Below are 144,179 nucleotides of genomic sequence, written 5' to 3' on the forward strand. Positions count from 1 at the left end.
CTGTGCAAGCCACTCTGCCACTTGGGCCATATGATCCAGCTGATCTGATGGTGCTTGAAGTGTCAGTGGCAGATAGAGATGCTGTTTGGAGTTTTTGGCAGGCCACTATTGGTGAATCACAGCACAAACCCTTAGGATTTTGGAGCAAAACCCTGCCATCCTCTGCAGATAACTATCCTCCTTTTGAGAAATGGCTTTTGGCTTGTTACCGGCCCTTAGTAGAGACTGAACGCTTAACCATGGGATACAAAGTCACCATGCAGCCTGAGTTGCCCGTCATGAACTGCGTGTTGTCTGACCATAGAGTCATAAATTTGGATGTGCACATCATTAAATGGAGGTGGTATATACAAGATTGAGCCCGAGCAGGACCTGAAGTAAGTTGCATGAGGAAGTGGCCCAAATGCCCATGATCTCGACTCCTGTCACATTATCTTCCATCTCCCAGCCTTCTCCTATGGCCTCATGGGGAGTTCCTTATGATCAGTTGACTGAAGAAGAGAAAACTTATGCCCAGTTTACAGATGGTTCTGCACAATATGCAGGCACCACTCAAAAATGAACAGTGGCAGCACTACAGCCCCTTTCTGGGACCTCCATGAAGGACAAAGGTGAAGTGAAATCCTCTCAATGGGCAGAACTTCGAGCAGTGCACCTGATTGTTCACTTTGCTTAGAAGGAGAAATGGCCAGATGTGTGATTATATACTGATTCATGGGCTGTAGCCAGTGGCTTGGCTGGGTGATCAGGGACATGGAAGGAACATGATTTGAAAATTGGAGACAAGGATTTATGGGGAAGAGGTATGTAGATAGACCTCTTTGAATGGGCCAAAGAAGTGAAGATATCTGTGGCTCACATGAATGATCACCAAAGTGTGACCTCAGGAGAGGATGATTTTAACAATCAAGTAGATAGGATGTTGCATTCTGTGGAAACCAGTCATCCTCTTTCCCCAGCTACTCCTGTCATTGCTCAATAGGATTATGAACAAAGTTGCCATGGTGGCAGGGATTGAGGTTATGCATGGGCTCAGCAACATGGACTTCCACTCACCAAGGCTGACTTGGCTACATCCACTGCTGAGTGCCCAGTCTGCCAGCAGCAGAGACCAACACTGAGTTCCCGATGTGGCACCATCCCTCGAGGTGGTCAGCCAGGAATCTGGTGGCAAGTTGATTACATTGCACCACTTCCATTATGGAAAGGGCAGCGTTTTGTCCTTACTTGAATAAACACTTACTCTGGATATGGATTTGCCTTCCCTGCACACAATGCTTCTGCCAAAACTACCATCAATGGACTTACAGAATGCCTTATCCACCATCATGGTATCCCACACATCATTGCCTCAGATCAAGGTACTCATTTCACAGAAAATTAAGTGTGGCAGTGGGCCCATGCTCATGGAATTCACTGGTATTACCATGTTGCTCATCATCCTGAAGCAGCTGTCTTGAAAGAACAATGGAATGGCCTTCTAAAGACACAATTATGACACTACCTAGGTGGCAATACCTTGCAGGGTTGGGGCAATGTTCTCCAGGAGGTCGTGTATGCTCTAAACCAGCATCCAATATATGGTGTTCTTTCTCCCATAACCAGGATTCATGGGCCCAGGAATCAAAGGGTGGAGATGGCAGTGGCACCACTCACTATTACCCCTAGTGACCCACTCACAAGATTTTTGCTTCCTGTCCCCACAACCTCATGCTTGGCAGGTCTAGAGGTTTTAGTTCCAAAGGGAGGAATGCTCCCATCTGGAGTTACATGACTGATTCCATTGAACTGGAAACTAAGACTGCCACCTGGCCACTTTGGGCTCCTTATGCCTCTGGATCAACAGGCAAGGAAGGGAGTTATCATACTGGCTGGTGTGATTGCTACTGATTACCAAGAAGAAATTGGATTGATATTATGTGGTGGAGGTAAAGAAGAGTATATCTGGAATGCAGGATATCCCTTAGCATGTCTCTTAATACTACCATGCCCTGTGATTAAAGTCAATGGAAAACTATAGCAACCCAATTCTGACATGACTACTAATGACCCAGACCCTTCAGGAATGAAGGTTTGGGTCACCCCATCAGACAAAGAACCACAACCAGCTGAGGTGTTGCTGAGGGCAAAGGGAATATGAAGTGTGTGGTGGAAAAGGTAGTTCTAAATACCAGTTACAGCCGCATGATTAGCTGCAGAAATGAGGACTGTAATTGTTATGAGTATTTCTGTTTTGTATGTGTGCATCAAATATTTTTGTTTTCCTCACTTATAAAATATAATATGTAAACTGGGCTAGTACATTTTTGGTTGTACGTGTGTTAGTTGTATCATGTTAGGTGCAAGTACTTTATAATGGTCTTTATTCGGAGGTTATGTATGGTTGTACACGTACCAAGTTGACAAGGGGTGGGCTGTAATGGTTAAGATTGTGTGTCACCTTCGCTGGGCCATGATTCTCAGTGTTTATATGTGATCACGCCCATGACTGAATCTGCTGTGAGTAGCCAATCAGTTGGAAGGGAGTTACCTTGGAGGTGTGGCCTGCATCTGAATATAAGCAAATGTTCTGGCGTTTTTGCTCACTCTGGATCCTGTGACTGCCTCCTGTTCGTCTGATCTCTGGCTCTTGGGACTTGAACTACCAACTTATCTGCAGGCCTTGGGATTCATCTATCTTCACAGCCTGAGAGCGGGACCCCTGTTCTCTGACCTGCCGATCTTGGGTTTGCCAGCCCCTGTGGCTAGGTGAATCGAGAGAAGCCTCTATCCTGATCCATGGACATGAGACTTCCCAAACTCTACAATTTTGTGAGCTGTTTCCTTGATATAAATCTCTCTCTGTATTTATTCATATGCTTTACTGGTTTTGCTTCTCTAGGGAACCCAGCCTAAGACACCAGCATGATATCCTTCTCCATGAACTGGTCACTTCTGATAACATGTCCACAGTATGTGAGTCAAAGTCTCACCATCATCGCATCTGAGGAGCTGTATTTCTTCCAAGACAAGTTTGTTCTTCTGGTAGTCCATGGTATATTCAATATTCTTCACCAACATCATAATTCAAAGGCATAAATTCATCTTCAGTCTTTCTGGAGTTAGAAAGCCAAAAGGGAAGAACACACTTGGCATTTCAAGCTGAAACAACTGAAAAAAAAAAAACTGTAGGCTCATGTTGCAATATTGAAGGACTTTATGTGCAAAATATTGAACAATGCAGGAAGCACCTAAAGAAGATGTAAGGAATACACAGAGTTACTGTACCCAAATTAATTAGTTGATGTTTAACCCTTTCAGGAGGTAGCATGTAATCAAGAAACGATGGTATTGAAAGAGGTCCAAGCTGCAATGAAGGCATTGGTGAAAAACAAGTTTCCAGGAATGAATGAAATACCAATGGATAAGTTTCAACAAATGGATGCAGTGCTGGAGGTATTCACTCATCTATGCGAAAAACTTTGGAAGACAGTTACCTGGCCAAATGAATGAATTTTGTGCATTCCAAAGAAAGGTCATTAATTAGAAAGCAAAAATTATCAAACAACATCCTTAGAGGTGGGGCCAAGATGGCAGAGTAGTCAGATGTTTCTAGTGATCCCTCTTACAACAAAGACCCGAAAAAACAAGTGAAACAATTATATATATGACAAGCTAGGAGCTCTGAACATCAAAGGCAAAGTTAGAAAATGGACTGAGCGGCAGGGGGAGGGAGAGGTGGTTCAGAAGTGGTGAGGAGTTGCCAGACCTGAATCTCTGGGAACCCTCAGGCACCATTCTCTGGAGCAACCACAGCAGGGCTGGCAGTAGCATTCTGGATGTGGTTTCTTCAGGGGGAGAGAGCAAGCTGCACAGCCTACTCACACCTCTGGAATCAGAGAAGAAAGGTGTTCTAGGCAAAAGCTAAGTACTTGCATTTATTTTACTGAACCCCCAGCCTCCAAGCCAGCTTCAGTGGCTGCCGATTTCCCTGCGCCTGAGAGAGGTCCTGTTGCATGCTCTGAGCCATTCTCCCAGTCTTGGAGAAGGAATAAATTCACAATTGGGGGAAAAGATAACTTGCCAGCTCCACTAAGCTGGGGAGCCCAGGACACAAGTGGCTCTTGTCCAGGCACAAATGGTCCACAGACTTTGAATAACTTTTTTAAAAAGAAGATTTTTTATCAGCTGCTGCAGCCTGAAATTGATCGAACATGCAATCAAGATGCATTGATAATTACTGGTAATTGGAATGGGAAAGCTGGAAACAAAGAAGAAGGATCAGTATTTGGAAAATATGGGCTTGGTGATAGAAACAATGCCGGAGATTGAATGATAGAATTTTGCAAGACCAACGACTTCTTCATTGCAAATACCTTCTATCACCAACATAAGCGGCGACTATACACATGACCTCACCAGATGGAACACACAGAAATCAAATTGACTACATCTGTGGAAAGAGATGATGGAAAAACTCAATATCATCAGTCAGAACAAGGCCAGGGGCCGACTGTGGAACAGACCATCAATTGCTCATACCCAAGTTCAAGCTGAAACTGAAGAAAATCAGAGCAAGTCCACAAGAGCCAAAATATGACCTTGAGTATATCCCACCTGAATTTAGAGACCACCTCAAGAATAGATTTGAGGCATTGAACACTAGTGACCACAGATCAGACGAGTTGTGGAATGACATCAAGAACATCATCCATGAAGAAAGCAAGAAAGAAATGACCACGATGGATGTCAGAGGAGACTCTGAAACTTGCTCTTGAACATCGAGCAGCTAAAGCAAAAGGAAGAATTGATGAAGTAAAAGAACTGAACAGAAGATTTCAAAGGGCCTCTAGAGAAGACAAAGTAAAGTATTAAAATGACATGTGCAAAGAGCTGGAGATGGAAAACCAAAAGGGAAGAACATGCTCGACATTTCTCAAGCTGAAAGAACTGAAGAGAAAATTCAAGCCTCGAGTTGCAATAGTGAAGGGTTCTATGGGGAAAATATTAAATGATGCAGGAAGCATCAAAAGAAGATGGAAGGAATACACAGAGTCATTATACCAAAAAGAATTAGTTGATATTCAACCATTTCAAGAGGTGGCATATGATCAGGAACCGATGGTACTGAAGGAAGAAGTCCAAGCTGCTCTGAAGGCATTGGCGAAAAACAAGGCTCCAGGAATTGATGGAATAGCAATTGAGATGTTTCAACAAACAGATGCAGCGCTGGAGTTGCTCACTCGTCTATGCCAAGAAATATGGAAGACAGCTTCCTGGCCAACTGACTGGAAGAGATCCATATTTATGCCTATTCCCAAGAAAGGTGATCCAACTGAATGTGGAAATTATAGAACAAAATCATTAATATCACACGCAAGCAAAATTTTGCTGAGGATCATTCAAAAACAGCTGCAGCAGTATATCGACAGTGAACTGCCAGAAATTCAGGCCAGTTTCAGAAGAGGATGTGGAAGCAAGGATGTCTTTGCTGATGTCAGATGGATCCTGGCTGAAAGCAGAGAATACCAGAAGGATGTCTACCCGTGTTTTATTGACTATGCAAAGGCATTCGACTGTGTGGATCATAACAAACTGTGGATAATACTGCGAAGAATAGGAATTCCAGAACACTTAATTGTGCTTGTGAGGAACCTTTACATAGATCAAGAGGCAGTTGTTCGGACAAAACAAGGGGGTACTGATTGGTTTAAAGTCAGGAAAGGTGTGCATCAGGGTTGTATTCTTTCACCATACCTATTTAATCTGTATGCTGAACAAATAATACGAGAAGGTGGACTATATGAAGAAGAAAGGGGCATCAGGATTGAAGGAAGACTCATTAACAACCTGCGCTATGCAGATGACACAACCTTGCTTGCTGAAAGTGAAGAGGACTTGAAACACTTACTAATGAAGATTAAAGACCACAGCCTTCAGTATGGAGTACACCTCAACATAAAGAAAACAAAAATCCTCACAACTGGACCAATGAGCAACATCATGATAAACGGAGAAGAGGCTGAAGTTGTCAAGGATTTCATTTTACTTGGATCCACAATCAACAGCCATGGAAGCAGCAGTCAAGAAATCAAAAGACACATTGCATTGGGCAAATCTGCTGCAAAGGACCTCTTCAAAGTGTTGAAGAGCAAAGATGTCACCCTGAAGACTAAGGTGCACCTGACCCAGTCCATGGTATTTTCAATCACATCATATGCATGTGAAAGCTGGGCAATGAATAAGGAAGACCGAAGAAGAGTTGATGCCTTTGAATTGTGGTGTTGGCGAAGACTATTGACTATACTATGGACTGCCAAAAGAATGAACAAATCTGCCTTGGAAGAAGTGTGGCCAGAATGCTCCTTAGAGGCAAGGATGGCGAGACTGCGTCTTACACACTTTGGACATGTTGTCAGGAGGGATGAGTCCCTGGAAAAGGACATCATGCTTGGCAGAGTACAGGGTCAGCAGAAAAGAGGAAGACCCTCAGAGAGTTGGATTGGCACAGTGCTGCCACAATGAGCTCAAGCATAACAATGATTTTAGGGATGGCTCAGGACCGGACAGTGTTTCGTTCTGTTGTGTGTAGGGTCGGTATGAGTCAGAACTGACTTGATGGCACCTAACAACAACAACAACATATCCCACCTGAATTTAGAGACCATCTCAGAAATAGATTTCATTCATTGAACACTAATGATCAAAGACCAGATGAGTAGTGGAATGACATTAAGGACATCATACATAAAGAAAGCAAGAGGTCGTTAAAGAGACAGGAAAGAAAGAAAAGGCAAAATGGATGTCAGAAGACACTCTAAAACTTGCTCTTGAATGTAGAGTAGCTAAAACTCATGGAAGAAATGATGAAGTAAAAGAGGTGAACAGAGGATTTCAAAGGTTGGCTTGAGAAGACCAAGTAAAGTATTACAATGACATGTGCAAAGACCTGGAGTTAGAAAACCAAAAGGAAGAATACACTCGACATTCCTCAAGCTAAAAGAACTGAAGAAAAAATTCAAGTCTAGAGTTGCAATAATGAAGGATTCTATGGGCAAAATATTGAATGATGCAGGACATGTCAAAAGAAGATGGAAGGAATATACAGAGTCACTGTATTAAAAAGAATTGGTTGAAGTTTAACCATTTCAGGAGGTAGCATATGATCATGAACCAATGGTACCGAAGGGAGAAACCCAAGCCTCACTTGAAGGGACTGGCGAAAAACAAGGCACCAGTAATTGACAGAATACCAGTTGAGATGTTTCTGCAAACAGATGCAGCCCTGGAGGTGCTCACACGTCTATGCCAAGAAGTTTGGAGGGCAGCTACCTGGCCAACCGACTGGAAGAGATCCATATTTGTGCCCATTCCAAAGACAGGTGATCCAACAGAATGCAGAAACTATTTAACAATATCATTAATACGGCCTGAAAGTAAAGTTTCGCTGAAGATTATTCAAAAGCAGTTGCAGCAGTATATTGACAGGGAACTGCAGCAGCTTTTCAGGCTAGATTCAGAAGAGGACATGAAATGACGGATATCATTGCCGATGTCAGATGAATCTTGGCTGAAAGCAGAGACTACCAGAAAGATGTTTACCTGTGTTTTATTCAATATGCAAAGGTATTCAACTGTGTGGATCATAACAAATTATGAATAACATTGCAAAGAATGAGAATTTGAGAACACTCATGAGGAACCTGTACACAGACCAAGAAACAGTCATTCGAACAGAACAAGCAGATGCTGCATGGCTTAAAATTAGGAAAGGTGTATGTCAGGGTTGTATCCTTTCATGTACTTATTCAATCTGTGTGCTGAGCAAATAATCCAAGAAGCTGGACTATTTGAAGAGAATGCAGCATCAGGATTGAAGGAAGACTTATTAACAATCTGTGATATGCAGATGACACAACCTTGCTTGCTGAAACTGAAGGTGACTTGAAGCACATACTGATGAACAGCAAAGACTACAGCCTTCAGTGTGGATTGTATATAAATATAAAGAAAAAAGAAACCCTCACAACTGAACCAGTAAGCAACATCACTACAAATGGAGAAAGGATTGAAGTTGTCAAGGATTTCATTTTACTTGGATCCACAATCAACGTCCATGGAAGCAGCAGTTAGGAAATCAACGACACATTTCATTGGGTGAATCTGCTGCAAAAGACCTCTTTAAAGTGTTAAAAAGCAAAGATGCCACTTTGAGGACTAAGGTGCACCTGACAGAAGCCTTGGTATTTTCAGTCACCTCATATGCCTGTGAAAACTGGACAATGAGTAAGGAAGACTGAAGAAGAATTGATGTCTTTGGATTATGGTGTTGGTGAAGAATTTGAATATACCATGGACTTCCAGAAAAATAAACAAATCTGTCTTGAAAGAAGTACAGGCAGAATGCTTCTTAGAAGCAAGAATGACAAGACTTTGTCACATGTCCTTTGGACATGTTATCAGGAGGGACCAGTCTCTGGAGAAGGACATTATGCTTGGCAAAGTAGAGGGTTGATGAAAAGTAGAAAGACCCTCAATGAAATGGATCGACACAGTGGCTTCAAAAATGGGCTCAAGCATAACAAAGATTGTGAAGATGGCACAGCACGGGGCAGTGTTTCATTCTGTTCTGCTATGAGTTGAAACCATCTTGACAACACCTAACAACAGCAACAGGCCAGTGTCATGTCTTGAGTTGGTAGTTTATGGGGTAAACAAGTAATATTTTTCAATTGATCAGTCTCATCTTTCTGCTTTATGGGGGAAAATATTGACAGTTACAGAGCAATCAAATTCCATTAAAATACAGTGTATTTTACACAGTATTCACTATTCAAAAGGAAACTCAAAACTAATGTCTTTCTTTATATTGATATTTCCATTGACTTAAAACAGCTACCTTGACTTCTTTACAGAAGAAACCAAGAAACTATTTCACCTGGTAGGTTGGATGGGAGATTTGAGGGATGATTTCTTCTCACATTGCTGAGTTTACTTCTCCTACCTTCCAGAGTACAACCTATCCTAGGGAGGAAGCCAAGTGACTACCCCGATATTCAGACCCTGAGGAAAACCTCTTGTTTCCTATCTCATTTTACAGTGTTTCTTGTCCCACCACACAAAAGCCATGGCTGCCATAATGATGGGAGGCAGATTTCCCACAGGACAATGACATTTCCTATTCTTGGCATCATTATCTGAAGGGAAATATTAGAATTGAAGAAACATGGAGTGAATTTCCCTCCCAACTATTCTTCAAGGCTCCTCCTTCTTCATATTTCTACTCCACCAGGAGCTAACTGGAAAGGGAAGAAGTGCTGCTCCAATTCTCCAAGGTTAAGCAAAATGGTAGGGGAATTAACTCTGAGGCTTCTTGTAATAACAAAGGATTGGGAGTGAGGGCAGGGGCAGGCTTGAAGCAACAGTGCAGGGAAGATCCATTTGAGCGCGCTAAAGGTATTGTAGGAAGTAAGGATTTGGGGACTACTGCAGTGTCCTGCCTGCCAGCATCTGACACCAGGAGGCTAGTAACAAGGATTAGAATCATAGCTGATGCCAAACTCCTAGTACAAGTTTAGAAGTTTATTTCCTTCCAGGCAGTAGAGACGTGAGAGAAAGTATACGAGATTTGGAACCAAAGGGCCTAATCTGCAGCATCTAGTTCCCCGTTGTCTGGCTGTGCGACCCTGCAGAATTCACTCACCTTCTCAAACCTCTTTTTTCTTACAAATCAAATCAATGCAAGTATAGCTGCTTTCCTTTTTTCATGACCAATCAGACTGCCATAAGGAAATATAGCGGCTTTTTTTTTAACTCAGAGGTGGGAGACCCTGGGTAGTGTAAACGGTCAATGCACTAGGCTGTTAACCATAAAGTTCACCCTGAGGCACCTCGGGAGAAAGGCCTGGTGGTCTACTTCTGAAAAATCAGTCATTGAAAACCCTATGGAGAACAGTTCTACTCAAACACACATGGGGTCGCCATGAGTTGAAATCACCTTTTTTTTTTTTTTAACTCAGAGGTGAGATTTATTATTAGATGAAGTTATTAATGACTCAGCTACAATGAATATGAAAAAAAATTTTTTGTGTATTTAAAATCCAGTGCACATTTTCCTGGGTAGGAGTGCAATTTTTTCCCAGGCTTTTTGAGGAATAGTTGGCAGACAATAAACTGCACATATTTAAAGCATAAAATTTTGATAAGTTTTGACATACATATATACCTGTGTAGCAACGGAGATGGGATTTTTTTATTGAGAAAGTTGACACTGGCAGTTTTATTCTCTAGGGGATATAAATGTAGAGAAACACACAAAAACACATAGACACATGCCCACTCAGAATCACACCACATAGATTCAAACAGGCAAACCTCACCCCCATGCAAACCAAACCACAACACCAAAAGGGAACACAACTGCTTATAGAAACATGCGCATGGTCCTTTACTTGGAATATCAGTTTCTTTCATCACATCCCTAATCTAAAATCCCACCAGTACGCTTAAATCAAAATGGCTCTCCAGGTGAAAGCCAGCAAGAAAGCCCTATCTGTCTTATCATCTAGATTTTTCCTAAAAAACTGATTCCAGAATACATAACATTTTTGCTTGTACTTGAGACCACCTGAAACTACAGAAAGAAAAAAAACACCATGAGGATCAGATCGTGCTCAGTACTGTCTGCAGAGGTCTCTTGTTCTCTTGGTGACTGTAACACACCAGGTTAAAAGAGTGGTTGAGTCTAAGACCCCCAAAGCAAGCATAGAGCACGCCTGTGGAAAAGACATGAGGTTTTCCAGAAGGATATATTCTTAAATCCATTTCGTTTGTCTATTTCAAAATTCTTACTCCAAGGGAAGTATGCGCTGAGAAAAGGCCCTTTGCCATACGGTTTATGACCTCAGGCTGCCATTTATAAATGGCCTCTTGAATTAGGTATCAGTTGGTAAGAGATTCTCAACACTCACCCCACCAGAGAAATGGAATATACCATCTACAATTTACACGATCCAATGTTTATATCTTAATTTGATTGAAAAAGAAAGAACTCAAAAAAGCAGCATTTCTCCCTCATAAGAACAAAAGTGACCTTACCTTGCCATTAGATGGGGCCTCTTCATCTTCAGAGTCACTGAGAAACTCCTCCAACAGTCCCTCACTGGGAGCTAGGAGGACCCAGAGTAACTGTCAGTACATTGGTACTGAATTACTTGAATTACTTAGTGTCTTAGTTATCTAGTGCTGCTGTAACAGAAATACAAGTGGATGGCTTTAACAAACAGAAATTAATTTTCTCACAGTTCAGGAGGCTAGAAGTCTGGATTCAAGGCACCAGCTCTAGGCGACGGCTTTCTCTCTCTGTTGGCTCTGGGTGAAGGTCCTTGTCTCCTTTCAGCATCATTGGGCCCAGCATTCCTTGCAGATCTTCATGAGTCTTGGCATAACAGGTGAAATTCAGGTTCTTTGGTCAGGCCAACTTCTCAGCCATGCCCACATGCAAGCCTTTCTCAGCCTCTGCCTGTAGGCCTCTGGGTCTGACCTGGCCTCTGCCCTGCTTTGGCAAGTCTTATGAAGCTCTTCAGCTCCACTGATAAATGTCCAGAGGCAACCAACTCCACCAGTAAGCCTCAGCCCAAAGATGCTCAGCTCTCTAGCTCCATGGGTCTGTAAGACTACCTCCAGAGACAAGTGTCCGGAGGCATCTCACTCTGCCAGCAAGCCACCTGCCTGAGGCACTCAGCTCTCTTGCTGTGTGGATCAGCACACCAATTGCACCATCTCCTGCCCATATCCTGGTTCTGCTGCTGCCAATTCTCTGCTGCTGCTTCTTACCATCTTGTGCCAGCTCCCATGTTACAGTTCTCTATCTCCTGGGTCTAGGAGGTTCTCAGTGCAGGGACCTTGGGTCCAAAGGATATGCTCTGCTCCTGTGTCTTTTTTCTTGGGGGTGGTGAGGTCCCCATCTCTGCTTCTGTCTCTCTCCTTTTATCTCTTGTAAGATAAAAGTGACTCAAGTAAGGGCATGACTTGAATAAGGGTGGTAAGGGTGGTGACTGGGGTAAGGGTGGTGACTTGAGCCACATCCTCTAGTAAGGTGGTGTGATGGTTAAAGTTGTGTGTCAACTTGTCTGGGCCATGATTCTCAGTGGTTTGGCAGTTATGATGTAGTTTGGTGGCTATGTAATGATGTAATCACCTTCATAATGAGATCTGATACAATCTGAGCACCTCCATGATGAGATCTGCTATAAGCAGCCAATCAACTGAAAGGGAGTTTCCTTGGGAGTGTGGCCAGCATCCAATATATATGGACTTTCTGTCAAGGCTCTTGGGCTTTTGCTCACTCTGGCTCCTGCATCTGGCTCCTGTTCATCTGATCTCCAGTTCTTGGGAATTGAGCTAGTAACTTACCTGACGATCTTGGGAGTCTTCAGCCCCTGCAGCTATGTGAGTCAGAAGAAGCCTCAACCTGACCCATAGGCTTGGGACTTTCTACCCTCTACAACTGCATGAGCCATTTCCTTGATATAAATCTCTCTCTTTCTCTTTCTCCCTTTCTCTTTCTTTCTCTGTGTAGAAATTGACATGTATAAATATATTCCAGAAATGGATAGAATACCAGTTGAGATGTTTCAACAAATGGATGCACCCCTGGAAATGCTCACTCATCTATGTCAAGAAATTTAGAAGACAGCTACCTGGCCATCCAACTGGACTAGATCCGTATTTGTACCCATTCCAAAGAAAAGTGATCCAACAGAATGCAGATATTATCAAACAATATCAAGTAAAATTTTGCTGAAGGTCATTCAAAAGCAGTTGCAGCAGTACATTTACAGGGAATTGCCAGAAATTCAAGCCAGATTTAGAAGACCAGGGCAGATGCTGGCTGGCCCAAGAGGCCCCAGGGGGCAAGAGGCTAAGGAATCAGGTAGCAGAAGCTGAAGAGACAAGGAACACAGGAAGCAGAGCTACCTCAGCTTCAAACGGTAAGGCCGCGACTTCTGGGGTCTCAAGGGGTGTAGCCACCACCTCTAGGGTTTCAGAGGGTGGGGCCATATCCTCCTAGGTTTCAAAGAGTCAGATCTTCACCAACTTGGTTCCTGAGTGTGTGGCTGCTGTTCATGAGTGCCAATGGGATGTGGCCAGATCCACTGCCCAAAGATAAGAGGGTGGGGCTGCCATGCCCAAGTGGCAGAAGAATGTGGCCTGACAGGGCCAAGGGGATAGAGTCACCATTCAGAAGAACTAGGAGATTGGGGCCACCAAAATGCAAGGGAGCAGAATTGCCGTTCCAGTGGGGCCTGGATGGCGAAGCTGAAGCTCAGGGCCAAGGGGCCTCTGCCCAGAATCTGAAGAGTGTGGCCGACACCCATAGTCTGGAGAGCAGGGCTGTTGCCTAAATGGTCTCAGAGAAAAGAAGATTCAGTCGAGTTGATTCAGACTCATAGTGACCCTCTAGGACAGAATAGAACTGTCCCACAGGACTGTAAAGCCTGTAATCTTTACAGAAGCTGACTTCCACATCTATCTCCCGCAGAGCAGCTGGTGAGTTCAAACTGCTGATATTTTGATTAGCAGCCAAGTGGTTAACCACACTACCACCTGAGCTTCTGAGTCAACTTATGCCAATCCAAACCAAATCCATTGCTGTCAAGACAAGCCGGCTCATAGCGACCATATAGAACAAAGTAAAACTGCCCCTTAGGGTTTCCAAGGCTGTAATATTTACTAAAGAAAGAGACTGCCACATCTTTCTCCTGCAGAGTGGCTGGTGGGTTTGAACTGCCAACCTTTTGGTTAGCAGCCAAGGAATTTAAATTAACAACTGTGCCCCCAGGGCTCCTTAGTCAATACAAGCTATGATTCAGGGACATAGTCCTATCAATGTTCTTGCCTAGGTTGAAACCCAGCTAAATTGTCAGTATCTTCTAGACAACTTCCAGGAACATTTCAGTCAGTAGAGAACCACATATGAGGTCACTGCATTTATAATCTTTTCTGTAGGATTTTGCAATTGGTTATAAGCAATCTTTTATTGGAGGACTGCATTCAATTCAGGAGAAAGGCCCATGCCTTGGAGTTGACTCCATAGCAACTGGGAGTAGAGGATTCAATTCTAGGCAAAACATTCTATTGTATTTATTCACTAATCTTTGTCAAAAGATCATTACAAAAGATTAGAAAATACAGAAATCCTACCATTGAAAAGTATCCACTATTGATCACATGATATTTTTCCCTGCAGTCTTCCTTTTTTACGCCATGTGTGTACCCATTGAGTGAAGTTGCCGTTCATGCTCTCACTAGCCATCCAATACTGGGCTAGTTCATTACGGAGGGGAGGTACTGGTTGAGCACGGATGCTCTCTAACGTGGCTGTACAAGACAGTTGCAGCAAGAGTAAATAAATAACCAAGTTGATAACCAAGAGACACTCTCAGTTCTTGTTTCTTACTGTTCCCTAATGTGCATAGCTCATAGGATTTGAGCATTTCAATGGATTGTGGTGATAATGTTATCAAATGCATGAAAGTACCTCCTTGATTCTTATCTCCTTTAAGCTACTAGCTGACAAGTGACCCCAGCACTGAAAGGTTGACTTCATTGTCCTACTTGGTGCCTTGCAAATCTCAGAACATGTGAGCTGACCAGAAGCGTGTCAGCTTACTCTTTGAATTTCTAATGATAATGCCACAGTGTACAGCAAAACACACCTATAACTGCCCTCAGTTATATGATCACTAAGGCTACCTTTTAATAATGGAATCTCTGGAATCTCTGTAGAGATTGGGTTTGGAATCTCTCTAGGTTCAGGTACTTCCAGGCATGTACACAGATGCTGGAACTCCCTTGTCCTGTGACCAATGAACTTGGGGCTTAATAGTTCATCAGCATGGGAGCTACAGACCTGGTTTCATATTTTGGCTTTCCAATTAGGAGCTCAAAATTGGGCCATTCATCTTTGTGCCTCAGTTTCTCCATTTGAGGAGGAGGCATAGTAAACAAACCCCAAGAATGGCTGTGATGAGGGTTCAATGAGTTAGTATACGTAAAGCGTACAAGGGTGATGTGACTTTTAGAGAAAATGGACACTGGCAATTATGCTGGGTAGGTGGGACATATCTGCTGAGGAAACACCCACACCTACTCCCCCTGCACACACATTAGTAATGACACCACATTGACTCACACACAGACACCCTCCAACCCCCATGCAGACAAGCCTGCACCATCTAAAAGAAACACAGCTACTTTCAGGACATAGATTGTTGTTGTTGCTAGTCAGTTCCGACTCATAGCAACCCTATGCACAACAGGACGAAACACTGACGGATCCCGAGCCTCCTTACAATTGGTGTTATGCTTGAGCTCATTGTTGCAGCCACTATGTCAATCCACCTCATTGAGGGTCTTCCTCTTTTCTGCTGACCCTGTACTGTGCCAAGCATGATGTCCTTCTCCAGGGGCTGATCCCTCCTGACAACATGTCCAAAGTGTGTAAGACGCAGTCTCGCCATCCTTGCTTCTAAGGAGCATTCTGGTTGTACTTCTTCGAAGACAGATCTGTTTGTTCTTTTGGCAGTCTATGGTATATTCAGTATTCTTCACCAGCACCACAATTCAAAGGCGTCAATTCTTCTTGGGTCTTCCTTATTCATTGTCCAGCTTTCACATGCATATGATGCAATTGAAAATACCATGGCTTGGGTCAGGTGCACCTTAGTCTTCAAGGTGACTTCTTTGCTCTTCAACACTTTAAAGAGGTCCTTTGCGGCACCTTTACCCATAGATATTTACCTGGAATATCAGTTTCTTCCATCACACCCCCAATCTTCATTCCCACCAGGAACTTGAATCAAGGTGGCTCTCTAAATGAAAGCCTGCATGAAAGCCCTGCCTTTCTTATCTAGATTTTTGCTCAGCAAGTGAGTAATTCCAGAAACAAAACATTTTCACTTGTACTTGAGATCACCTGTAATTACATAAAGGAAATGAGGATTTGATCATGCTCAGCAGGTCTCTCATTCCCTTGGAGCTGTTTGAAAATCAGATTAAAACAGTGGGTGAGTCTAAGGCCCCAAAAGCAAGCATAGGACATACCTGTAAAAAAAAGGCACACCTTTTCCTGGAGGTTTATTTCTCAAATCCATTTTGTTTGACAGTTACAAAATTCATAATCCAAGGTAGAAAAATTGCTGCTGAGGGAAAAGCCTCCTACCATACACTTTATAACCTGGTGCTGCCATTTGTGAATGACCTCTTGAATCAGGTATCAGTTGGTAAAAAACTCTCACTGAACACTCTCCCCACCAAGAATATAGCATATATCATCTAAAACGTACATGTTCATATTTTTATATCTGAATTGGATTGAAAAAGAAAGAGCAATATATCTACCTCAGAAAAAGAACAGTGACCTTACCTTGGCCTTAGCTGGGGCCTTGTCATCTGCGTCATCACTCAGGCCCTCAGTGGGAGCTAGGAGGACACAGAGCGACTGTAAGTACATTGGTGATGTTGCTCATGAGTTCCTCAGGGAATTTTGCCTGACTTGGACAAGGGGCTAGAGTGTATGGATGCAGCTGGTTAACAAAAAGGGACCGAGCTGATGGCAGGCCAGCCTTTTTAGTGAAACAAGGATGGCAACGCACAGAGCACGAAAGCAACGAGAAGCAGAATCCTTATCTTCAAGATAAAGGTAATTTAAAGCATTGTGAATTAGTCAATCTGCAAATGTTACATACACTGTGATTCAATGACAAAGTCCCAAAGTCCTCCTGCTTATTTGAAGTCCAGCTAAATCACCAGTATCTTCTTGACATCTTCCAGGACCATCTCAGCCTCCATGGATCCATGTATGCTACAGCTGTATTTATCATCTTTTCTATAGATTTTTTTGGTTTATTAACAGCAATCTTTTATTAGATGATAAGATTCAATTCTAGGCACAACATTCTATTACATTTATTCACTAATCTTTGTCATGTTGTTGTTAGGTGCCATCAAGTCAGTTCTGACTCATAGCAACCCTATATACGAGAGAACGAAACACTGCCCAGTCCTGTGCCATCCTCACAATCATTGCTATGTTTGAGCCCACTGTTGCAGCCACTGTGTCAATCCATCTCATTAAGGGTCTTCTTCTTTTTCGCTGACCCTCTACTTTATCAAGCATGATGTCCTTCTCCATCATTATCTTTGCCATGAGACTAATCAATTAAGGAAGATTTTTAAAATACTGAGATATTACTACTGAAAAATAACCACTCTTAAATGATATTTTTCATTCCAGTCTTCCTTTTCTATTCTGTGTGTGTATGCATTGAGTGAGGTGGATGTCCATGCTAGCACTAGCCATCCAACAATGAGAGAGGTCCTTGCGGAGGAGAGGCACAAGTTGATTGTTGATGCTCTTAATCTAGCTGTAAAGAGAGTTTCAACAAGGGTGTTGGACACCAAGCTAATAACCAAGTGGCACTTTAAGCTCTTTTTGGTCAATCTCCCTAGGATGTATAGCTCACAGGATTTGATAATTTCTAGGGTTGATGATCATAATGGTAACAAGTACACTAAAATGTCTTCCTGATTCTTATCCACTTTAGACTAGTTGTTGAGGAGTGGGTCCCAGCTCTGACTAAGGAGACCTGGTTTTCCTATATAGTGCCTCACAACTCTCAGAATTATAAGCTGACCAGAAGCATGTGGGCTTTCTACGTGCTCTTCACAGTAATAACTGTGCCGAAGTCTGTGGCAATATGTACTGATAGTTGTCCTGGGCTTTGTAGACAAAAGGTTACCTTATGATGATGGACATTGTTTGGAATCTCTGTAGGCTCAGGTGCTTCCAAGCATATGGATGCTGGAACTCCCCTGTACGGTGACTAATGATACCATTGCTGAGTGATGAGTGAAATTCAGTAGTTCAAAGCATCAGCATTACAGCCACATGCCTGGTTTCATATTTTGGCCCTTCCACATAGGACCTTGAAAGGTTGGGCCCTTCATTTCTACGCTTCCATTCCTCCATCTGAAGACTGGGGATAGTAATCAACTCCCCAGGTACAGCTGTGGTGAGAGTTGGACGAGTTAATGTATGTAAAGGTTGTAGCGATGATGAGATTTTTTGGAAAAAGTTGACACTGGCATTCTTACCGTGTAAGTAGGACATACCTCCTGGAAGCACACACACTCACCCACACATTTGCACACACATTCACAACCGCACCTCATAGACTCACACATGGACATACTCAAACCCGTGCACGTGAACACACAACACCTAAGGGGATCACGGTTGCTTCCAGACACTGTAGAAACAGGGCCATTCTTCTTTACTTCAATAATAAGTTTTCCCCCATACCCTCAATCTCGTTTGCACCAAGAAGCTGAGATTCCAGTGTCTCTTCTGAGTGAGGCCAGCAAGGAAGCCCTGCCTTTCTTATCATGTAGACTTTTTTCCTCAGCAGTGGACTGATTCTAGAATACATACTGTTTTCACTTGCTCTTGAGGCGCCTGCAGTAACAGAGAACACTGCGAAGATTGATTCGTGCTGTGTAGTGCTTGCATAGGTCTTTTTATCTCTTGATGACATTAGAAAACCAAATGGGAAACAGTGATCAAGTCGAAGACCCCAAGATCAAGTGTAGAGGTCACCTGTGGAAAAGGCACTAGCTTTTTCTGGAGGTTGTGTCCCTTAAGTCCATTTTGTTTGGCAGTTATGAAATTCTTAATCCAAGCAGAAATTGCTGGTAAGAAAAGCCTCCTGCCATACAGTTTAGGACCTCGTGCTGTCATTTTTGAATGTCCTCTTGAATCAAGTATTATTATATGAGTCTGCCCTTCTGCTACCCCCCCAAAAAATGGGTAATGTAAATGGTCATGTTTTATTTCTGAACTTAATTGAAAAATAAAGAATTCAAGAAAGCAACATTTCTCTCAGACAAAGATAGATGACCTTACCTTGACATTAGGTAGGGCCTTCTCATCTGCACTATCGCTTGAAGGTTCCTCCAATGGATTGTCTTGGGGAGATAAAAGACATAGGGTAGTTGTCAGCACATTCCTGGTGTTGCTAACGGATTGCTTGGGAGCTTTGCTTGACTTGGATAAGAGCCTAGAATGTATGAAAGTGATTGATACACAGAAGTCCTCCATGGAAGTGGTTGATGTATAGAAGTCCTCCATACATCAACCACTAAATTGCCACCGTCTTCTTAACATCTTCTAAGACCATTTCAGCCTCCATGGATCCACATATGCTGTGACTGCATATGTTCGATAGGATATGGCACTGATCAGAAGCAACCTTTTTTGGGGAGAGAAACCCTCGTGGCACAGTGGTTAAAGTGCTTGGCTGCTAACCAAAAGGTAGGTAGTATGAGCCCACTGGCCTCTCAGTGGGAGAAAGATGTGGCACTCTACTTCCATAAAGTTTTACAGACTTGGAAGCCCTGTGGGGCAGCTCTACTCTGTCCTACAGGGTTGCTATGAGTTGGAATTGACTGGGTGGCAGTGGGTTTGTCTTTTATTTTTTGGTTCTCATTGGGGGACTGAATTCAGTTCTAGCCAAAATATTTGTATTTATTCACTTGTATTTATTCACTGATACTTGTATTTATTCACTGATACTTTGTTATAAAGATACTCAAGTATGGATGATTTGAAAATGCTGAAATCCTGCTAAAACAGGATCCTTGCTAAAACACCAAATCAAACATTGCTGTCAAGTCGCTTCCTACTCATAGCGACCCTACAGAACAGAGTAAAACTGCCCCATAGGGCTTCCAAGGCTGTAAACCTTTACGGTAGCAGACTGCCACATCTTTCTCCCATGGAGCGGCTCATGGGTTCTAACTGCCGATCTTTCAGTCAGCAGCTGAACACTTTAACCACTGTGCTGCCAGGGGTCTCTCGTTGAAAAATAAAACCAAAACAAACCCAATGCTGTCGAGTCGATTCTGACTCATAGAGACTCTATAGGACAGAGTAGAACTGCCCCACAGAGTTTCCAAGGAGTGCCTGGCAGATTCGAACTGCTGACCCTCAGGTTAGCAGCCGTAGCACTTAACCACTATGCCACCAGGGTATCCCGTTGAAAAATAGCCACTGTTAATCACTTATTTTTTCTCCCAGTGTCCTTTTTCTGTGCTGTGCGTGTCCATTGAGTAAGGTGGCTGTCTATGTTACCACTGTCCATCCAATATTGGGATGGTTCATTACAGAAGGGAGGCACTGGCTGAGAACTGTTGCTCTTTAACCCAATTGTACAAGAGAATCGGGAGAAATGTGCTAGATACCTGTTTAATAACCAAATGGCACTTTTCAGTTCTTATTTGTTACTATTCCTAGGGTGGGCAACTGGCAGAATTTGAGCATTTCTAGAGCTCATGACAGTAATACTATCAATTACCACTAAAATATCTTCTTGATTTTTGTTTTTGGTCAGGTGCTGAGAAGTGACCCCAACACCAGCAGAAATTGACAAGAATGGCGTAAGGAGTGCCCCCAACTTTCAGAATCTGCGAGCTGATCAGAAGCATGTGAGCTTTCTATGTGCTTTTCACACTAATGACAGTGCCAAGTCTGTGGTAATATGCGCTGATACCTGCCCTGGGCTGTGTGACCACAAAGGCTACCTTCTAATGATGCACAGTGTTTGTGATCTCTGTAGGCTTGGGTAATTTCAGGCTTATTTACTGATGCTGAAGCTATTCTGTACTGCGACTAATAAGTCCATGGCTGAGTGATTAGTGCAGGTCATTGGTTCAGAGCATCAGTATTACAGCCACATGTCTGGGTGCACATTTTGGGTTTTCCACTTAGGAGTTTATGACCTTAGTCACAATCATCTCTGCACCTCAGTTTCTCCCTCTGTGGAGTGAGGATAGTAAATAAGCCATGACTATGACTGTGGTGAGGGTTGGGTGAGTTACAGTATGTAATGTGTGCAGTGTAAACGCTCAGAAAGTTTAATGAGAAGTGAAATATCTTGCTTGAGATCTCATAGCTTAAGGCTCAGAGCTGCATTCAAAGCCAGGAGTCTGAGATCCCAGGCCATTGCTCTTTACATGGCACACAGCTGCTTTGCCTAAAGACAGCCTCTGTCTCTTAATCCAAACTGCTACTGGATTAATCAGACAAAGTTGTCAAAGAAAGCTGCTGGTGACTGTGTGAGTCCACTCTCAGTGTTCACTCCGCAAAAGTGTGCAGGGTTGTTCTCCAGAGTGAATGGGTTGCCTGGCCCTTGGTCAATAGATGCCTGGTCAAATGAGATAAATATCAATTTACTGGGGAGAGGGGAATGATCTATTATAAAAAGTCTTGTTTTCTAAAACCTGTGAAACAATATCATCTGCCATTATTTATCCTTCTAAATTATAAAAAAAATTATAGGTGCCTTAAAACTGACAGAGTTGCCAAGTCATGGCAATGCTATAGCATAGCTTTTGGAAAGAGCTCTGGATGAAGGTTCAGAGAACTAAGTTGCAATTACATCAAAACAATATTGAGACTCATTCTTTTTTTCAAGCTATAACTTTATATACAAATGAATGCAATTATCTATGCATATGATTGTTTTTCTTTCGTATATTCATCTATGTCCATTTTTCTCTGTGTGTACTTAGTATACCCTCTATATACTTAATTATCTATCAGTCTCTACCATTTTGTTACCCCATTTCTCTATGATTGTGTGTTGAGAGAGTGGGTATTCATTGGGTAATTGAGATAAAAATTCACCATATTTTTTCCATGCTTATCTCTGGTGGTGTAGTGGTTAAGCACTACAGATGCTAACCATAAGGGCCGGCAGTTCGAATCCACCAGGCATTCCTTGGAAACTCAATGGGGCAGTTCTACTCCATCCTATAGGGTCACTGTGAGTCAGAATCGACTCGATGGCAACGTGTTTGGTTTTTTTATGGGTTATCTCTGGGAGGTGAATGGGTTGGGCGATAGCATATAATTGGTATCTCTATAAAACGAGAATTTTGGATAACTCCCATGTATAAAAGTAAATGTGTGTTTCTTTTCAAAAACTGACACCTACACACACACATTCTTATGGTTTGTCCGTCTAGTTATATGAATGGAAGCAACATGCACCCAAATACTGAACTAAGTACACATTTCAGGATACAGAGCAGAAGGAAAGTATATTAAAAACAAAGGTATGTAGCCTTCATTGTGTGAAATGCCTCCCTACATTTCACCACCATTCCAGATTCACTCCAAACCTCTGAAACTAATAATTTTATTAGGTTCTTAATGAGGCCAAAACAGCATTAAAATAGATGTTGCCATATTTCCGCAGTGAGTACCTGATGGGGTGTGAGAGATACAGGATGTAATAGGAAATACTACATTTTTCTGATGCAGAAAAAATTTTAAAGGCAACCTATTTGTTAGAGGAACCAAATATGTAAATAGAGGTATAAAACAAAAGTATAAAACACTTTTAAAACTCTGCGTGACAACTTGAAGTGGAGAAATTTTTTTTAAAAGAAAAAATATTTTAAGAAAAGTTCCCTAGCCCATTTGGAGAGACAGCATCAAAAGGTCAGTGAACATACCTCTTAAGCAGCAATTCATATTTCCCATCCTGGATGACAATGGTATGAAACTGAGAACTTTTCTATATACTGCCAACTCTTAAAACCTTGTCCCACAAAGTAAGTGACAGAAGTGAGGGCAAGATGTACATCACAACATAACCATGGAAATAGTTTATCACAGAATTTTCAGACTGAGTGTACTATATTCTCCACTATTCAGACATGCTGCTATTTCAACGTGTGTTTTTATGTGTACAAGTGTGTCATTTAAGAGTAAATGTTTTGTTTCAAAAACTGAACCCCAGGCCCACACATTATTATTCTCTGTTTTTGAAAACAAATTATTGGAGGGAAAATGACCTATCCTCCCACCCCAAATAAGTCAATAAATAGTGGTACTTTCAGAGTAAAAATAAACAAAGCTGATGCATTCAGAATAGAGATTTTTTAAAAATTTGAAATGACATCCCATTCATTTCTACTGTTCCTGAGCTAACAAATATTCCTAGTACAAATAGTTTGAAAAATTTGTTTTGGATTTTATTCAAAACAAAGAGCTCTGGTGGCACAACAGTTAAGCATCTGGCTCCTAACTGAAAGGTTGGTGGTTCCAATCCACTTGGCAGCTCTGTGGGATTTACTTCCCTCAATATTTCAGTGAAGAAAACACTATGGGGAAGTTCTACTCTGTCACATGGGGTCACTATGAGTTGAAAATTGCCCCAAAGACAGCACCTATTTACAACAACAGATTAAAAAACAGTATGAATGGGGCCAATGTGGTGCCATAGACAGAAGCACCACACCGTCCCTCTACAGCAAAGACCTGAAAAAGTAATAAAACAGAGACAAATGTCATTCCTGGAACCTGAAGTGCCAAATGAAGAGATAAAGAACTCAGCCAAGCACCAAATGGAATGAGAAAGTGACAGAGGACAGAGAGCAAGGAGAGATACATGCAGAGGGCCCCATCACTAATGCAACATAGATCTGCCATTTGGACTCCTGTCAGGGATCAGCAGACAGGGAGCACGGGAAAGCAGCCTCTCAGAACCCCCAGCAGGAGACAGAGCACCTGGTAACCAGCAATACACACTTTCCCAACCCCCATTCTCTCCCTGCTGCTCTACCTCTGAACTTCCTGGCTGGCTGCAGTGGCTCATTGGGGAAGTGCAGCATATGTGTTGCTTGGATTCACCCCACCCATGTCGGAGATTGGCAGACAGAGAGTATGGGAAGGCAGCTTCATGAAGTTCCAGCAGGAGACAGAGCACACACTCCACACATCACAACCTCACCCATCTTTCCTGCCTACCTGGACTGTGCACTGAACATCACACCTGTGAGCAGCGCAAGCAAGGCCTATTTGAACCTGCCCAGCACTGATTCCTGGTCTGCCCTGTTGGCCCTAGTATGTACCACAAACAACCCATCCCAACCCCTTCCCCTTAGCTAGACCTGCCATGCTGCAGCATAGCTGATTGGCTGGCCCTGCCCATTGAACAAGGAGCTGAAAACTATTTTGACTGCAGATGAGCAAGCAACAAAGAACACACAGCCTGCCTGCTCAGACATAACCAAAAAAAAAAAAAAAAGCAGGACGTGATGGTTCTAGTAGGCATCCCAAATAAAACACCACATGACCTTCCAGTAGAAGAAAAGGCACTAAAACTACCTGACAGGGAATTCAAATCTCTAATATTCAGAGCAGTCAAAGGCTTGAAGCAAAAACAGACAAAAATGAGGAAAAAATAGACAAATTTATGGAAAAGGCAGACAAATTCATGGAAAATACGGACAAAATATGGAACAATTCAGGAAAGTAATACAGGAACAAATGCCAAAATAAACTCACAACTAGAAATCATACAAAAACAACAATTAAAAATACAAAAGATAAACAACAGGATTTCAGAAATGGACAGTGTCATAGAAGGGCTGAGGAGCAGGTTTGAAATGATGGAAGACAGAATCAGAGAAATTGAAGACAAACACTTGGATACTACTCTTTTTTTTTTTAATTTTTAATTTTTATTGAGCTTCAAGTGAACGTTTACAAATCAAGTCAGTCTGTCACATATAAGTTTATATACATCTTACTCCGTACTCCCACTTGCTCTCCCCCTAATGAGTCAGCCCTTTCAGTCTCTCCTTTCGTGACAATTTTGCCAGCTTCCAACTCTCTCTATCCTCCCATCCCCCCTCCAGACAGGAGATGCCAACACAGTCTCAAATGTCCACCTGATATAATTAGCTCACTCTTCATCAGCATCTCTCTCCTACCCACTGTCCAGTCCCTTTCATGTCTGATGAGTTGTCTTCAGGGATGGTTCCTGTCCTGTGCCAACAGAAGGTTTGGGGACCATGACCGCCGGGATTCCTCTAGTCTCAGTCAGACCATTAAGTATGGTCTTTTTATGAGAATTTGGGGTCTGCATCCCACTGCTCTCCTGCTCCCTCAGGGGTTCTCTATTATGCTCCGTGTCAGGGCAGTCATCGATTGTGGCTGGGCACCAACTAGTTCTTCTGGTCTCAGGATGATGTAGGTCTCTGGTTCATGTGGCCCTTTCTGTCTCTTGGGCTCTTAGTTGTCGTGTGATCTTGGTGTTCTTCATTCTCCTTTGACCCAGGTGGGTTGAGACCAATTGATGCATCTTAGATGGCCGCTTGTTAGCATTTAAGACCCCAGACGCCACATTTCAAAGTAGGATGCAGAATGTTTTCATAATAGAATTATTTTGCCAATTGACTTAGAAGTCCCCTTAAACCATGGTTCCCAAACCCCCGCCCTTGCTCCGCTGACCTTTGAAGCATTCATTTTATCCCAGAAACTTCTTTGCTTTTGGTCCAGTCCAATTGAGCTGACCTTCCATGTATTGAGTGTTGTCCTTCCCTTCACCTAAAGTGGTTCTTATCTACTAACTAATCAGTAAAAAACCCTCTCCCACCCTCCCTCCCTCCCCCCTTGTATCCACAAAAGTATGTGTTCTGCTCAATTTATACTATTTCTCAAGATCTTATAACAGTGGTCTTATACAATATTTGTCCTTTTGCCTCTGACTAATTTCACTCAGCATAATGCCTTCCATGTTCCTCCATGTTATGAAATGTTTCTCAGATTCGTCACTGTTCTTTATTGATGCATAGTATTCCATTGTGTGAATATACCACAATTTATTTAACCATTCATCCATTGATGGACACCTTGGTTGCTTCCAGCTTTTTGCTATTGTAAACAGAGCTGCAATAAACATGGGTGTGCATATATCTGTTTGTGTGAAGGCTCTTGTATCTCTAGGGTATATTCCGAGGAGTGGGATTTCTGGGTTGTACGGTAGTTCTATTTCTAACTGTTTAAGATAACGCCAGATAGATTTCCAAAGTGGTTGGGATGTTACTCTGTTTGAGGAAAAATCAGAAAAAAGAATGAACAAAAATGAAGAAACCCTGAGAATTATGTGGGATACAATCAAAAGCAAAAACTTGCAAGTGATCAGAGTTCCAGAACAGGGGGAGAAAATGGAAAACACAGAGAAGATCATTGAAGAATTGCTGACAGAAGGCTTCCTAATATCATGAATGATGAAAAGCTGACCATCCAAGAAGCTCAACGAAGTTCATATAGGATAGACCCCAAAAGAAAACAGCAAGACGTAACATAATCACACTCGCTAAAACCAAAGACACAGAAAATACCCTGCGAGCAACTCGAGAAAAACAAAAAGTCACATATAGAGGAGAAACAATAAGACTAAGCTCTGATTATTCACCAGAAACTTTGCAGGCAAGAAGGCAATTGAATGACATATATAAAATGTTGACAGAAAAAAAAAAATGCCAACCAAGAATAATATATCCTGCAAAGCTCTCATGCAAATCCGATGATGAAATGAGAACATTTCCAGAAAAAGAGAAATTAAGGGAATATGTAAAAACTAAACCAAATTTACAAGAATTATTAAAAGGAGTCCTTTGGTCTAAGACCAAACAACATCAGACTACAGCCTGAATCTAGGAGGCAAGATTGTACCAGCCAGATACCAGCCTAGGAAATGAATGCTCAAGGACTATCAAAAACCAAAACAACTGCAACAGGGAAACAGAGAGGTTAATCTGAAATTGGCAATAATGTCAGAACGAGAAAAGAGGGAATAAATGGTATAGGTATTGAGCTTTGTAACGGAGAGGAAGGCAAGGTGATACCAAATAATAATAGACTGGTCCAAACCTAGGAAGATAAGAGTAAATCTCAAGGTAACCACAAAGAAACTTAACAAACCTACTTATCAAAATAAAGAAGAAAAGCACAAAGTCTCAATACAAACAAAATCTGCAAAAACAAAAGAAATGAAAAAGAAACCCACAGAAAAAAAAAAAGGAACTCAGCACAGGACAGTAAGAGGAACAAAGAAAATGTTAGTACTACAAAAAAAGCACTACAAAATGACAGCAATAAACTCACACCTACCAATAATTACGCTGAATGTAAATGGCCTAAACGCACCCATAAAGAGATGCAAAGTGACAGAATGGATAAAAAACAGGATCTATCAATATGCTGTCAACAAGAGACACACCTTAGAAACAAAGATGTAAATTTATTAAAAATCAAAGGATGGAAAAAATGTATTAAGCAAATAACTACTAAAAAAAGCAGGAGTGGCAATACTAATCTCAGATAAGGTAGACTTTAAAACAAAATCCACTATAAAAGGGATGATCCACCATGAAGACTTAACCATAGTCAACATCTATGCACCCAATGACAAGGTACAAAGTACGTAAAACAAACTCTAACAACACTGAAAACAGAAGTTAACAGCTTCACAATAAGAGTAGGAGACTTCAACACACCACTGTCACTAAAGGACGGAACATCTAGAAAGAAACTCAGCAAAGATACAGAAGGGCTAAAGAGCACAATCAGCCAACTTGACCTCATAGACATATATAGAACACTCTATCCAACAGCTGCAAATTACACATTCTTTTCCAAAGTACAAGGAACGTTCTCCTGAATAGACCACATCTTAGGCCACAGAGCAACCCTCAACAAAATCCAAAACATTGGGACAATACAAAGTATCTTCTCTGACCACAATACCATCAAAGTAGAAATTAACAACAGAAAGAGTGAGGAAAATAAATCAATTAAATGGAAACTGTTAAAAACCACTGAGTAATAGAAGATATCAGAAATGGAATCAGAAAATTCCTGGAATCAAACCGGAATGAAAACACATCATACCAAAACCTTAGGGACACAATAAATGCAGTCCTCAGAGATCAATTTATAGCACTAGATGCACACATCAAAAAAGAAGAAATGGACAAAATCAAAACATTAGTTACACAACTTGAACAAATAGAAAGACAACAGCAAAAGAAGCCCACAGCCACCAGAAGAAAGGAAATAATAAAGATCAGAGCAGAAATAAACGAACTAGACAATAGAAAAACAATAGAAAGGATCGATGAAACCAAAAGTTGGCTTTTTGAAAGTCAACAAAATTGACAAACTACTTGCAAAACTGACAAGAGAAAAATGGAGAGAACACAAATAACCCAAATAAGAAATGAAATGGGGAACATTACAACAGACCCAACTGAAATAAAAAGGATCATAACAGAGTATTATGAAAAACTATACTCCAACAAATTTGAAAACATAGAGGTAATGGACAAATTTCTAGAGACACATAACCTACCCAAACTAACACAAAATGACATTGAAAATCTGAACAGACCCGTAACAAGAGAAGAGATTGAAAAGGTAATTTAAAAAAATCCCAACCCAAAAAAACCCCGGCCCAAATGGCTTCACTGCAGAATTCTACAAAACATTCAGAGAAGAGCTCAGACCAAACCCACTGCTATTCAAATTATTTCAGAACATAGAAAAGGAAGCGAAACTTCCAAATTAATTCTATGAAGCCAGGATAACCCTGATACCAAAACCAGGCAAAGACACCACAAAAAAATTACAGACCAGTATCTCTCATGAACATAGGTGCAAAAATTCTCAACAAAATTGTAGCCAATAGAATTCATCATCATATATAAAAAAAATACACCATGACAAAGTAGGATTCATAACGGGTATGCAGGGATGGTTCAACACTAGAAAATCAATCAATGTAATCCACCACATAAATAAAAGCAAAGAAAAGAATCACACGATCATGTCAATTGATGCAGAAAAGGCATTCGACAGAGTCCAACACCCATTCCTATAAAAACTCTCAATAAAATAGGCATAGAAACAAAATTTCTCTTCATAATAAAGGGCATCTGTGCAAAACCAACAGCCAACATCGTTCTCAATGGAGAGAGGATGAAAACATTCCCCCTGAGAACAGGAACAAGACAAGGATACCCTTTATCACCACTCCTGTTTAACATTATGTTGGAAGTCTTAGCTAGAGCAATAAGGCAAGAAACGGAAATAAAGGGTATCCAAATTGGTAATGAAGAAGGTAAACTCTCCCTATTTGTGGATGATATGATGCTATACGTAGAAAATCCAAGAGATTCCACGAGAAAACTACTGGAACTAATAGAAAAATTTCCCAGAGCAGCAGGGTACAAGATAAACATACAAAAATCAGATGGATTCCTATACACCAATAAAGAGAACAATGAAAAGGAAATCAGGAAAATAATACCATTTATAATATCCCCTAAAAAAACCCAAAATACTTGGAATTAAATCTAACGGGGGATGTAAAAGATCTATACAAAGAAAACTACAAAGCATTACTGCAAGAAACCAAAAAAGATCTACGTAAGTGGAAAAACATACCATGCTTATGAATAGGTAGACTCAATATTGTGAAAATGACAATTCTCCCCAAAGTGACTTTCAAACACAATGCAGTACTGATCCAAATACCAATAACATTCTCAAAAAATATGGGAAAACTTACCATTCACTTTATATGGAAAAGGAAGAGGTCCCAGATAAATAAAGCACTACTGAAGAAGAAAGTAGGAGGACTCGCATTACCGGACCTCAGAATCTACTATACAACTACGGTAGTCAAAACAGCCTGATACTGGTACAATGACAGATACATTGACCAATGGAACAGAATTGAGAACCCAGATGTAAATCCATCCACCTCTGGTCAGCTGACCTTCAACAAGGGCCCAAAATCTATCAAACGGGGGAAAGACAGCCTCTTCAACAAATGGTGCTGGCAACACTGGATGTCCATCTGCAAAAAAATGAAACAGGACCCATACCTGACACCATATACAAAAACTAACTCAAAATGCATCAAAAACCTAACTGTAAAGCCAAAATATATGAAATTCATAGAAGAAAAAATAGGATCAACCCTAAAGGCAGTAATACACAGCGTTAACAGGATACAAATCATGAACAAAAACACACAAGCTCTAGAGGATAAGCTAGATAACTGGGATCTCCTAAAAATTAAACACTTATGCTCATCAAAAGACTTCACCAAAAGAGTAAAAAGAGAAACTACAGACTGGGGAAAAATCTTGGCTATTACAAATCAGGCAAAGGTCTAATCTCTAAAATCTACAGGAAAATCCAACACCTCTACAACAAAAAGACAATCCAATTTAAAAATGGGCGAAGGATATGAACAGACACTTCACCAAAGAAGACATTCAAGTGGCCAACAGACAAATGAGGAAATGCTCACTATCTCTAGCCGTCAGAGAAATGCAAATCAAAACCACAGTGAGATACCCTCTCAACCTGGCATTACTGGCATGAATCAACAAACAGAAAATAACAAATGTTGGTGAGGCTGCAGGGAGATCAGAACTCTCATGCACCGCTGGTAGGAATGCAAAAGGATACAACCATTTTGGAAAAAGATATGATGCTTCCTCAGAAAGCTAAAAATAGAAATACCATATGATCCATCAATCCTAGTCCTAGGAATATGTTGTCGTTGTTGTTGTTAGGTGCCATTGAGTCGGTTCCGACTCATAGCTACCCTATGCACAACAGAACGAAACACCGACCAGTCCTGAGCCATCCTCAACAATCATTGTTATGCTTGAGTTCATTATCGCAGCCACTGTGTCAATAGACCTCATGGAGGGTCTCCCTCTTTTCCACTGACCCTGTACTCTGCCAAGCATGATGTCCTTTTCCAGGGACTCATCCCTCCTGACAACATGTCCAAAGTATGTAAGATGCAGTCGCCATCCTTGCCTCTAAGGAACATTCTGGTCGCACTTCTTTCAAAACAGATTTGTTCGTTCTTTTGGCAGTCCACGGTATATTCAATATTCTTCGTGAACACCACAATTCAAAGGCATCAACTCTTCTTCGGTCTTCCTTATTCATTGTCCAGCTTTCACATGCATATGGTGCAATTGAAAATACCATGGATTGGGTCAGGCACACCTTAGTCCTCAGGGTGACATCTTTGCTCTTCAACACTTTGAAGAGGTCCTCTGCAGCAGATTTGCCCAATGCAATGTGTCTTTTGATTTCTTGACTGCTGCTTCCATGGCTGTTGATTGTGGATCCAAGTAAAATGAAATCCCGGACAACTTCAGCCTCTTCTCCGTTTATCATGATGTTGCTCATTGGTCCAGTTGTGAGGGTTTTTGTTTTCTTTATGTTGAAGTGTACTCCATACTGAAGGCTGTGGTCTTTGATCTTCATCAGTAAGTGCTTCAAGTCCTCTTCACTTTCAGCAAGCAAGGTTGTGTCATCTGCATAATGCAGGTTGTTAATGAGTCTTCCTCCAATCCTGATGCCCCATTCTTCTTCATATAGTCCAGCTCCTCATATTATTAGCTCAGCATACAGATTGAATAGGAATGGTGAAAGAATACAACCCTGACGCACACCTTTCCTGACTTTAAACCAATCAGTATCCCCTTGTTCTGTCCAAACAACTGCCTCTTGATCTATGTAAAGGTTCCTCATGAACACAATTAAGTGTTCTGGAATTCCCATTCTTTACAGTGTTATCCATAGTTTGTTATGATCCACACAGTCGAATGCCTTTGCATAGTCAATAAAACACGGGTAAACATCCTTCTGGTATTCTCTGCTTTCAGCCAGGATCCATCTGACAACAGCAATGATATCCCTGGTTCCATGTCCCTCTTCTGAAACCGGCCTGAATTTCTGGCAGTTCCCTGTTGATACACTGCTGCAGCTATTTTTGAATGATTTTCAGCAAAATTTTGTTTGCGTGTGATATTAACAATATTGTTCTATAATTTCTGCATTCAGTTGGATCACCTTTCTTGGGAATAGGCATAAATATGGATCCCTTCCAGTCAGTTGGCCAGGAAGCTGTCTTCCATATTTCTTGGCATAGACGAGTGAGCACCTCCAGCGCTACATCTGTTTGTTGAAACATCTCAATTGCTATTCCATCAATTCCTGGAGCCTTTTTTTTCGCCAATGCCTTCAGAGCAGATGGACTTCTTCCTTCAGTACCATTGGTTCCTGATCATATGCCACCTCTTGAAATGGTTGAATATCAACTAATTCTTTTTGGTATAATGACTCTGTGTATTCCTTCCATCTTCTTTTGATGCTTCCTGCATCGTTAAATATATTCCCCATAGAATCCTTCACTATTGCAACTCGAGGCTTGAATTTTCTCTTCAGTTCTTTCAGCTTGAGAAATGCTGAGCATGTTCTTTCCTTTTGGTTTTCCATCTCCAGCTCTTTGCACATGTCATTTTAATACTTTACTTTGTCTTCTCTAGAGGCCCTTTGAAATCTTCTGTTCAGTTCTTTTACTTCATCAATTCTTCCTTTTGTTTTAGCCACTCGACGTTCAAGAGCAAGTTTCAGAGTCTCCTCTGACATCTGTCTTGTTCATTTCTTTCTTTTCTGTCTTTTCAGTGACCTCTTGCTTTCTTCATGGATGATGTCCTTGATGTCATTCCATAACTCATCTGGTCTGTGGTCACTACTGCTCAATGTGTCAAATCTATTCTTGAGATGGTCTCTAAATTCAGGTGGGATATACTCAAGGTCATATTTTGGCTCTTGTGGACTTGCTCTGATTTTCTTCAGTTTCAGCTTGAACTTGGGTATGAGCAGTTGATGGTCTGTTCCACAGTCAGCCCCTGGCCTTGTTCTGACTGATGATATTGAGGTTTTCCACCATCTCTTTCCACAGATGTACTCAGTTTGATTTCTGTGTGTTCCATCTGGCGAGGTCCATGTGTGTAGTTGCCGTTTATGTTGGTGAAAGAATGTATTTGCAGTGAAGAAGTCGTTGGTCTTGCAAAATTCTATCATTCGATCTCCGGCATTGTTTCTGTCACCAAAGCCATATTTCCAACTACTGATTCTTCTTCTTTGTTCCCAACTTTTGCATTCCAATCACCAGTAATTATCAATGCATACCATGTATCTGTCGTTTGTCTTACTGTGGGGGCTTGTGTGTTGCTGTGATGCTGGAAGCTATGCCACCAGTGTTCAGATACCAGCAGGGTCACCCGTGGAGGACAGGTTTCAGCTGAGCTTCCAGACTAAGACAGACTAGGAAGAAGGATCCAGCAGTCTACTTCTGAAAAACATTAGCCAGTGAAAACCTTATGAATAGTAGCAGAACATTGTCTTATATATTGCTGGAAGATGAGCCCCCCAGGTTGGAAGGCACTCAAAAGATGACTGGGGAAGAGCTGCCTCCTCAAAGTACAGTCGACCTTAATGACGTGGATGGAGTAAAGCTTTTGGGACCTTCATTTGCTGATGTGGCACGACTCAAAATGAGAAGAAACAGCTGCAAACATCCATTAATAATTGGAACCTGGAGGGTATGAAGTATGAATCTAGGGAAACTGGAAACCCTCAAAAATGAAATGGAACACATAAACATCGATATCCTAGGCATTAGTGAGCTGAACTGGACTGGTATTGGCCATTTTGATTCAGACAATCATATAGTCTACTATGCTGGGAATGACAACTTGAAGAGGAATGGTGTTGCATTCATCGTCAAAAAGAGCGTTTCCAAATCTATCCTGAAGTACAACGCTGTCAGTGATAGGATAATATCCATATGCCTACAAGGAAGACCAGTTAATATGACTATTATTCAAATTTATGCACCAACCACTAGGGCCAAAGATGAAGAAATAGAAGATTTTTATCAGCTGCTGCAGTCTGAACCTAGGAATATATCCTAGAGAAATGAGTCATCACACAAATAGATATATGTACACCCATGTTCATTGCAGCAGTGTTCACAATAGCAAAAGGATGGAAACAACCTAGATGTCCATCAACAGATGAATGGATAAACAAACTCTGGTACACACACACAATGGAGTATTATGCAATGCTAAAGAACAACAATAAATCTGTGAAGCATCACATAATATGAATGCATCTGGAGGACATTATGCTGAGTGAAATAAGTCAACCACAAAAGGACAAATATTGTATGAGACCACTACTGTAAAAACTCATGAAAAGGTTTACATACAAAAAGAAACAGTCTTTGATGGTTACTAGGGTGGGGAGGGATGGGGATGGGAAAACACTTAATAGACAATAGGAAACCCTGGTGGTCTAGTAGTTAAGTGCTAAGGCTGCTAATCAAAGGGTTGGCAGTTCGAATCTGCCAGGTGCTCCTTGGAAACACTGTGGGGCAGTTCGACTCCATCCTATAGGGTCGCTATGAGTTGGAATCGACTTGAGGGCCGCAGACTGGGTCTGGGAGATAAAAGGTAACTTTGGTGAAGGGTAATACAATACACAATACTGGGGAAGCCAGCACAGCCTGTGTAAGGCAGGGTGTTGGTAGCTCCATAGGCACACCCAAACTCCCTGAGGGACCAAATTGCTGGGCTGAGGGCTGTGGGGAGCATGGTCTCAAGGAACATCTAGTTCAATTGGCATAACAGTTTATAAAGAAAATGTTCTACATTCCACTTTGGTGAGTAGCGTCTGGGTCTTAAAAGCCTGTGAGCAGCCATCTAGGACACTCCACTGGTCTCACCCCTTCAGGAGAAAGGAAGAATGAAGAAAACAAAAGACACAAAGGAAAGATTAGTCCAAAGGACTAACTGACCACATCTACCATGGCCTCCACCAGACTGAGTCCAGTACAATGAGATGGTGCCCGGCTACCACCACTAACTGCTCTTACAGGAATGACAATAGAGAGTCCCTGACAGAGCTGGAGAAAAAATGTAGAACAAAATTCTAACTCAAAAATAAAGACCAGACTTAGTGGCCCGAGAGAGATTGGAGAAACCGTGAGAGTATGGACCCCGGACACCTTTCAGCTCAGTGATGAGGCCACTCCTGAGTTTCAACTTTCAGCCGAGGATTGAACAGGCCCATGGAACAGGACAGGACTAAAGGAGCTCACCAGCCCTGGAGCGGGGACTGGAAGGTAGGAGAGAACAGGAAAGCTGGTAATAGGGAACCCAAGGGCAAGAAGGGAGAGTGTTGACATGTCATGGAGTTGTTAACTGATGTCATACTGTTGTATGTGTGTACTAAATGTTTGATGAGAAACTGGTTTGTTCTGTAAGCCTTCATCTAAAGTTCAATAAAAATAAATAAAAAACAGCATGAATAGAAATTCAGTTTTAAAAAGTCATATTTCCCTAAGAAGGATCAAGTTATAAAAATCTTTCATCATCTTTGTATATTACCTATCTACTTTTTCTCTGTATTCAACTAAGTTGTCTCTCAAAGTCTATGAATACACTGAGCAATTTCTCTATTATTGAGTCTGTGAAAGGCTGGCTCTTCATTGAGTGATTAAGAAAAGAAATCAGTATATTTTCACCAGTACATTCCTGTGGGGAGTGAATGGGTTGCATGAAAATATTTCAGTAATGTTTTTCTATATGGAAAATTTTAGATGACCCTCAAACTGTAGCATTAAATGTGTGTTCATTTTGAGAGGTGGAGCCAACATGGCACCGTAGACAGAAGCACCATGCCATCCCTCTGCAGCACAGAGATGAAAAGCTAAGCAGAACAGATACAAATGTCAATCCTGGAACTCTAAGCACCTAATGAAGGAAAAAAGAACTCAGTCAAGCTCTGAAAGGAATAAGAAACTGACAGAGAACAGAGAACAAGGAGAGCTACAGAGTGGAAGTCCCTTACCAGTTAATGTGGCACAGATTCACCATCTTCGACTGCAGCCACCAAAGAACACAGACAGGGAGTACAAGAAGGCAACTTCAAGGAGCTCCCAACAGGAGACAGAGCATTCAGTAACCAGGGATACACGATTTCTCACCCCACATCCCTCTTTCCTGTAAAAGTGCTCCACCTCTCAAAATGAACACACATTTAATGCTACAGTTTGAGGGTCATCTAAAATTTTCCATATAGAAAAATGCTTTTCATCGGTCACAGTTGCTTGACTGGAGAGATACCAACTCACAGCTTCCCTGATTCGACATCTTGGACTTCAACCACCAAGGACTGCCAACATGGAGTACAGGAAGGCAACTCCATGAAGCTCCCAGCAGGAGACAGAGGACCTAGCAACCAGGGATACATGCTTTCCCACACCTCACCCTTTGTTCCTCTATGCAACCTTCACTGCTTTCCAGCAGGCCACGGTTGCTCAGCCTTAGAGACACCAGCTTACTGCCACTGGGGTCCACCTGGCCAGTTTTTTCCAGCACCATTTTTTTTTTTGTTTGTATGTATTTTAATTTTTACTTTTTTGGTTGCTTCTCTCTCTCCTTTCCTCCGTTTCCTTTCTCCCACCCAGCTACCCCCATGTGTCACCCCCTCCCCTTCTTCATAGGCTGTGATTTTTTTGGTTTGTTTGCTTTTTTTTTTTTTTTTGTCTGTTTCTTCTCCTTTCTTTTCTCCCAGCAATCCGCACTGTGCACCACCCCTGCCCTTTCTGGAGAGCCTGTGTGCACAGCTCGGCTAGAGAGTCACGGCATGCAGCCTACCCAGGTCTGTGCTGCCATCACCAACTGGCTCCCTCTGTGCCATTTTATTTATTTTTGTTGTTTCTTCTCTCTCTCTCCCTTCCTCCCTTTCCTTTCGCCAGTCCACATAGCCCAGTGTGCCACTTCCCTCTTCTTGGGTAGCTGTGTTGTACTGCTCAGCTGGAGAACCTCTGGCACATGACTCTCCAGGTCTCTAATGCTGTCACAGGCTAGCTCCCTCAGCACCATATTTTTTAATTTTTCTTTGTCTTTTGCCACCTCCCTTTTCCTTCTGCCTCTCACCTAGCCCCTGTGCTGCCTCTGCCCATCCCTGGTAGACCCTGTTATGCCACCTGGCAAGGGAGACATCAGCTTGCCACCACACCAATTCTGTCCTGCCCCCAACTGCCAGCTCCCCACCACGATTCTTTTTGTGTTGCTTTTATTTTATTAATATTATTTATTTATTTTTACCTTCTTTGTTGGTTTCTTTTCTCTCTTTCCCCTCTTTCCTTCCCTTTCTCCCACCCGTCTAGCCCCATGTACCACCCAGGTCTCTTCTAGACAAGCCAAGCCATACTGTTTGATTACAGAGCACCAGCACATGGTCTCTCTGAGTCTGCCCAATCCCCACCCACCAAATCCTACTGCACCACCATTTCATTTCCTTATTTTTATTTTTGAACTTTATTTTTGCTTTTTTTCCCCTTTTTTGCTTTCTTTGCTTTCGTTTCTCCCTCTCTCTTCTTTCACCTGCACACTTAGCTCCTCACATCACATCCTGCCCTTTCCCTCCAGCCTATCTGCACCATGCACTGAGTGCCGTGCCCCAAGCAGTGCCAGTGCCATTGAGGTTCCCTGGACCCTGCCCTGCATTGCTCCCAGGCCCCCCGTCACCCCAAGTTTGTGCCACAAAATACCTTTCCTTGCCCCTCCATGCCCACTGAACCCACCCTGATGCATCGTATTTACTGACCAGCTCTGCTCACCTGGACATGTTGGTGAGAAATACGGTGTCCACAGGCAAGGAAGCAAGAAAACACACCGAGGCTGCCTCCCCAAACATAACCAAATAAAATAAAAAGTAGGATGAAGCAATCAATCTACAATCAATAAATGAAGAAGATAATTACTGAATGCCCTGGGAACAGCAAACAATATCAAAACATATTTAAAAAAAAAAAGGTGAGGATGACTCCAGAAAGCAACCAAAATGAAACACCAGATGACATTCTACAACAAGAAAATGCACTGGAACTACCTGACAGGGAATTCAAAGCTCTAATAGTTAGGGGTTTCCAACAGATGAAGGAAAACACAGGCAAAAATAAGAGCAAAATAGGCAAAATCATGGAAACATAGACAAACTCATGGAAAGCCAGACAGAATAATGGAAGAATTCAGTAAAATAATACAGAAACGAAATGTCAAATCAATATGCAACTGGAAATCATACCAAAACAGCAATTAGAAATAAAAAAAAGATAAACAACAAGATTTCAGAAATGGAGAGTGCAATAGAAGGTTTTAGAAGCAAATTTGAAACAATAGAAGACGTTGTTGTTGTTAGGTGCCGTCGAGTCAGTTCCGACTCATAGCGACCCTATGCACAACAGAATGAAACACTGCCTGCTCCTGCGCCATCCTTACAATCGTTGTTATGCTTGAGCTAATTGTTGCAGCCACTGTGTCAATCCACCTCGTTGAGGCTCTTCCTCTTTTCTGCTGACCCTGTACTCTGCCAAGCATGATGTCCTTCTCCAGGGACTTATCCATCCTTACAACATGTCCGAAATACGTAAGATGCAGTCTTGCCATCCTTGCTTCTAAGGAGCATTCTGGCCACACTTTTTCCACTACAGATTTGTTTGTTCTTTGGGCAGTCCATGGTATATTCAACATTCTTTGCCAACACCACAACTCAAAGGCGTCAACTCTTCTTCGGTCTTCTTTATTAATTGTCCAGCTTTCACATGCATATGATGTGATTGAAAATACCATGTCCCGGGTCAGGTGCACCTTAGTCTTCAGGATGACATCTTTGCTCTTCAACACTTTGAAGAGGTCCTTTGCAGCAGATTTGCCCAATGCGATGTGTCTTTTGATTTCTTAACTGCTGCTTCCATAGCTGTTGATTGTGGATCCAAGTAAAATGAAATCCTTGACAACTTCAATCTTTTCTCCGTTTATCATAATGTTGCTCATTGGTCCAGTTGTGAGGATTTTTGTTTTCTTTATGTTGAGGTGTAGCGCTGGAGGTGCTCATTCGTCTATGCCAAGAAATATGGAAGACAGCTTCCTGGCCAACTGACTGGAAGAGATCCATATTTATGCCTATTCCCAAGAAAGATGATCCAACTGAATGTGGAAATTATAGAACAATATCATTAATATCACATGCAAGCAAAATTTTGCTGAAGATCATTCAAAAACAGCTGCAGCAGTATATCGACAGGGAACTGCCAGAAATTCAGGCCGGTTTCAGAAGAGGACATGGAACCAGGGATATCATTGTTGATGTTAGATGGATCCTGATTGAAAGCAGAGAATACCAGAAGGATGTTTACCTGTGTTTTATTGATTATGCAAAGGCATTCGACTGTGTGGATCATAACTATGGATAATGCTGTGAAGACAGGGAATTCCAGAACACTTAATTGTGCTCGTGAGGAACCTTTACCTATGAATATGCTGTCTACAAGAGACACACCTTACAAACAAATTCATAAATATATTAAAAATCAAAGTATGGAAAAAATATATCAAGGAAACAGCAACCAAAAAAAAAGAGCAGGAGTGGCAATACTAATCTCCAATAAAATATGCTTTAAAACAAAATCTATCATAAAAGACAAAGAAGGGCATTATATAATGATTAAAGGGACAATCCACCATGAAGATATAACCATAATAAATATCTTTGCACCCAATAAGAAGGTTCCAAAATACAGAAAACAAACTCTAACAGCACTGAAAAAAGAAATTGCAGTTCCTCAATAAAAGTAGGAGACTTTCAACACACCACTCTTGGTAAAGGACAGAACATCTAGAAAGAAACTCAACAAAAGATTTAAAGGCCACAATCAACCAACTTGACCTCATCAACATACGTAGAACACTCCATCCAAAAGCAGCAAAGTACACATTCTTTTCCAAGGCACATGGAAGTAGATCACATCTTAGGCCACAAAACAACCCTTGACAAAATCCAAAACACTGAGATAATACAAAGTATCTTCTCTGATCACAATGCCATAAAAGTAGAAATTAATAACAGGAAGAGCAAGAAAAAAAATCTATTACATGGAAACTGAATAACACTCTGCTTAAAAACCATAGGTAATAGAAGAAATCAAAGATGCAATAAAACACAGCTCCACAATAATAGATTTCAAAATGCCACGTTCAGTGAAGGACAGAATATTCAGAAAGAAGTTCAATAAAAACATGGAAGGTCTAATGCCACAATCAACCAACTTGCTCTCATAGACATAAACATAACACTTCACCCAACAGCAGCCCAGTATACTGTCTTTTCCAACTTACATGGAACTTTCTCCAGAATAGACCACATATTAGGTTATAAAACAAGCCTGAAAAGAATCCAAAACATTGAAATATTACAACGGATCTGCTCTGACCATAAAGCCACAAAAGCTGAAATCAATAACAGGAAAAGCAAGGCAAAAAATTATGCTCAAAAACTACTGGGTTGTAGAAGAAATTAAGGCTAGAATAAACAAATTCACAGAATCAAATGAGAATGAAAACACATCCTACCAGAACCTTTGGGACACAGCAAAAGCAGTGTTAAGAGGTCAATTTATAGCAATAAATTGTACACAGCAAAAAAGAAGGGCCAAAATCAAAACATTAACCCTACAACTCAAAAAAATGAAAGAGAGCAGCAAAAAAAAAAAAAAAAAACCCTTGGGCACCAGAAGAAAGGAAATAATAAAAATTAGAGCAGAATTGAAAAAAAAAAAAGAGCAAATAGAAAAACAACTGAGAGTTAACAAGACCAAAAGCTGGTCCTTTGAAAAGATCAGCAAAGGCAATTAACCACTGGCCAAACTGACAAAAGAAAAACAGGAGAGGAAGCAAATAACCTGAATAAGAAATGAGATGGGTAATATCACAACGGACCCAACTGAAATTAAAAGAATCATAACAGAATGCTATGAAAAACTGTACTCTCGCAAATTTGAAAATCTAGAGGAAATGGACAAATTTCTAGAAACACACTACTTACCTAAACTAACACAGAGGTAGAACAACTAAATAAACCTATAACAAAAGAAGAGATTGAAAAGGTAATTACAAAACTCCCAACCAAAAAAAAGGCCCTGGCCCTGATGGCTTCACTGTAGAATTCTAACAAACTTTCAGAGAAGAGTTAACACCACTACTACTAAAGGTATTTCAGAGCATGGAAACAGATGAATACTCCCAAACTCATTCTATGAAGCCAGCATAACCCTGATACCAAAGCTAGGTAAAGACACCACATCAAAAAGAAAACTACAAACCAATATCCCTCATGAACATAGATGCAAAAATCCTCAATAAAATTTTAGCCAATAGAATTCAACATATCAAAAAAAATAGTTCACCATGACCAAGTGGGGTTCATACCAAGTATGCAGGGATAGTTCAACATTAGAAATATAATCATTGTAATCCATTACCTAAACAAAAGACAAGAACCACATGATCTTATCAATTGATGCAGAAAAGGCATTTGACAAAGTTCAACACTATTCATTATAAAAACTCTCAGCAAAATAGGAATAGAAGGAAAACTCCTCAACCTAAAGGGCATTTATACAAAGCCAACAGCCAACATCATCCTAAATGGAGAGAGTCTGAAAGCACTCCCCTTGAGCACTCCACTCTTATTCAACATTGTGTTGGAGTTGCTAGCTAGGGCAATTAGGCTAGAAAAAAAAAAAAAGAAAGAAAAAGAAATAAAGGACATCTAAATTGGTAAGGAAGAAGTAAAAGTATCTTTGTTTGCAGATGATATGATCTTATACACAGAAAACCTCAAAGAATCCTCAAGAAAACTTGCTGAAACTAATAGAAGATTGCAGCAATGTATCAGGATACAAGATAAACATACAAAAATCAGTTGAATCCCTCTACACAAACAAAGAGAACTATGAAGAGGAAATCACCAAATCAATACCATTTACAATAGCCCCCAAGAAGATAAGCTACTTCGGAATAAATCTAACCAGTGACGTAAAAGACCTAAACAAAGCAAACTACAAGATACTACTGCAAGAAACCAAAAGAGACTTACATAAGTGGAAAAACATACCTTGCTCATGGAAAGGAAGACTCAACATTCTGAAAATGTCAATTCTACCCAAAGCAATCTACAGATGCAATGCAATCCTGATCCAAATTCAAACTACATTTTTTAATGAGATGGAGAAACAAATCACCAACTTCATATGGAAAGGGAAGAGGACCCAGATAAGTAAAGCATTACTGAAGAAGAAGAACAAAGTGGGAGGCCTCACACTACCTGATTTTAGGGCCTTTTTTTTTTATACCTCCATGGTAGTCAAAACAGTCTGGTACTAGTACAACAACAGATACATAGACCAGTGGAACAGAATTGACAATGCAGACATAAATTCAACTACCAATGAACAGCTGATATTTAAAAACATCCATTAAATGAGGAAAAAACAATCTCTTTAACAAAGGCTGCTGGCATAACTTGATATCCATCTGAAAAAAAAAAAAAAAACAAGGAAACAAGACCCATATCTCACATTGTGCACAAAAACTAACTCTAAATTGATCAAAGACCTAAATATGAAATCTAAAACAATAAAGATCATGGAAGAAAAAAATAAGGACAGTGCTAGCAGCCCTAATACAGGGCATAAACAGAATACAAAACATAACTAACAATGCACAAAAACCAGAAAAGATATAACTCGGAGCTCCTAAAAATCAAACACATGCTCATCAAAAGTCTTCATCAAAAGAGTAAAAAGACAACCTACACACTTGGAAAAAAATTTTGGTTACTACATATCTGATCAGGGTCTAATCTCTAACATCTACAAGATACAGCAAAACTTCAACCACAAAAACAAACGACCCAAATTAAAAAATCGGCAAAGGATATGAATGGTACTTCACAAACAACACATTCAGGTGGCTAACAGATACATAAGGAAATGCTCATGATCATTAGCCATTAGAGAAATGCAAATCAAAACTATGATGAGATACCATCTCACCTCAACAAAGCTGGCATTAGTAAAAAAACACACACACACACACACACACAAAATAAAAACAAGTGCTGGAGGCGGGGCCAAGATAGCTGACTAGATAGAAGCTACCTCGGATCCCTCTCGCAACAAAGACTCGGAAAAACAAGTGAATCAATCACATACCTGACAATCTATGAACCCTGGCCATCAAACACAGATCTAAAGAGTTGATCTGAGTGACAGAGACTGAGAACGAGCAACCACGGGGAAGCAACGACTGTTTTCGGAGCCTAGAGCCAGTGTCCCAGTCAGAAAACCTTGGCGCCGGGCTTTGGACTGGGTGCAGAGGAGCTGAGCACGGCATCCTGAGAGGGCGCAAACAGGGGATGCAGCCCTAGCCCCCAGAAGTGACCTCGGGGGAAGCCCAGCCAGTGCACGCAGGCAGTGCAGCAATACAGCTGACAGGTGGAGAAGTCACCAGGAGGCAGTGACTGATTTTGGAGCTTGGAGTGCGGCCTCCCGGCCGGGGAACCTTACCACTGGGCTTTGGACTGGGAGCAGAGGAACTGACCACGGCTTCTGAGATAACACAAGCACAGGACGTGGGCCTGACCCTTGGGGGCAATCTCGACCCATCCAACGCACACAGGCTGCACAACCCTCGGGAATCTCAGATAAAACAGTCATCACCAAGCAAGATAAGTAACTTTGTCTATATTCCGGGGTGCTACTCTCTCCTATCTATCTGATCCCTCCCCTCCCCTTCCCAGGCGGCTTCATTAACATTGGAATTTCCTGAGCCAGAGAGTGAAGTACTCTGCGTTTTTTTTTTTTTTTTTTGTCTTTTCCTAACCCATTCTCCTGGCCTGAGAGAAGCAGCTACAAAAGACCCAGGGACAAAAATCCTTCCCTGACTTCCCGAAATTGGACTAAAAATACAGAGCCAGCTCCAGCCAAGCATATGAGATCCACAGTCTTGGGTTTTCACCCCTACAGGGAACAAGTTGGCTATTATAATGCAAAGGCAATTCTGATAGGGATCTGACTGTAATAGTTTTAGCAGATTACTGGAAAGACAAGTTTCCCAGGTCTGATATCTCTGTGTATTAAACAGAGCCCTCACTGACCCACAACAGGGAACTGAGGGCTGAAGCTCCCCCAGACCACCTAGCCTCCTGCCTTAGGGGTCTGAGGATGGTGACATCTACCAATCTGTAGAGGTACATGCATTGGGTGCCTAAGGTACAGCTGCAGAGCCCACCCACCAAAGTGCTTTAGGAATAGAGACATACCTACCTCACTGGCACTTGGGGGAAGCCTCTCAGCATCCTGCCCCTCCTGGAGTGTGACCCCCTGCTGCTACTAGAATCTGGTGCACACAACTATCATCACTACTTCTCTAGGTGGATGGGTGACAGTCTGCACCACACACTTGGTGACCCAAAATCAGATTCTACTCAAGAATAGTAAATGGACTCTTAGGCTCATATATCTGGTAACAGCCCAAATCACCTGGTAATAGGACATAAGTGATTCAAAGTCTACAACAATCAAGACAGCACAGTCTAGTAGCCCATCTACATATATTGAAAGAAAACAAAACAAGATAAGACTCAGTGAGCAAATATAAAATAAATCATTACAATATCTTATAGATGGCTCGGAGACAGCAGTTGATATCAAACCACATAAAGAAGCAGACCATGATGCTTCTACAACTCCCCAAATTAAAAAATCAAAATCTTTCCCAAATGAAGATACCATCCTGGAATTGCCAGATGCAGAATATAAAAAACTAATTTACAGAATGCTTCAAGACATCAGGGATGACCTCATAAATGAAATAAGGCAATCTACAGAAAAACCCAAGAAACACGCTGATAAAGCAGTTGAAGAAATCAAAAAGATTATTCAAGAACATAGTGGAAAAATTAACAAGTTGCAAGAATCCATAGAGAGACAGCATTCCGAAATCCAAAAGATTAGCAGTAAAATTACAGAATTAGACAACTCAATAGGAAGTCAGAGGAGCAGAATCGAGCAATTGGAATGCAGAGTGGGGGAGATGGAGGATAAGGCACTTGACACCAATATAGTTGAAGAAAAATTAGATAAAAGAATTAAAAAAAATGAAGAAACCCTAAGAATCATGTGGGACTCTATCAAGAAGAATAACTCGCATGTGATTGGAGTTCCAGAACAGGGAGGGATAATAGAAAATACAGAGAGAATAGCTGAAGATCTGTTGGCAGAAAACTTCCATGACATCATGAAAGATGAAAGGATATCTATCCAAGATGCTCATCAAACCCCATATAAGATTGATCCAAAAAGAAAATCACCAGGACATATTATCATCAAACTTGCCAAAACCAAAGATAAAGAGAAAATTTTAAAAGCAGCCAGGGATAAAAGAAAGGTCTCCTTCAAGGGAGAATCAATAAGAATAAGTTCAGACTACTCAGCAGAAACCATGCAGTCAAGAAGGCAATGGGATGACATATATAGAGCACTGAAGGAGAAAAACTGCCAGCCAAGGATCATATATCCAGCAAAACTCTCTCTCAGGTATGAAGATGAATTAAAACATTTACAGATAACACAAGCTTAGAGAATTTGCAAAAACGAAACCAAAGCTACAAGAAATATTAAAGGAAATTGGTCAGAAAATCAATAATATCAGATACCAGCACAACAGAAGGTCACAGAACAGAAGATCCTGATATCAACTCAAATAGGGAAATCACAAAAAAAATTAAGATTAATTTTAAAAAGAAAAAAATGCTCAAAACAGGGAATCATTGAAGTCAATATGTAAAAGATCACAAATAATCAAAAAGAGGGACTAAATACAGGAGGCATAGAACTGCCACATGGAGAGGAAAACAAGGTGATATAGGACAATACAAGTTCGGTTTTTACTTAGAAAAATAGGGGCAAATATTAAGGTAACCTCAAAGAGGTCTAACAATTCCATAACTCAAAATAAAAACCAAGAAAAACATAACGACTCAGCAAACATAAATTCAACTACTATGAAAATGAGGAACACACAATTTACAAAGAAAAAGTCTCAGCACAAAAAAGTAAGTGGAAAACTGAAATTGTCAACAACACACACAAAAACATCATAATGACAGCACTAAACACATACATATCTATAATTACGTTGAATGTAAATGGACTAAATGCACCAATAAAGAGACAGAGAGTCTCAGAATGGGTAAAGAAACACGATCCATCTATATGCTGCCTACAAGAGACACACCTTAGACATAGAGACGCAAACTAAAACTCAAAGGATGGAAAAATATCAAGCAAACAACAAGCAAAAAAGAGCAGGAGTAGCAATATTAATTTCTGACAAAATAGACTTTAAACTTAAATCCATCACAAAGGGTAAAGAAGGACGCTATATAATGATTAAAGGGACAATTGACCAGGAAGATATAACCATATTAAATATTTATGCACCCAATGACAAGGCTGCAAGATACATAAAACAAACTTTAACAGAACTGAAAAGTGAGATAGACACCTCCACAATTATAGTAGGAGACTTCAACACACCACTTTTGGAGAAGGACAGGACTTCCAGTAAGAAGCTCAATAGAGACACGGAAGACCTAACTGCTACAATCAACCAACTTGACCTCATAGACTTATACAGAACACTCCACTCAACAGCTGCAATGTGTACTTTTTTTTCTAGCACACATGGAACATTCTCTAGAACAGATCACATATTAGGTCATAAAACAAACCTTTGCAGAATCCAAAACATCAAAATATTACAAAGCATCTTCTCAGACCACAAGGCCATAAAAGTGGAAATCAGTAACAGAAAAATCAGGGAAAAGAAATCAAATTCTTGGAAACTGAACAGTACTCTGCTCAAAAAAGACTGGGTTATAGAAGACGTTAAGGAGGGAATAAAGAAATTCATAGAATATAACCAGAATGAAAACACTTCCTATCCAAACCTCTGGGACACAGCAAAAGCAGTGCTCAGAACTCAATTTACATCGATAAACGTACACATACATAAAGAAGAGTCAAAATCAGAGAACTGTCCCTACAACTTGAACAAATAGAAAGCGAGCACCAAAAGAATCCATCAGGCACCAAAAGAAAACAAATAATAAAAATTAGAGCTGAACTAAATGAATTAAAAGAAAAACAAATTTTTTTTCTTTAGAGAACAGAAAAACAATTGAAAGAATTAACAAATCCAAAAGCTGGTTCTTTAAAAAATTAAGAAACTTGATAAACCATTGGCCAGACTGACTAAAGAAATCCAGGAAAGGAAACAAATAACCCGAATAAGAAACAAGATGGACCATATCACAACAGACCCAACTGAAATTAAAAGAATCATATCAGATTATTACAAAAAATTGTACTCTAACAAATTTGCAAACCTAGAAGAAATGGATGAATTCCTAGAAAAACACTACCTACCTAAACTAACACAATCAGAAGTAGAACAACTAAATAGACCCATAACAAAAAAAGAGATTGAAAAGGTAATCAAAAAACTCCCAACAAAAAAAAGCCCTAGCCCGGACGGCTTCACTGCAGAGTTCTACCAAACTTTCAGAGAAGAGTTAACACCACTACTACTAAAGGTATTTCAGAGCATAGAAAAAGGCAGAATACTTCCAAACTCATTCTATGAAGCCACCATCTCCCTGATACCAAAACCAGGTAAAGACACCACAAGAAAAGAAAATTACAGACCTATATCCCTCATGAACATAGATGCAAAAATCCTCAATAAAATTCTAGGCAATAGAATTCAACAACATATCAAAAAAATAATCCACCACGACCAAGTGGGATTTATACCAGGTTTTTTATGCAAGGGTGGTTTAACATTAGAAAGACCATTAAAGTAATCCACCATATAAATAAAACAAAAGACAAAAACCACATGATCTTATCAATTGATGCAGAAAAGGCATTTGACAAAGTCCAACACCCATTCATGATAAAAACTCTCAGCAAAATAGGAATTGAAGGAAAATTCCTCAACATAATTATACAAAGGCAACAGCCAACATCACTCTAAATGGAGAGAGCCTGAAAGCATTTCCCTTGAGAACGGGAACCAGACAAGGATGCCCTTTATCACCATTCTTATTCAACATTGTGCTAGAGGTCCTAGCCAGAGCAATTAGGCTAGACAAAGAAATAAAGGGCATCAGGATTGGCAAGGAAGAAGTAAAATTATCTCTATTTGCAGACGACATGATCTTATACACAGAAAACCCTAAGGAATCTTCCAGAAAACTACTGAAACTAATAGAAGAGTTTGGCAGAGTCTCAGGTTATAAGATAAACATACAAAAATCACTTGGATTCCTCTACATCAACAAAAAGAACATCGAAGAGGAAATCACCAAATCAATACCATTCACAGTAGCCCCCAAGAAGATAAAATACTTAGGAATAAATCTTACCAAAGATGTAAAAGACCTATACAAAGAAAACTGCAAAGTACTAGTGCACGAAACTAAAAAGGACCTATGTAAGTGGAAAAACATACCTTGCTCATGGATAGGAAGACTTAACATAGTAAAAATGTCTATTCTACCAAAAGCCATCTATACATACAATGCACTTCCCATTCAAATTCCAATGACATTTTTTAATGTGATGGAGAAACAAATCACCAACTTCATATGGAAGGGAAAGAAGCCCCGGATAAGTAAAGCATTACTGAAAAAGAAGAAGAAAGTGGGAGGCCTCACTCTACCTGATTTTAGAACCTATTATACAGCCACAGTAGTCAAAACAGCCTGGTACTGGTACAACAACAGGCACATAGACCAATGGAACAGAATTGAGAACCCAGATATAAATCCATCCTCATATGAGCAGCTGATATTTGACAAAGGCCCAGTGTCAGTTAATTGGGGAAAAGATAGTCTTTTTAACAAATGGTGCTGGCATAACTGGATATCCATTTGCAAAAAATGAAACAAGACCCATACCTCACACCATGCACAAAAACTAACTCCAAGTGGATCAAAGACCTAAACGTAAAGACTAAAACGATAAAGATCATGGAAGAAATAATAGGGACAACGTTAGGAGCCCTCACACAAGGTATAAACAGAATAGAAAACATTACCAAAAATGAAGAAGAGAAACCCGATAACTGGGAGCTCCTAAAAATCAAACACCTATGTTCATCTAAAGACTTCACCAAAAGAGTAAAAAGACCACCTACAGATTGGGAAAAAATTTTCAGCTATGACATCTCCGACAAGCACCTGATCTCTAAAATCTATATGATTCTGTTAAAACTCAACCACAAAAAGACAAACAACCCAATCAAAAAGTGGGCAAAGGATATGAACCTGCACTTCATAAAGAAGATATTCAGGCAGCTAACAGATACATGAGAAAATACTCTTGATCGTTAGCCATTAGAGAAATGCAAATTGAATCTACGATGAGATTCCATCTCACTCCAACAAGGCTGGCATTAATCCAAAAAACACAAAATAGTAAATGTTGGAGAGGCTGCAGAGAGATTGGAACTCTTATACACTGCTGGTGGGAATGTCAAATGGTACAACCACTTTGGAAATCTATCTGGCTTTTTCTTAAAAAGTTAGAAATAGAACTACCATACAACCCAGAAATCCCACTCCTCGGAATATACTCTAGAGAAATAAGAGCCTTCACACGAACAGATATATGCACTCCCACGTTTATTGCAGCACTGTTTACAATAGCAAAAAGCTGGAAGCAACCAAGGTGTCCATCAATGGATGACTGGTTAAATAAAGTGTGGTATATTCACACAATGGAATCCTATGCATCGATAAAGAACAGTGACGAATCTGTGAAACATTTCATAACATGGAGGAACCTGGAAGGCATTATGCTGAGTGAAATTAGATGCAAAAGGACAAATATTGTATAAGACCACTATTATAAGATCTTGGGAAATAGTATAAAGTGAGAACGCATTCTTTTGTGGTTATGAGGGGGGGAGGAAGGGAGGGTGCGAGAGGGTTTTTTACTGATTAGTTAGTAGGTAAGAACTACTTTAGGTGAAGGGAAGGACAATACTCAATACACGGAAGGTCAGCTCAACTGGACTGGACCAAAAGCAAAGAAGTTTCCAGGATAAACTGTATGCTTCGAAGGTCAGCGGAGCAAGGGCGCAGGCTTGGGGTCTATGGCTTAAGGGGATTTCTAAGTCAATTGGCAAAATAATTCTATTATGAAAACATTCTGCATCCCACTTTGAAGTGTGGTGCCTGGGGTCTTAAATGCTAACAAGCGGCCATCTAAGATGCATCAATTGGTCTCAACCCACCTGGATCAAAGGAGAATGAAGAACACCAAGGTCACATGATAACTATGAGTCCAAGACAGAAAGGGCCACATGAACCAGAGACTTACATCATCCTGAGACCAGAAGAACTAGATGGTGCCCAGACACAACCGATGACTGCTCTGACAGGGAGCACAACAGAGAACCCCTGAGGGAGCAGGAGAACAGTGGGATGCAGACCTCAAATTCTCATAAAAAGACCATACTTAATGGTCTGACTGAGACTAGAAGAATCCTGGCGGTCATGGTCTCCAAACCTTCTGATGGCCCAGGACAGGAACCATTCCCGAAGACAACTCATCAGACATGGAAGGGACTGGATAATGGTTTGGAGAGAGATGCTGATGAAGAGTGAGCTACTTGTATCAGGTGGACACTTGAGACTATTTTGGCATGTCCTGTCTGGAGGGGAGATGGGAGAGTAGAGAGGGTTAGAAACTGGCAAAACAGTCACGAAAGGAGAGACTGGAAGGAGGGAGTGGGGTGACTCATTGGGGGAGAGTAAATGGGAGTATGGAGTAAGGTGTATATAAGCTTATATGTGACAGACTGACTTGATTTGTAAACTTTCACTTAAAGCACAATAAAAATTATTTTAAATAATAATAATAAGTGTCGGCAAGATTGTGGAGAGACTGGAACACTTATACACTGCTGCTGGGAATGTAAAATGGTATAACCACTTTGGAAATTGATTTGGCACTTTCTTAAAAAACTAGAAATAAAACTACCATACAAACCAGCAATCCCACTCCTTGGAAAATATCCCAGAGGTATAAAAGCCTTTACGTGAATAGATCTATGGACACACCCATGTTCATTGCAGCACTGTTCACAATAGCAAAAAGATGGAAACAACCTAGGTACCCATCAGCAGATGAATGGATAAACAAATTATGGCATAGTCACACAATGGAATACTAGGCAACAATAATGAACAATGATGAATCCGTGAAACATTTCGTAACATGAATGAATCTGGAAGGCATTATGCTGACTGAAACTAGCCAGTCCCAAAATGACAAATACTGTATGAGACCACTATTATAAGAACTCAAGAAAAGGTTTAAACACAGAAGAAAACATTCTTTGATGGTTATGAGGGTGGCCAGGGAGGGGGAGGGGAATTCACTAACTAGATAGTAGAAAAGAATTATCTCAGGTGAAGGAAATGACAACACACAATACGGCGAAGTCAGCACCACTGGACTAAACCAAAAGCTAAGAAGTTTCCTGGACACAACCAAACACTTTAAGGGACAGTGTAGCAGAGGCAGGGTTCTGGGGACCATGGTTTCAGGGGAAATCTAAGTAAACTGGCATAACAAAGTATATTCAGAAAATGTTCTGCCTCCCACTTTGGTGAGTGGCATCTGGGGTCTTGAAAACTTGAGAGCGGCCATCTAAGATGCATCAATTGGTCCCAACCCATCTGGAGCAAAGGAGAATGAAGAACATCAAAGAAACAAGGTAAATATTAGCCCAAGAGACAAAAGGGGCCACATAAACCAGTGACTCCATCAGCCTGAGACCAGAAGAACTAGATGGTGCCCAGCTACCACCAATGATCATTGTGACAGGGAACACAACAGAGAGTCCCTGATGGAGCAGGAGAAAAGTGGGGTGCAGACCTCAAATTCTAGTAAAAGACCAGATTTAATGGTCTAACTGATACTGGGGGACCCACAGAAGATATGGCCCCTGGACTGTCTGTTAACCCAGAACTAAAACCTTTCCTGAAGCCAACTCTTCAGACAAAGAATAGGCTGGAGTATAAGACATAAAATGGTACTCACGAAGAGTGTGCTTCTTAGTTCAAGTAGATACACGAGACTGAATGGGCAGTTCCTGTCCCGAGGTGAGATGAGAAGGCAGAAAGGGATATAAGCTGGTTGAATGGGCATGGAGAATGTGGGGTGGAAAGGAGGAATGTGCGGTCACATTATAGGGATAACAATGTGTGTATAAATGTTTGTGTGAGAAACTATCTTGAGCTGTAAACTTTCACCTAAAGCACAATAAAAAAAAAAAGATGGAATAAAAAAATTCCTAGAATCAAACAAGAATGAAAACACATCATACCAAAACATTTGGGACACAGCAAAGGCAGTGCTCAGAGGTCAATGTATAGCAATAGATGCACACATCAAAAAAAGAAGAAAGGGACAAAATCAAAACATTAGCTACACAACTCGAACAAATAGAAGGAGAACAGCAAAAGAAGCCCACAGCCATCAGAAGAAAAGAAATAACAAAGATCAGAGCAGAAATAAATGAAATAGAGAATTGAAAAACAATAGAAAGAACCAACAAAACTGAAAGTTGGTTTGCTGAAAAGATCAACAAAATCGATAAACCACTGGCCAAATTGACAGAAGAAAAACAGGAGAGGAAGCAAATAACCCAAATAAGAAATGAAATGGGGCATTACAATAGACTCAATTGAAATAAAAAAGATCATAACTGAGTACTATGAAAAACTCTACTCCAGCAAATTTTGAAAACCTAGAGGTAAAGTACAAATTTCTAGAAAAACACTACCTACCCAAATGAAACAAACAGAAGTTGAAACTCTGAACAGACCCATAACAAGAGAAAAAGTTGAAAAAGTAATTAAAAAAAAAAAAAAAAAAAGACTTCCAACAACAAAAAAAGCTCTGGCCAGTTGGCTTCACTAGATTATTCTACCAAACATTCAGAGAAGAGCTTATGTGAGTACTGCTCAATTTTTTAAGAACATAGAAAAGGGATACTGCCAAATTCATTCTATAAAACCGGGATAATCCTGATACTCAAACCAGGCAAAGACACCACAAAAAAAAAAAAAAAAGAAAGAAAATTACAGACAAATATCTCTCATGAATACAGATGCAAAAATTCTCAACAAAATTCTAGCCAATAGAATTCAGCATCATATCAAATAACAATAATAATGCACCATGACCAAGTGGGATTCATACCAGGTATCCAGGGATGGTTCAACATTAGAATCAATCAACATAATGCACCACATAACTAAAAGAATCACACTATCATCTCAATCGACGCAGAAAAGGCATTTGACAAAGTCCAATACCTATTTCTGTAAAAATTCTCAATAAAATAGGTATAGAAGGGAAATTCCTCAACATAATAAAGGGCATCTATACAAAACCAACAACCAACATCATCCTTAACGGAGACAGGCTAAAAAATTCACCTTGAGAACAAGAACAAGACAATAAGGCAAGAAAAATAAATAAAGGGCATCCAACTTGATAAGGAAGTAGTAAAATCACCCCTATTTGCGAATGATATGATACTGTACGAACCCCCACCCCAGAGAATGCAGAAGACTACAGGAGAAAACTACTGGAACTGATAGATTAAGCAGAGTAGCAGGATACAAACTCAGCATAAAAAAAAAAAAAAAAAAATCAGTTGGATTCTTATATACTGTCATGGATTGAATTATGTCTCCCCAAAATTGTATGTATCGATTTGGCTGGGCCATGATTTCCAGTATTGTGTGGTTGTCCTCCATTTTGCGATTGCAATTTTATGTTAAAGAGGATTATAGTGGGAATGTAACACCCTTGGAAACCCTGGTGGCATAGTGGTTAAGTGCTATGGCTGCTAACCAAAAGGTCGGCAGTTTGAATCCGCCAGGCCCTCCTTGGATACTCTATGGGGCAGTTCTACTCTGTCCTATAGGGTCGCTATGAGTCGGAATCAACTCGATGGCACTGGGTTGTATATGTATATGTATATATGTATATGTATATGTATATGTATATGTATATGTATATGTATATGTATATGTATATGTATATGTATATGTATATGTATATGTATATGTATATGTATATGTATATGTATATGTATATGTATATGTATATGTATATGTATATGTATATGTATATGTATATGTATATGTATATGTATATGTATATGTATATGTATATGTATATGTATATGTATATGTATATGTATATGTATATGTATATGTATATGTATATGTATATGTATATGTATATGTATATGTATATGTACATGTATTCCAAAACCACCACTGCCACGTCGAGTTGATTCCGACTCATAGCGACCCTATAGGACAGAGTAGAACTGACCCATAGAGTTTCCAAGGAGCGCCTGGCGGATTCAAACTGCCGACCTTTTGGTTAGCAGCCATAGCACTTAACCACTATGCCACCAGGGTTTCCATGTATATGATATGTATACGTATACGTATATGTATATGAATAGTACAACAGAACTAGAAAATAGGTTCACACCTCCGAATGTCAAAATGGAGGAGAAAATGAAAATGATTAAGAAATACACTAAGAAAATGTAACCATCCCATTAAAGGAGCAGCATTCAGAAGGCAATCGGGAACAGCAGTTCAGACTTCCCCTTTTCGGAGAACTGTTGGAATAAAGCAGAGGGCTTTCCTTCCAGCTGCCATCTGAGTGGCTACAGTAAGTAAAGAGTAAATGAATAAATATAGGTAAAGCCTTTTAAAAATGCCTGTCATGGTGTTGGTGCTATATAAGTGTACAGTTAATACATGTGCAGAAACTTAACAGCTGTTACTTCCAGAGGCAGAACCTGGAAGGCTGCACAATAGGGAGGAAGGAAACTCAGATTTCCATGTAGATATCATGTACTTTTAAAATTTTGTACAAATGTAGTATTACTGTTATTATTATGAAATCCATCACCACTAAATAGTGGCCTAAAACAAAAATTTTGCTCATGGTTCACAAGGTTAGGAATTTAGACACGGCACTGTGAGGATGGCTCATTTCTGCTTTCCGGTGTCTGAGCCTCAGCAAAGCCTCACTGGCTGGGGTTGACTTGACAGCCAGGGGGTGGAATTATCTGGACTGGACTTCACTCATGTCTGTCAGCTTGTTGCCTGCAGGACTTACATGAGACCACTCCATGCGGCCTGGGCTTCCTTGAAGCAGGAAGGCAGTCAGGGCATTTGGACCTCTCACATGGTAGTTGTGGCTCCATAGGTGAGTGACCCAAATGAACAAGGCAGAGCCTCATGGCCTCTTCAAGCCTAACCTTGGTTCCTTCCAAGTCTTTCTGTTAGTGACAAGCGAGCACTAGTGTCAGCCCTGGTTGACAAGGAGGGGCATAAAAATTTGAAAATATATTTCAATCTACCACATACAATATGGTGAAAGATGGAAAGTTTTCCTGATAAGATCAGAAACAAGATTATGGTATCTGGTCTCACTACTTCTATACAACATTGTACTAGAGATCTACGCACAGCTATTAGCCATGATAAAGAAATAGAAGGTGTTCATATTGGAGGAGAAGTAAAACTATCTCAATTTGCCTATGACATCATCTTGCATATAGGAAGTTATGAGGAATACACTAAAATACTATTAGAGGTAATAAATGGTTTCAACAACTGCAAGATACAAGATTGATATATAAAAACCAGTAGTTTATGGACAGTAAAGTAGAGGATCAGCAAAAAAGAGGAAGACCCTCAATGAGATGGATTGACCCAATGGCTGCAACCATGGGCTCAAATATAGCAATGATTGTGAGGATGATGCAGAACCAGGCAGCATTTCATTCTGTTGTACATAGGGTCACTATGAGTTTGAACCACCCTGACAACACCTAAAAATAACAGTAGTTTATGGGTGTGGCTGTGCAACATGATTAATGTAATTAATATCACTAAACTGTACACTTGAAAAATGTTGAATTGGTGTACATTGTGTTGTATATATTTTTACGGGAATAAAAAAATTCCTCCTTCAGTGTTGTCACATGCAGAAGCTATGGCAATGTTTGGTGCATGTTCTTTAGAAACACAAACATCAGCAAGAAAGATATTAGAGAGAGTAGCCTACCCATTCCTCTCTACTCAAAGTCACACTGGCTGACTCAAGATCATTACTGCTCTTTCCCCTGGGTTCTCAGGCTTTCCCTGGGCTCTGTGGAGTAAGAGGACCTCAACACGTCATTGCTCACAGTTTTCAGACCTTAAGATGAGAGAGAGGAGGTGAAGGAATCTCCTTTTAATACCTCACTTCTCTGTTTCTTCTGGACCATTCTAGCTCTGACCCTGTCGTGGATAGAATTGTGTCCACCCCAAAATATGTATTAACTTGGTTAGGCCATCTGTGGTTGTCCTCCATTTTATTATTGTAATTTTATGTTGAGAGGATTAGGGTGGGATTGTAACACCACCCTTACTCAGGCCACTTCCCTGATCCAATGTAAAGGGAGATTCCATGGGGTGTGACCTGTACCACCTTTAATCTCTCAAGAGGTAAAAGGAAAGGGAAGCAAGCAGAGAGTTGGGGCCTCATACCGCCAAGAAAGCAGCATCAGGAGTACAGCGCGTCCTTGGACATGGGGTCCCTGTGCCTGAGAAGCTCCTTGACCAGGAGAAGATTGAGGATGAGGACCTTCTTCCTCCAGAGCCAACAGAGAGAAAGCCTTCCCCGGAGCTGATGCCCTACTAGACTGTACCTCTTTGTTAAAGCCATCCATTTGTGGTATTTCTGTTACGGCAATGCTAGATGACTAAAACAGACCCCAACCTTATCAACCTGAAATTTCAACTGTTATGGACTGTCTTAGTCATCTAGTGCTGCTGTAACAGAAATACCACTAGTGGAAAGCTTTAACAAAGATAAATTTATTCTCTCACTGTCTAGTAGGCTACAAGTCCAAATTAAGCTCCAGGGGAAGGCTTTCTCTCCCTGTTGGCTCTAGAGGAAGCTCCTTGTCATCATTCTTCCCTCGGTCTGCGAGCATCTCAGTGAAGGAACCTCAGATCCAAAGGGCGTGATCTGCTCCCAGCGATGCTTTCTTGGTGGTATGAGGTTCCCTGCTTGCCTTTCTCTTTTATATCTCAAAAGAGATTGGCTTAAGACACAACCTAATCTTGTAGACCTCATCAATATAATTGCCACTAATCCATCTTATTACCTCATAGTGATAGGATTTACAACATATAATAAAATCACATAAAATGGTGGACAATCACACAATACTGAGAATCATGGCCCAGCTAAGTTGACAGACATTCTGGGGGGACACAATTCAATCCATGACATGGACACACACACATTAGGTTAGATCTGTCTTGGAAGAAGTACAGCCAGAATTCTTCTTAGAAGTGATGATGGGAGACCTTTTCTCAGGTACTTTGGATATGTTATAGGAGGGACAAGTCCATGGAGAAGGACATCCTGCTTGGTAGAGGTCAGTGAAAATGGGGAAGACTCTCAAGGAGATGGACTGACACAGTGGCTGCAACAATTAGCTCAAACATAGCACCAATTGTGAGGATGGTGCAGGACCGGGCAGTGTTTCATTCTATTGTACCTAGGTCGCTATGGGTTGGAACTGATTTGACAGCACCTAACAACAACAACATTGAGTTACGTGAGTTCAATGAACAGACCCTGTACCAGGCTCAGAGCATCTGCCCAAGGGAGCCTTCTGTGAAGATGGAAACATTCTCTTTGCATTGTCCAATATGACAGGCAGTAGCATATAAGACTCTTGGGCATTTGAAATGTGACCGTTGTGATTTAGTGGCTGTATTTTTTATTTTAGTCAACTGAATTGAATTGATTAATTAGTGAAATTAATTTTGTACAGTGCAGCTCTTGAGATCCAACAATGAGGAAGGCGTAAACTTCTTTGCCCTTCCTTATGTAATAGCTTGCTGGCCTGATCTGATCTTTCATTTAATAGGTATTTCCTGAGCATGTATACTGGTGCCAGGCACTATGTAAGCCCCTGGATATACTAGGAGTAAGGCCAACACCCACGCTGTACAAGAATTCTCAGCAGGGAGGCCAACCTGTAAACAGAGGTGAAAAGCATCACCTAGGAAAACCTGTGCTAGGTATAATCAGCTCGGTGGGAGCAGACGGGAGTCAGGCCTACTTCACTGTCCTCAGAAGCTCACGCTTGTCACTCTTGACACTGGATTCCAGTTTGGACAGACACCCTAGCTTAGTTTGGGGCCCAACAAGACAGAAAAACCTGAGGGAGGAATCTTTCCCCACCTCAAGTAGATTATATATAGATCACAGTACAGGGGCATGTTCCTCAAACATTTATTGGGGCCTAAATGGGGTTTCAAAGGGCTGAGCACTGGAATTTAGGAAGGCATGAGGCAGATACAGTTACTTCTCTTGTGGTGAATACCCATGGCCAGGAGTCCTGTCCTCCTGAGAGGAAGGAGGACCCAGGTAGAGTTTGGGACTAAGAAGTCCCAGACGTTATCAGAGAAGCTCTGCAACTTATATCCTCCAAGCCACGAAGGATAGCTGCAAGGACACCTGGACTGGGATCAGCTCACATTCCCCTACTGACCTGAGCAGCCATGGAGATGGGATTTTTTTTAATAAAGTCAACTCCGGCATTTGGGCTGTTTGAGGGGACAGAAATCTAGGGAAACACACAGATGCATGCACACTCAGAATCACAGCACATAGACTCACACGTAGACACACCTCACCCCTCATACCCACAAACTCACATCACATAAAGAGAACACAACTTCTTGTAGAGATCTTTACCTAGAAGGCAATTTGTTACCCCCACACTCCAAACCTCGTTCCTACCAGAAATCTCAAATCAGACTGACTGTACAAACTGAAGCCAGCAAGGAAGCTTTGCCTTTCTTATCATCTAGATGGGCAGAGAATAGTATATCACCCATCTGGTTGGCCTTCAATGTCTGGAGTCTGATGGGGAAGCTGGAAGTGGACCCGTAGGTCTCTTCGTAAATAGTCCAGTGACCCTTCATCTGAAAGGAAAGGCGAGAGAGAAGACCATAACACCAGGGGCAGATGATGGCCTGGTGGGAATTGTGTGCAGACAGGAGCCCTTCCAGCGTCTGCTCCTTCTGCTGAGGTTTTGTTCCCAGAAACCAGTGCAAGCAGACTAGGCAGAAAAAATTCACACACATCCACAAGAGGTCTCTCCTAAGTCTCGAGGTCAGAATCTGGTCTCTACCATTTCATCTGGCACCTGGCACGTACCCACAAACTCTGCCTTTCTAGATGAATGCCACATACACCTAGATCCCACAGCAGGCCACTCAGCCAAAGGCAGGAGCAACCAAGTCAAATGAAACCCATTTGTCTCTGCTTGTCCACAGCCTCCCATGGCACACTGCTTATGTGTCAGCTCCTGAAAGTCACGGCTGGCATTCCTGTGCTCCTGGAGGCCTGAGGAGTGTTGATACGGGAATATAATTGAACAGTGTCACATGTGCAGGAGGGAGCCTTGAGCCCCAGGTCTGGCTAGCTATGAGGCTTTGTGAATTCTGGCACTTGTCCCCAGTATTTGAATGTGCACTCCAGCTACATTTCTCTTCCCATCACTCTGATTCAGCCTCCACCCATTATCTAAGTCTGGATGTGACCATTGTAGCACTTGACAGCAATGCCAAGGATCTCAAGATATGGGGGTTCAGGCTGACCTTGACTGGGTTCTGCCCCAGGGAATTTCTCCAGTGCCTGAAGTCCCAGATGATTATACATGGTCCTTGCAGGACTTTATTCAAGGTCACCACAGAGGTCTGGGTGAAGGCAGGCAGGCCGGGATACTGTCTGGTGGGTGTTGCTAAGACTTGTTTACCATCACCATGGAGACAGCCTCTGGAATCTGGGGGTACTGATTCTGAAGGGGCGGTGTCAGAGGTATTGAGCCCATAGAAGAGTACGTGGCCAGCCCGGCCGATACCTCTAGGTGCTTCTTTTTCTCTATGAGACTTAGCAGACATTTCCAGCTCTGGAAACTGAAATTTAGCACACACAGAGAGATAGCTTCCCAGAGGGGAGCCCTTGATGTCGACAGTTTCACAGCCCTGGGTGAGCAGATTATGTACCTTTTTTCCACTTACTTGAGAAAGTCACTAGGCAAGTGGTCCGCATTCATCCTCTATTCTCTCTCTCTCTGTGTATGTCAGCTGTGTGATATCAATTAATTGTACTCCTGAGAAATATCACAATGAAGAGAGCAGGAGAGCCTAGAGCTGGAAGAGGGAATACCTCTTGTGGTATTGGTTGCCCACGGGCAGAGAATAGTGGGTCTCCCATCTGATTGGTCTTCAATGTCTGCAGTCTGATGGGGGAGCTGAAAGTGGACCCCTAGGTCTCTTTGTAAATAGCCCAGTGGCTCTTCATCTGATGGGAAAGACAATGAAGAAGCCCAGGACACCAGGGGCAGATACTGGCCTGATGGAACTTGTGTGCAGACAGGAGCTCTTCCAGCACCTGATCCTTCTGCTCAGGCTTTGTTCCCAGAAACCCCTGCAAGCAGACAGGCCAGAGGCCTCTCCTGGGTCTCAAGGGTGGAATCTGACCTCCTTCATTTCATCTTCTAAGTACACAACTGGCACACACCCCAAAACTCTGCCTTTCTAGATGAATGACACGTACACCTAAAGCCCACAGCAGGCCACTCAGCTAAGGCCAGGACCAGCTAAGTCAGGTGAAACGCTCATTTGTCTTTTTTTGCTGTCTGCGTGTCCACAGCCTCCCATGGCACACTGCCTTATGTGTGAGCTCCTGGAAACCAGAGCCAGAAATCCTATGCCCCTGGAGGCCTGAGGAGTGTTGATATGGGGTTATGGATGACTAGTGTCACATGTCCAGGAGGGAGTCTTGAGCCCCAAGTCTGGCTGGCTATGAAGCTTTGTGAATTCTGGCACTTGTCCCTAGTGTTTGAATGTGCACTGCAGCTACATTTCTCTTCCCATCACTCTGATTCTGCATTGTTTTCTCCTTCAGAGAGTGTGAAAGGTACACTGAACTCCCATTAACCCAAACTTCTTATTGAAAGCAACTAAAACCCTAGTGGCTTAATGTACTTGAATGTGAGAAACTTTGCATTCTTTTCCCAGTAAGAGAATGTATAAGAAAAGTTCTTGGATGTGTATGCACAGCGTTTTTTAACAACAGATAAAACACTCTGATCTAATTGAATAGAATGAGCGAAACTGTATTTTGGTTTCTCTTTCATGCAGTGAATTGGGAACATTCACATTCTAATAACAGAAGGTTTATTTAGCACAACTGCATTGCTTTTGCTGTCCTGTGCTTGAATAAGAGAATACTCTGCACTGTTTATGTGAGTACATGCCTGAGAATATTTCTTATACATTCTCTTACTGGGAAAAGAATGTACAGTTTCTCCCATTCAAGTATGTTAAGCAGCAAGGGTTTTAGATACTTTTAATTGGATGTTTTGTTTCATAAGAGTTGGATGTGCCTTTCACACTCTCTGGAATAGAAAACAGTGCAGAGTTTCTCCAGCTGAAGTACAGGGCAGCAAAACACTTTACTTTTGCTAAGGTAACCTTGAGCTACAAGAACGTACATAGTCCCAATTCACTGCATGAAAGAGTAACCAAAATACAGTTTCTCTCATTCTAGTTGATTACATGAGAGTGTTTTATGTGTTGTCAAAATACACTGTGCGTACATGTCCAAGAAAGTTTCTTATAACTTCTGTGCGCAGAGATGAGCCCAGGTGGAAGGAGGCAGGGGCAACAGTCTGTGATGCTTACAGGAATGTCCCGCTTGGCTCCAAGGTAGGAAAATGGAAAACAGAGGGAAGGTGTGCCTTGGAGAAGAGGCAGAATAAACCTCAGCTTTGACTCTCCTAGCTGACTCCACATCTCCACACTGGCAGTCACAGTGACACAATGCCTTCAATGTTCTGAAGGGCAAAAAAGGGACAGAACTCTCCCATTCAACAATGAACAATGACCAGAAGGTAAAGCATAAACAAAGGCAAACAAGTTATGTATCGGAAGAGTGATTCCACCTAGCGGTTCTCCAGGAAACAAAGTAGAAATCAGGTAGTTTTTCAATTAAAAAAAAATAAAGATAATATGATTTCTTAGGAAAATAAAGAACTTAAAGTAAATACAAAAGAAACTGGAGAATACATAATAAGATGACATCAGAGGGAAGAAAAAAGTGAAATAGAAAAGCTCAGGAAAGAAACAAAAGAAAAAATAAAATGATTAAAGAGATGAAAGCCACAGTAGAAGCTAAAGGAAGTAGATCATACAAGACAAAGTAGAAAAGAGCAACGAGATAAAAGTAATAATGGAGACGATAATAAACATGAAAGAATAACCTATCTGAAAAAGAAATTAAAAAATTAGTAGAAGAAAAACTTGCTGAAATACTCAAAAGGTTGGAATTCACATAGCAAAATAATATACATCACATTCCAGTAAAAATTATAGCAATCAACACCGAGACGTGTCCTGATAAGTTTATTGAACACCAGGAAATGATCAATTGAGGGGGAAAAGCAAATCTCCTCATGATGGGGGTGGTGAGTGGGGGTCACTAACAAGCCCCTCAGACTCCTCACTGCAGCATTAAGGGCCTAAGTTATAATGGGTGAAAAATGTGACCAAGAACTTGACACTCAGGCTGGTATAACCTCACTGGGAAGATATCGACAAACATGCAAGAACTCAGGGAATGCACTACCCATGAATCTTCTTGGAAAAGGCAAACTGCTTGATTGCAAATTCTGCCATCCAAGGAATGAATCAAAATTAGGAACTCTAAAGTAAAGCAGCTGTGATAGAAATACTGTGGCAAACATTTAAGCACTTAAATATAAAATCAGGAATTCCACCTCTAGGCTAGGCATACTGGGGGGGAATAAAGCCCACTACAAATACCTAGACATGTTGATTAAAATATGTATGGAAGTAAGAGAACCTAGAGGGGCCAAAAATTAAGAGAAGGCTGAAAGAAGAATGGCAAATGATCCTATAACGTGTGGGATGTCTTAAAAGCACCTGGAAATACTTGAGTAAATACTTGTTAAATAATGGTAAATACTTGTTAAATAATGGGAGAAACTATACATTAGTTTCTCATTACCAGAATGTATTGGGGACATTCCTGTGCCTGTAACACAAGTTTTTTGATAGCATTACAACTCTTTTGACTTCATCTACTTGAATGAGAGAAACCTTATATTGATTTCTCATTCAGACATATATTGGGAACTTTTGTGTCCTTGTAACACAAAGTGTACTCTGAGGACATGTAAAACTTTTACTTCATATACTTGAATGGGAGAAACTGTACATTGTTTTCTCATTCACAGAATGTATCGGAACTTTTGTGTTCTTGTACCCTGAAGTGTACTACGAAAACATGTAAAACAATTTGCACTGCAAAAATGGAAAAGTTCCCAATACGTTGTGTGTTAAGAGACCAAGACACTGTTTCATTCAAGTAGATGAAGTCAAAAGAGTTTTACCAAAGGACTAATGAACCAAAACTACCACACCCTCCACCAAACGAAGTCCAGCACAACTAGATGATGCCCAGCTACCACCACTGACTGCTTTGATCGAAATAGAAGGTCCCAGGCAGAACTGGAGAAAAATGTATGACAAAATTCTACTTCACAAAAAAAAGACCAGACTTACTAGTCTGACAGAGACTGGAGAAACCTCGAGAGCATGGTCCCCAGATACCTTTTTTAACTCAGTACTGAAGTCACTCCTGAGGTTCACCCTTCTGCCAAAGATTAGACAGGCCCACAAAACAAAATGAGACTATATGGCACATCAGCCCAGGGGCAAGGACAAGAAGGCAGGAGGGGACAGAAAAGCTGGTAATGGGGAACCCAAGGTAGAGAAGAAGAGAGTGTTGACATGCCGTGGGGTTGGTAACAAATGTCACAGAATAATATGTGTAGTAATTGTTCAATGAGAAATGAATTTGCCCTGTAAACCTTCATCTAAAGTACAATAATGAAAAAGTACCATTTCTCCCAATCAAGTACATTGTCAAAACAGTTTTACGTGTTTTCAATGTATACATTATGTTGCAAAATAGAGAAAGTTCCCCATACACTGTGAATGAGAAAATGATACACACTTTCTCTAGTTCAACTAGATGAAGTCAATTTTTTTTTAATCTGTTATCAAAAACAAAACAAAACAAAACACTGTGTTACAACCATGGGAATGTTCCCAGTACATTCAGTCAATGAGAAAACGATGAGCACTTTCTTCCATTCAAGTACATGAACTAAAAATAATTTTACACGTTTCAAAGTACACTTTTTATTACCAGGACACGAAAGTTTCCAATACATTCTGTGAATGACAAAAAAATGTACAAATACTCCCATTTAAGTACATGAAGTCAAAAGGGTTTTACATGTTTTTAAAGTACATGTTGCACTGCAAGAACACGAGAGTTCTGAAAACATTCTGTGAATGACACAACAATGAACATTTTCTCCTTTCAAGTAGGTGGTCAAAAGAATTTTACCTGTTAGCAAAAAACACTTTGTGTTACAAGCACAGGAACGTTCCCTTTACATTCTATGATTGAGAAAACAATGTACAGCTTCTCCCTTTCGAGTACATTAAGTCAAAAGAGTTTTACATGTTTTCAAAGTACTCTTTGTATTACAAGGATACAAAATTTCCAAATACATTCTGTGAATAAGAAAACAATGTATATTTTCTCCCTTTCAAGTAGATGAAGTCAGAAAAGTTGTATTTGTTATGAAAAAACACTTTGTGTTACTAGAATGCAATGTTCCCAATACATTCTGTGAATGAGAAAACAGTATACACTTTCTCCTATTCAAGTACATGAAGTCAAAAGAGCTTTACAAGTTTTCAAGTACACTTTTTGCATAACAAGGACGGGAGAGTACCCAACACATTGTGCAAATGCGAAACCAATAAATACGGTCTCCCATTCAAGTGGAAGAATTCAAAATAGTTTACTTGCTATCAAAACACACATTGTGTTACAGGCACAGAAATATTACCAATACATTCTTTGAATGAGAAAAAAAATGTACAGTTTCTCCCATTTAAGTACATGAAGGCAAAAAATTTTACATGTTTTCCTGACAAAAGAAAAACAAGAGCAAAAGCAAATAACCTGATTAAGAAATGAGATGAGTGTTAACACAACACACCCAACTGAAATAAAAAGGATAACAGGTTACTATGAAAAATTGTACTTCAATAAATTTGAAAACCTAGAGGAAATGGACAAATTTCTAGAAACACACTACCTGCTTAAACTAACACAGATTTAGAAAAACTAAATAAACTCACAACAAAAGAAGAAATTGAAGGTGTAATTAAAAAAAAAAAAAAACCTGACAGCAAACAAAAAAAAGCCCTGGCCTGAATGGCTTCACTGGAGAATTCTACCAAACTTTTAGAGAAGAGTTAACACCACTACTACTGAAGGTATTTCAGAGCATAAAAAAAGAAGGAATACTCCCAAACTCATTCTATGAAGCCAGCATAACCCTATTACCACAGCCAGGCAAAGACACGACAAAAAAAAAAAAAAGAAAATTACAGTCCAATATCCCTCATGAACATAGACAGAAAAATCCTCAGCAAAATTCTGGCCAATAGAATTCAACAGCATGTCAAAAAAATACATCATGACCAAGTGAGATTCATACCAAGTGTGCAAGGATGGCTCAACATTAGAAAATCAATCAGTGTAATCCAACACATAAATAAAAGAAAAAAAAATCACACGATCTTATCAATCAATGCAGAAAAGGTATTTGACAAAGTTCAACACTCATTCCTAATAAAAACTCTCAGCAAAATAGGAATAGAAGGGAATTCCCTTGACACAATAAAGGACATTTATACAAAGACAACAGCCAACATCGTTCTAAACTGAGAGACTGAAAGCATTCCCCTTAAGAAATGAAACCAGACAAGGATGCCCTTTATGACCACTCTTATTGAACATTGTGCCGAAGATTCTAGCCAGAGCAATAAGGCAAGAAAAAGAAATAAAGGGCTTCCAAATTGGTAAACCCAAAAACCCAGAAGTAAAACTATTCCTATTCACAGATGATATGATCTTATATACAGAAAACATCCAAAGAATCCACAAAAATCTGCTGGAACTAATAGAAGATTTCAGCAAAGCAGCAGGATACAAGATTAACATACAAAAATTAGTAGGATTCCTCTACACCAACAAAAAGAACTTCAGTTAGGAAATCACCAAATCAATACTATTTAAAATAGCTCCCAAGAAGATAAAGTACTTAGGAATAAATCTAACCAGGAATGTAAAAGACTTATTCAAGGAAAACTACAAGACACTACTGCAAGAAACCAAAAGAGACCTACACAAGTGGAAAAACATACCTTGCTCATGGATAGGAAGACTCAACATTGTAAAAATATAAATTCTACCCAAAGCAATCTACAGATACAAGGCAGTCCCTATCCAAATTCCAGCAGTGTTTTTTAACAAGATGGAGAAACAAGTCACCAACTTTATATGGAAAAGGCTCCAGATAAGTAAAGCATTACTGATGAAGGAGAACAAAGTGGGAGGGCTCACACGACCTGATTTTAAAACCTATTATATCACCACGTAAGTCAAAACAGCCTGGTACTGATATAACAATAGACACATACACCAATGGGACAGAATTGAGAACCCAGACATAAATCCATCCACCTATCAGCAGCTGATATTTGACAAAGACCCAAAGTTCATTAAATGAGGAAAAGAGAGTCTCTTTAACAAATGGTGCTGGCATAACTGGATATCCACCAGTAAAAAAAAATAGGACCCATACTTCACATCATACACAAAAACTAACTCAAAATGGATCAAAAATGTAAATATGCAACCTAAAACGATAAAGATCATGGAAGAAAAAAATAGGGACAATGCTAGGGGCCTTAATTCATGGCATAAGTACAATAAAAACCATAACTAATGATGCACAAAAACCAGAAGATAAACTAGATAACTGGGAGCTCCAAAAAATCAAACACTTATGCTCATTAATAGACTTCAGCAAAAGAGTAAAAAGACTACCTAAAGACTGGGAAAAATTTTTTGACTACAACATATCCAATAAGTGTCTAATCTCCAAAATCTACCAGGTGCTGCAACACCTCAACAACAAAAAGACAAATAGTCCAGCTAAAAAATGGGCAAAGGATATGAACAGACACTTCACTAAACAAAACATTCAAGTGGCTAACAGACACATGAGGAAATGCTCATGATCATTACCCATCAGAGAAATACAAATCACAACTACATGGAGATACCATCTCACCCGCACATTACTGGCACTAATCCAAAAAACACAAAATAACAAACGCTGGAGAGGTTGTGGGGAGAATAGAACTGTTATGCACTGCTGGTGGGAATGCAAAATGGTACAACCACTTTGGAAAAGGATATGGTGCTTCCTTAAAAAGCTAGAAATAGAAATACCAAGCTATCCAGTAATCCCGTTCCTAGGAATATATACTAGAGAAATAAGAGCCATAACAGGAATAGACGTATGCACACCCATGTTCATTGCAGCAGTATTCACAATAGCAAAAAGATGGAAACAACCTAAATGCCCATCAACAGATGAGTGGATAAACAAATTATGGTACACACACACAATGGAATACTGTGCAACGATAAAGATCAATGACGAATTTACAAAACATCTCACAATATGGATGAATGTGGAGGACATTATGCTGAGTGAAATAAGTCAGACACAAAAGGACATATATTTATGAGACCACTATTATGAGAAAAGGTTTGCACACAGAAAAAAGCATTCTTTGATGGTTACAAGGGTAGGGAGGAAGAGGAAAAAGAAATCATTAACTAGATAGTAGACAAGTGTTAACTTCAGTGAAGGGAAGGACAACACAGAATACAGGGGAAGTCAGCAAACCTAGACCAAAGCAAAAGCAAAGAAGTTTTCTAGACACATCCAAACATTATGAGGGACAGAGTAGCTGAAGCTGGGATCTGCGGATCATAGTTTTGGGGGACATCTAGGTCAATTGGGATAACACAGTTTATAATGAAAATGTTCTACAACCCACTTTGGCGAGTAGTGTCTGGGGTCTTAAAAACTTGTGAGCAGCCATCTAAGATACATTTATTCATCCTATCCCACTTGGAGCAAAGGAGGATCAATAAGACCAAAACATAAGGAAAACACTCTCCCAAAGGACTAGAGGACCAAATGAACCAGAGATTCCACCAGCCTGAGCCCAGAAGAACTAGATGGTGCCCAGCTACCCCCAATGACTGCCCTAACAGGGAACACAACAGAGAGTCCCAGGCAGAGGAGGAGAAAAATGTGGAACAGAATTCAAATTCACGTAAAAAGACTAGGCTTAATGGTCCAACAGGACTGTAGGAACCCCTGAAACTATGGCCCCCGGATGCTGTGTTAACCCAGAGCTGAAACCATTCCTGAAGTCCACTCTTCAGACAAAGATTAGGCAGGCCTATAAAACAAAAAAGTAACGTGAGAAATGTGTTTCTAGTTCAATCAAATATATGAGATCAAATGGGCAGCTCCTGTCCAAAAGCAGGATGACAAGGCAGGAAGGGACAGGAACTGGATGAACAGACACAGGGAACCTCGGGTGGAAAGGGGCAGTGTGCAGTCACACTGTGGGGATTGCAACCAATGTCACAAAACAATATGTGTATAAATTTTCGAATGAGAAATTAACTTGAGCTGTAAACTTTCACCTAAAGCACAATTAAAAACAAAACAGAACATTTATATGTTTTCAAATTTGTGATAGAAGGGTGGGAGAGTTCCCAATACATTCTGTGAATGTGAAAACAATGAACAGTTTCTTCCATTCAAGTACGTGAAGTAACAAAAGGGTTCTACATGATTTAAAGTGCAGTTTGCATTGCAAGAACAGGAAAGTTTCCAACACACTATTTTTTTTATGTAAATGATAAACCAATATATAATCTCTCTCATTTAAGTAAACAAAGTCAAAAGTGCTATAACTATTATCAAAATTACTTTACGTTACAAGCACAGGAGCATTGCTAGCACATTCTGTGAAGGCAAAAACAATGTACAATTTCTCCTTTTCAAGTAGATGAAGTCAAAATTTTTACCTTTTATCAAAATACAGTTTGAATTACAAGGATGTGAAAGTTCCAATACATTCCGTGATGGACAAAATCATGTATAGTCTCCCTTTCAGGTATGTGTAGCCCAAAAAAGGTTTTCATGTTTTCAAACTACACTTTGTGTTAGAAGGCTGGGAAGGTTCCCAATGCATTCTGTGAATGAGAAAACTATTCCAGTAAATAAAGTCAAAAGAGTTTTACACTTTTCATTACAAGCACAGAGAAGTACCAGATACATTGTGTGAATTAGAAAATAATGTAGTTCGTCTCCCATAGATGAAGTTAAATAAGTTTTGCCTGTTAGCAAAAAACACTTCATGCTACAAGAACAAGAGTGTTCCCAATATACTGTGTGAATGAGAAAACAATAGTTTCTGCCATTTAAGTAGATGAGTCAAAACAGTTTTTCCTGTCGATAAAACACACTTTGTGTTAGAAGCACCAGAATGTTCCCATTACATTCTGTGAATGAGAAATCGATGTACATTTTCTCTCATTCAAATACATGAAGCCAACAGAGTTTAAATGTTTTCAAAGTACATGTAGTGTTACAAGGACGGGAGAATTCCCAGTACATTGTGTGAATGAGAAACCAGTATGCATTTTCTCTCATTCCAGTAGATGAACTCAAAATATTTATATCTGTTATCAAAACCACATTGTGTTACAAGCATTGAAATGTTCCCAACACATTCTGTGAATGAGAAAACAGTGTACACTTCCTCCTATTCAAGTATTTGAAATTAAAAATGGTTTACGTGTTTTCAAAGTAGACTTTGTGTTAGAAAGGTGGGAAAGGTCCAAATATATTCTGTGAATGAGAGAACAGCCTACCATTTCTTCCATTCAATACATGAAATCAAAAGAGATTTGCATGTTTTCCCAAAGTACACTTCCTGTTGCAAGAACAGGAAAGTTCCCAATACATTATGTGAACTAGAAAACAATATACGATTTCTCTCATTCAAGTAAATGAAGTTAAATGAGTGTTGCCTGCTATAAAAAAAAAAAAAATGTATTACAACCACAGGAAAGTTTCCGTTACAGTCTGAGAATTAGAAAACTTTATACGCATTCTCCCATTCTCATTGTTGCCATCTTGAAGCAGAATCAGCAATGACCCCTGACAGAGTACAGGAAGGCAACTCCATGGAGCTCCCAACAAAAGACAGAGCACCTGCCCTGTACCCCACCTCTACACCTTCATGCTGGGACATACCACACCACCTTGGTTAGAGACATGGATGAACCACTAGCCTGGGTCCACCACACCCCCACCTGCCAGCTTCTGCCATGCCTTTTTTCCTTTTCTTTTATCCCTTTGTTCCTTTTCTCCCTCCAGTCCACCCAGCCTTCGTACGCCACCCCGACTCCTTCTCACTGGGCCTCACAACACCACCTTGGGTAGAGGGCTACCATCCCACTGCTGTCCCAGGTCCCAACTGCCCCAACATGCCCCAACCCAATCCCATGTGCCAGCTACTCCAATGCCATTTTTTCCCTCTTTCTTCCTTTTCCTTCTCCCTTCTATCTACCCCCATACACCACGTTTACCCCTTCCCACTGGGCCATGGCACACCACAGTGTGTAGACAGCCACTGGCCTGCTACCACACCAGGTGCCACCTGCCCCCACCCTCCATCTTCTGCCAGACTATTTTTCCCCTTTTTTCCTTTTGTTTCTCCCTCCCTCCCACCTAGCCCCATATGCTACCCCCCCCCCGCTTCTGGCCAACCATGCCACACTGCTGCAGCTAGAGAGCCACCAGCCCACCACTTTTAACCTCTCATCTAGCCCTGTACACACATTCCCCACTTCTTGCCAGCCTCCAGGTCTGCCGTTCCCCTACCTGCTGGCTATCCTTTTCTTTTCTTTCTCTTTTCTCCCACCTCTACCTAGCCCCATACACCACTGCTCCTTTCCACCAACCCTCGTCATGCCACCATAGCTAAAGTATCCCTGACTCAGGCCCGCTGCTGTACTGGACCCACACTTCTCCTCCCCTCCTGCTACTCGATCAGCTGCTGAATGGAGGAAAATGATCCAGTACCACTCCCCACAGGACACTCGGCCTATCTGGTGAGGGGCTGTGAATGTTCCCACAAAGCTGGACCAACATCAGGAGGCAGATAGTACATGCCCAGTCTGCCTGCAGCCACCTTGCCAAAGCAGCGTACAGCAAGCAAGCTCACCCTGCCTGCTGCTGCCCTGACCACCCAGACAAGGTGGTGAGAGTTATCATGCCCACAGATAAGCAAGCAGCAAAGCACACCTGGCCAGCCCACCCAGACATATCAAAAAACAAAACAAAAAAAGTAGGATGAAACAAACTAACGCACAATCAATAAATAAAGAAAATAATACCTTAATGTCTCTGAGACAGCAGACAATATTCAACCATATAAAAAAGTAGGACAAGATAGCTCAAGCAAGTGACCAAAATAAAGGATCAGATGATCTTCTGGTAGAAGAAAAGGCAGTAGAACTACCTGGGCAGGAATTTAAAAGTCTAATATATAGGGGTCTCCAACAGATTAGGAAAGAGATCAAGGAAAACACAGACAAAACCAACAAAAAACATAGCCCAAATGAAGGAAAACACAAAGCAATAGAAAAATTCAGGGAAATCATAAAAGAACAAAACATCAAAATAAATAAACAATTAGAAATATACAAAAACAGCAACTAGAAATCCAAAAGATAAAAAAATCTCAGAAAGGGACAACTCAATAGAAGGTTTTAGGAACAAATTTGAAACAATGGAAGACAGAATCAATGAGGTTGAAAACAAATCCATGGACGTCACTTTGAGGAAAGATCAGGGAAAAGAATGAAGAAAAAGGAAAAAACCTAAGGATTACATGGAAAACATTCAAGAGCAAAAATTTGCGTGTGATCAGAGTTCCAGAACAGGAGGGGAAAAACAGGGAGGATTGTTGAAGCTTTACTGGCAGAAATCTCCCCAAATATGAAAGATGAAAATCTGGTCATCCAAGGAGCTCAATGAACCCCGTACAGGATAGACTTTAAAGAAAGTCAGTAAGGCATTATCATAATCACACTTGCCAAAATTAAAGATAGAGAAAGAATCCTGAGAGCCGCTCAAGAAATGAAAAGTTATGTACAAAGGGGAAACAATAAGACTAAGCTCCAATTATTCAGCAGAAAATGTGCAGACAAGAAGGCAATAGGATGACATATCAAACCTTGGAAGAAAAAAAGACTACCAAACAAGCATAATATATCCTGCAAAACTCTCAGTTACAAAGGTGAAATTAGGACATTTCTAGATGAACAGAAATTAATGGAATCTGTAAAAGCCAAACCAAACTTACAAGAAATATTAAAGGGAGGCCTTAAGTTAGGAAACCAACAATATCAGACAACAATCTGAGTCTAGGACACAGGACAGCATCAGGCAGATACCAACTTAGGTAAAGATCTCTCAATAATAAAACAAAGCTAAAAGACTTAAAATAGGGAAACAGAGTCATCAGTCTGTAGATGACGACAACATTGAAATAATAAAAGTGGAATAAACGGTGTGGGTATAAAACTTTCAAATGGAGAGGAAGTCAAGGCAATACCAAATAATAAAAGACTAGTTCAAACTTAGAAAGATAAGGGTAAATTTTAAGGTAATCATAAAGACAGAAAACAAAACTACTCATCAGAATAAAGAAGAGGAAAAACATAAAGTCTCATAAACACAAAATCTATAATAATGAAAGAAAAGAAAATTCACAAAGGGAACTCAGCACAGGAAATTAAAAGGAATAAAGAAAACATGAGCATCATACACACACAAAAAATCAGCAATATGACATCAATAAACTCACACCTATAGATAATCACAGTGAATATAAATGATATAAATGTACATGTAAAGAGACAGAGTAGCAAAATGGATAAAAAAGCACAACCCACCAATATGCTGTCTACAAGAGACACACCTGAGAACGAAGACACAAATATATTAAAAATCAAAGGAAGGAAAAAATATATCAAGCAAACAGTAACCAAAAAAATGGAAGGAGTGGCTATGCTAATCTCAGAGAAAATAGATTTTCCGGTTGGTTGAAGTAGACTAATCTCAGATAAAATAGACTTTTAGTCTCAACCATAAAAGACAAGGAAGGCCATCATGTAATGATTAAAGGGACAATTAACCAAGAAGACATAACCTTAATAAATATACATGCACCAATGACAGAGCTTCAAAATACGTAAAACAAACTCTGACACACTGAAAACAGAAATAGGCAGTTACACGATAATAGTAGGAGGCTTCAGCACACAGTCTCATTAAAGGACAGAACATCTAGAAAGAAACTCAACAAAACTTTAGAAGATCTAAAGACCAAAATCAACCAACTTGACCTCTACCCAACAGCAGCAAAGTATACATTCTTTTCCAATGCACATGGAACATTCTCCAGAATAGACCACATTATAGGCCACAAAGCAACCCTCAATAAAATCCAAAACATCAAAATAATACTTTCTCCCTGATCACAATGCCATAGAAATAGAAATCAATAATAGGAAGAACATGGATAAAAATCAAATACATGGAAACTTAATTACACTTTGCTTAAAAACTACTGGCTAATAAAAGAAGTCAAAGAGGGAATAAAAATGCCCTAGAATCAAATGACAATGAAAACACATCATACCAAAACCTTTGGGATACAGCAAAAGCAATGCTCAGAAGTCAATTTATAGCAATAAACATACACATCAAAAAAGAAGAATGGGCCAAAATCAAAATGTGAGCTCTACAACTTGAACAAATAGAAAGAGATAGCAAAAGAAGCCTACAACCAGCAGAAGATAGGAAATAATAAGGATTAGAGCAGAAATAAATGAAATATAGAAGAGAAAAACAGTAGAATTAACAAGACTGAAAGCTGGTTCTTTGAAAAGATCAACAAAACTGACTAACCATTGGCCAACCTGACAAAAGAAAAACAGAAGAGGATGCAAAAACCCAAATAAGAAATGAGGTGGTGGACATTTATAACAGACCCAACTGAAATAAAAAGGATCATAACAGAATACTATGAAAAATTGTACTCCAACAAATTTGAGAACTGGAGGAAACGAACAAATTTCTAGAAACTCGCTATGTTCTTAAACCAACATAAAGTGAGACAGAAAATCTGAACAGACCCATAACAAGAGAAGAGATTGAAGAGGTAATAAAAAACCCCAATAGCAACAACAAAAAAAGCCCTGGCTTGGACGTCTTCACTGGAGCCATCTCCCAAACATTCAGAGAAGAACTCATACCAGTACTACTCAAACTATTTCAGAGCACAGAAAAGAAAAGAATACTCCCAAATTCATTCCATGAGTCCAGCATAACCCTGATACCAAAGCCACGCAAAGACACCACAAAAAAAAGCAAATTACAGACCATATCTCTCATAAATATGATGCAAAAATTCTTAACAAAATTCTAGCCAATAGAATTCAGCATCATATCATACTTGGGATTCATACCACGTATACAAGAATGGTTCGACACATTAGAAAATCAATCAATGTAATCAACCATGTACTTAGAAAAAAAGAAATGAATCATATGATCATCTCAGTCGATGCAGAAAAGGCATTTAATGTTGACACATTGTGAGGTGGCAACCGATATCACAAAACAATATGTGTGTAAATTGTTTAACGAGAAACTAATTTGCTCTGTAAACCTTCATCTAAAACACAATAAAAAAAAAAGACTACACAATATGAATAAATGGGAAAAAAAAGATAAGGCATTTGATAAAGTCCAACATCCATAGGAATAGAAGGGAAACTCCTCAACATAATAAAAGGCATCTATATAAAACCAACAGCCAACATCATTCTCAAAGGAGAAAAGCTGAAAGCATTTTCCCTGAGAAGAAGAACAAGACAGGATGCCCCTTATCGCCATTCCTATTTAACATTGTGCTGGAAGTACTAGCTAGAGCTATAAAACAAGAAAAAGAAATAAAGGGCATCCAATTGGAAAGGAAGAAGTAAAGCCATCCGTTTTTGCAGATGATATGATCCTATACACAGAGAACCCCAAAGACTCCACAAGAAAACTACTGGAACTAATAGAATGGTTCAGCAGAGTAGCATGATACAAGATCAACATTCAAAAATCAGTTGAATTCCTATACATCAACAAAGAGTACTTTGAAAAGGAAATCGGGAAAGCAATAGCATTTATAAAAGCCCCTTAAAAGATAAAATACTTAGGAATAAATCTAACCATGGACTTAAAAGACCTATACAAAGAAAACTACGAAACAGTATTGCAAAAAAACCAAGAGACCTACATAAATGGAAAAACATACCTTGCCCATCAAAAGGAAGACTCAACATTGTGAAAATGTCAATCCTATCCAAAGTGATCTACAGATATAATGCAATCCCAATCCAAATACCAACAGCATTCTTGAACAGGATGGAAAACCTAATCACCAACTTTATATGGAAAGGAAAGAGGCCCCAGATAAGCAAAGCATTGTGGAAGAAAAAGAACAAAGTAGGAGGCCTCTCACTGCCTAATCTGGTATTAATTCAACAACAGACATATAGAAAAATGGAACAGAATCAAGAATCCAGATGTAAGTCCATCCACATATAGTCACCTGATCTTTGACAAAGGACCAAGGTCCATTAAATGTGAAAGAGACAGTCTTTTAAATAAATGAGCTGGCAAAATTGGATGCCTATTGGTAAAACAATGAAACAGGACCCATCCTCCACACCACACAAAAAAGCTAACTCAAAATGGACCAAATGCCTAAATATATAACCTAAAACGATAAAGATCATGGAAAAAAAAAATAAGGACACACTAGAGGCCTTAATACATGGCATAAATACAATACAAACCATAACTAACAATGCACAAGCAGCAGAAGATAAAGTAGATAACTGGGAGTTCCAAAAATTAAACACTTATGCTCATCAAAAGATTTCACCAAAAGAGTGAAAAGACAACCTACAGACTGAGAAAAAAAATTGGCTACGACATATCCAACAAGGGCCTAATCTCTAAAATCGATAGAATACTTCAATACCTCAACAACAAAAGGACAAATAACCCAATTAAAAAATGGGAAAAGGATATGAACAGATGCTTCACTAAAGAAGACATACAGGTGGCTAACAGACAGATGAGAAAATGCTCATGATCATTAGCCATTAGAGAAATGCAAATCGAAACTACCATAAGATACCATCTCACCCCAATATTACTGGTGCTAATCAAAAAACCAGAAAATAACAAATGTTGGAGAGTTGTGGAGAAATTGGAACTGTCATGCACTGCTGGCGGGAATTTAAAATGGTACAACAGCTACGGAAAAGGATATGGCACCTCCTTAAAAAGCTAGAAATCTTATTCCTAGGAATATATCCTAGAGAAATGAGCCGCCACACGAATAGACATATGCAGCATTGTTCACAATAGCAAAAAGATGGAAACAACTCAAGTGCCCATCAACAGATGAATGGATAAACAAATTATAGTTACATACACACAATGAAATACAATGCAAAGATAACGAACAATGAAGAATTCACTAAACATCTCATAACATTTATGAACCTGGAAGGCATTAAAAAAAAAAAAAAAAAAGAGGCTTAAATGAAATCATCCACGTAAGGACACAGCACATGGTAAGCCATCAATGAATCTTAGTGCCATCATCACTGTTTGTCATGGATTGAATAGTGCCCCCCCAAAATGTGTGTCAATTATGCTGAGTGAAATAAACCAAAAAAACCAATTTTGCTGTCGAGTTGATTCCAACTCATGAGTGAAATAAGTCAATCACAAAAGAACAAATACTGTATGAGACCACTATTATAAAAACCCAAGAAAAGATTTACTCACAGAAAAAAACAATCTTTGATTGTTACAAGGGAGGGGAGAGGTGATGGGGGGAAATCGCTACCTAGTAGTAGAGAAGCGTTAGTTTTTGTTAAGGGAAAGACAACACACACTATAGGGGAAGACAGTACAACCTGATTAAGGCAAAATCATAGAAGCTTCCTAGACACATCCAAACAGCTTTAGGGATCAGGTTAGTAGGGCTGAGGGCTGGAGACCGTGGTCTCAGGGGACATATAGGTCAATTGACATAGCATATTTCATAAAGAAAATGTTCTACATTCTACTTGGGTGAGTAGCATCTGGGGTCTTAGAAGCTTACAAGTGGCCATCTAAGATACACCTATTGGTCCCATCATGTTCGGAGCAAAGGAGAATGAAGAAAACCAAAGACACAAGGAAAGTATTCACCCAAAGGACTAATGGACAACAAGAACCATAGTCTCCACCAGCCTGAGCCCAGAGATTAAAACAGAGGGTCCCAACAGAGGAGAAGAGAAAATGTAGAACAAATTCAAATTCACAAAAAAAGACCAGGCTTACTGGTCTGACAAAGACTGGATGAACCCCTGAGACTATGGCCCCCAGGCACCCTGCTAACTCAAAACTGAAGCCACACCTGAAGTCCACCTTTCAGCCAAAGATTATACAGGCTTATAAAACAAAGTGTACCTGAGGTACGTGCTTCTTAGTTCAATCAAGTATATGAGACCAAATAGGCAACACCTGCCCAAAACTAAAGACAATAAGGCAGGAAGAGACAAGAAAACTGGGTGAATGGACAAAGAGAACTCAGGTTGGACAGGAAAAGTGGGAGAGTGCTGACACATTGCAGGGATTGCAACCAATGTCACAAAACATTTTGTGTATAAGATTTTTGAATTAAAAACTAATTTGTGCAGTAAAAAAATTTAAAAAGGCGAACAGAAAAACACTGTTAATAAGCACCACTATGTTCCCAACACATTCCGTGAATGAGAAAAAAAAAATGTTCAGTTTCTCCCATTCAAGTACAAGAAGTCAAATAGCTTCATGAGTTATCAAAGCACAGTTTGTATGACAAGTGTGCAAAAGTTCTGAATACATTTTGGGAATGAGAAACAATGTACAGCTTCTCCATTCAAGTATATGAAGTCGAAAAAGTTTTACATGTTTTCAATGTACACTTTGTGTTAGATTGATGAGAAAGTTTCTAATAATTCTGTGAATAAGAAAACAATGTCCAGTTTCTCACTTTTAAATAGATGAAGTCTGAAGAATTTTGTTGTTATTAGGTGCTGCTGAGCTGACTCTAACTCATAGCAACACTATGTACAACAGAACGAAACAGTGCCAAGTCCTGCATTATCATCACAACCGTTGTTATGTTTGAGCCCATTTTTGCAGCCACTGTGTCAATTCATCTTGTCGAGGGTCTTCCTATTTTTTGCCTACCCTCTACCTTACTAAGCATGATGTCCTTCTCCAGGGGCTGGTCCCTCCTGATAATATGTCCAAAGCAGGTGAGACGAAGTTTCACCATCCTTGCTTCCAAGGAGCACCCTGGCTGTACTTCTTCCAAGACAGGCTTGTTTATTCTTCTGGAAGTCCATGGTATAATCAATATCTTTGCCAATACCATAATTCAAAGGCTTCAGTTCTTCTTTGGGTCTTCCTTATTCATTGTCCAAGCTTTTGCATGCATATGAGGTAATTGAAAATAACATGGCTTGGGTCAGACTCACTTAAGTCCTTAAAGTGATAATTTGTTTTTCAACACTTTAAAGAGGTCTTTTGAAGTAGATTTGCCCGACGCAATAAATTGTTGATTTCTTGACTGCTGTTTCCATGGACGTTGAAGGTGGATCCAAGTAAAATGAAGTCCTTGACAACTTCAGTCTGTTACCTGTTATCAAAACTCACATTGTGTTACAAGCATGGAAAGTTTCCCAAAACAATCTGTGAATGAGAAAATTATGTACAATTATCCCCTTTAAATACTTGAAGTTAAAAATTTTAAAAAAGTTTTTAAAGTACATTTTGTGATAGGACATGAGGGTTCCCAATACATTCTGTGAAAGAGAAGGGGATGTACAGTTTCTCCCTTCCAAGTACATGAAGTCAAAAGAGTTTTTCCTGATACCAAAACTCACATTGTGTTACAAGCACAGGAAGGTTCCCAATACGTTCCATGAATGAGAAAACAATGTACCCTTTCTCCCATTCAAGTACATGAAGTCAAAAGAGTTTTACATGTTTTCAAAGAATATTTTGAGTTACAAGGATGGGAGAGTTTTAAATACATTGCGTAAGTGATAAAACAATATTCAGTTTCATTCCTATAAGTGAAGTAAAAATATTTTTACCTGTGATAAAAAAACACTTTGTGTTACATGCATGGGAACGTTCCCAGAGCATCCCGTGAATGAGAAAATATTGTACAGTTTCTCCCTTTCAAGTAGATGAAAGCAAAACAGTTTTATCTGTCAACAAACAACACTTTGTGTTACAAATACGGGAAGTTCCCAATGTATTCTGTGAATGAGAAAACAATTTACAGTTTTTCCCATTCAAGTATATGAAGTCAAAAAGTTTTACACGTGTTCAATGTGCACTTTGTGTTAGAAGGTTGGGTGAGTTTACAATATATTTTGTGAATGAGAAAACAATGTACAGTTTCTCCTGCTCAAGTACTTGAAGTCAAAATAGTTTGGCATGGTTTAAAAGTACACTTTGTCAAAAACCACATGATCTTATCAATTGATGCAGAAAAGGCATTTGACAAAGTCCAACACCCATTTATGATAAAAACTCTTAACAAAATAGGAATTGAAGGAAAATTCCTCAACATAATAAAGGGCATCTATGCAAAGCCAACAGCCAATATCACTCTAAATGGAGAGAACCTGAAAGCATTTCCCTTGAGAACGGGAACCAGACAAGGATGCCCTTTATCACCGCTCTTATTCAATATCGTCCTAGAAGTCCTAGCCAGGGCAATTAGGCTAGACAAAGAAATAAAAGGCATCCAGATTGGCAAGGAGGAAGTAAAGTTATCCTTATTTGCAGATGACATGATCTTATACACAGAAAACCCTAAGGAATCTTCCAGAAAACTACTGAAACTAATAGAAGAGTTTGGCAGAGTCTCAGGTTATAAAATAAACACACAAAAATCACTTGGATTCCTCTGCATCAACAAAAAGAACACCGAAGAGGAAATAACCAAATCAATGCCATTCACAGTAGCCCCCAAGAAGATAAAATACTTAGGAATAAATCTTACCAAGGATGTAAAAGACCTATACAAAGAAAACTACAAAGCTCTACTACAAGAAATTCAAAAGGACATACTTAAGTGGAAAAACATACCTTGCTCATGGAAGGGAAGACTTAACATAGTAAAAATGTCTATTCTACCAAAAGCCATCTATACATATAATGCACTTCCAATCCAAATTCCAATGTCATATTTTAAGGGGATAGAGAAGCAAATCACCAATTTCATATGGAAGGGAAAGAAGCCCCGGATAAGTAAAGCATTACTGAAAAAGAAGAAGAAAGTGGGAGGCCTCACTCTACCTGATTTCAGAAGCTATTATACAGCCACAGTAGTCAAAACAGCCTGTTACTGGTACAACAACAGGCACATAGACCAATGGAACAGAATTGAGAACCCAGATATAAATCCATCCACGTATAAGCAGCTGATATTTGACAAAGGCCCAGTGTCAGTTAATTGGGGAAAAGATAGTCTTTTTAACAAATGGTGCTGGCATAACTGGATATCCATTTGCAAAAAAATGAAACAGGACCCATACCTCACACCATGCACAAAAACTAACTCCAAGTGGATCAAAGACCTAAACATAAAGACTAAAACGATAAAGATCATGGAAGAAAAAATTGGGACAACCCTAGGAGCCCTAATTCAAGGCATAAACAGAATACAAAACATTACCAAAAATGACGAAGAGAAACCCGATAACTGGGAGCTCCTGAAAATCAAACACCTATGCTCATCTAAAGACTTCTCCAAAAGAGTAAAAAGACCACCTACAGACTGGGAAAGAATTTTCAGCTATGACATCTCCGACCAGCGCCTGATCTCTAAAATCTACATGATTCTGTCAAAACTCAACCACAAAAAGACGAACAACCCAATCAAGAAGTGGGCAAAGGATATGAACACACACTTCACTAAAGAAGATATTCAGGCAGCCAACAGATACATGAGAAAATGCTCACGATCATTAGCCATTAGAGAAATGCAAATTAAAACTACGATGAGATTCCATCTCACACCAGCAAGGCTGGCATTAATCCAAAAAACACAAAGTAATAAATGTTGGAGAGGCTGCGGAGAGATTGGAACTCTTATACACTGCTGGTGGGAATGTAAAATGGTACAACTACTTTGGAAATCTGTCTGGCGTTATCTTAAACAGTTAGAAATAGAACTACCATACAACCCAGAAATCCCACTCCTCGGAATATACCCTAGAGAAATAAGAGCCTTCACACAAACAGATATATGCACACCCATGTTTATTGCAGCTCTGTTTACAATAGCAAAAAGCTGGAAGCAACCAAGGTGTCCATCAACGGATGAATGGGTAAATAAATTGTGGTATATTCACACAATGGAATACTACGCATCGCAGTGACGAATCTGTGAAACATTTCATAACATGGAGGAACCTGGAAGGCATTATGCTGAGCGAAATTAGTCAGAGGCAAAAGGACAAATATTGTATAAGACCACTACTATAAGATCTTGAGAAATAGTAAAAACTGAGAAGAACACATACTTTTGTGGTTACGAGGGGGGGAGGGAGGGAGGGAGGGAGGGAGAGGGTTTTTTATTGATTGATTAGTAGATAAGAACTGCTTTAGGTGAAGGGAAGGACAACACTCAATACATGGAAGGTCAGCTCAATTGGACTGGACCAAAAGCAAAGAAGTTTCCGGGATAAAATGAATGCTTCAAAGGTCAGCGGAGCAAGGGTGGAGGTCTGGGGACCATGGTTTGAGGGGACTTCTAAGTCAATTGGCAAAATAATTCTATTATGAAAACATTCTGCATCCCACTTTGAAATGTGGCGTCTGGGGTCTTAAATGCTAACAAGCGGCCATCTAAGATGCATCAATTGGTCTCAACCCACCTGGAGCAAAGGAAAATGAAGAACACCAAGGTCACACGACAACTAAGAGCCCACGAGACAGAAAGGGCCACATGAACTAGAGACCTACATCATCCTGAGACCAGAAGAACTAGTTGGTGCCCGGCCACAATCGATGACTGCCCTGACAGGGAGCATAACAGAGAACTCCTGAGGGAGCAGGAGATCAGTGGGATGCAGACCCCAAATTCTCATAAAAAGACCATACTTAATGGTCTGACTGAGACTAGAGGAATCCCGGCGGCCATGGTCCCCAGACCTTCTGTTGGCACAGGACAGGAACCATCCCCGAAGACAACTCATCAGACATGAAAGGGACTGGTCAGTGGGTGGGAGAGAGACGCTGATGAAGAGTGAGCTAATTATATCAGGTGGACACTTGAGATTGTGTTGGCATCTCTTGTCTGGAGGGGGGATGGGAGGATAGAGAGAGAGGGAAGCTGGCAAAATTGTCAAGAAAAGAGAGACTGAAAGGGCTGACTCAATAGGGGGAGAGCAAGTGGGAGTAGGGAGTGAGATGTATGTAAACTTATATGTGACAGACTGATTGGATTTGGATTTGTAAACATTCACTTGAAGCTTAATAAAAGTTGATAAAAAAAAAAGTACACTTTGTGTTACAAAGAAGGAAAAGTTCCCAATACACTGTGTAAATGAAAAACCATTATAAAATTTCTCTTATTCAAGTAGATTAAGTTAAAAGAATTTTACACATTATTAAAACACACAATGCACAGGAATGTTCCCAACACAATCAGTGAATGAGAAAACAATGTACAGTTTCTGCCATTCAAGTACATTAATTCGGCAACAGTTTTACATGTTTTCAAAGTACACTTTGTATTGTAAGGACGCTAAAATTCCTACTATATTCTGTGAATAAGAAACTAGTGTACACTTTCTCTCTTTCAAGTAGATGAAGTCAAAAGATTTTTACCTGTTATCAAAAATCGCTTTGTGTTATAAGCTTGGAAATGTTCCCAATACATTCTGCAAATGAGAATACAACGTGTAGTTTCTCTCATTCAAGTTCATTAAGTCAAAAGAGTTTCACAAGTTTTCAAAGTACATGTTTTGTTACAAGGATGGGAAACTTCCCAATACATTACAGAATGATTTCTTTGGAGGTAAACATTGCCACAGATGGATAGATAGATAGCTGCCATTCAGTCAATGCCAATTCATGATGACCTTATGCACAACAGAATGAAATGTTGCCCAGCATCTCATCATCCTCACTATTACCAGCATATCTGAGTCCAATGTTGTGGTTATCGTGCCCATCCATCTCACTGAGGGTCTCCCTCACCCTTACTGGCTTTCTACTTCACCAAGCATGATGGGTCTCCTCCAGCAGTTGATCCCTCCCGATGATATGTCCAAAGCAAGCGAGTCACAATGTTCTGTTGTAAACCATAAGACTTTGATTGGCTATTTTTGGAAGCAGTTATCCAGGCCTTTCTTCCTAGTCTATCTTAGTCTGGAAGTGCCACTAAAACCTGCCCACCATGGACAGTTGCATAGAAATACCAGTGGCAAGCTTCCAGCATCATAGCAACACCCAAGCCACTATAGTACGACAAACTGACAGACAGGTAACGGTTTCCCTACTTAGATTCCAACTTAAAAAGTTGTTTTCTCAGATAACCCAGGGAAGCAATAATCATTAAAGCTAGCATCAGTCATAAGGTCTCCAAGTGAGTTATTTTAACAGATTCTTTTCTTCGGGACCACAACTTTCAAGATGGATTTGATGGTGGGAGGAAGAGGGGAAATTTGATGGATCAGTGGCAACTTTGGGGTGGATGAGAGATTCTGGCCCCTAGAGCTGTGGACAGGAGGAGGAAGGCCGCAAGGTGAATTTTCCTTGCAGTTGCTTGGCTTTAAGTCAGAGCAAGCCCACTGCTCCAAACAATCCAAAACCTGTCTGACCAGCAGGTGGCAGTGCATGGTTGAAAATGAGCATCTCTGTTGGATTTCACAGGAGAAGGGGTACCAAGAGTCCAACAGACGTCTTTTTAGGGTGAGCTCAGTGTTCAGTTTGGAGAATGGGGGCCACAGGGACATGCTGCCTGGCCTTCGTAACTCTGAGCCCCAGGTCTTGGGAGGTGGGTGTGGTGGCAGCAGAAGGGAGCCAGGTTGCTAGCTTGGTATGGCCCTATCTGTAGAATGGGGCACATCTGGGTTGTGCTGCCTGACATGGGGAGGGTTGTTTTGAAGGCCTGTGAGGGTTGAGACTCATGTCTGTGCTGTTATTTGGGGAATGGAGGTCATTACAGGGGCAGATGGCTTCATAAGTAGAGACCTCTGTTGAGGCAGGAGTCAGGCTGGGGTGGGAGGGGAGAAGAGCAGGCACTGTGAGGTAGGCGTAGTGCCCAGACCCCCTATTTGCTCTTTAGGGAAAGGGTTGGGGCAGGGAGCATCTTGGACTGGGGAGCCGGCCTCAGGCTAGACAACAGAAGCCCTTAACATCTCTAAGCCCCAGTTCTCTGATCAGCCTAAAGGTTGTGAGCTTTTCAGAGAGATGAACTCTTTGCTGCTGTAGCTTTTCAGAGGTGAGCTTGAAGGACCTTTCCCCTGGGGTCCTTGTCTTTCCACGTTATTGGGTAGCTTGTCAATGCTTTCTCTCACAGAGCCCTTGGGCCTCTAGGCAGCCTCAGCCTCCCTCATGGCCTTGCTCTGTACCTACACAGTCAGCAACTCCAACTTGCTGCTCCCTCCCTTGCCTTCGTCTGCCCCAGGTAACACTCTTGAGCAAGGGAGAAAAGTGAGCAGCTCAAAGCAAATGCCTCTATCTGAGCAACACCTTCCATTCTGCAGGGATGGGCCTCCATCAGCCCCAGGAAGCCCACAGAGGTGCAACCCCAAGGTCAGCACACACCCCAGAGGGGGTGGGAGCATGCTTTCCTATGTTGCTTTCTTCCTTCTCCTGCAGTGAAGGAATTCTTTTTTACTTTAAATTTTATTTATTTATTCATTTTGTTGTCATTGTTGAGAATATACACAGCAAAACATGCACCAATTCAACAGTTTTTACATGCATAATTCAGTGACATTGATTATAGTCTTTGAATTGTGCAATCATTCTCATTCTCTTTTTCTGAGTTGTTCTTCCCCCATTAACATTAAATCACTGCCCCCTAAGATTCCTGTCTAATCTTTTGAGTTGCTGTTGTCAATTTGATCCCATATAGATAGTTCTTAAAAGAGCATAATGCTCAAGACAGACATTTGTGAAGTGGGGACAAGATGGTGGAGTAGTCAGACTACTTTCAACAAAGACCTGGAAAAAAAAAGTGGATCAATTATATATGACATTCTAGGAGCCCTGAACATCAAAGGCAAAGTTGAGGAATTGGACTGAGCTGCAGGAGGAGGGAGAGATGGTTCAGAAGCAGTAAGGAGTTGCCAGACCTGACCCTCTGGGAACCAGCACCCCACAGGCCAGATTCACCAGCACGAGCACAGTGAGGCAAGCAGTGGCATTTGGGACACGTTGTCTACATCCGGAGAGACTGAGTGGCAGAGTCCACTCATGACTGCAGAATTGGAGAAAAGCAGCACTCTAAGCAAAAGATAAGTATATGCATCTAATCTACTGTGCGCATCAAAAAACACCCCTTGGGGGAAAAACTCTCTCCCATTTTCCTGACCCCCTCCTCACTCTGCACTGGGTCCCAGGGGAAAAATAATCTGCTGGCCTCCCTAAGCTGGACACTCAGGGCAGAAACAGTTCTTTTGCCCAGGCACAAGCATAAGGGGACCATGGACTTTAAATGCCTTCCACCCCTGTATAGACCTGTGTGAACCCATTTCAACAGCATAGGCACTCACTAGCACAGCATAACAGGGTATATACCTAAAGTCTAACTTCAACTGTTTCAGCTCTACAGTGGAGAGGTAAGTTCATGATGTTTGACACCTCTCTACTTATTAGACAGAGGCCTCAGCTACCCACATCAGGGGCCTGAGGACTGGTGGCTCCACCCATGCCACCTAGCCACCCACTACAAGGGCCCAAGGATAAGTGGGTCTCCTAGTCCTTCACCCAACATCATTGGGTGCCCATTGTCTGGCTGTAAAATCCACCCACCTACAGGCCCTAGGGAACAGGGACATGCTTTCCTCACAGACACTCAGGGATGGTTGTCAGCCCCCTGCCTTGCTCAGCACATGATCTTCCACTGCAGCCAGATACCTGTGCCTACACCAATCACCCCTGCTCTTCTAAGACTGTAGGTGAAAGCCTGCACCACACACTTGGTGACTAACTCTCTGGACACCTGAGCTGAATCCATACAAGAAAAGTAAATAGACTTCTGGGGTCATAGACCTAATAACAGCTCTAACCACCTGGCTTCAGACTTTAGGGCTTCAAAACCAAAAAAAAAAAAAAAACCAAATCCACTGCCATCAAGTCGATTCTGACTCATAGTGACTGTATAGGACAGAGTAGAACTGCCCCATAGAGTTTCCAAGGAGCACCTGGTGGATTCCAACTGCTGACCTCTTGATTAGCAACTGTAGCACTTAACCACCACGCCACCAGGGTTTCCTTACAGCATCAAAGACACCAATAATCAAACTAGCTCACTTGAGCAACGAATTTGGGCATATAAAAACAAAACAAAACAAGAAGCCAGGACACAGTAAGAAAACATAAAATAAGTAAATGCAATAACTTATTCATGGCTTGGAGACAACAGATATCATACCACATGAAGAAGCAGAGTGTGATGGCTTCAGCAAGCTCCCAAAACAAAGAATCGAGAAATCTTCCAGGTGAAGAGAATTTGCCGGAATTATCAGAGGTAGAATTCAAAAGATTAATATATAGAACTCTCCAAGACATGAGGAAGGAGACCAGGCAAAACACAGAAGAAGTCAAGCAATACACAAAGCATTAGAGGAACTTAAGAAGATTACAGAAGAGCATAATGACAAATGTAATAGGCTACAAGAATCCATAGAGAGATAGCAATCAGAAATTGAGAAGATTAACAATAAAATTTTAGGATTAGACAACTCAATAGAAACTCATAGGAGCAGAATTGAGGAAATGGAGGTCAGAATTAGTGAGATCGAAGATAAAGCACTTGACACCAACTTATTTGAGGAAAAATCAGATAAAAGAATTAAAAAAAATGAAGAAACCCTAAGAATCATGTGGGACTCTATAAAGAGGGATAACCTACGAGTGACTGAAGTACCAAAATGGGGGGTATAACAAAAATACAGAGAGAATCATTGAAGATTTGTTGGCAGAAAACTTCCCTGATATCATGAAAGATGAGAAGATATCTATCCAAGATGCTCATCAAACCCCACAAAAGGTAGATCCAAAAAGAAAGTCACCAAGACATTATAACCAAACTTGCCAAAACCAAAGACAAAGAGAGAATTTTAAGAGCAGCTGGGGATAAATGAAAAGTCACCTAAAAAGGAGAGTCAATAAGACTAAACTTGGACAACTCAGCAGAAACCATGCAGGCAAGACGGCAATGGGATGACATACATAAAGCCTTGAAGGAAAAAAAAATTGCCAGTGAAGAGTTATATATCCAACAAAACTGTCTCTCAAATATGGTGGTGAAGTTAGGACATTTCCAGATAAACAGAAGATTAGGGAATTTTCAAAAGCCAAACAAAAATTCCAAAAAACACTAAAGGGAGTCTTCCAGTTAGAAAATCAATAACATCAGATAAAAACCCAAGACTAGAACACAGGACAGAGCAACCAGATATCAACCCAGATAGGGAAATCACAAAATAAAGTGAAGCAAAAACACCTGAAACAAGGAAACAGAGAAGTCATTATGTAAAAGATGGCAACATTAGAACAAAAAAGAGGGACAAAAAATGTAGTCTTAGATCTTTCATATGGAAAGGAAGTCAAGGCGACATAAAGAAATAAAAGATTTGTTTAAACTTAGAAAAATAGGGGTAAATATTAAGGTAACCACAAAGGAAACTAACAATCCTATACCAAAATGAAAAAACAAGAAAAATATGCATAAAGATTCAGCAAACACAAAAGCAATGAAAAAGAGGAAAAGGCAACATATAAAGAAAAATGACTCAGCACAGGAAATTAAGTGGAACAAAGAAACTGTCAACCACACACAAAAAAAGATGTCAAAATGACAGAACTAAACTCATACCTATCAATACGCTGAATGTAAATGGACTAAATGCATCAATAAAGAGACAGAGAGTGGCAGAATGGACTAAAAAAACACTATCCATCTATATGCTGCCTACAAGAGTCACACTTTAGACTTAAAGACAAACAAACTAAAACTCAAAGGATAGAAAAAATATATATCAGGCAAACAACAATCAAAAAAGAGCAGGAGTGGCAACATTAATTTCTGAAAAAATAGACTTTAGAGTAAAATCCACCATAAGCATAAGGAAGGACACTATGTAATGATTTTTTTTTATACCAGGAGATATAACCATAATAAATACTTATACACCCAATGACAGGGCTCCAAAATACATAAAGCAAACTCTTACAAGATTGAAAAGAGTGAGAGAGAGCTCCACAATAATAATAGGAGACTTCAATACACCACTTTCGGTGAAGGACAGAACATCCAGAAAGAAGCTCAAAAATAACATGGAAGATCTAAATGCCACAATCAACCAACTATACTTCATAGACATAAACAGAACACTCCACCCAACAGCAGCCAAGTATGCTTTCTTTTCCAATTTACATGGAACATTCTCCAGAATAGACCACATATTAGGCCATAAAGCAAGACTTAACGGAATCCAAAACATCAAAATATTACCAAGCATCTTTTCTGACCATAAAGCCATAAAAGTAGAAATCAATAACAGAAAAACCAAGGGAAAAAAATTAAATACATGGAATCTGAAAAATGCATTGTTCAAAAACAACTGGATTATGGAAGAAATTAAGGATGGAATAAAGAAATTCATAGAATCTAATGAGAATGAAAACACTTCCTATCAGAAACTTTGGGACACGGCAAAAGCAGTGCTCAGAGGTCATTTTATAACAATAAATGCACAAAACCAAAAATCAAAGAATTATCACTGCAACTCAAACAAATAGAAAGAGAGCAGCAAAAGAAACCCTACGGTGCCAGAAGAAAGTGAATAATAAAAATTAGAGCAGAAATAAATGAAATAGAGAACAGAAAAACAATCAAAAGAGTTAACAAGACCAAAATCTTGTTCTTTGAAAAGATCAACAAAATCGATAAACCATTGGCCAAATGACAAAAGAAAAACATAAGAGGAAACAAATAACCCGAATAAGAAATGAGATGGGCAAAATCACAACAGACCCAACTGAAATTAAAAGAATCATAACAGAACATTATGAAAAATTGTACTCTCACAAGTTTGAAAACTAGAAGTTTTGCATCTAAATTCACGAGAGATATTATTGGTCAGTAATTTTCTTTCTTTTTTTTTTTTTGTGGTGTCTTTACCTGGTTTTGGTATTAGGGATAGGCTGGCTTCATAGAATGAGTTTGGGAGTATTCCATCCTTTTCTGTGCTCTGAAATACCTTTAGTAGTAGTAGTGTTAACTCTTCTCTGAAGGTTGGGTAGAACAAAATTCTAGCCGATAGAATTCAACAACATATCAAAAAAAAAAAAAAAAAACAATTCACCATGAGCAAGTAGAATTCATACCAGGTATGCAGGGATTGGTTCAACATTAGAAAAACAATTAATGTTATCACATAAATAAAAGACAAGAAGCACATGATATTATTAATTGATGCAAAAAAGGCATTTGACAAAGTTTAACACCCATTCATTATAAAAACGCTCAGCAAAATAGGAATAGAAGGGAAATTCCTCAACATAATAAACGGCATTTATATAAAACCAAAAACCAACATCATCCTAAATGGAAGGAGTTTGAAAGCATTCTCCTTGAGAACTGGACCAGACAAGAGTGCCCTTTATCATCACTTATATTCAACATTGTGCTGGAGGTCCTAACCAGAGCAATTAGGCTAGAAAAAGAAATAAAGGGCATCCAAATTGGTAAGGAAGAAGTAAAAGTATCTCTATTTGTAGATGATATGACCTTATACACAGAAAAGTCTAAAGAACCACAAGAAAACTACTGGAACTAAGAGAAGATTTCAGCAAAGTATCAAGATATAAGATTAACATACAAAAATCAGTTGGATTCCTCTACAACAACAAAGAGAACTTCAAAGAGGAAATCAGCAAATCAATACCATTTACAATAGATTTACAAGAAGATAAAATACTTAGGAATAAATCTAACCAGAGACGTAAAAGACCTATACAAAGAAAACTATAAGACACTACTTCAAGAAACCAAAAGAGACCTACCTAAGCGAAAAAACATACCTTGCTCATGAATAGGAAGACTCAACATTGTGAAAATGTCTATTCTACCCAAAGTGATTTACAGATATAATCCAATCCTGATCCAAATTTCAATGGCATTTTTTGATGAGATGGAGAAACAAATCACCAACTTCATAGGGAAAGGAAAGAGGCCCCAGATAAGTAAAGCATTCCTGAAAAGGAAGAACAAAGTGGGAGGCCTCACACTACCTGATTTTAGACGTTATTATACTGCCACGGTAGTCAAAAAAGTCTGGTACTGGTACAATGACAGATACATAGACCAATGGAACAGAACTGAGAATCATCCGCCTATGAGCAGCTGATATTTGACAAAGGCCCAAAGTCCATTAATTGGGGAAAAGACAGTCTCTTTAACAAATGGTGCTGGCATAACTGGATATCCATCTGCAAAAATATACAACTATACCCATACCTCACACTGTGCATAAAAACTAACTCAAAATGGATCAAAGATCTAAATATAAAATGTAAAACGAAAAATCTCATGGACGAAAAAATAGGGACAATGTTAGGAGCCCTAACACAAGGCATGGACAGTATATAAAACATTACTAAGGATGCACAAGCATCAGAAGAGAAACCAGGTAACTGAGAGTTCCTAAAAATCAAACACTTATACTCATCCAAAGACTTCACCTAAAGAGTAAAAAGAACCTACAGGCTGGGAAAGAATTTTCGGCTGCGACAAATCTGATCAGAGTCTAATCTCTAAAATATGCAAGATACTGCAAAGCCTCAACAACAAAAAGACAAATAACCTAATTAAAAAAGTGCAAAAGACAAGAACAATCACTTCACCAAAGAAAACATTCAGGCTGCTAGCAGATATGTGAGGAAATGCTCACAATCATCAGCCATTAGAGAAATCAAATCAAAACTACTATGAGATACCATCTCACCCCAACAATGCTAACATTAATCCAAAAAACACAAAATAATAATAAATGTTGGCAGGTTGTGGAGAGACTGGAACACTTATACACTGCTGGCGGGAATGTAAAATGGTGCAACCACTTTGGAAATCGACTTGGTGCTTCCTTAAAAAGCTAGAAATAGAAGCACCATACAATTCAGCAATCCCACTCCTTGGAATATATCCTAGAGAAGTAAGAGCCCTCACATGAATAGATATATGCACACCCATGTTCATTGCAGCAGTGTTTATAATAGCAAAAAGCTGGAAACAACCAAGGTGTCCATCAACAGAAGAATGGATAAACAAATTGTGATATATTCACACAATGGAATACTATGCAACAATAAAGAACAATGATGAATCCATGAAACATCTCATAACTTGGATGAATCTGGAAGGCATTATGCTGAGTGAAATTAATCAGTCACAAGGGGACAAATATAGAATGAGACTACTGTTATAAGAACTCAAGAAAAGGTTTAAACACAGAAGAAAACATTCTTTGATGGCTACGAGGGTGGGGAGGGATGGAGAGGGGTATTCACTAAATAGTGGACAAGCATTATTTTAGGTGAAGGGAAGGACAACACACAATATAGGGGAAGTCAGTACAACTGGACTAAACAAAAAACTAAGAAGTTTTCTGAATACAACCAAACAATTCGGGGGACAGAGCAGCAGGGGTAGGGGTCTGGGGGCCATGGTTTCAGGGACATCTAGGTCAATTAATATAACAAAGTGTATTAAGAAACATTCTGTATGCCACTTTGGTGAATGGTGTCTGGGTCCTTATAAGCGGCCATCTGGGATGCATCAATTTTTCTTATCCCACCTGGAGCAAAGGAGTTTGAAGAACACCAAAAACACATGGAAAATATGAGCCCAGGAGACAGAAAGGGCCACATAAACCAGAGACTCCATCAGCCTGAGACCAGAAAAACTAGGTATTGCCTGGCTACTACTAATGACTGCCCTGACAGGGAACTCAACAGAGAATCCCTGATGGGGCAGGAGAAAACTGGGATGCAGGTCTCAAATTCTAGTAGAAAGACCAGACTTAATGGTCTCACTGAGACTGGAGGGACCCCAGAGGACATGAACCCCAGACTCTCTGTTAGCTCAAAACTAAAACCATCCCTGAAAACAACTCTTCGGACAAAGATTATACTGGATTATAAGACATAAAATGATACTCGTGAGAAGTGCGGTTCTTAGCTCAAGTAGACACATGAGATTATGTGCACAGCTCCTGTCCAGGAGAGAGATGAGAAGGCAGAGGGGAGAGGAGGTGGTTGAATGGACACAGGAAATACAGGGTGGAGAGGAGGAGTGTGCTGTCACATTATCGGGAGAGAAGCTAAGGTCACATAACAATGTGTGTATAAGTTTTTGAATGAGAAACTGACTTGAATTGTAAGCTTTCACTTAAAGCACAATGAAAAAAAGAAAGAAAAAAAGATTTTTTTTTTTGCTAGTTAAGCTAAACTACTTGGTTTTAAGAAGACTTCAAGGGATATTTTTGGTTTAAGCTTTAAAATTATCTCAGGGTAATAGTTTCAGGGGTTCATCCAGCCTCCATGGCTCCAGAAAGTCTAGAGTCCACAAGAATTTGAAATTCTGTTCTGTATTTTCCCCATTTTGATCAGGATCCTTCTACAGAATCTTTGATCAAAATGTTCAGTAATGGTAGGCGGGCACCATCCAGTTCTTCTGGTCTCATGGCAAAGGAGGCAATTGTTCAGGGAGGCAATTAGCCACACATTCCATATCTTCCTCCATTCCTCACTCTCCCCCTATTCCTGGCTCTCCTTCTTCCTTTGTTGCTCCAGGCAAATAGATAACAATTGTTAAGACTAGGATGGCCACTTGTAAACTTTTAAGATCCCAGGAACTATGCAATGAACTAGGAGGTAGAAGTATTAAACACGTTATTCAGCCAATTGACTGGGACGTCCTGTGAACTATGTTGCCTTCTTAATGGACTCCCATTCCACCCTGCTTTGAGGAATTATGTGGTGACACTGGATTGAATGCAGTGTTTCCCAAACTCACCTCTTCATGGGGGTCTCAGGGCACTTGTTAGCCATTCATACTCTAGGCCCCTCCGTAGAATGCTGAAGGTCCCATTTCAGGGTGGTTGAGAATCTGTGTGTCTGACAAGCACCCTAGGTGAGTCTTATAATTAGGTAAGTGTGGGACACTCTACATTCAACCGTAGGGTGAGACAGAGAGGGAGCCTGGAACTACAGGCGACATATTTCATGACCACTTATAATAGCAAGGGAGGCTGGGAAATGATGTCCAGCAGACAGCCCAAGAGAGAAGACGGTGGGCACTTGTGAACAACTAGCCCATCTCAGTCCGACAGCACCTTGCAGCCTCTGGACATTCCCTCACTTCACATGGCATGCTTTCTTCCTCCCTGTACCTCCTGACCTAGGGGAGATCAAAGCTTGCCAAACTCCGTGGACTCTTTGCTAACCCTACAGTCAGGTGGCTTTCTCAGTGCCTTTTTCTGATTGTGTTCAGCCAAGCAACCGCCTACCCTCCCCGCCTCCCCGCAACCCCCAAGGGTTAGAGGCTGGGGATTAAGATGTAGCCGTTGGAAAAAGGGAACACGGAAAAAGGGACATGTGATAAATTAAGGCTTTTGAGATGGAGAAATTATCCTGGATTATTCAGGCAGGCTGAATGTAATCACAAGAGAGGCAGGAAGGTAAAAGAGAAAGAGAGAGATCTGAAGATATCAAACTGCTGGCTTTGAAGATAAAGGGAGGAGCCATGAGCCAAAGAATGTAGTTGACCTCTAGAAAACGAAAAAGACAAGGGAACAGATTCTCTCCTGGAGCCTCCAGAGGGAACCATCCCTGCTGACACCTTGACTTGAGGTTAGTGAGGCTTCTGGCCAAAAGAATTTTAAGATAATAAATTTGTGTTACTTCTGGTCAGTAAATTTGTGGTAATTTGTTACAGCAGCATGAGGAAACTGATACAGCAAACTAGCTGGGAATTGGTTTCATCGTTGCTCCTGCCAACTGTGTAAATACTGAGAAGCAGAGGTTAACAGCAGAGTTTAGAAGGCACCCCGGCCTGGGTGACAACCCAGCTCCTAGCTCAGACCCTTCCTACCTATGTGACTTCAAGCAAATCACTTATTCCCTCTGAGTCTCCAAGTCCCCATTGGTAAAGTGGGAACGATAGCTATACCTACATCATGAGATTGCCTGACACTTGGTAAGCCATCCAGAATAGCCTGGCCTGAAAGGACTGCCCTCGGCGTGTGGCCCCCTCATGCTCTTGCGCTGGCTGGGCTGGGCCACGGTGTCATTGGGAATCAGTGGTGGTTTGCCTCAGAGAACTCTTTTCACCTCTAACCCATTACTTTTTTTTCCTGCCCGCCTGAGATTCAAGGTTACCTGGGAGAGAGGCTTGAGGAAGATGGAGTTTTCCAAGGATCCCAGACCCATTGTCCATTTGAGAAACAAACCAACCCTGCCTATGCTGACTCACATGGGACATATCGACTGAATGGTTGTTTGATTTCCTGTCATGGCAGCCCATTTACAGGATTGTCAGATCTGTCACCTGAATCCTGGTGGCTCAAAGTTTGTTCTTAAGGGGACTATTGACAAAACATCGTAGTCGTGGTTAAATGGAGCTTCCAACATTAACTGTAATGGTACAGTCATAGCACACAATGTTCTGGGATTTGTTTGAATTTCTTACCTGTTCCAGGGACAATTTCCACTTTTACGAAGTCTCTGAATGGAAGGAAAGATGAATGTGTTAAAAGAGATTTCCCTGGGTTGGGAGCAGGATGCAGTGGTTAGAAGATTTTGGCCCATGTGTTGAAGAGCAGCCTCTGGAGAGAGCTGCAAGGGCAGAGAGCCTGCTGGGTGAGGCATCTGCAGCCTTGCTGTGTGTGGTGGAACTAGAGGTGGGTGGAGCCAGCGGTCTGTGGCCTGGGGGTTACAGACATGTCCCACCACATTCCTTCGAATGATCTACCCCTTTTCCAGTGTTTCTCTGCTGCTTAACACTTTTTCACACTTAGAAAAAAAAAAAAAAAGGTTGCAATCAAGTCGACTCTGACTTATGGTGAGCCCATGTGTATCAAAGTAGAACTGCTCCACAGGACTTCCAAGGCTGACTTTTTTTTGGAATTAGATTTCCAGGCCTTTCTTCCAAGGTGCCTCTGGGTGGATTTGAACTACCAACCTTTTGTTTAGCAATGTGCACATTAACTGTTTGCACTGCCGAGGGACTCATCTAACACCATCTTTAATTAGATAGAACACTGGAGTTGGTAAAACCCCAGCTTTAAAGTCAAGCTGATCTGGGTTTAAACCCCAGCTGTTTCACTTACTAGCTGGATGATATCAGGCAAGTTACTTAAACTCTCTGAGCCTCAGTTCCCTCATTTGCAGTTTTATATAAATGCAGGTAAGCCCCTCTGTCTCCCATCCGGGGAGGGTTAGCATTCTTAGTGGAAATGTAGATCTGCCCTCTCTGAAAAGGGTTCCGATCGCAGAGGGAGCATTGTGGAGGGTAGCCGGGACCACCCCCTGAGGTCCCCCAGCTAGGTGGCCTCCTGTTCCACGTATAGGCAGGACAGATAGGGAGAGCATCCCTGCAAAGTCTGAGAGTTGAGGAGAGTGTACAGTTCCTGGGTGACTTGGAACTCCTTGACCAGGCTCCTGGCTCCCTCTGCTGACCTTATCAAAAAGGAAGGTGAGTACCAGAGAAGGTGTTAATGATGGGCAGTTCAGGATGGAGAGAGGGTTCCTGAGGTTGGACTATCTGGGCATTGCCCCAGCTCTCCTTACTTGAGACAGAAGCCTGGGATAGCCAATGGATCTAGACTCTACTGGTGCCCACAACATCCATCACTGCAACCCTCAACTCCCACCCCTCCTGAGCAGTGGTCCTGCCCTCTCCCTGCACCCGACCCCCTCCGTCTCCCCTGACTTCTCCCCAAGGCCTCTCCGTGAGCATCCTAGCCAGGTGTTTAGAAACGCACGTCCTGGGAGTAGAGAGTGTGGCAGCGGGTGCGGCGTGTCTTGGGAATCGGCGCCTGACCCTTCCCTTCCTCCCATGTCAACATCCCTTAAATGTCGTCTGATGTAATCACTCAGCTTGGCTCATGGGCCCCACTATCGTCAGGCACTGGCTGAGGCTCTGCTCTGAGGGGCTCTGCACAGAGGGAGTGATTTAAAAGTCAAATCAGTGGGGCCCAGAACATTCCGTCCCTGAAGGAAGTGCGTTCCAACCAGGGCGTGCAGGTGCGGTGTCTGCTGCACGATGGCCCAGGAGGGGTGGGGGCGGAGGCGTCTGAGCCTTGCTAGGCTGGCTGGGACACACCCGACACTTTCCGGTTGTTATTAAAAGAAGGGATGATGGCCAGGCCCCTTTTGCTGGATGGGAGGGAAGCAAGCATTTATGGAGTGCCTACTGGGTACTGTGCGTTATGTCATTTGCTCTTCCTGACCAGCCTGTAACAAGGGTATTCGTAGTTCTGTCGTACAGATGAGCAACTGAGGCTCAGAGAGGTGAAGTAATGGCCCAAGGCCACACCAGCCTGCTTTAAGTCCAGATGTCCTTTTCACCATCTGCAAGTGGTCTATCACCCTCCCCACCCTGCCTCTCTTTTCATCGTCTTGCTGTGTTAACCCTGCACTGTCTCCCCTTCTATTGCCCTCAGACACTCTCTTTCTCTCAGTCCTACTCTCACTTGCTCTAACTCCCACCCCCCCCCCCCAATTCACTCAGAGTGCTTTGGGGGATCACTAGAAGCAGATAGAAAATGTGATCAGAATCACCCAGGGGCCGCACTATTGGCAGGGATCAGAATTCTGGGGTTTTCCTTGGAGACACCCCAAGCTGTGTGTTCTACAGAAATCAAAGCAATTAAGACCTCTTGACTAGAAGGAGCCCTGGTGGTGCAGTGGCAAAATGTTTGGCTGCTAATCAAAAGGTTGGAAGTTTGAACCCACCAGCTGCTCCATGGGAGAAAGATGTGGCAGTCTGCTCTGTAAAGATTTACAGCCTTGGAAACCCTATGCGACAGCTCTACTCTGTCATATAGGGTTGCTATGAGTCAGAATCAACTTGATGGCAATGGGTTTAGTTTTCATGGGTTTTGACCAAAAAATCTTTCCATATGCCTTATCTTGGTGGCAGGGAATAGAATTTGTACATGGCAGCAAGGAAATGGTTTGTGAGTAGACCTGGCTTATTCAGTATTCTCACTGCTGAGTCTCTGACTCAGTGATCACAGACCAAAGTCTTGGTCCTGTGTAAGGCAGCGGGTGGGAAAGGGTATGCAGGAGAAGGTCTCCAGGCTCAGAGTTGTATGCAAAATTTGCCAGGGTCTTGACATTCATGAACAACCGTGTCCTTGATCGCTCTAGGAGACCTTAAAAAACCAGTTGCCATGGAGTCAACCCCAATTCATGGCGAACCCATGTGTGTCAAAGTAGACTTGTGCTCCACAGGGTTTTCCATGGTTGATTTTTCAGAAGTAGGTCACCAGGCCTTTCTTCTGATGCACATCTAGGTAGACTCGAACCTCTAACCTTTTGTTAGTAGTCAAGCACTTAACCATTTACACCACCCAGGAACTCTTTCAGGAGACCTTACTATGATGGAATTCTCCATTTTTAGTGAAGAAACAAATGTGTGGCATATGTTGCCTTAGCCAAGATAGAATTTGAGCACCCAGACCACCTTCAGAGCCCTTGATTGGCTATTCCATAGTACCAGGTATTCTTCACAGGGTGGTGCTGACAACCTCTCTTTTACACTCTCTCTCTTCTACCAACTGTCCTCCAGCAGGTAAATAAGGTAAATAAGACAAAACCAAAACCATAATTCATTTTCTTTTTTATAATTCGGTAGGCCTGAATTATATCTGATGAGCTACCATGATCTAGTTCCCACCTAGATGATTGAATCCGTGGTGGGAAGTTTACCAATTCCTTTGCCAAGTGAAAGACTGAGCAAATTATACATGGGGGCTAAGAACCTTTTCAAAAGGCAGTCATAAGCAATGCTTTGGCAATTTTTTGATATAAGCAAAAATGACTCCATTAACCCACACTTGGAAAATGTTCTTCTACATTCTTTGATGAAAACAAACTTTGTTCTCTATTCTCTTTCATTTTGATTTTTCTTTTTCCAAAAAATAACAGGAAGATTAGTGTCTAGCACCAAATTTGGGGGTGTCTTCCTCTGTCATTCAGCGTGTGCATATGTGTGTATGAGCAGAGAGGTATGTGTACACGTGTGCCTCTGCTTAAGCTTCATCCTGATTCTAAGTCATGGGCCATTAATAATGTCTGACTACAAAACTAAGGAGCCATTAAGTGTAACACTATTTATAAGTAATCTGTTGCCCAAGGCACTGAGCCACTTAATGAAGCTTTGAATTAATGTGTAACTTAAAAAATAGATCATTCTACAAATATAGGCTGCCAGTAACATAACTTAAGCTTTTCTATTTACTTCACTACTTAGATGAGGGGTAAGAAAAGAAATGAATGAATGCAAACAATAATACATAAAATGTACTGAGTCAGGTGTTGTGCAAATTATTTTACATGCATTATCTCTTTTGGTTAACATAATAGCCCTTATAAGAGAGACACTACTTAAAAACAATATGAAAGACGCTATCACTATTCCTATTTTACAAATAAAGAAACTGAGGCATAGGAAGGTTCATGTAACAAGCCCGATGTCATGCAGAGATAGAATGGTGCAATCGAATTAAAATTCAAGTGTATGAGTCTTTTTTTTTTTTTTTTTTTTAATGCTGTTGGAAGTATACAGAGCAAAATATACGCCAGTTCAACAATTTCTACATGTACAACTCAGGGACATTGACTACATTCTTCAAGTTCTGCTACCATTCTTTCTCTCCTTTTCTGAATTGCTCTTCCCCCATTAACATGAACACACTGCCCCCTAAGCTTCCTCTCTGATCTTTTGTGTTGCTGTTGTTGATTTGACCCCAGTTTTTCAAAAGAACAAGATTCTCAAGGAAAACATTCTTTTTTAAAAATTATATTAAAAAAATCTATACATGTATTGTTTTGTAGCATCGGTTGCAATCCCCACAATGTAACAGCATGCTCCCCCTTTCCAGCCCTGGTTCCCTATGTCCATTTGTCTCGTTCCTGTCCCTTCCTACCTTCTCGTTTTGTTTCTGGACATCAAGTCAAACATTCTTTACTAAACAAGCTAACATATTGTTTGGTTTAAAGAAGACTTCAAGGGATTCAAGTGTATGACTCTTATAATGGCTGGATGCTGCATCTCTGGGGTAGAAAGAATGAGGCAAAGGATGGGTATATGTACTAGGATGTAAATTAATTTGTCCAAATGCAAGTATGGAGTTTGTTTACCTAGCGTGCTGATGGGAGATTTTGATTGGGTGGAGAATACAAGGGAGTAAATGTGAAAGATGAAAGGAGAACCATATGGGTTTCCTGCCAAAACAAGTTGCCCTCAAGTTGATCCTGACAAATGGTTACTCCATGTGTGTCAGAGTAGAACTGTGCTCTATAGAGTTTTCAATGGCTGAGTTTTCAGAAGTAGATTGTCGGGCCTTTCTTTTGAGGTGCCTCTGGATGGACTTGAACTTCCAACCTTTTGGTTAGTAGCCAAGCACATTAACTGTTTGCACCCCTAGCCCTTGGGAAAGAGAGATGGACAGCCAAGAGTTCAGCAAGCTGCAGCTTATGATGGAGCTTTCTACACCTTGAGGTCCAAGAGCTGTGATGATCTAGTCATTAATCAGGGCTATGTGAGGAAAGCCTGGTTCAGGCATTCTAAGTGAATGTTTGGTTTCTAAAGGATGTCTAAACCAGACACATTGACGCTGCCTTGGGCCTTTATTCAGGGGACACTCTCCCTAGTTCCAGCTGGGCCAACTTTCTTAGTGACCACACGATGAAGCTGATTCTGAGCCACCATTTAGGAAGGGCTGAGCTCTCACCCCACATTCACTCCCACAGCCTGGGATGGGACAGACAGAGGCTATCTTCTGTAGGCTACCCTCAGCCACCCATAATCACATCTACAGCCCTGGAGTGCATTCTGCTTAGCTGCCTCCCTAGCACATGACTCAAGTTCTTAAACACAGTAGGCATGCAGAGAGGATGTGTTGGGAGACTAAAGAGGAGACTATGGGAGGTAATAGGACATCAGGGACAGGTTTGGTGGATAGGTGGGCGGTAGGCAGGTTAGGGAGTGATGAGGGGGAAGAATACCAGAAAAGGGAGGAGACATGAAAGGGGCCATAGGGAAAAGGCCAGGATTAAACTTGGTCACCCTCTCAAGTTGAAGCCAAGTCTGGCTACAGAAATCAGTTATACAATGTACTGTGGAATCTATGCCTCATTTTTCTGCAGATTGTAGATTCAACTCAGGAAAGCTGGCAGAGTCCTTAGGGATGCCCGTCCCCTGCAGACACTAGGGTTATAGTCACTGCCACGTTTCAAAGCCAGGCTGGAGTTCAGGTCTCTGTATTCCTGGCTGTTCAACCATCCCTCCTTCTCCATCTGATGGATCTAGTCAAGCACTAGTCAAGTGGTTAAATCATCCTTTTAGCTCATGGAGTTCAATCTGTCCCCAAGGCAGAGGAAGTACATCAGGAGAGGGCTGAGACCCCTTTTTACTTAGGACCAGGGGCTACAGACTCACTTCTAGATTTGGAGCAACTGGAGCCCAGGGTGATTGAGGGGTTCTCCAGTCAGATCCGGAAGGAGGGAGGGAGCACACGCAGGTGAAAGGGATGGCTCCCTGAATGGGGTGTCCCACCCTGTGCCTCTCTTTGAGAAGATATGTCCACCCTCTGTGCTGCTGCTGGCTTTCTCAGGCCCAAGCACTCACCCTCGGAACTGTCCAGCCAACAATTTGCTGAACTGCAGGGCAGCCTCCCAACCAGGCTGCACCAGCTGCTGAACTGACTGCCTCTGGGGTGACTTGTAGGATTGCCCAAGCCCCCAGAGAATTGCCTGTGTTTAGTCAGCAGGAGACCTGAGCAACAGGAGGCCAGGCTGGGCATCTTGGGAAGAGCTGTGCCTCACTGCCATGTTTGACCTATAAGCATTTGCATTTCTGACATTCACGGTTGGTTAATAAAAATAAGCCAAGGGCCTGAGGAGGCCCACAGAGGGGCGGGAACTTCTCCTTGCAGCAAAGAGATTCCAAGTTTCAGACTAAAGTAACAGAGATGTAGATGGGTCAGCCTCACACTCCTAGACGCCCTGTAGGACAAAGTAGAACTGCTACATGTGGTGTTCTAAGGCTGTAATCTTTATGGAAGCAGGCTGCCACATCTTTCCCTTGCAGGGTGGCTGATGGGTTCAAACCGCAGACCTTTTGGTTAGCAGCTGAACGCTTAACCAATGTACCACCAGGGTCATTATGAGTAAACTGCAGTGTGTTTTGTTTTTTTGTTTGTTTTAGATGGGTCAAGCACCTTCTGTTATAGATGTGAACTTGGAGGTCTTGACAAGGACAGCAACTAACTCATGGTGATGCCAAGGGTCAGAAGCTTGTCTCCAACTTAGCCCACCCTCTGGAGGCAGTAACTGGGTATATATTTAAAACAGATATTTTTATTGCCAGCTGCCTGTGGAGAGCATCTTTCTGTATCATCATCTATTTTAATAATGCTATTGAACGTATTGGTGGTTCATTGGTAGAATTCTCACCTTCCGTGCAGGAGATTCGGGTTCCATTCCTGGCCAATGCACCTCATGTGCAGCCATCACCCAACTGTCCGTGGAGGCTTGTGTGTTGTTATGAGGATGAACAGGTTTCAGCAGAGCCCCCAGACTAAGATGGACTAGAAAGAAAGGCCTCGTGATCTACTTCTGAAAATCAGCCAGTGAAAACCCTGTGGATCACAATGGTCTGATCCACAAATGATCTATTGTTCATGGGGTCACCATGAGTCAAGGGTCTACTCAACAGCAGCTAACAACAACAACATTAAGTGCTTAATATGTGCCAGCCAGTAGGAGCCCTGGTGGCACAGTGGTTAAAGTGTTCGACTGCTAACTGAAAGGTTGGCGGTTTGAACCCACCAGTTGCTCTGCTCCTGTAAAGGTTTACAGCCTTGGAAATCAACCCAATGGCAATGTGTAAGTATGTGCTTAATGTAAGTGCTTCACATATACAAACCCGTTTAAGTCTCATAATAACCCTATGAGTCAGCAATTAGCATCACCCCTATTTTCCATGAAAGGAGATAGAGGCACAGAGAGGTTAAGTAATTTTCCCACAGTGAGTCAGTGGAAAAGCTTGGATCAGACACAGCAGTCTGACCCTGGAGCTACTCTCTTAACCCCTGTACTGTACGACCTCTGCAAAAAAAAAAAAAAAAAAAAAATCCTTGCTTGAAGAGCCAGGGTATAAACTTGAGTTTTTATATTTGCAGAGAGTAAAATGAAGACAGGAAATAACTTTGAAGAGGGGAAGTTGGTGTCATTTTCTAGTCCTCTCAGCAACAGAGAGTCCTTGAAAGACAGCACCGTATCCCAACAAGGTGATGATGATAGCTCAGTAGATCCTGAGACCTCTGGGATCAGTGTCTCTGAGCTGCCATGGTCTCATGCCCCTCATTCTGGCAGTGGGGATTCTCTAGTGTGGCTCTACGGGCTGCCCATCCAGGACAACACAGGAGGCTTTCAGGAAAGAAAAGAGGTCCTTCTTACTGACAGATGAAAATCAGCCATGTATTAACCGCCACAGCTGAGTGGTGGACACATTGGGTTCATTTACTATTCACCCTACTTTTGCATATGTTTGAAAATATCCATAATAGAAGGTTTTTTTTTTTTTTTTTTTTAATAAAAGATGTCTTGTCCTCAGGAAAATACCAAGGAGCATTTCAGTCAACTATAGTTTGGGATAGGAAGGTGTTATGGGTTGAATTGTGTCTCCAAAAAAGATATATTGAAGTCCTAACCCCTGTTCCTGCAAATGTGATCTTGTTTGGGAAAATAGGGTCTTTCTTTGAAGATATTAACAGTTAAGTCATACCGGAGCAGAGTGGTTCCTAGCCCTTTCTGAGTGGTGTCTTATAAAAAGGGAGGACAGGCAGAGACGGTCACACACAGGGTAAAGGCAACATATTTTTCTTCTGTTATAGATGTGAACTTGGAGGTCTTGACAGGGACAGCAAGTAACCCTATCCCATGTAAGGATACAAGCGCAAAGGAATACCAAAGATTGCAGGCAGCCACTATAAGCTAGGAGAGATGCATGAAACAGTTCCTCTCTCAGAGTTCTCAGAAGGAATCAACATGGCCAATACCCTGATTTGTACATCTAATCTCCAGAACTGTGCAATAATAAATCTCTGTTCTTTAAAGCCATCCACTTGTGGTATTGTGTTATGACTAGGAGTCTAAAACAGGAGGTCCTCATGGCTGGCAATTGAGCGAGATGATGTAGACAGTGTAAACTAGGACATTTTCTGGTGCAAGGCAGCAAAAGTTCTCTTACATCCACTGAACCAGCCAATGCTCTCCATTCCCCCCGCCCCAAACCTTCTGGTGGGTGCCCACTGCCCACTGAGTGCTCATATATAATAGGCTACTCTAGAGAACAAAGATCAGCAAATGATGGTTCACAGGACAAATTTGACCTGCTACCTGTTTTTGTAAATAAAGTTTTATTGGAACACAGCCACCCGCATTCATTTCCATATTGTCTATGGCTGCTTTCTCACTACAATGGCAGAGATGAGTAGTTGTAACAGAGACCATCTAGTCTGCAAAAACTGAAACTACTTAGTATGTGACCCTTACAGAAAAAATGTCCTGGTCTTCTCTAGAACATCATGTACTTCTGCTCTTACCAGCTGAGTTGTATGATTACCAGTCAGTTGCATCTGGCTCCAAATCTGTTTGTGCCAGTTGTATCTATTATTTTAAGTACATAATTTAATTAAATAGTATATAAATCAGTTTAACAAGTGTGTGAAAAGGGAGCACTATTTCTCTGAAAATTAGGTTAAGTTTATTGGAAAGAGTTGATAAATGCAAGTCATTAGAAACAATTGCTATGAAATGAGGCCTGGGCAGGAGAGTTGTACACAGTTGAGTGGGAAGAACTGTTCATACCTGGAATAATTTTGCATTCAGAGCACCTTACAAACATCTTTAAGGATCGCTCCAAGTAAATTTAAATCAAGAATTGTAGACATTACCCTATAGGTGTGATTTATGCATGAAAGATGACATAGAACTCCATAGCTGACCCACATCCAAGAAAAAGCCTTAGCCCTGCATCAAGATATGGAAAAGTGAAGGTACAGCTATATTCTTAAAGTGAAATAAAAGGTTTAAGGAATATATACCTGGACATAGTTTTTGAGGAGCATTTTTTGAATCTCTACTTTAGCCAACTTTTTAAATGGTCGAATTACTAATTTCAGTAGTGTCAGACATGAGGGCATATCCTTTAACAGAAAATTATCCTAAAATTTCTCACTAAAAAGGAGGTGTTATGGGTTGAGTTGTGTTCCCAAAATGATATGTCGAAATCTTAATTCCAATAGCTGTGGATGTGGAAATAGTTTCTTTGCAGATGCAATTAGTTAAATTAACATGAGGTTATACTGGAATAAAGTGACCTTAAGTCAGTAAGACTGGTGTTCTTATAAGAAGAGAAGAGACACTGAGAGAGACAGAGAAAAGATTGCCACGTGAAGATGGAGACAGCAATTGAAGTTATGGTGCCCCAAGTCAAGGAAAACCTGGGGCTACCGGAAGCTGGAAGAGGTAAAGAAGGGAGAGTGACTCTGCCAACACCTTGATTTCAGACTTCTATCCTCTAAAACTGTGAGACAATACATTTCTGTTGTTATAAGCCACTCAGTTTGTGGTACTTGTCATGGCATCCTGAGGAAACTAACACAGAGGCTTTCCTTCACATCATTCTGTTCTTTCCCACTTTCCCTTCCATTCTCCTCCAAACATGGAGGCATCTCCATCTGAGCAAGCAGGGTGTGGAGGAGACTGAGTGAACTGCAGAGGCATTGGGACATATCCAGTACACTGAGGCTCTGAAGAACTGGGGCAGAGGTGGCAGATCATGGAGGTGGCTAGAGTGGTTGCTGAGTTACACTGAGTAAATAGTTAATTAATTGAGCAAATAAGGAAACATATTTATGATAATGACAGCCAGTTTTCTCACTATGAGGGGAAATTTAGAAACATGGAAATAGAGAAGACTAGACAGAACTCTGAGGGGTTGGATTGGAATTGGAAGTATCATATTAATTCCTGGATTTTTAAATATATTTACACAGATAGACACAGAAATAGCTATAGTTATATACATATATAAGTTTGTATGTATGCACATGTTCACTGGGAAAACCAAAAAGCAATGATGCCCCAGTACCAATGAGCACATCTAGCACCTAGATCTCAGTTTCTAAATACCAACTTCCACTAGAAAGAATGAGAGCTTCTTGGAGCAATGGCTGATTCCAGGGCTGGGACAGGGCAAATACAAGATAAGATGAAATACCTTTTTTTCCCATAAAGTAAGGAAGTGCTTGCTCAAAGAATGATGAATATATGTCCAAAGGACATAAGAACTAGTTTGATGGGGCTCCCACTGTTCAAATTTAGGGCAATTTGTGCATCAAAATAAATAATGACAGTTTAGAGTAAAACTCATCAAATAAAATAGAAACCCATGAGTCACTGATACGAATCAATAAATGCATACATAAATGAATGAAGGGAAGGGATGGGTCTTCCTCACAAGAGAACGCAACCAATGAAAGTAGAAATAGATACTCACCATTTGGCAAAAATCATACTTGATGCAGGCAGGAGCCATAAGTGGATCCCAAGTCTGATGGATTCAGGTTGGATGAGGCACAGGATATTGGCATAATATTGGACTATCTCCCCACAAAATACAAATCAAATGCAAAGGGAAATGACAACTTTATGGTGGATAAACCTGGCAGGTACCAACTTGACAGATGACAAAGGCTAAGATCACCAGTGACAGGATGGGTTGACATAATAGTCTGCCAGATGGGATGCACTGTAGCTCCTGCCAAGAATGCAAGGTTAAAATCTGGGCATGTGCAAACACTGGAGAACTGAGGTCAAGATCACCCTATGGAAGGAAAAGCCTGTACTCTTTAAAACTCTTGAGGACAAGTGAGACAGGGAAAAACAGGAACTGTTCCTGATAGGAGACTGATGAGTCATGGCAAGTAAGTAAATATAATGTGCAATCTGGATTGGATTCTGGACCAGAAAAGAAAAAAAGACATTCATGGGACAATTGGGGAAATTTGATTGACATCTATGGATTGGATGGCAGAGTTGTATCAATGCTAATTTCCTGGTTGGGAGGGTGATAATGTTCTAATGTAGGAGACTGTCTTTGCGTTGGGGAGCCGCACACTGGAGTATTTGGGGCTATGGGGCATAGAGAGAGAGAGACAGAGCAATGGAGTAAAATGTTAGTAACTGATTATAGAATGTGAAAGGGTTCTTTGTATTCTTGGAAATTTTCTGTAGGTTTGAGACTTTCAGTATTAAAAAAAAAATTACTTAATTACAAAGAAATTAAAATTAAATAAAAGAGATTTATTGGTTGGCAAGAACTAAAATATCTAGAGTCGCACAGGCTCCAGACATGGTTTAATCAGGGCCCCAGCTCACTCTTTCAGTAACACCCTCAACTCTGATTTTCTCTGTCAATTTTATCTGATTTTTTCTTTGTTCCAAGATGGTTGCCAGCTGCAGGGACTATAGGCCCACAGACATTAGCAGGGGAATCAGAGTACATTGAGTAGGTTAATCCAGTCTGGGCCCATCCTGATGCTGGCTGTGTTCAAATCCTCCCCAAAACCATACGGTTGCATCATGGTGAAGCTCCAAAGACAAACATGTATGTTGTAGGGAGAGGGAAATAAGGGAATTACCTAGGTATGTAACCAAAGAAAGTTTACTGCATGCAGGTATTTATAGAGTAGATGCTCAATGTCTTAGTCACAGTTCTCTAGAGAAACAGAACAAGTGAGATGCATGTGTGTATGTGTGTGTGTATGTTTGAGGGAGTGAGAGAGAAAAAAAGATTTACTTGAAGGAGTTTTCTCATATAATTGTTGGACTGGAAAGTGCAAAATCTTTGGGCCAAGTGGCAGGCTGGAGATGTGTCCCAAGGTCCATAGGTGATGGGAAGAGTGCAGAGTGGAGAGAGAGATTAAGTTCTGTCTGGAAATCTACTTATAATCTGAAGGCAGAACATACCTGAAGGAACTCCCCTTTCAACTGATTGATTGATGACATTATGTTACAGAAGGTGATTACATTACATTATAATATGGAATGGCAACTAGTCTAGTGTTTGGCAAAACCATTAGGAACTATAGCCTAACCAAGTTAACAAACAAAATTAACCACCACTCCCAGGAAGGTGACTTTAGTGCAGATACAAAGGAGGTGAGAAAACAATTTTACCAAAAGAATTGAAGTTATTTCCTAGAAAATGCTAAATGACCAAAAAACAATCAGAAAGATCATTAAAGATTTATACCTCAGGAGAGATGGGGACAAGATAGCAGAGTAGTCAGACTCTTCCTGTGGTCTGTCTTACAACAAAGACCCAAAACAATAAGTGAATCAATTATATGTGAAAATCTAGGAGCCCTGAACAACAAAGGCAAAGTTGAGGAATCATACTGAGCAGCAGGGGGATGGAGAGAGGGTTCAGAAGCAGTAAGGAGTTGCCACAACTAACCCTGCGGGAACCAGCACCCTGCAGGTCAGATCCTCTGGTGCAAGCACAGTGAGGCAGGCAGTGGCATTCAGTATGCATTTTCCACATCACAGAGACCAAGCAGTGAAGTGTCCACTCATGCTTCTAGAATCACTGAAAAGCAGTGCTTTTGGCAAAAGATAAGTCTGTGCATCTAATCTACCACATGAACCAAAAAATACCCCTTTGGGAAAAAACTCTCTCATTTACCTACCCCCTTCCTGCCCTGCACCAAGTCCTGAGCGAGCTTCAGTGATAGCTGCTTTTCCTGGGATGGAAGTAGGATCTGTCATGTGCCCTGAGCCATTCTCCCAGCTTCAGAGAAAGAACAAACTAACAAACAGGGGAAAAAATAATCTGCCAGCTCTAATAAGCAGGGAACTCAGGACAAAAACAGCTCCTTTGCCTAGGCACAGGCATAAGGGGTCCATGGGCTGTGAGTGCCTTCTACCCCTGCATAGATCTGTGTGGGCCAATTTCAACAGTGTAAGGACTCATTAGCACAGTACAACAGGGTATATACCTAAAGTCTAACTTCAACTGTTTCAGCTATATGGTGGAGAGGTAGGTTCATGGTGTTTGACACCACTCTGCCTATTAAGCAGGGTTTTTACCTACCCAAATCAGGGGCCTGAGGACTTCTGGATCCACCCACACCATCTAGCCAACAGAGGCAGGGATCCAAGGATAAGTGGTGCCTTGCAGTCCTTACAACCAACAGCACTGAGTGCTCATACTCTGGCCTGCAAAACCCACCCACCTACAGGCTCTAGGGAACACGGACACACATTCCTCACAGACACTCAGGGGTGATCATCAGCCCCCTGCCTTACTCAGCACATGACCCCCTATGTAGCCAGATACCAGTGCCTACATCAACCACCCCGTTCTTCTAAGATAGTAGGCGAGAGCCTGCACCACACACTTGGTGATTGACTACCTGGACCCCTGAGCTGAATCCATATGAGAAAAGTAAATGGACTCCTGGGCTTGTATTCTTAGTAACAGATCTAATCACCTGGTGACAGGACGTTAGAGTTTTAAAGCACCAAAAATCAAACTAGCTCACTTGAGGAGCCTATTTGGGCATATCAAAACAAAACAAAACAAGAAGCCAGGACACAGTAAGCAAACATAAAATAAAATAAATACTATAACTTGTTGATGGCTTGGAAGCAACAGTCAGTATCAAATCACATAAACAGGCAGACAATGATGGCTTCAGCAAGTTCCCAGAACAAAGAATCAAGAAATCTTCTGAATGAAGAGAATTTCCTGGAATTTCAGGAAGTAAAATACAAAAGATTAATATACAGAACTCTTCAAGAGATCAGGAAGGAGATCAGGCAAAATGCAGAACAAGCCATACAACAAAAGACAAAGCATTAGAAGAACATAAGATTACAGAAGAGCATAATGACAAGTTTAATAGGCTGCAAGAATCCCTAGAGAGACAGCAAACAGAAATCCAGAAGATTAACAATAAAATTTCAGAATTAGGCAACTCAATAGAAAGTCATAGGAACATAATTGAGGAAATGGAGGTCAGAATCAGTGAGATTGAAGATAAAGCACTTGACACCAACATATTTGAGGAAAAATCAAATAAAAGAATTTTTATAAATGAAGAAACCTTAAGAATTATGTGGAACTCTATCAAGAAGAATAACCTATGAGTGATTGGAGTACTGGAACAGGGAGGGATAACAGAAAATACAGAGAGAATCACTGAAGATTTGTTGGCAGAAAAGTTCCCTGATATCACAAAAGATGAGAAGATATCTATCCAAGATGCTCACCAAACCCCACACAAAGTAAACCCCAAAAGAAAGTCACCAAGACATATTATAATCAAACTTGCCAAAACCAAAGATAAAGAGAGTATTTTAAGAGCAGCTGGGGATAAATGAAAAGTCACCTACAAAGGACAGTCAGTAAGACTAAACTCAGACTACTCAGCAGAAACCATGCAGTCAAGAAGGCAATGGAATAACATATATAAAGCCTTGAAGGGAAAAATTGCCAGCAAAGAATTACATACCCAGCAAAACTGTCTCTCAAATAAAAAATATGAAGGCGAAATTAGGACATTTCCAGATAAGCAGAAGGTTAGGGAACTTGCTAAAACCAAACCAAAATTACAAGAAATACTAAAGGGAGTCCTCCAGTTAGAAAATCAGTAACATCAGATAACAACCCAAGGCTAGAACACAGGACAGAGCAACCAGATATCTACCAAGATAGGGAAATCACAAAATAAATCAAAGCTAAAAAGCTCATAACAGGGAAACAGAGATGTTGTTATGTAAAAGATGACAACACTAAAACAAAAAAGAGGCACTAAAAAAATGTAGTCACAGGTCTTCCATATGGAGAAGAAGTCAAGGCAACATAAAGAAATAAAAGTTTGGTTTAAGGACTTCCAGACAACATAGCACCATAGACAGAAGCCGCACACCATCCCTCCACAGCAAAGACCTGAAAAACTAAGTAAACAGAGATAAATGTCATTCATGGGACCCAAAGTGTCAAATGAAGAGATAAAGAACTCACCCAAGCACAGAATGGAACAAGAAACTGACAGAACAGAGATCAAGGAGAGATACAAGTGGAGGTCCCCTATTAGCTAACACAGCATGGATTCACCATCTTGGACTTCTGTTGGAGATCGGCAGATAAGGAACATGGGAAAGTAGCTTCACGGGGCTCCCAACAGAAGACAGAGCACCCGGTAATCAGCAATACATGCTTTCCCACCCCCATCATCTCCCCACTGTGCTTCCTGGCTGGCAGCGGCAGCTTGGCTGGCCCAGAAGTGCAGCATTCATGTAACTTGGATTTGCCCCACCCAAATCAGAGATCTGCGGACAGGGAGTATGGGAAAGCAGCTTCAAGAAGTTCCCAGAAGGAGATAGAGCACTGGGTAACCTAACTCCCATCCTCCTCGCCCCCTCCCCCTGCCCCCCGCCAGCGTCCTCTGCTTTCTGCCGGCTGCATCTCTTGGCCTGAAGGCAACTTCTTCAGCCCTGGGTCACTTGGTTTCAGCCACCCACACGAAGTGCCATTTGTCTGTTGCTGGCATTGCTTTTTTCCATTTCTTTTGGTTTCTTCCGTGCCTTGCATCACCTCCCACTCCTTTCTTTTGAACACCTGGCTCTGTGTGCCATCTTTGCTTCCTATTGAAAGGCTGTGAAGCAACGCTAAACTGGGGAACCACTCCCCAATCCTGTGGCACCACACTGGTGGGATGCTTGAGGCTGGTTTTTTTGCTTTGTTTTATTTCTTGTTTTCTTTTTCTTTTCAAGGCCTGGGAGCACCTTATAGCTGGGCTGCAGTGCTTTGCTTAGAAGCCACTCCTCCAATCTGTGTAGCCATGTAGGTGGGATCCCTGGGGGCATTTCTTTTTTCTTTTTGTCTGTCTTCATTTCTCAGTTCTCCTCTCTCTATATTTACCTTCTTTTCCTGTCTCCTGAATACCTGGTGCAGTGTGACATCCACATCCCCTCTAGCCACGCTATATCGTGCAGCCTGGGAGCCACTTCCTTGGTTTTTGCAGCCACACCAGTGAGACCCCTGGATGCTTTTCTTTCTTCCAAATTTTATCTAGTTAGCTTCTTTTCTTTTTACCTTTTTCTCCATTTCTCGGTTTCTCATCTCTCCACTCCTACGGCAAGCTCCCTTAGCACTCTTTTTTTGTTTCTTTGCTTTCAGGTCCTGTTTCTCTCTCTCTTTTTTTTCTCTCTCTCTCTCCTCTCCCTCCTTTTACCCATACCCATATTAGCTCCACACATCACAACCTCTCCTCTCCTTCCTGCCTACCTGCACCAAGCACTTAACATCACACCTCCAAGCAGCACAGACATGGCCTACCAAAACCTGCCCAGCACTGATTTCAGCCCACCCTGTTGGTTCTAGTACATGCCACAAACAACTCATTCCAGCCACAACCATTCGGCTCGACCTGCCCAGCTGCACCATAATTGAATAACTGGCCCTGCCCATTGGACAAGGAAGTGAAAATTATCGTGACGACACACAAGTAAACAACAAAGAACACATAGCCCGCGTGCTCAGACTTAACCAAATTAAAAAAAAAGCATGATGAAACAAACAGATCTCCAATCAATAGACAAAGAAAATAACTACTGAATGTCCCCAAGACAGCAGGTGATATAAAAACATATTTAAAAAAAGAACAGGGCCTCACTCTACCTGGTTTTAGAACATATTATACAGCCACAGCAGTCAAAACAGCCTGGTACTGGTACAAAAACAGGCACATAGACCAATGGAACAGAATTGAGAAAAAATTTTTTTTTTTTTTTTAGAATTGAGAACCCAGATATAAATCCATCCACATATGAGCAGCTGATATTTGACAAAGGCCCAGTGTCCGTTAATTGGGGGAAAGATAGTCTTTTAACAAATGATGCTGGCATAACTGGATATCCATTTGCAAAAAATGAAACAGGACCCATACCTCATACCATGCACAAAAACTAACTCCAAGTGGATCAAAGACCTAAACGTAAAGACTAAAACGATAAAGATCATGGAAGAAATAATAGGGACAACCCTAGGAGCCCTAATACAAGGCATAAACAGAATACAAAACATTACCAAAAATGATGAAGAGAAACCCGATAAGTGGGAGCTCCTAAAAATCAAACACCTATGCTCATCTAAAGACTTCACCAAAAGAGTAAAAAGACCACCTACAGACTGGGAAAGAATTTTCAGCTATGACATCTCCAACCAGCGCCTGATCTCTAACATCTATATGATTCTGTTAAAACTCAACCACAAAAAGACAAACAACCCAATCAAAAAGTGGGCAAAGGATATGAACACACACTTCACTAAAGAAGATATTCAGGCAGCTAACAGACACATGAGAAAATATCCTCGATCATTAGCCATTAGAGAAATGCAAATTAAAACTACGATGAGATTCCATCTCACACCAGCAAGGCTGGCATTAATCCAAAAAACACAAAATAATAAATGTTGGAGAGGCTGCGGAGAGATTGGAATTCTTATATACTGCTGGTGGGAATGTAAAATGGTACAACCACTTTGGAAATCTATCTGGTGTTTTCTTAAAAAGTTAGAAATAGAACTACCATACAACCCAGAAATCCCTCTCCTCGGAATATACCCTAGAGAAATAAGAGCCTTACACGAACAGATATATGCACACCCATGTTTATTGCAGCTCTGTTTACAATAGCAAAAAGCTGGAAGCAACAAAGGTGTCCATCAACGGATGAATGGGTAAATAAATTGTGGTATATTCATACAATGGAATCCTACACATCGATAAAGAACAGTGACGAATCTGTGAAACATTTCATAACATGGAGGAACCTGGAAGGCATTATGCTGAGCGAAACTAGTCAGAGGCAAAAGGACAAATATTGTATAAGACCACTATTATAAGATCTTGAGAAATAGTATAAACTGAGAAGAACACATACTTTTGTTGTTACGAGGGGGGACGGAGGGTGGGAGACGGTTATTTACAGATTAGTTAGTAAATAAGAACTACTTTAGGTGAAGGGAAGGACAATACTCAATACACGGAAGGTCAGCTCAATTGGACTGGACCAATAGCAAAGAAGTTTCTGGGATAAACTGAATGCTTCAAAGGTCAGCGGAGCAAGGGCGGGGGTTTGGGGACTATGGCTTAAGGGGACTTCTAAATCAATTGGCAAAATAATTCTGTTATGAAGACATTCTGCATCCCACTTTGAAATGTGGTGCCTGGGGTCTTAAATCCTAACAAGCGGCCATCTAAGATGCATCAATTGGTCTCAACCCACCTGGATCAAAGGAGAATGAAGAACACCAAGGTCACACGATAACTATGAGCCCAAGAGACAGAAAGGGCCACATGAACCAGAGACTTACATCATCCTGAGACTGGAAGAACTAGTTGGCGCCCAGCCACAACCCATGAATGCCCTGACAGGGAGTACAACAGAGAACCCCTGAGGAAGCAGGAGAACAGTGGGATGCAGACCCCAAATTCTCATAAAAAGACCAGAGTTAATGGTCTGACTGAGACTAGAGGAATCCCGGTGGTCATGGTCCCCAAACCTTCTGTTGGACCAGGACAGGAACCATTCCCAAAGACAACTCATCAGACATGGAATGGACCGGACAATGGGTTGGAGAGAGATGCTGACGAAGAGTGAGCTACTTGTATCAGGTGGACACTTGAGACTGTGTTGGCATCTCCTGTCTGGAGGAGAGATAGGAGGGTAGAGAGGGTTAGAAACTGGCAAAATCATCATGAAAGGGGAGACTAGAAGCAGGGAGTGGGCTGACTCATTGGGGGAGAGTAAATGGGAGTATGGAGTAAGGTGTATATAAGCTAATATGTGACAGACTGACTTGATTTGTAAACTTTCACTTAAAGCACAATAAAAATTATTACAAAAAAAAAAAAAGGACAGGATGGTACCAGTATGCTTTCAAAATAAAACATCAGATGACTTTCCAGGAGAAGAAAAGGCACTAGAACTACCTGATAGGGAATTCAGATCTCTAATATTCAGAGTTGGAGCAAAAAGCATACAAAAATGAGGAAAAAATAGAAAAATTCATGGAAAATGCAGACAAAAAATGGAAGAATTCAGGAAAATAACACAGGAACAAAATGCAAAAGTTAATTCACAACTAGAAATCATTCAAAAGCAACAAGAAATCTAAAAGATAAAGAACAGGATTTCAGAAAAGGACAGTGTCATAGGAGGGCTGAGGAGCAGTTTGAAATGACGGAAGACAGGATCAACGAGATTGAAGACAAACACTTAGATACAACACTGTTAGAGGAAAAATCAGAAAAGTGAAAGAAGAAAAATGAAGAAACCCTGAGAATTATGTGAGATACAATCAAAAGCAAAAACTTGTGAGTGATTGGACTTCCAGAACATGGGGAAAAAAATGGAAAGCACAGAGAGAATCATTGAAGAATTGCTGATAGAAAACTCCCCAACTATCATGAAAGATGAAAAGCTGCCCATCCAAGAAGGTCAAGAAAACCCATATAGGATAGACCCCAAAAGAAAATCACCAAGGCATATCATAATCACATTCACTAAAACCAAAGACAGAGAAAAAATCCTGAGAGCTGTTCGAGAAAAACAAAAATTCACATACAGAAAAGAAATGATAAGGCTAAGCTCTGATTATCTGGCAGAAACCAGGCAGACAAAAAGGCAATGGAATGACATACAAAACCTAGATGGAAAAAAATTGCCACCCAAGAATAATATATCCTGCAAAACTGTCATTCAAATATGATGGTAAAATTAGGACATTTCTAGATAAACAGAAATTAAGGGAATATGTAAAAATGAAACCAAACTTACAAGAATTATTAAACAGAGTCCTTCATTCTGAGAAAAAGAACATCAGACCACAGTCTCAATCTAACATGCAAGATTGTACCAGCCAGATACCAGCCCAGGAAACGAACTCTCGAGGACTATCCAAAACCAAAGGAATTACAATAGGGAACCAGAGAGCTTAATCTGTAAATGACAACAACATCAGAACAATAAAAGAGGCAATAAACAGTGCAGGTATAGAACTTTCTAATGGAGAGGAAGGCAAGGCCATACCAAGTAATAACAGATTGATTCAAACCTAGGAAGATAAGGGTAAATTTCAAGGTAACCACAAAGAAAGTTAACAAACCTACTCATCAAAATAAAGAAGAAAAACATAAAGTCTCAATAAAAACAAAACCTACAAAAACAAACCAAAAAATGAAAAAGAAATTCACAAACAAAAGATATTCAGCACAGGAGAGTAAAAGGAACAAAGAAAAAAGCACTACGAAATGACAGCGATAAACTCACACCTATCAATCATTACACGGAATGTAAATGACCTAAATGCACACATAAAGAGACAGAGAATGACAGAATGGATAAAAAGCCAGGATCCACCAATATGCTGTCTACAAGATACAAACCTAAGAAACAAAGACGTAAATTTATTAAAAATCAAAAGATGGAAAAAATATATCAAGCAAATAACTACGAAAAAAGAACAGGAGTGGCAATACTAATCTCAGATAAAGTAGACTTTAAAACAAAATCCACCATAAAAGACAAAGAAGGGCACTATATAATGACTAAAGGGACAATCCCATCATGAAGACTTAGGCATAATAAACATCTATGCACCAATCAAAGGGCTCTAAAATATGTTGAACAAGCTCTAACAGCACTGAAAAGAGAAATCGACAGTTCTACATTTATAGTAGGAGACTTCATAAAGGACTGAACATCTAGAAAGAAACTCAGCAAAGATAGAGAAGAGCTAAAGGGCACAATCAGCCAACTTGAACTCATAGATATATATAGAACACTCCGCCCAACAGTAGCAAAATACACATTCTTTTCCAACACACATGGAACGTTCTTAACAATAGACCACATCTTAGGCCACAGAGCAACCCTCAAAAAACTCCAAAACATTGAGATAACACAAAGTATCGTCTCTGACCATAACATCATCACAGTGGAAATTAACAACTGGAAGAGCAAGGAAAAAATCAATTACATGGAAACTGAATAACACCCTGCTTAAAAACCACTGGGTAGTAGAAGAAATCAGGAATGGAATAAAAAAAAATTCTAGAATCAAATGAGAATGAAAACACATCATACCAAAACTTTTGGGACACATCAAAGGCAGTGCATAGACGTCAATTTATAGCAATAGATGCACATATCAAAAAAGAAAAAAGGAACAAAATCAAAACATTAGCTATACAACTTCAACAAATAGAAAGAGAACAGCAAAACAAAACAAAACAAAAAGCCCACAGCCACCAGAAGAAAGGAAACAATAAGACCAGGGCAGAAATAAATGAAATAGAGAATAGAAGAACAATAGAAAGACTCAACAAAACCAAAAGTTGGCTTTTTGAAAGGATCAACAAAATCGACAAACCACTGGCCATATTGACAAAAGAAACACAGGAGAGAGCACAAATAACCCAAATAAGAAATGAAATGGGGGACATTACAACAGACCAATGGGAATAAAAAGAATCATAACAGCGTATTATGAAAAACTATACTCCAACAAATTTGAAAACCTAGGGCAAATGGACAAATTTCTAGAAACACACTACCTACACAAAATGATGTTGAAAATATAAACAGACACATAACAAGAGAAAAGATTGAAAAGGTAATAAGAAAAACTCACAATAACAAAAACCCTGGTCCAGATGGCTTCACTGCAGAATTCTACCAAACATTCAGAGAAAAGTATTACTCAAATTACTTCAGAACATTGAAAAGGAAGTGATACTTCCAAATTCATTCTATGAAGCCAGCATAACCATGATACCAAAACCGGGCAAAGGCAACACAAAAGAAGAATATTACAGACCAATATCTTTTCAACAAAATTTTAGCCAATAGAGTTCAGCATCGTGTCAAAAAATAATATACCATGACCAAGTAGAATTCATACCAGGTATTAAAGGAATGTTCGACATTAGAAAACCAATCAATGTAATAGACTACATAAATAAAAGGAAAGAAAAGAATCACATGATTATCTCAATTGACACAAAAAAGGCATTCAACAAAGTCCAACACTGATTCCTGATAAAAACTCTCAATAAAATAGGTATACAAGGAAAATTTCTCAACATAATAAAGGGCATCTATGCAAAAGCAACAGCCAACATGATTCTTAATGACGAGAGGCTGAAAATATTCCCCGTGAGATCAGGAACTAGATAAGGATGCCCTTTATCACCACTCCTATTTAACATTGTGCTGGAAGTTTCAGCTAGAGCAATAAGGCCAGAAAAAGAAATAAAGGGCATCCAAATTGGTAATGAAGAAGTTAAACTCTCCCTGTTTGTGGATGATATGATACTATACACAGAAAACCCAAAAGACTCCACAAGAAAACTACTAGAACTAATAGAAAGATTCGTCAGAGTAAGCAGGATACAAGATAAATATCAGTTGGATTCCTATACACCAATAAAGAAAACAATGAAATGTAAATCATGAAAACAATACCATTTATAATAGCCCCTAAAAAAATAAAATACGTAGGAATAAATATAGCCAAGGATGTAAAGGACTTATACAAAGAAAACTACAAAACACTACTGCAAGAAACCAGATGAGATCTACATAAATGGAAAAACATATTATACTCATGGATGGGTAGGCTCCACATTGTGAAAATGACAATTCCACCCAAAGTGATTTACAAATACAATGCAATCCCGATCCGAATACTAACAACATTCTTTAGAGAGATGGAAAAACTTATCATTAACTTTATATGGAAAAGGAAGAAGAACTGGATAAGTAAAGCATTAATGAAGAAGAAGAATAAAGCTGGAGGACTTGCACTGCCTGACCTCAGAACCTACCACACAGCTATGGTTGTCAAAACAGCCTGATGCTGGTACAACAGACGCATTGACCAAAGGAACAGAATTGAGGACCCAAATGTAAATCCATCCACCTGTGGTTACCTGATCTTCAACAAGGGCCCAAAATCCGTCAAATGGGGGAAAAGACAGTCTTTTTAACAAATGGTTCCTGCAAAACCGGATGACCATCTGCAAAAAAAAATGAAACCTGACCCATGCCTCATACCATGTACAAAAACTAATTCAAAATGGATCAAATAAATATAAAGCCAAAAACTATGAAGTTCATAGAAGACAAAATAGGATCAATGCTAGAGGCCCTAATACATGGCCTTAACATGATACAAACCACAACCAACACTGCACAAACTCCAGAAGATAAGCTAGATAACCAGGGTCTTCTAAGAATTAAGCATTTATGCTCATCAAAAGAGTTCACCAAAGAAGTAAAGAGGACATACAGACTGGGAAAAAACTTTTGGCTATTACAAATCAGACAAAGTTCTAATCTCTAAAATCTACAAGAAAATCCAATACCTCTACAACGAAGAGGCAAATAATCCAATTAAAAAATGGGCAAAGGAAATAAACAGACACTTCACCAAAGAAGACATTCAAGTGGCCAACAGACACATGAGGAAATGCTCGACATACTAGCCATAAAAGAAATGCAAATCAAAGCCACAATGAGATACCATCTCACCTCAGCATTACTGGCACAGACAAAAAAACAGGAAATAACTAATGTTGGTGAGGTTGTGGGGAGAAGGGAGGTCTTACGCACTGCTGGTGGGAATGCAAAATGATCCAACCATTTTGGAACATGTTATGGCACTTTCTTAGAAAGCTAGAAATAGAAATACCATATGATCCTGCAATCCCACTCCTTGTAATATATCCTAGAGAAAGAAGAGTCATCTCACGAATAGACATATGCACACCCAAGTCCACTGCAGCATTGTTTGCAGTGGCAAAAAGATGGAAACAACCTAGATGCCCAACAACAGATGAATGGATAATCAAACTGTGGTACATACACACAATGGAGCATTATACAAACTGTAAAGAACAACAAGGAATCTGTGAAGCATTTCATAACATGGATGAATCTGGAGGGCATTATGCTGAGTGAAATAAGTCAATCACAAAAGGACAAACATTGTACAAGATCACTACTGTACTGAAAATTTTTATACACAAAAAGAAACAATCTTTGATGGGAGGGGTGGGGATGGAAAAACACTAACTAGACAATAGGTAAGTGGTAACTTTGGTGAATGGTAACGCAGTACACAATACTGAGGAAGCCACTACAACACGTACAGACAAGGTCACAGTAGCTCTATAGACACATCCAAACTCCCTGAGGGACAGAATTGGTGGGCTGAAGTCTGTGGGGACCATGGTCTTGGAGAACACCAGGCTCAGTTGGCATAACATAGTTTATAAGGAAAATGTTCTACATTCTATGTTGGTGAATAGTGTCTGGGGTCTTAAAAGCCTGTGAATGGCCATCTGTGATATTCCACTGGTCTCATCCCTTCAGGAGCAAGGAACAATGAAGAAAACTAAAGATATAAGGGAAAGATTTGCCCAAAGGACTAATGGACCACATCTACCACAGCTCCACCAAACTGAGTCCAACACAACTAGATGGTGCCCAGCTACCACCACTGACTGCTCTGATAGAGATCACAATAGAGGGTCCCAAACAGAGCTGGAGAAAATTGTAGGACAAAATTCTAACTCAAAAAGAAAGACCAGACTTGCTGGCCTGACAGCAACTGGAGAAACCCTGAGAGTATGGCCCCCAGACACCATTTCAGCTCAGTAATGAAGTCGCTCCTAAGGTTCACCCTTCTGCCAAAGATTTAACAGGCATATAAAACAGAATGAGACTAAAGGGGCACACCAGCCCCGGGGCAAGGACTAGGAGGCTAGCGGGAACAGGAAAGCTGGTAATAGGGAACCCAAGGTTAAGAAGAGAGAATGTAGACTTGTCATGGGGCTGTTAACCAATTTCATAAAACTTTTATATGTGTACTAACTATTTAATGAGAAATGAATTTGTTCTGTAGACCTTCATCTAAAGTACAAAATATATATATGTATGTATATAAAAAAATTTTTTATATAAAATAAATTACAATAAAAAAGCAATATCACAAAAGAGCCAACTGAAATTAAAAGAATCATAACAGAATAGTACAAAAAATTGTACTCTCACAAATTTGAAAACCTAGAGGAAATGGAGAAATTTCTAGAAACACACTATCTACCCAAGCTTACATAAACACAGGTAGAACAAGTAAATAAACCTATAATAAAAGAAGAGATTGAAAAGGTAATTTAAAAACTTCCAACAAAAAAAAGCCCTGGTACTGACAGCTTCACTGGAAAATTCTACCCAACATTCCGAGAAGAATTAAGACTGCTACTACTGAAGAGATTTCAGAGCATAGAAAATGATGGGATACTTCCAAACTCATTCTATGAAGCCAGCATATCCATGATACCAAAACCAGGTAAAGACACCACAAAAAAAGAAAACTACGGACCAATATCCCTCATGAGCTTAGACACAAAAGTCCTCAACAAAATTCTAGCCAATAGAATCCAACAAAATATCAAAAAAAAAAATAATTCACCATGACCAAGTGGGATTCATACCAGGTATGCAGGGATGCTTTAACATTAGAAAACAGATCAATGTAATCCATCACATAAATAAAGCATAAGACAAGAACCACATGATCTTATCAACCGATGCAGAAAAGGCATTTAACAAAGTCCAGAACCCAATCATAATAAAAACTCTCAGCAAAATAGGAATAGAAGGAAAATTCCTGAACATAATAAAGGGCATTTATACAAAGCCAACAGCCAACATCATCCTAAATGGAGAGAGTCTGAAAGCATTCCACTTGAGAATGGGAATCAGGAAAGGATGCCCTTTATCACCACTCTTATTCAACATTGTGCTGGAGGTCCTAGCCAGAGCAATTAGGCTAGAAAAAGAAATAAAGGTCATTCAAATTGGTAGGGAAGAAGTAAAAGTATCTCTATTTGCAGATGATATAATCTTACACACAGAAAACCCCAAAGAACCCACATGAAAACTACTGGAACTAATAGATTTCAGCAAAGTACAAGGAAACAAGATAAACATACAAAAATCAGTTGGATTCCTCTACACCAACAAAGAGAACATCGAAGAGGAAACTGCCAATCAATACAACTTACAATAGCTCCCAAGAAGTTAAAATACTTAGCAACAAATCTAATCAGATACGTGAAAGACCTATAAAAAGAAAGCTAGAAGAAACTTCTGCAAGAAAACAAAAGAGACCTACATAAGTGAAAAAATATACCTTGCTCATGGATAGGAAGATTCAACATTGTGAAAATTTCTATTCTACCCAAAGTGATCTATACATATAATGCAATCCTGATCCAAATTCCAATGGTATTTTTTAAATAGATGGAGAAACAAATCACCAACTTCATAGGGAAAGGAAAGAGGCCCCAGATAAGTAAAGCATTACTGAAAAAGAAGAACAAAGTGAGAGGCCTCACACTATCTGATTTTAGACGCTATTCTACTGCCACCGTAGTCAAAAAAGTCTGGTACTGGTACAGCAACAGATACATAGACCAATGCAACAGGATTGAAAATCATCCACCTATGACCAGCCGATATTTGACAAAGGTCCAAAGTCCATTAATTGGAGAAAAGACAGTCTCTTTAACAAATGGTGCTGGCATAACTGGATATTCATCTGAAAAAATATGAAACAATACCCATACCTCATACAGTGCACAAAAAATAACTCAAAATGGATGAAAGACCTAAATATAAAATCTAAAACAATAAAGATTATGGAAGAAAAAATAGGGACAAAACTAGGAGCCCTAATACATGGCAATAAGAGTATACAAAACATTAGTAACAATGCACAAACATCAGAAGAGAAACTAGGTCACTGGGAGCTTCAAAAAATCAAACACTTATGCTCATCCAAAGACTTCAGCTAAAGAGTAAAATGACAACCTACATACTGGGAAAGGATTTTTGGTTGTGATAAATCTGATCAGAGTCTCATCCATAAAATCTACAAGATATTGCAAAATCTCAACAACAAAAAGAGAAATAACCCCAATTAAAAAATGGGCAAGGGCAAGAGACAGAAAGGGCCACATGAACCAGAGACCTACATCATCCTGAGACCAGAAGAACTAGTTGGTGCCCGGCCACAATCGATGACTGCCCTGACAGGGAGCTCAGCAGAGGACCCCTGAGGGAGCAGGAGATCAGTGGGATGCAGACCCCAAATTCTCATAACAAGACCAAACTTAATGGTCTGACTGAGACTGGAGGAATCCCGGCGGCCATGCTCCCCAGACCTTCAGCTGACACAGGACAGGAACCATCCCCGAAGACAACTCTTCAGAAATGAAAGGGACTGGTCAGCGGGTGGGAGAGAGATGCTGATGAAGAGTGAGCTAATTATATCAGGTGGACACTTGAGATTGTGTTGGCAACTCTTGCCTGGAGGGGGGATGGGAGGATAGAGAGAGAGGGAAGCTGGCAAAATTGTCAAGAAAGGAGAGACTGAAAGGGCTGACTCAAGACGGGGAGAGTAAGTGGGAGTAGGGAGTGAGATGTATGTAAACTTATATGTGACAGACTGATTGGATTTGTAAACGTTCACTTGAAGCTTAATAAAAGTTATTATAAAAAAAAAAAAAAAAAAAAAAAAATACAAAACTGGAAAACAACCTGTTCCTATGTATCAAGAGATAGAAAAAGTAAAAAAAAAAAAAAAAATTCGATAACAACAATCTCTATCACTTAATGCTACTTAAACGTTAAGTTAATGCATGCAAAACACCTAACACAATGTCAGAACCGCACAATAAGCTTTCAATAAACTTTAGGTACTATGAATATAAAGTTTAACTATTATGAATATGGAAACCCTGGTGTCGTACTGGTTAAGTGCTACGGCTACTAACCAAAGGGTCAGCAGTTCAAGTCCGCCAGGTGTTCCTTGGAAACTCTATGGGGCAGTTCTACTCTATCCTATAGGGTCACTATGAGTAGGAATCGACTCGATGGCACTGGGTTTACTATGAATATGCTTATGATTATTCTAATTCAAATGTGTGTTCACAATTATGCCTTCTAACAGGCCACTGTAACATTTCCTGAGCTATGTTTTATAAAAAAGAATCTTTAACTCAAAAAAAAAAAAAAAAAAAAAAAAAAATGGGCAAGGGACATGAACAGGCAGTTTACCAAAGAAGATATTCAGGCTGCTAACACATATATAAGGAAATGCTCACAATAATTAGCCATTAGAGAAATCCAAATCAAAACTACAATGAGATGCCACCTCACTCCAACAAGGCTAGGATTAATCCAACACAAAATAATAATAAGTGTTGGCAAGGTTGTGGAGAGACTGGAACACTTATACACTGCTGCTGGGAATGTAAAATACTATAACCACTTTGGAAATTGATTTGGCATTTCCTTAAAAACCTAGAAATAGAAGTACCATACAATCCAGCAATCCCACTCCTTGAAATATATCCTAGAGAAATAAATGCCCTTCCACAGATAGATATATGCACACCCGTGTTCACTGCAGCACTATTTACAATAGCAAAAAGATGGAAACAACCAAGATGCACATCACCAGATGAATGGATAAACAAACTGTGGTATATTCACATAATGGAATACTACTGAATGATAAAGAACAATGATGAATCTGTGAAGAATCTCATACCATGGATGAATCTGGAAGCCATTATGCTAAGTGAAATTAGTCAGCCACAAAAGGATAAATATTGTATGAGACCACTATTATAAGAACACAAGAAAAGGTTTAAACACAAAAGAAAACATTCTTTAATGGTTATGAGGGTAGGAAGTGAGGAAGAGGGGTATTCACTAACTAGATAGTGGACAAGAATTATTTTAGGTGAAGGGAAGGACAACACGCAATACAGGGGAAGTCAGTACAACTGGACTAAACCAAAAGCTAAGAAGCTTCCTGAATACAATCAAACACTTCGAGGGACAGAGTAGCAGGGGTAGGGGTTTAGGGACCAAGGCTTCAGGGACATCTAGGTCAATTGGCATAACAAAGTATATTAAGAAAACATTTTGTATCCCACTTTGGTGAGTGGCGTCTGGGGTCTTAGAAGCTAGCAGTGAGCTATCTAAGATGCATCAGTTGGTCTCAACCCGCCTGGAGCAAAGGAGAATGAAGATACAAGGAAAATATGAGCCTAAGAGACAAGAAAAGTCCCATAAACCAGAGTTTCCATCAGCCTGAGACCGGAAGAACTAGATGGTGCCCTGCTACCACTCATGACTGCCCTGACAAGGAACACAACAGGGTATCCCTAATGGAGCAGGAGAAAAGTGGAATTAAGTTCTCAAATTCTAGGAGGTGGAGCCAAGATGGCAGAATAGACAGATGCTTTCTTGGAGCCCACTTTATAACAAATGCCTGAAAAAACAAGTGAAACGGGTATATTTATGACAAGCTAGGAGCCCTGAGCATAAAAGGCAAGCTTAGAAAATGAACTGAGGGGGACGGGGAGGAAGAGGTTGTTCAGAAGCAGAGTGGAGTTATCAGACCTGAATGGCGGGGAGCCCTCAGGCACCATTCCTGGAAGCGATGGTGGCAGGCTGGTACAGAATTCGGCCACAGTTTCCTCACGGAGAAGCTGCCAGACACACAGCCTACTCACACCTCTGGAACCAGAGAAGAATGGTGCTCTTGGCAAAAGCTAAGTACTTGTGCATATTTCACCACACACCCCCCGCCAAAAGCCAACTTCAGCGGCTGTTGATTTCTCTGGGCCTGAGGTAGGCCCTATTGAGTGCCTAGAGCCATCCTACAGGCCCTGGAGGAGAAATAAATTTGCAACTGGGGGAAAAGATAATTTGCAAGCTCCACTAACCAGGGGAACTCAGGAGAGAAGCAGCTCCTGTCCAGGCATAAATGGTCCATGGATTTTCAGTACCTTTCCCCTCCGCATGGACCTGTGTGGGCCTATTTCAGGAGAACAGGCCCTTGTTGGCAGACTCCAACCATTTCAGCTGTGTGGTGGAGAGGTGGGTGTTTGATGTTTGACACTGATTTGCCTATTAAATAGGGTCCTCACCTACTCACATCAGGGGCCCAAGGACTGGTAGCTCCACTCAGGTCACCCAGCAACCCACAACAGGGGTCCAAGGATAGCTGGTACCTCCCAGTGCTTACAACCAAAAACACTGGGTGCCCATGGTTCGTCTGCAGAACCTAACCTCCTGTACACTCTAGGGAACAGGGACATGCTTTCCTCAGAGACATGTGGGGGAAGATTCTCAGCCCCCTGCCCTGTTCAGAGTGAGACCCCCTGCTGCAATCAGATACCGGTACCTACAACAAACACCCCTGCACCTCTAAGACTGTAGGACAGAGCCTGTATCACACACTTGATGATCAGCTACCTGGACACCTAAGCTGAATTCATACAAGAAAACTGAATAGACTCCTAGACTGATATACCTGATAACAGCTCTAGTCATCTGGGGACAGGACGTCAGAGCTCCAAAGGCGAAAATAATCAAGCTAGCTCAATCAAGCAACCCATTTAGGCATATCAAAACAAAACAAAGCAAGAAGCTACAACACAGTAAGCAAACATAAAATAAACTAATACAATAACTTATAGATGACTCAGACACAACAGTTGATATCAAGTCACATAAAGAAACAGACCATGATTGCCTCAACAAGCTCTCAAAACAAAGAATCAAGGGATCTTCTAGATGAAAGTGCATTCCTGGGATTACCAGAGGCAGAATACAAAAGTTAACACACAGAACCCTTCAAGACATCAGGGAGGAAATGAGGCAATACACAGAACAAGCCAAGGAACACACAGATAAAGCAATTGAAGAAATTAGAAAGATTATTCAGGAACATAATGAAAAATTTAATAAGCTGGAAAAATCCATAGACAGATGGCAATCAGAAATTCAGAAGATTAACAATAAAATTACAGAAGTAGACAACTCAATAGAAAGTCAGAGGAGCAGAACTGAGTAAGTGGAAGGCAGAATTTCTGAACTTGAAGCTAAATCACTTGACACTAATATATTTGAAGAAAAATCAGATAAAAGAATTTTAAAAAATGAGGAAAACTTAATAGTCATGTGGGGCTCTATTAAGAGAAATAACCTATGAGTGATTGGAGTACCAGAACAGAGAGGGATAACAGAAAATACAGAGAGAATTGTTGAAGATTTGTTGCCAGAAAACTTTCCTGATATCATGAAAGATGAGAAGATATCTATCCAAGAAGCTCATAGAACTCCTCATAAGGTAGATGTTAAAAGGAACTCACCAAGACACGCTATGATCAAACTTGCCAAACCAAAGATAAAGAGAGAATTTTAAGTGCACCTAGGGATAAACAAAAAGTCATCTACAGAGGAGATCCAAAAAGAATAAACTTGGACTACTTGACAGAAACCATACAGGCAAGAAGGCAATGGGATGACTTATATTAAAAATTGAAGGAAAAAAATTGTCAGCCAAGAATCTTATATCCAGCAAAACTGTCTCTTAAATATGAAGGTGAAATTAGGACATTTCCAGATAAATAGAAGTTTAGGGAATTCATAAAAACCAAACCAAAACTAGAAGAAATGCTAAAGGGAGTTCTTCGGTTAGAAAATCAATAACATCAGGTATCAATCAAAAACTGGAACACTAGGCAGAACAATCAGAAGTCAACCCAGACAGGGAAATGAAAACAATAAATCAAGATAAAAAAAAACCTCTCAAAACAGGGAAACAGAGATGTTATTATGTAAAAGAAGACAACATTAAAACAATAAAGAGGGACTAAGAAATGTAGTCATAGATCTTCCATATGGAGAGGAAGATAAGGTGATACAAAGAAATAAAATTTAGGTTTAAATTTAGAAAAATACGGGTAAATAATAAGGTAGCCGCAAAGGAGACAAACTATCCTACTCTTTGAAATAAAAGCAAGAAAAAATAGGGACTCAGCAGAAACAAAATTAACAACAATGAATATGAGGAAAGGACAATCTATAAAGATAATCTACTCAGTACATTAAATTAAGCGGGAAAAAGAAACTGTCAACAACACACAAAAAAGATATCAAAATGATAGCACTAAAATCATGCCTATCCATAATTATTCTGAATGTAAATAGACTAAATGCACCAATAAAGAGACAGAGAGTGGCAGAATGAGTTAAAACACATGATCCATCTATATGCTGCCTACAAGAGACACACGTTAGACTTAGAGACACAAACAAACTAAAACTCAAAGGGTGGAAAAAAATATATCAAGCAAACAATTAAAAAAGGGCAGGAATGGCAATATTAATTTTGGACAAAATAGACTTTAAAGTTAAATCCATTGTAAAGGATAAGGAAGGACACTATATAATGATTGAAGGGGCAATATACCAAGAATATATAACAATATTAAATATTTATGCACCCAATGACAGGGCTGCAAGATACATAAAACAAGCTACCAGCATTGAACAGTGAGATAGACGGCAACACAATAATAGGAGACTTCAACACACCCCTTTCTGTGAAGGACAGGACATCCAGAAAGAAGCTCAATAAAGACACGGAAGATCTAAATTCCACAATCAATCAACTTGACCTCAAAGACATATACAGAACACTCCACCCAACAGCAACCAAATATACTTTCTTTTCTAGTGCACAGGGAACATTCTCTAGAATAGACCACATAAAGCAAGCCTAGGCAGAATCCAAAACATTGAAATATTACAAAGCATCTTCTCTGACCATAAGGCCATAAAAGTGGAAATCAATTACAGAAAAAGCAGAGAAAAGAAATCAAACACTTGGAAACTGAATAATACCCTGCTCAAAAAAGACTGGATTATACAAGTCATTAAGGATGGAATAAAGAAATTCATAGAATTCAATAAGAATGAAAACACTTCTTATCAGAACCTTTGGAACACAGCAAAAGCAGCGCTCAGAGGTCAATTTAAATCAATAAATGCACACATCCAAAAAGAAGAAAGGGCCAAAGTCAAAGAATTATCCCTACAACCTGATGAAATAGAGAGCAACAAAAGAAACCCTCAAGCACCAGAAGAAAAGAAATAAAAATTAGAGCAGAACTACATGAAACAGAAAACAGAAAAACAATTGAAAGAATTAGCAAGACCAAAAGCTAGTTCTTTGAAAAAATCAACAAAATTGAGAAACCATTGACCAAGCTGACAAAAGAAAAGCAGGAGAAGAAGCAAATAAGTGGAATAACAAATGAGATGGGCAATATTACAAGAGACCCAACTGAAATTAAAATAATCATATCAGATTACTATGAAAACTTGAACTCTAACAAATTTGAAAGCCAAGAACTAATGGATGAATTCCTAGAATCACTCTACCTACCTAAACAAACACAAACAGAGATAGAACAACTAAATAGACCCATAACAAAGAAAAGATTGAAAAGGTAATAAAAAAACTCCAAACAAAAAAGAAGCCCTAGCCTGGATGGCTTCACTGCAGAGTTCTACCAAACTTTCAGAGAAGAGCTAATACCACTACTACTAAAGGTATTTCAGAGCATTGAAAAGGACGGAATGCTCCCAAACTCATTCTATGAAGCCAGCATATCCCTGAAACCAAAACCAGGTAAAGACACCACAAAAAAAGAAAATTACAGACCTATATCCCTCATTTTTTTTTTTTTTATATCCCTCAGGAACATAGGTACAAAAATCCTCAACAAAATTCTAGCCAACAGAATTCAGCATATAAAAAAAAATAATTCACCATGACCAAGTGGGATTCATACCAGGTATGCAGGGATGGTTCAACATTAGAAAAACAATTAATGTAATCCATCATATAAATAAGACAAAAGACAAGAATCACATGATTTTATCAATGGATGCAGAAAAGGCGTTTGACACAGTTCAACACCCATTCATGATAAAAACTCTCAGCAAAATAGGAATAGAAGGAAAATTCCTCAACATAATAAAGGGCATTTATACAAAGCCAATAGCCAACATCATCCTAAATGTAGAAAGCCTGAAAGCGTTCCACCTGAGATCATGAACCAGACAAGGATGCCCTTTACCACCGCTCTTATTCAACATCGTGCTGGAGGTCCTAGGCAGAGCAATTAGACTAGATAAAGAAATACAGGGCATCCAGATTGGCAAGGAAGAAGTAAAAGTATCTCTATTTGCAGATGACATGATCTTATACACAAAAAACCCCAAGGAATTAAAAAAAAACTACTGAAACTAATAGAAGAGTTCAGCAGAGTATCGGGATACAAGATAAACATACAAAAATTAGTTGGATTCCTCTACACCAATAAAAAGAACATCAAAGGGGAAATCACCAAATCAATACCATTTACAGTAGTCCCCAAGAAGATAGAATACTTAGGAATAAATCTTACCAGAGATGTAAAAGACTTATACAAAGAAAACTATGAAACACTTCTGCAAGAAACCAGAAGAGACCTACATAAGTGGAAAAACATACCTTGCTCATGGATAGGAAGACTTAACATTATAAAAATGTCTATTCTACCAAAAGTGATCTATACATTTAATGCAATTCTGAACCAAATTCCAATGACATTCTTTAATGAGATGGAGAAACAAATCACCAACTTTGTATGGAAGGGAAAGAGGCCCCAGACAAGTAAAGTATTACTGAAAAAGAAGAACGAAGTGGAAGGCCTCACTCTACCTGATTTTAGAACCTATTAAAAAAAAAAAAATTTTTTTTTTTTTATACTGCCACAGTAGTCAAAACAGCCTGGTATTGGTACAACAACATATACATAGACAAGTGGAACAGAATTGAGAATGCAGATATAAATCCACACACATATGAGCAGCTGATATTTGACAAAGGCCCCAAAACACTTAAATGGGGAAAAGACAAAAGACAGCCTTTTTAACAAATGGTGGTGGCATAACCGGATATCTATCTGCAAAAAAATGAAACAAGACCCATACCTCACACCATGCACAAAAGTGAGCTCAAAATTTATCAAAGACCTAAATATAAAATCTAAAACAATAAAGATCATGGAAGAAAAAATACGGACAAAGTTAGGAGCCCTAGTACATGGCATAAAGAGTATACAAAACGTTACTAACAATGCGGAAGAAAAACTAGATAATTGGGAGCTCCTAAAAATCAAACACCTATGCTCATCCAAAGTCTTCACCAAAAGAGTAAAAAGATTACCTACAGACCGGGAAAAAGTTTTTAGTATGACATTTCTGATTAGCACCTGATCTCTAAAATCTACATTATACTGCAAAAACTCAACTGCAAAAAGAAAAATAACCAAATTAAAAAATGGGCAAAAGATATGAACAGACACTTCACAAAAGAAGATATTCAGATAGCTAAAAGATACATGAGGAAATGTTCATGATCATTAACCATTAGAGAAATGTGGATCAAAACTACAATGAGATTTCATCTCAGTCCATCGAGGCTGGCATTAATCCAAAAAACACAAAATAATAAATGTTGGAGAGGCTGTGGAGATATTGGAACACTTATACACTGGTGGTGGGACTGTCAAATGGTACAACCACTTTGGAAATCTATTTGGTGCTTCCTTAAAAAGCTAGAAATAGAGCTACCATACAACCCAGCAATCCTTGGGACATATCCTAGAGAAAGACCATCCTTTACACGAACAGATATATGCACACCCATGTTCATTGCAGCACTGTTTACAATAGCAAAAAATGGAAGCAACCAAGGTGCCCATCGAGGGGTGGATGGATAAATAAATTATAGTATATTCACACAATGGAATACTATGCATTGATAAAGAACAATGATGAACCTGTGAAGCATTTCATAACATGGAGGAATCTGGAAGGCATTATGCTGAGTGAAATTAGTTGCCAAAGGACAAATATTATACAAAACCACTCTAATAAGAACTCGAGAAATAGTGTAAACAGAGAAGAAAATATTCTTTGATGGTTACGAGATGGGGCAGGGAGGGAGGGTGGGAGAGGGGCATTCACTAATTAGATAGTAAATAAGAACTACTTCAGGTGAAGGGAAAGACAACACACAATACAGGCGAGGTCAGCACAGTTGGACTACAACAAAAGCAAAGAAGTTTCCTGGATAAACTGAACACATCGAAGACCAGTGTAGCAGGGTTGGGGGTTTGGGGACCATGGCTTCAAAGGACATCTGAGTCTATTGGCATAATACAATCTATTAAGAAAACATTCTGCATCCACTTTGAAGAGTGGCATCTGGGGTCTTAAATGCTAGCAAGTGGCCATCTAAGATGCATCAATTGATTTCAACCCACCTGGATCAAAGGAGAATGAACACCAAGGACACAAGGTAATTACGAGCCCAAGAGATAGAAAGGACCACATAAACCAGAGCTACATCAGCCTGAGACCAGAAGAACTAGAGGGTGCCTGACTACAACCAATGACTGCCCTGTCAGGGAACACAACAGAGAACCCCTAAGGTAACAGGAGAGCAGTGGGATGCAGATCCCAAATTCTCATAAAAAGACCAGACTTAATGGTCTGACTGAGAATAGAAGGACCCCGGGGGTCATGGCCTCCAGACCTTTTGTTGGCCCAGGATATGAACCATTCCCAAAGCCAACTTTTCAGACATGGATTGGACTGGACAATAGGTTGGAGAGGGATGCTGGTGATGAGTGAGCTTCTTGGATCAGGTGGACACTTGAGACTATGTTGGCATCCCCTTCCTGGAGGGTAGATGAGAGGGTAGAGGGGGTTAGAAGCTGGTGAAATGAACACAAAAAGAGAGAGTGGAGGGAAGGAGCAGGCTGTCTCACTAGGGGGAGAGTAATTGTGAGTATGTAGCAAGGTATATATAAGTTTTTGTGTGCGAGACTGACTTGATTTGTAAACCTTCACTTTAAGCACAATAAAAATTAAAGAAAAAAAAAGATCTTGAATTCTAGTAAAGAGAACAGGCTTAATGGTCTCACTGAGACTGGAGGGACCCCAGAGCACAAGGTCCCCAGAATCTCCATTAGCCAAAAACTAAAGCCATCCCCTAAGCCTTCTCTTCAGACAAAGATTAGGCTGGACTATAAGGCATAAAGCGATTCTGATGAGCGTGTGCTTCTTAGCTCAGGAAGACACATGAGACTTTGTGGGCAGCTAGAGGTGAGATGACAAGGGAGTCAGGGTGCGAGCTGGTTGAATGGACACAGGAAACGTAGGGTAGAGGGGAGGGCTGAGAATAGAAGGACCCCGGGGGTCATGGCCTCCAGACCTTTTGTTGTACCCAGACATTACAGGGAGGGCAACTAGGGTCACATAACAATGTGTGTATATGTTTTTGTATGAGAAACTGACTTGAATTGTAAACTTTCACTTAAAGCACAATAAAAAAAGAATTAAAAAATTTATACCTTAAAAGACAGCAGGCCTCAGCAGTTTTGCAGGCAAATTCTACCAAACATTCAAGGAAAATGCAATCCCTGTGTGATATAAACTGTTCCACAATTTAACGGAGATAAAAATCTCCCTGCAATATCTTAAATTAAATATCAGCACAGTCAATTCACGAGTATATTAACAGAAAAAACTGCATCACAACTAAGAATTGTTCTATGAAATGCAAAAATAGCTCACCAGTAGGAAATTTATTTATGTAATTAACTGCATTCATAGCGGTAAGGAGGAAGCGCATTTAATCTTCTAGATCAGGGGTCAGCAAACTTTTTCCATAAAGGGTTACACAGTAAATATTTGCAGTCCGTAGGGTCTGTGTCACAACTAGACAACTTTGTCGTTGTAGCACCAAAGCAAACATATGCAATATGTAAACAAAAGAGCATGGCTATGTTCCAATATAACTTTATTTATGGATGGATGCTCGGATTTGAACTTCACTTAATTTTCATATGTCACAAAATATTATTCTTCTTTTGATTTTTTAACCATTTAAAAAACATAAAAATCATTCATAGCTCAGGAAGCATACAAAACCAGGCACCAGGCCAGATTTGGCTCACAGTTTCCTGACTCCTCCTGGATGGTTCTTTGTTGTGGAGGCTTTCCTGTGTACTGTAGAATTTTTAAGCATCACCTGACCTCTACTCACTAGATGCCAATAGCACCCTCCTCCCAACTGTGCCAACCAAAAATATTGCCAGATGTTCCCTGGGAGGCAAATCCATCCCATTGAGAACCACTGATCTACACAAATAGTTAAAAATCATTAGAAAAACATTTAACTTCCATCCCTAACTTATAAATTAAAAAGATATGGCAAGCTTGGAATAGAAAGAATTTTCTTCTATTTAATAATAGTTATATGTGTGATACCACATGGTTTAAAGTCAGGAAAGGCATGCATCAATGATGTATCCTTTCACCATACCTATTCAATCTGTATGCTGAGCAAATAATCCGAGAAGCTGGACTATATGAAGAAGAACTGAACATCAGGATTGGAGGAAGACTCATTAACAACCTGCATTATGCAGATGACACAACCTTGCTTGCTGAAAGGGAAGAGGACTTGAAGCACTTACTGATGAAGATCAAAGACCGTAGCCTTCAGTATGGATTACACCGTAACGTAAAGAAACAAAAGTCCTCACAGCCAATAAGCAACAACACGATTAACGGAGAAAAGATTGAAGTTGTCAATGGTCTCGTTTTACTTGGATCCACAATCAACATCCATGGGTGCAGCAGTCTAGAAATCAAAAGACACATTGCGTTGGGCAAATAGGCTGTGAAAGTCCTCCTTAAACTGTTCAAAAGCAAAGATGTCACCTTGAGGACTAAGGTGTGCCTGACCCAAGCCATGATATTATCAATTGCCTCATATGCGTGTGAAACCTGGACAAAGAATAAGGAAGGCTGAAGAAGAAAGAACTGACACCTTTGAACTGTGCTGCTGGTGAAGAATATCGAATATGCCATGGAGTGCCAAAAGAACAAACAAGTCTGTCCTGGAAGAAATGCAGCCAGAATGCTCCTTAGAAGCAAGGATGGAGAGACTACGTCTCACATACTTTGGACATGTTATCAGGAGGGATCAGTCCCTGGAGAAGGACATCATGCTTGGTAAAATAGAGGGTCAGTGAAAAAGAGGAAGACCCTCAATGAGATGGACTGACACAGTGGCTTCAACAATGGGCTCAATTACAGCAAAAATTGTGAGGATGGCACAGGACTGGGCATAGGGTCGCTATGAGTCGGAACCAACTTGATAGCACCTAACAACAATGTATGTGTGAAACCTAGATCAACATCAGGACAGTGGAAGAAAAAGAGAGAAGTAATGAACAGGAAGATTAGCTTTATACATCACATTTTATTCCTTTATTAAATAAAGGACAGCTCTGCCATGAATATGGCAAACTAGTAACAACTCTTTAATTGGAGCAAGAGGCCTGTGGACGTTTGTTATAGGGTTTCCTTTATCTTAAATATTTGAAATGTTGCATAATTAAAAAAAAAAAAAGAAAATATTGAAACCATAGAACATAAAATCATTTTTGAATGCTACCCAGGAAAACTGGTAAATGGTTGTCAGTGGTAGCTCCACAGGTGCCCTGGACTGTTGTGTGCTGACCTCTGATCTAGGTCGGGGTTTTGCTTCCATTAAAAAAGATTTCAAATTACATTTTACAACTGGCTTGGTAGAAAGATAAATCAAATCCATGTTAAGTTCATTTATCATTACTATATTTATTTTTTCTTCTGATTTTAAAAGAAATCAAAATCAAAACACTTCTACACCATTTCTAGGAGCCCATGGGCTGTATGTAGAGGAGCGGGCCTTGCATTGGGCAGGGAACCAGAAGTCAGACCTCCTTCTTACTACATAGATTTCGTTTTAATTGAAAATTTAAAAGTCATGTTTATCCATTCTTAAAAAGCCTACAAATCGGTAAGGCAAAGATAATTAAAAGATTGGACAAGGATAAAAGGAGACAATTCACAGCTGAGTAAACACAAATGGCCAACAGCCATGAAAACGTTCTCAAGCACACAGTCATCAGGGAAATGCAAATCACGTAAGAAAGAAGTTCTTTAAAACCCGCTGCCCTGAGTTGATTGTGATTCATAGCAACCTTGTAGGGCTCCTCCAGAACTCCTTTATCTGGCAAAAGTTAAAAATGCTGATGACATCAAGTGTTGACATGTGCTTGGGGAAATGGTTTATCTCACAATGCGATGGGTGTGGCAACTGGTTTAGATTTTCCGGAAAGCAATTTATGGGTATTGAGCCCTGGTGGCACAGTGATTAAGAGCTCAGCTGCTAATCAAACGGCTGGCAGCTGGAGTCCACCAGCCACTCCTTGGAAACCCTAGGGGTCAGTTCTACTCTATCCTATAGGGTTGCTATGAGCAGGAATTCACTCAACCCCAGTGGGTTTGGTTTCACTGGTATGCACACACGAGGTCCCTGGGTGGTGCAAATGATTTGTGCTCCACTGCTAAAGGAAAGATTGCTGCTTTGAACATGTTCAGAGACACCTCTGAAGAAAGGCCTGGAAATCTGCTTCCAAAAGGTCCCAGCCATGAAAACCCTATGGAGCACAGTTCTCCTCTTCAACACATGGGGTCTCCATGAATCAGAAGAGACTCGTCAGCAACTTTTTTTAAATCCACACATATAATGCAAATACCCTTTGACTAGGCACTTTATTCCAAGATAACTAACATAGAAATACTCTCACATATGCAAAAAGATACCTGCACTGTTCACTTGATGGAAAATTAGAAATAACCTAAATGTTCATGAATAGGATAATTGATCAATTATGGCATGTACATCCTGCAAAAATGTTAATTAGCCATTATAAATAATGTGGTAGATGGACATGCAGTGACATAGAAAGTCTAGTATATTGTTATGTGAGAGAAGCAAGTTGCATAACAGTAAACAACTGTGAGGATTTTTACAACACATTTATATAATACATTTAAGACAACACATTTATATAATACTTGTAACGTTTTTTAACAATTTAAAATTTTTAATAGGTAGTTGCTGAGTGAGGCTGGAGATAGCTCTGGCTAATGAGGCTGAGGTGGCTCAGAGACTGGGAGAAACCAGATTTATGGGCCCTGGGGACAGATTCAGTTTGGGATTAGAGAGTTTTAGGGTTTCTGAGCTGGAAAGGGCCTGGGGTCCATTGCTGTGCAGAAACCCAGCTAAAACACATGGTCTGCTCACCCACTGTAGCCAGGCCTGTACCAGGCAGTTGCCTGTACATGAATGACCTCATGCAGCTTTCTACCCCACCTTGTGAGGGAGATGATCTCATCCCCACTTTCAAGGTGAAGTATTCATGCTCAAGGAGATTGCCCAGAAGTAAGTGGTAGAATCATCTCAGAGCCTAGGTTTCCAGCTGGCGGGAAAGAGGGGCTGCAAACTAACCCAGAACAGCAGCCTCAAACAGGAGGAGCTCTCAGGAGAGGCCTCACCTAGCTCCAGGGCAGCGAGGCTGGAGCTTGGCAGCATGGAGGCCCTGGTGGTGGCAAGGAAGCCAGCAGGACAGCAGGGTGCAGGTGAGCGGTTATTGGGGGCCTTGTGTCCAGCCTTTGCTGTGCAGTCTGGGCTTCCTGTTGTCATTGTTGTTAAGTGCCATTGCGTCAGATCTGACTCATGGCAACTTTATTTTGTCTGATGTGACGTCTTTGTGATCATTAGTATGTTTGAGTCTATTGTTGTGGCTATTGGGTTAACCCATCTCATTGGATGACCCTCTACTTTACCAAGCATGATGCCCTTTTCAAGAGATTGATCTTTCCTGATGATATATCCAAAGTAAGCTGGCCGATGTCTTGCTATGCTCCCTTCTAAGAAGCATTTTGATTGAATTTCTTCTAAAACTGGTTGGTTCATTCTTCTTTCAATCAATAGTATATTCAATATTCTTTACCAACACCACAGTTCAAATGTGTTGTCTTCTGTAGTGTTTAATGTTACGTCAGCTTGGTTAGGCTGTGATTCTTAGTGGTTGAGCAGACACTATGTAATCATCTCCCTTTTTATGATCTGATGTGAGCAGCCAGTCAGTTTGAAAGAGGAGTTTCCTTAGGAGTATAGCTTGCACCATGATATAAATACGTTCTGGAAAGTTGTCTTTCTCCCTCTCTCGATGCTACATTTGTCTTGCCGTCATCTGACCTCTGGTTCTTGGGACATGAGAAACTTTCAGTCTCCCACCTGACCTGCAGATTTTGGATTCACCAGTTCACACAAGCCTGTGAGCCACCAGCCTACTGCCTGACCTGCAAATTTTGAGTTCGTCAGCCCCTGCAACCAACATGAGTCAGAGGAAGCCTTCAGCTTGCCACCTAAACCATGGATTTGGGACCTGCTACCCCCCAAAATTGCATGAGCCACTTCCTTGAAATAAATATATATATATATTTTATTACCCCCCAAAATTGCATGAGCCACTTCCTTGAAATAAATATATATTTATATATATGCTTCACTTGTTTTGCTCCTCTAGAGAACGCAGCCTAAGACGTTTGGTACTGAGAGTGGTTCTAGAGGAACAAAACCATAAGAATGAGTCTTCTGAATTGGCTTTCAAGTCTAGTTAGTCTTGAAGGAGCTAAAGACTCTATCACCGGTAGCAGTGAGGTTTGGGTCAGGTGCATCTTAGTCTTCAAGGTGATCTCTTTGCTCTTCAACACTTTGAAGAGGTCCTTTGCAGCAGGTTTACCCAATGCAATGGGTCTTTTGATTTCTTGACTGCTGCTTCCGTGGCTGTTGATTGTGGATACAAGTAAAACAAAATCCTTGACAACTTCAATCTTTCCTCCATTTATCGTGATGTTGCTTACTGGCCCAGCTGTAAGGATTTTTGTTTTATGTTGAGGTGTAATCCATACTGAAGGCTGTGGTCTTTGATCTTCATCAGTAAGTGCTTCAAGTCCTCTTCCCTTTCAGCAAGCAAGGTTGTGTCATCTGCATAACGCAGGTTGTTAACGAGCCTTCCTCCAATCCTGATGCCCCATTCTTCTTTGTATAGTCCAGGTTCTTGGGTTATTTGCACAGCATACAGATTGAATAGGTATGGTGAAAGGATACAAAATTGATGCACACCTTTTTTGACTTTAAACTACTCAGTATGCTCTTGTTCTGTCCGAACAACTGCCTCTTGATCTCTTACAGGTTCCTCATAAGCACAACTGAATGTCCTGGAATTCCCATTCTTTGCAATGTTATCCATAATTTGTTATGATCCACACAGTCAAATGCCTTTGCATAGTCAACACAATACAGGTAAACATCCTTCTGGTATTCTCTGCTTTCAGCCAGGATCCATCTGACATCAACAATGATACCCCTGGTTCCACGTCATCTTCTGAAACCAGCCTGAACTTCTGGCAGTTCTCTGTTGACACACTGCTGCAGCTGTTTTTGAATGATCTTCAGCAAAATTTTGCTTGCATGTGATATTAATGATATTGTTTGATAACTTCCGTATTCGGTTGGATCACCTTTTTTTGGGAATAGGCATAAATATGGATCTCTTCCAGTCAGTTGGCCAGGAAGCTGTCTTCCACATTTTTGGCATAGACGAGTGAGCACTTCCAGCGATGCATCCATTTGTTGAAACATCTCATTTGATATTCCATCAATTCCTGGAGCCTTGTTTTTTGCCAACGCCTTCAGTAAAGCTTGGACTTCTTCCTTCAGTACCATCAGTTCCTCATCATACGATACATCTTGAAATGGTTGAACATTGACTGCTTCTTTTTGGTATAATGACTCTGAGTATTCTTGCCATCTTCTTTTGATGCTTCCTGTGTCATTTAATATTTTCCCCAGAGAATCCTTCACTATTGCAACTTGAGGCTTAGGTTTTTCTTCAATTCTTTTAGCTTGAGAAATGCCGAGCATGTTCTTTCCTTTCAGTTTTCTATCTTCGGCTCTTTGCACATGCCATTATAATTCTTTATTTTGTCTCCTTGAGCCACCCTTTGAAATCTTCTGTTCAGTTCTTTTACGTCATCATTTCTTCCTTTTGCTTTAGGTGCTTGACTTTCGAGACCAAGTTTCAGAGTTTCCTCTGACATCCATCTTGGTCTTTTCTTTCTTTCCTGTCTTCTCAATAACCTCTTGCTTTCTTCATGTATGATGTCCTTGATGTCATTCCACAACTTATCTGGTCTTTGGTCATTAGTGTTCAATGCATAAAATCTATTCTTGAGATGGTCTCTAAATTCAGGTGGGATATACTCAAGGTCGTATTTTGGATCTCATAGAGTTACCCTGATTTTCTTCAGTTTCAACTTGGACCTGTATATGAGCAATTGATGGTGTGTTCCACAGTCGGCCCCTGGCCTTGTTCTGACGACACTGAGCTTTTCCATTGTCTCTTTACACAGACGTAGTTGATTTGATTCCTGTGTATTCCATCTTGCAAGGTCCATATGTATGGTTGCCGTTTACGTCAGTGAAAAAAGTTATTTGCAATGATGAAGTCATGGGTCTTGCAAAAGTTCACTCGTTCTCCAACATTATTTCTATCACCAAGGCCATGTTTTTCAACTACCGATATTTCTCCTGTTTCCAACTATTGTATTCCAGCAATTATCAATGCATCCTGATGGCATTTTCGATCAAATTCAGACTGCAGAAGTTGTTAAAAATCTTCAATTTCTTCCTCTTTGGCTTTAATGGTTGGGGAGTAAATTTGAATAATAGTTGTATTAACTGGTCTTCCTTCTAGGCATAAGTATGTTATTCTATCATCTACAGCATTGTACTTCAGGATAGACCTTGAAATTTGTCTTTTTGACAATGAATGCGATGTTATTCCTCTTCAAGTTGTCATTCCTGGAGTAGTAGATCATATGATTGTCCAATTCTAAATGACCGATACCAGTCCACTTCAACTCATTAAAGCCTGAGACATCGATGTTTATACATTCCATTTCACTTTTGATGGTTTCCAATTTTCCTAGATTCATACTTTGTGCATTCCAGATTCCAATTACTCATGGATGTTTGCAGCTGTTTCTTCTCTTTTTCAGTCATGCCACATCAGCAAATGAAGGTCCTGAAAGCTTGACTCCAGCCATGTCATTAAGGTCGACTCTACTTTGGGGAGGCAGCTCTTCCCCAGTCGTCTTTTGAGTGACTTCCAACCTGGGGAACTCATCTTCCGACACTATATCAATGTTCTGCTGCTATTCATAAGGTATTCACTGGCTAATTCTTTTCAGAAGTAGACTTCCGGGTCCTTTTTCCTAGTCAGTCTTAGCCTGGAAGTTCAGCTGAAACCTGTTCTCCATGGGTGACCCTGATGGTCTTTTTTTTTTTTTTTAATTTTTATTTTGCTTTAAGTGAAAGTTTACAAATCAAGTCAGTCTCTCATACAAAAATTTATATACACCTTGCTATATACTCCTAATTGCTCTCCCCCTAATGAGACAACCTACTCCTCCCTCCACTCTCTATTTTCGTGTCCATTCTGCCAACTTCTAACCCCCTCTGCCCTCTCATCTCCCCTCCAGATAGGAGATGCCAACATAGTCTCAAGTGTCTACTTGATTCAAGAAGCTCATTCTTCACCAGCCTCTTTTTCTATCCCATTGTCCAGTCCAATCCTTGTCTGGAGAGATGGCTTTGGGAATGGTTCCTGTCCTTGGCTAACAGAAGGTCTGGGGGCCATGACCCCTGGGGTCCTTCTAGTCTCAGTCAGACCATTAAGTCTGGTCTCTTTACGAGAATTTAGGGTCTGCATCCCACTCCTCTCCTGTTACCTTAGGGGCTCTGTGTTGTGTTCCCTGTCAGGGCAGTCATAGGTTGTAGCCAGGCACCATAACGTTGTCCCTATTTTTTCTTCCATGAGCTTTATCGTTTTAGCTTTTATATTTAGGCCTTTGATTCATTTTGAGCTCATTTTTGTGCATGGTGTGAGGTATGTGTCTTGTTTCATTCTTTGCAGATGGACATCCAGTAATACCAGCACCATTTGTTAAAAAGTCTGCCTCTTCCCCATTTAACTGGTTTGGGGCCTTTGTCAAATATCAAATGCTCATACGTGGATGGGTTTATATCTGGATTCTCAATTCTGTTCCATTGGTCTATATATCTGTTGTGGTACCAATACCAGGCTGTTTTGACTACTGTGGTGGTGGTATAATAGGTTCTAAAATTAGGTAGAGTGAGGCCTCCCACTTTGTTCTTCTTTTTCAGTAATGCATTACTTATCTGGGGTCTCTTTCCCTTCCATACGAAGTTGGTGATTTGTTTTTCCACCTCATTAAAGAGTGTCCTTGAAATTTGGATTGGAATTGCATTACATCTATAGATTGCTTTTGGTAGAATAGACATTTTTACAATGTTAAGTCTTTCTATCCATGAGCAAGGTATATTTTTCCACTTATGTAGGTCTCTTCTGGTGTCTTGCAGAAGTGTTTCATAGTTTTCTTTGTATAAGTCTTTTTTACATCTCTGGTAACATTTATTCCTAAGTATTTTATCTGCTTGGGGGCTACTGTAAATGGTATTGATTTGGTGATTTACTCTTCAATGTTCTTTTTATTGGTGTAGAGGAATCCAACTGATTTTTGTATGTGTATCTTGTATCCTGATGCTCTGCTGAACTATTAGTTTCAGTAGTTTTCTTGAGGATTCCTTAGGGTTTTTTGTGTATAAGAGCATGTCATCTGCAAATAGAGATACTTTTACTTCTTCCTTGCCAACCTGGATGCCCTTTATTTCTAATTTATTTCTAATTGTTCTGACTAGGACCTCCAGCACAGTCTTGAATAGGAGCGATGATAAAGCGCATCCTTGTCAGGTTCCTGATCTCAAGGGGAATGCTTTCAGGCTCTCTCCATTTAGGATGATGTTGGCTATTGGCTTTGTTATAAATGCCCTTTATTATTTTGAGGGATTTTCCTTCTATTCCTATTTTGCTGAGAGTTTTTATCATGAATGGGTGTTGAACCTTGTCAAATGCCTTTTCTGCCTCAATTGATAAAATCATGTGATTCTTGTCTTTTGTTTTATTTATGTGATGGATTACATTAATTGTTTTTCTAATGTTGAACCATCCCTGCATACCTGGTATGAATCCTACTTAGTCATGGTGAATTATTTTTTTGATACGTTGTTGAATTCTTTTGGCTAGAATTTTGTTGAGGGTTTTTGCATCTATGTTCCTGAGGGATATAGGTCTGTAATTTTCTTTTTTTGTGGTGTCTTTACCTGGTTTTGGTCTCAGGGATATGGTGGCTTCATAGAATGAGTATGGGAGTATTCCGTCCTTTTCTATGTTCTGAAATACCTTTAGTAGTAGTGGTGTTAACTCTTCTCTGAAGCTTTGGTAGAATTCTCCAGTGAAGGCTTCCGGGCCAGGGCTTTTTTTGTTTGGAGTGTTTTGATTACCTTTTCAATCTCTTCTTTGGTTATGGGTCTTTTTAGTTGTTTGACCTCTGTTTGTGTTAGTTTCGGTAGGAGTGTGTTTCTAGGAATTCATCCATTTCTTCTCGGTTTTCGAATTTGTTAGAGTAAAATTTTTCATAGTAATCTGATGTGATTGTTTTAATTTCAGTTGGGTCTGTTGTAATATTGCCCATCTCTTTTGTTATTCCACTTATTTGCTTCCTCTCCTGTTTTTCTTTTGTCAGTTTGGCCAAAGGTTTCTTAATTTTTTTGATTTTTTCAAAGAACGAGCTTTTGGTCTTGTTAATTCTTTCAATTGTTTTTCTGTTTCATTTAGTTCTACGCTAATTTTTATTATTTGTTTTCTTCTGGTGCCTGTGGGTTTCTTTTGTTGCTCTCTTTCTTTTTGTTCAAGTTGTAGGGATAATTCTTTAATTTTGGCCCTTTCTTCTTTTTGGATGTGTGCATGTATTGATATAAATTGACCTCTGAACACTGCTTTTGCTGTGTCCCAAAGGTTCTGATAGGAAGTGTTTTCATTCTCATTGGAGTCTATGAATTTCTTTATTCCATCCTTAATGTCTTCTATAATCCAGCCTTTTTTGAGCAGGGTATTGTTCAGTTTCTAAGTGTTTGATTTCTTTTCCCTTCTTTTTCTGTTATTGATTTCTACTTTTACTGCTTTATGGTCAGAGAAGATACTTTGTAATATTTCAATGTTTTCAATTCTGCTAAGGTTTGCTTTATTACCTAATATGTGGTCTATTCTAGCGAATATTCCATGTGTGTTGGAAAATAAAGTATACTTGGTTGCTGTTGGGTGGAGTGTTCTGTATACGTCTATGAGGTCAAGTCAGTTTATTGTGGCATTGAGATCTTCCATGTCTTTATTGAGCTTTTTTCTGAATGTCCTGTCCTTCACCGAAAGTGGTGTATTGAAGTCTCCTACTATTATTGTGGAGCTCTCTATCTCACTTTTCCATGCTGATAGTTTTCTTTACATATCTTGCAGCCCTGTCATTGGGTGTATAAATATTTAATATGGCTATATCCGCCTGGTATATTGTCCCTTTAGTCATTATATAGTGCCCTTCCT

This window comes from Elephas maximus, chromosome 6, assembly GCF_024166365.1.
Source record: "Elephas maximus indicus isolate mEleMax1 chromosome 6, mEleMax1 primary haplotype, whole genome shotgun sequence".
Lineage (NCBI taxonomy): Eukaryota > Metazoa > Chordata > Mammalia > Proboscidea > Elephantidae > Elephas > Elephas maximus.